This window comes from Sarcophilus harrisii, chromosome 1 (genome assembly GCF_902635505.1).
Source record: "Sarcophilus harrisii chromosome 1, mSarHar1.11, whole genome shotgun sequence".
NCBI classification, from domain to species: Eukaryota; Metazoa; Chordata; class Mammalia; order Dasyuromorphia; family Dasyuridae; genus Sarcophilus; species Sarcophilus harrisii.
In genome coordinates, this window is record NC_045426.1 from 174810570 (window position 1) to 174938816 (window position 128247).

At 34.1% G+C, this 128247-nt stretch overlaps 1 protein-coding gene across 2 annotated transcripts; it reads right to left on the reverse strand.

Annotated features, from left to right (window-relative positions):
- Positions 1-440: 440 nt before the first annotated feature.
- Positions 441-98780, reverse strand: HAPLN1 (hyaluronan and proteoglycan link protein 1). Of its 2 annotated transcripts, none has more exons than XM_003759868.3 (5): positions 98496-98780; positions 38202-38327; positions 17770-18141; positions 6501-6803; positions 441-2270 (listed from the first exon to the last, which is right to left on the reverse strand). In XM_003759868.3, exons 2-5 carry the CDS (start codon positions 38299-38301, stop codon positions 1981-1983), a joined length of 1065 nt encoding a protein of 354 aa, XP_003759916.1. In that variant the 5' UTR covers positions 38302-38327; positions 98496-98780; the 3' UTR covers positions 441-1980. The 2 variants fall into 2 exon arrangements, with proteins under 2 accessions (XP_003759916.1, XP_031823088.1); XM_031967228.1 differs by lacking the exon at positions 98496-98780 and adding an exon at positions 54625-54930.
- Positions 98781-128247: the final 29467 nt, after the last annotated feature.

Sequence of the window (128247 nt, forward strand, 5' to 3'; positions counted from 1 at the left end):
GACAAGAAAAAGATCAGTAGGTCCTGCCTTTCTTTAAATAATATATTTGTCTTATCCTAGCTCTTTCAGATCTCTCTAAGCTTAGGAGTGTGAGTCTGATTTCTAACTTAGACAGTAGTATTTGGATTATAACTTACAATCTCTTTGGACGTTTATATTTTTTACATATTGTATATCTAGACTATTTTTTAAAAATTGTGCATGCATAACATACATTGTCCTCTTTCAATATTACAGCATCTGATGATTTCCAGATATCCTAGCTTTTGATGAAGGAAATGATATACTTTTATTTACAGTAGTCTCTCTAGATAATATATGAACCTATTTATGATTTCCTGGACTCCAATGGTAGTTCTATACCTTTCAGACACAAAACTCTACATTCATAGAATAAATTTATTGGAATTATTACAGAGCTTTAATGCAACCACAATCAGTTCAGGAAATAGGTTTATTTACTCATGGCCATGGGAAAGAATCTACATGAGAACATTCATGAAAACATACCAGCTGTGGCATACTTGGATCACACTATTAAATAAATCCCATTTATCAGAACTAGTTATGGAAACAATGGGAAATGGAAAGATAACTTAAGTACAAATATTGGTCCCTGTGGGTTCTCAATGCTCTTCAAAAAATAAAATAAAGGAAAAGGGAGAAGGGACAGAATTCTGGGTTCTGTTTTGATTGAAACTGTGAATATATAAACATCTTTTTTCCAACCCAGAGCTAACATCTCTTTTAAAGCCCTGAAGATTTCTTGAAACTGTGATTAATTTCACTTCAGTATTTCATTAAGCTTGATGATGATTAATTAACTAAGGGAAGTGACATAATTAACCATATTTTCAATTTGGAGAGTTTATAATTGTACTTTTTCCTATTAAAAAAAAAACCACCATGGATGCCAAATAAGATTTTAGTTACCTCCATTAAAAGGAAGTTCCTTGGGAACTTGGGCAAGCTTAGTTATTTTGAAGTATAAGTGTTAGCAGCTTTTTCCCCCTTAAAACTTTTAAATATTTTCCCTTATGAAATGTAAATAGGAAGAAACATTAAATAGTTTAGTAATTTTTTAAACACTATAACATTTCATAGGTTAATATAAAATTGAGCTGCTAAATTTTAATTTTTTTTTCTGTCCAGCAGTTCATTTATGTAACTGCCCTGAGTAGATATGACAGTAACTGCTTCTCTGCAAACGGCCCTTGGAGTTTAAATATAACCCAGTAAAGCTACTCAAAAAAGTAATAGAAGTCCTCTCAGGCATTCTTAATTTGAGTTTGAAGAAAAGAAGGCTCATTCATTGACTGTCATCTGCTCTTCAACATTTCTCTCATGATAGAAAATTATTGAAGGGAACTAACTGTGCTCATTTTTATGCAATGTTCTCCATCAGAAAGGTGATATTTAAAATAGTAAAATAAAACTTGTCTGTTAGTGTTCTAAATACTGACTTTTAGAAAAGTGTCTATTTGTTCCCTTGTGAAATTGTTTTGTTTTGCAACCTCATAGAGGCCCCGGTATGAAAAGATGACTGGGCCTCACATCTGCAGATCTGATTGGTTTCTTGTAGTGCATTTCAAAATTGTACAAAGGTGGAAAATTTGTGCTTGTGTAAGCTGCTGCTTCGAGTAGCCTTTACAATTCCTTAATTTAGTTAGTCCTAGCAATCCTCAAGCTATTGCATGCCCCATTCCTGAAAGCATATTTGGTTGGGATGATGTAGCTTAAACAGTTTGGCTCTAAAGCTTTATATAGAGCTTCCATTAAAATTATATTAATTTATAATATATATTGAATGATAGTTTTACAAAAACAAATTAATGTATTGGACTTTTTTTTATGAAAATGACTCTTTACAGTAAGTAAAAAAGGGTTATCACAGTTTTGGTAAATTGCATGAGTTCATATTGAAAAGAAATCTTTCACATGTTCTGAATGACTTTAAAATGGTAGTGCTCTAGGGTACACTCAGTTGTACGCTCTGAAGCAGTAGACACCATACAGCTTGTGCTTTTTATCTGGGAAGCCCGCAAAGCGCACAGCTGCTTCGGTAGGACTGCAGCGTCTCCTCGGCCGGGAGATGGGGTAACGAACGCTCCCGTCTGCCAGCCAGCCTGCATCGCATCGGTCATAACCCAGGAGTTTCCAGGCAGCAAACATCTGGCCCACTTTAGCTATCTGAGCACCATCGTTGAGACAAGCCTGGACTGCCTCATCGTAGGTCAGCTTGGTTGGATGGATTAGGTAGTAAAAGCGACCTGTGGAAGGAGGAAGGAAAACGCTGTGAGTTGGTCGAGGATTGGACAGTAACTGAGAAGTCATAGCAGGTTATAAACAGGCGTTAAGACAAGAAATGGAAGTGTTTCTGACTGAAGATGAAAGGGGAAACACTATTGGCCGGGATGGCTCTGCAACAGGGAATAGCTAATTAATTGTAATACCCCCAGGTTGCTTTCCATTAATAAGTTTCTTTTTTTCTGTTCTGCCAAATGTGTGTTCAGATGTGCCCTTTTAAGAGCAAATGGAAACGACAGATGAAGTTTCAGCTAGTTAATTAGTGACTAAAAGAACCATTATTGAGCACTAGAAAGGCTGTGGTACATGCTAAGTGTGAGATCTATTTAAATTTGAAGCTATAGCAAGACTGAACTTCAGCACAACTTTCCAGGAGGCAAAATTTGAATATGAAAAAGGATCAAACACATTCTTCCCATAAAAGTTCATTGAAAAAAATCAAAAGCTCTCCAGGTCTTTTCATTACAGGTATCAAAAAGAGATTATTCTCATCCTAAGAATACAATGCGAAAAGATTTAAAGAGACCATGTAAGAAAATACAAAAACACAGGAAGTTACTTGCAACCAATAACAAGTGCTTAGAATGTAAATGCCAATTCATTTTATTCACAATAAAATGCCTGAATTTCATTTATTCCTCTTTTTCCAATTCATTTGAAGCCTTTAAAGAAAACCCTAATACCTAATTACCACCTCTTTCTTCTTTTTTTAATAACAAGGATTTATGATTTACTTATTGGATATTAAATTTCTAAGATTCTTTTCATGAATAAAATATAACATGAGCTTAAGCACAGATAGAATAGTTTCAATGTATTTAGCTTGAGTCAGAAGACAAAGGATTTATTCTCAATGAATTTTATCCCAAAATCTAAATGATTTAATTGTGAGTTGATTCAAATGTGTCTGTCTATGTTGAGGCTGTTATGATATGATTGTGGGGTGAAGGAGAATATGTAGAATGATAAATAATGGAATTTTAATAAGTGCTTGTTGAATGAATAAATGAACATTATAAGGTTGGTCTCTATAACTAGTACAATGCTTCAAACATCACAAGTGTTCAGTAAATGTGTATTAATTTGAATTTGTTGAATCACTTGACCTTTATTATTTTTCTGCACATTTCTTGCCTTTTCAATTGCCTAAAGTAAAAGTAACACAAATAATGGAAGTAAATAAGACCTGAGAGATATATCAATATATCTATAAAACTTAACTATATATCTCTATATATCTATATCTATTTCTATAGCAGTCTAAGTTTTACAAAGTACTTTACTCATGGTGACTGCATGCACACAAATGGCATTATCTAGCATATCAGTAACACTAATTCAACCATCAGCCTTTCTGTCTCTTGGTCATAAACTGAAATGTAGGAATAATAAAATTGTTTATTTTTGTCTGAATTATATATTAATCATTTCAAGAGAATTTCCCCGCTTTAATTTTCCTTATGTTAGGAAAAGAACTAATTTTATACTTTTCAAAATCAACCTTAACCTAGAATCCATTAGATTGCAAGTTTTTTGAAGAGGACTCTTTTTCTCATGCATATCCTTAATGTTTAGCATAGGACCTGAAACACTGTTGTTGCAGTTTAGTTACATTCTACTTTTTGTGACCTCATGGACTTTGTCCATGGGATTTTCTTGGCAAAGATATTGATTGGAGTGGTTTGCCATTTCCTTCTCTAGCATGTCTTCATTTAACAGATGAAGAACTGAGGCAAATAGGAGTTAAGTGACTTGCCAATAGTCAAACAGCTAGTAAATCTCTGAGGTTGATGTTTGCACTCATTTTCCTGACTCCAGACCGAGTGCTCTATCTACTGTACCATCTACCTGTCTCTATAGCAGAAACTTAATATATGTTTATTTATTTAAATATTAAAAGTATAGTTAAAGTGGAAAACTGAATTCAATTAATAATAGCCTTGGGACTAGAAGTAGAATCAAAGGTCATCATCTTTATATCATAAATGAGGAAACTAAAAAGTTCAATAACTTGGGACAAGCAATAATTTTGATATTGTATCATTCTATGACAGCAATGATCAGGGGGTTTTGCTTCTCCTGACAGTGAGTTGATTCAGTACATCTGACCTTGACAAGATGAAATCAGACTGAGTTGCTTTTCCCACATTTAATTAATTCCCTGGTAGTTTTATGTGAGCTTTTTTTTTTTCTGCATTTATGTGTTTTGTTGTTCTCTTCTTTTATGTTTCTCTTTCCTTTAGGACTTAATATTACACCAAGGAATCTACAAAAAATTGTAGCATTTAAAGAGCACTAAATAGTTACTACTAGTGATATTGTAGTTGCTATTAGTGGAAAAAAGCCATGTTTTTAAAGAATGGCTCAAGCCTTCAATGAAACAGGATCAAGTGACACAAGAGTGCAAAGAAAAATTTGGTTGTCACAAAAGAAAAAACAATGCCAGGAATTGAAAAATTATTTCTACAAAGACTTTCAGAGAGATCTACTAGCTAGATGAGTTGCTATTGATTCTTCTATAACAGTAGGCATCCTGCAGTGGAAGAATACTAACATATAAGTAAAAACAAACAAATAGGTGTTAATCTTTACTAAAAAGGAAAAAAAAAAAACCAATAACTCATCATGGGCAAGATAATTCAAAGACTAGATTAATAAAGATGGGGGAAAGTCATTTTGATGATATAGTTCACCTATTAATTCAAAGCTATATAATAATTAGTACAAGAAGTTCAGGTGAAACATCAAGATTTGACTGTCTTCACTAGGTTGTAGAAAGTTTTCTGAGGGAGTGGATTATTAGTAGTGGGCTGTAAAATAATGAATTCTTATGAATATTTTAATATAATGAGAATCAAAATTGTTCCAAAATTATAGAAATCCTTATGGAAATGGAACAAGATAACATGACCTTACACTGTGAGATGTCATATAAGATTAAGAAATGTTTTTAAGAGATAAATATAATTCAATGGCCATTTTTACATGATTTAAATTCCACTGAAAACAGAAAGGCTATATATAACCAAGAATAAATTTTGAAAGATGAACAGTTTTTCAAAGTTTCTCTTAACATCAAATAACAAAACTATGATTTTATGATAAAGAATTGAAAGAATTAAGATTTAAAATAGTGTGCAATCATTGATGGATTATGTAAAACAATTTTACAAATTGTGTAAACAAAGTATCCTTCAGCAAAGAAAGAAATACTATGCTTTTTTCCAATATGTAAAAGGTTGTAAAGTTTATTGTATAGATCAATAAATTTTAATATATTACTTTGTCCCAAGTTATTATCACATCATTCTAGTAAGTGGATCATTGGAGAATCAAACCAGGTTCTCTGGACCATATTTCCTCGATATATAAATCTCAGTGTTTTAAATTATGGTTGTTAAAAAATAGCTTCAGAGCTTAAGGGTGATTGTTGTTCAGTAATAAATTAATTTATTTTGAATTATTGAATTAAATGGCCCTGGATCTAGGATCTAGAGCTGGATGAGACTTTAGAAATCATATAATCAAATTCCCTATGACCATTTTATAGATTAAAGTAGATGCCCAGGGAAATGAGTAAGTAGCTCAGAACCTCAAACTATATGTCAAGTGTTTTATATATGAGTGTATATGTATATGTAATGTACATATTCATGTATATATCTATATACACATGCACATGTAAATAAATATATTCATGTACATATAGTATGTGTATATATATACATATATATATTTATGCTAAAAGATAGGCTTCATGATTTCATTGATAAAAGGAAACTTCCTTTACCAGTAAGATTTCTCCTTTGCAAATTTAGAGTTAGCTGGAACACTGAGAGATTAAGTGATTGATCCTCTAAGATTTGAACTCAGACCTTCCTGATTCTGAGATTGCCTCTTTATTTCCTAGACCTTATTACCACTCATCTACTGTAAGTAGGCAGCTAAAGAGTCCAGTGAATAAAGTAAAGTATGGATCTGGAATCAAGGAGACTTGAGTTGAAATCCAATTTCAGACAGTTAATAATTGTGTGACTCTGGACAAATCACTTAACTTCTCAGCCTCAATTTCCTTGTCTATAAAATGGTAGAAATAGTATCTACCTTAGTATTATGAGAATAAAATAATGTGTTTTTAAAGTGCTTTGCAAACCTTAAAGAATTTTATAAGTATTATTAGGATTGACTCTTACCATTGAAGTTGGATGTAAAACAGAATACATCATATCTGCTTTTATCCTTATCCCAAAATCCATAATTCCTGACACCGGGCACTGTGTTTCTCCCTCCACAAGGTTCTCTAGGTTTAGTGATGGGATACTGCACAGATCCATCACTGAGCCAGCCAGCATTACACCAGTCTAGCCCTCCCCTCCAAGCATCATAAAGTTGGTCGAAAGAGGCAATCACAGAGTCCTGGTCCAGGCAAGCCTGTCGAGCCTCATGGAAATTGAGATTGTAGCGTCCCAGTCGTGGAAAATAAGGAAAGACCACACCTGTCCAAATGGAAAGGGAAAAAAAAAATCAATCAATATAATCCAATAAAAATACAGATTTTAAAGCAGCTATCATGCGGAGCAATCAATCATGGTCATTTGACAAGGGCCTCCTTTTTGATGAGTGGCTCTTCAGCCTCAGCATTGAATTAATTCTGATTTGGTTATTTAGAAATCATTGAGTGATTTGATTCCTAAGCCAAGGCTTTCAGTTTAACTCGAGTCAAACCACTCTTGCTGAAAATGACTAAGCTATGTGTGGGCCAACTCATTCTATTGTGCAGATAAGCAAACTGAGATCTTAAAGAGTGGTGGAGTTTGCCTGTGGTTGTTCAGCCAACTACTCACAGAAATCAGGATTAGAACTCAAGAAATATTTCCCTTGGTACAGGCTAAAGGTACAGGCTAAACTGGATCTCAGTTCCTTTTATAAAAACGAGGGGTTTGAATTAGATATCTCTATGGACACTTAAGGTCTAAATTTTGGATCTCATCATACGTAATTTAAAAGCAAATTAAAAAAGGAATCAATTGCAAACCACTAACTTCAAACTGCCCTTTTTCTACACTTAAGAAAACACACTTGCTGGGACAGCTAGGTGGCACAATACATAGAGCACCAGCCCTGAAGTCAGGAGGACCTGAGTTCAAATGTGGTCTTAGACACCCTAGCTTTGTGACTCTGGACAAATCACTTAACCCCAATTGCCTCAGCAAAAACAACAACAACAACCCCCGCTCCAAAACCCCCAAACACCCCAAAACACTTGCTGAGCTTATCCCATACTAATTACTCACTAAGCCTGTCAAAGATCCCTCTTCAGCACTCTGCATCTGGGCAATAGCCAATACCCAGCATCATTCCTGAAAGAATGGGGGGCAGTGGTTGCAAGAGAGTGGGAAGATGACTTTGTAGAGAAATTGCTTGACTTTATTTCATAATATCTTTTTTTGTAATGCTTCTCAGAGAAGTTTCATTTTTTTAGACTTTTTCATATATCAAGGAGTTTGCTAAAGTGGTCACATGGGGACATATACCTTCCTTTGTATATTAATATTCATGAAAATTGCATTCTTATTTTCTTTTTTTAAAAGAATCCTACTCATTGTGATTATAGGCATATCTGCCCACAAATTCTATGCACATCTATGATTACATTTTAAACTGGGGTGGTGGAGGAAGTTTACAGGAAAAGAAGGAGTAGGAAATTACTTCCTATGTAAGGGACCCTATGATGTTGAATATTTCTATAACATGAACAAACATCTAATTTATCTTTATATAAATTGATTTTTTCATAGGGCTTTGTTATGGTAAAGTACACAATTAAAATACACAGATATTCAACATTATATGCATCCAACTTTTGACCATTATATTTTGATTCATTCCAAGTGCAACCTCTAAGTTTTTGTTTATTTTTGTCTCCCCCCCCCCACCTAAAGTAGTACATGGATCTAAGAGCCTCAATATTTTAATATTTCTGTTCTTGTTGAAGGTTCTCATTTTTCTGATTATTCAAATAACTACTATATTGATTTATTTTATTAAAAAAAAATCCAGACAACTATCACAGCTTCCCAAAGGTTGCCTTGCACATCCTGGGCTCTGAACATCTGATCACTACTGGGGCTAATATGGGGACATGTTATTAAATATTTCTTTTCCTTACTTACCAGAATATAATGACTCTTACTTGGCTCCTGACTTTGAGCTAGAAGGAGTAATAGCTTTCAGAAGCCACTAAAAATGTTTTCATTTCCTTTACTTAAGTAATCAAGGTTGTTTTGAGGATATAATCTTTTCGCTTGTGGCTCACTGATTTAATGAGTTGTGACATGATAAGCATTTTGAGGTAGTAAAGTCCTGTCATCTTATTTCCAGGTCAAAGAGATACATTAAAAGCAATAATTTTTCTAAAGAACTACTAGAACTTACTTTAAACACAGGAAACTCTTGGTCAAATATATAAGTATGTTGGATAGAACTTTAGTTATATTATTAACATCAATAGCACAGAATTGACTAAATGATTTTAACTAGAACCCAGGTTTATGAGTACAGGGAAATTGTGGAAACCTTCTTTGGGCATCTCAACACCACATAAATTATTTTCCTTACTGTCTTTTCTGTTAAAGATTCCTGAAAGTCACTATTTTTTTATTTGGGTATGATTTTCACATCTCTAGGTGGGCCATCACTTTAAGCTATTGACAGCATGCATTATGGATATAGAATTAGATGGTTCCTCACAGACCATCTTATCTACCACCCTTTCTACCTCCCCCCCCCCCCCCCCCCCCCGCAACAAGGAAGATTAAATGCTTTGCTCCAAGGTCACAGATAATAAGTATCAGTAGTAAGATTTGAACCCAGATCCTATGGCTCCTGAGTCAGACTCTTTCTAACTTTTCTGTACCATGTCACATTTGCCTACTGGAAAGCAAAGTGTTTTGAGAATGGGATAAAGGATGAAGGTTGTGAAGAGTTTGGAAAACCACAAGGTACAAGATGGAAAATGAAAGGAAAAGGGTACAAAAGACCTCCTTACTGTAGGTTATGCCTTTGCCTCCCCCTTACCCAAATAATTAAAGATATTTTTGAATATATGGCATATTCAATCTTATTCTGTTGATCTTATATTGTTAGTATATCACATATGCTATTTTATAAGAAAACTCATACTTCTAAAGACAAATGCAGACTTATCAAAGCCACGAGGCAAAATTATATATATATATATATATATATATATATACATACATACACACACATATTTTAATGAGTGGATCCTGGAAGAATATGAAAGGAAACTTAATAGCATTGACTAAGGCTTGTAAGACACATCTGTCTCTCTAGGACAATCTAGTTAGCAGCTTTATCCAATTGGCCCAGACCCAAGATTTCTTCCTCATCTCACCCCCTCTTCTTGGACATGTAATCTGAAAGCTGAATTTAAGCCAAGAAATGAGAATGAGGCTTTGCTGGATCTCAGTGACCCCTGGTGGGATAGAGTAGAGAGAAAAATGGAATATTGTTCAGTCTAATATTGACAATTCCCACATATAGATATTCAAAATGCCAGGTCTCTATTGTTTTTTTTTTTTCCTTATCCCTTAGCAGTATTACTCTCCTGACCATCCCCCAATATTCTCCTAACAACTTTTGGAACCATTTATCTGAAGAGTCTGAAAAAAAGGAAAGGAAAAAGTTCTTAATTTATATGGAGACATTTTTTGACTTCAAGCATTGTAAAGGAACATCTTAGAAAAGCTTGGAGAAATTGAAAAATGGTCAAAGGATATGAACAGACAATTCTCAGATGAAGAAATTGAAACTATTTCTAGTCATATGAAAAGATGCTCCAAGTCATTATTAATCAGAGAAATGCAAATTAAGACAACTCTAAGATAATACCACACCTGTCAGATTGGCTAAGATGACAGGAAAAAATAATGATGATTGTTGGAGGGGATGTGGGAAAACTGGGACATTGATGTATTGTTGGTGGAGATGTGAACGAATCCAACCATTTTGGAGAGTAGTTTGGAACTATGCTCAAAAAGTTATCAAACTGTGCATACCCTTTGATCCAGCAGTGTTACTACTGGGCTTATATCCCAAAGAGATCATAAAGAAGGGAAAGGGACCTGTATGTGCACAAATGTTTGTGGCAGCCCTTTTTGTAGTGGCTAAAAACTGGAAACTGAATGGATGTCCATCAGTTGGAGGCTGAATAAATTGTGGTATATGAATATTATGGAATATTACTGTTCTGTAAGAAATGACCAACAGGATGATTTCAGAAAGGCCTGGAGAGACTTACACGAACTGATGCTGAGTGAAATGAGCAGGACCAGGAGATCATTATATACTTCAACAACAATACTATATGATGACCAGTTCTGATGGACCAGGCCATCCTCAGCAACGAGATCAACCAAATCATTTCCAATGGAGCAGTAATGAACTGAACCAGCTATGCCCAGAAAAAGAACTCTGGGAGATGACTAAAAACCATTACATTGAATTCCCAATCCCTATATTTATGCACACCTGCATTTTTGATTTCCTTCACAAGCTAATTGTACAATATTTCAAAGTCTGATTCTTTTTGTACAGCAAAATAACGTTTTGGTCATGTATACTTATTGTGTATCTAATTTATATTTTAATATATTTAACATCTACTGGTCATCCTGCCATCTAGGGGAGGGGGTGGGGGGGTAAGAGGTAAAAAATTGGAACAAGAGGTTTGGCAATTGTTAATGCTGTAAAGTTACCCATGCATATATCCTGTAAATAAAAGGCTATTAAATTAAAAAAAAAAAAAAAAAGCTTGGAGAGTTGTTTGGTCCAATTCCCATTTTCCACCAGACCCAGGAATGATAACATGAAAGAATGGATATGATATTAATTCAAAGAATAATTTTCATAATGCCTGGAAAACACATTCTGGCTTAGGTTCTCCAAAAATGTGACTTTTATGGTGTCAAATTTGACATACTCCACTTATTCAGTTTTAAAAATACCATGTCACATGATAAATTAGTGGAAGATAAAAAGAAAAAAATAAATTATGGATTTAGATCTATAGTTTTTAAATCTAGAACATTTCAACAATGTGGTAATTGTGATTATTTATGATTCTACTAAAGGGAGTTTTAATTTCTACTAGAACACTATGATGAAAGAAAGAAATTTCAGCAAAGTATTGGTAAACTCTGTCTTAAGCCATCAATTTTACTGGCTGACCCACATTTGGTGCACACATTGTAAGGATCAGCTGTTCCTTACTGACAGGGGCATTCCTAGAATTACATACTTTTGATTCTCTGCCAGATCACTTTTTCTGATGTCAGCATCTACCAATAAGGCAAAAGACTTCCTGAGGAAAATCTTGTAATTACCTATAGCTAAATTAGGGCATAGGTAGTGACTCTCAATTAGCAACAGGGGGGAGAAAAAAGGAAACAAAAAAGACAAAATTTTAGGCCTGGGAAAGAAGGGTGTATGCCTTTTTCCCAAACTCTACTTACTCATTTTCCCACTCTACTTGCAGGTCAAAATCAAAAATCAAAAACTTTTTATTGAACATTTTAAATTATTTGGAGAATTAGTATACACAACTACAATTGACTGAATAAATATGCTGTATCATATGAAATACTAGAAGAATGCTTCTCAACTTGGAGCTTGTTAAAAATATGATAACTGTATTTCAACATAATGGATTTCCTTTAAAATCCTACATATTTAATTTTATCCATTTAAAAACATTATTCTAGAAGGGTCCATAGGTTCCACCAGACTGCCAAAGGGACTCTATGCTGCAATGTACTGATAAATGTTTAAAAATCATCTCTTTGAATGAAAAAATACCAATCCACCTATGTATACATAGAACATTTTAAAATTTAATCTCCATCAACAACATTTTCTCCATCATTTTCTTAAATCTATAAATTAACAAAATAACAAATCAAGTTATGATTTGTTTGTAATTATTGATTTCTGGAACATAAATGTTCACACTTAAAATATAACAACTGTTTTTCATGAGCTAGTTGTAACAAATTCCTGAACACCCTCGAACCCATTACCCAAAAAAGGTTAAGAACTTCTGTAACTAAATCAATATCAAAATGATGCGTTTTTAACCTATTTCTATGTCTTTTTTTTTTTGGTGGGGAGACTTAGGGAGTAGGAAGGAGAGTATTTTTTCAGCTAGTATCTTAAACATCACAACATGTTCTGAAGATTAAAACCAATTTGCTACTCTTGGTAAACTTTAACCTCCTAAGCTCCTTGTTGGACAATTCCAACAAATAGATATGTTGAGGTTTTGTTTTTGTTTTTTGTCCTAATGCAGACACAGTTTTCAGTGGAATTTAACAATCCAAGAGAGATATTGTTTCTATGTTATAATCGTCTTGAGTACAGGAACCATATGCTATATATTAGTTTATACTCCTAAATATCTAGTATGGTCCTAAATACATAGTAACTTCTCAATAAATATCTTGAAAGATTGATGCAATTGAGAGTAGCAAGAGAAAGAGAATAGCATAAGTAGCAAGAGTAGCATAAAGAATAAACACTTTGGGGCAAGCTACAATTGTGCACATCAGACTCTTGAAATAAATGATGAATCCAAAAGATAATTTTGGTGTAATTAATAATCAATTTATTAATTAGGCCAGCTAATAAGCAATAAATTGATGGTCAGAAGTTTCTCTCAGTTACCAAGACACCTAATGGAGATACTGAATGCCTTAAATATTTCTTTTTGAAAGAGAATGTCCCTGACAAGAGAAACCAACTGTTTGATAGACATTTAAATGAGGAGGTGGGCTAAAAGTCTTCAGATTCCCCTGTTTGAGAATATGACTTAATCATGAGACTTGGCTGTCTTGGTTTTCTCTTTCATGAGTTGAGTCACCCTAAACTCCAATGATGGGTTACAAGGACATGGGCTTATTCTCTCAGGGCAAAAATTTGCCTAGATTAAATTCTGTTTATACTTCAAACAGAAGGTCTCTTAGTTGGGTGGGGTCTGCTCAAGATTGAGGAGCATGTACCTTGAGGATTAGGGCAATATCTTCTATAGGGCATGCTTTTTGTAAATGGACAAATTGACCTACAGGGGCTAGTTCCTGGATGAGGAAATAAAAAGTCTTGATCCTGATTAGTTAATAATGGGTTAATAATATAATAGAAAATAATAATTTCTGTCAGTCCCATATACCTTTCCAAAATCATTCAATTCTATACATTCTAATTGGGTTGCATTATTTCTATTGATACAAATAATAGTTCTCCCAATCCTAGCTATCCTTACCTGCTTCTATTGATTTTTAACTCTCTCAGTCTAACACAAACATACCTCATTAGCCCTCCTCATCTGAAGGATTTCTAAAGAGGTGAAGATAGATGAGAGATAGCTCTACGCAATAGCAAAGAACTCTCTAGGAAATAATAAACTGGTAAAGTGGTCATCTCTTAAGGGTAGTTCCCACATAATTTGATGGAACAATTCAGCCCATTCTGGATTTAGGATGTTTCCATTCTGTCATTAGAGTGCTGAGACTTCTAGATAATGCTGATAGCTGGCATTTGATTAATACTGGCAGAATGATATAGTGACATATCATATTTCTGCTTGTCCAAGAACTAGAGTGTGCCTCACCTGAATTAGAGCTGATGACTGTCATATCATGACATACTTAATGAAGGTGCTAGATGCTAAGCTGAAGACTGGTCAGAAACAAGAAATACATGTTTACTTTTCTGTTCTTGGTTTTTAGTGGGTTGTGTAATTTTTTTAAAACAATCTCTCTTCCGTTCAGTTTCCTTCTCTGTACAGCTGTGATAGATATCTGTAGTACCTCACAGGGCTACTGTGAGGATCAAATGAGATGATGTATGCTGTTTGCATAACCTAAATCACTATAATAAATATCAGAATTAGCAAGAGAGAATTAAAAACTTTGATGGTGTCCTACTACTCTGTATGACAATCCCAGGATGTTAACTGAAATTTGATGTTAATGTGATCCAGTACTCCTCATTTAGGCTTTCAACTTTCCAGAAAATTTGATCTAACTGTTCTGAGGGAGCTAAGTAGCACAGTGGATAGAGTGCTAGAATTAGTATCAGGAACACAGGACTTCAGAATTAGCCTCAGATACTTAACCAGCTATGTGACCCTTGGCAAGCAACTTAATTTCTGTTTGCCTCTCTGTCCTTAACAATAAAATGAGGATAACCTATTCATAAGGTTGTTGCGACAGCAAGGTGACTCAATAGATAGAGCACCAGGCCTGGAATTAGGAAGACCTGAATATCAATATCGCCTCAGATACTTATTACCCAGGGAAGGTCACTTAACCTGTTTGCCTTAATCCAATGAAGAAGGCAAAGGCAAACCACTCAAAGAGAATCCCAAATGAGGTCATAAAAAGTCAGACATAACTGAGAAATGAATAACAACATAGGGTTGTGGTCAAACAGAATATTTGTAAAGAGCTTAGCACAAGTGTGTGGCATATAGTAAGTGTTTAATAAATGCTCATACCCTTTTCCTTCCCTTTAAACTTGATTGCCAATGCTCTCCAACATCAATCATTTGCTAAACCAGAGAAATTTCCTCGTTCTCTCTGGAACACACTTTGGTCCTGGACACTACTGAGACTATTCGTATTGATATTGCCAGCTATAAAATCTTACTTCTCATCTCCCTTTTACTTATTTAAGTTTTATCCTTTAGGACTCCATTCTCTTCTATAAAGCTTTCTTTAATCACTCCAAGCTACACTGATCCCTTTCTTTTTCTGAAATCTTGTGGCATTTATTCTCTGTTCCATATAATTAAAAACATGTAAATTATTGTTGCTTACATACTGTTTTCAATTTCTTTATTAATCTTATCTTCCAATTGGATCCTAACTAAACTCCTTAAGGGAATTTAGTCACTTTCTTAAGCTTTTTCAGTCCTCATAGTACTCATCACAATGATGGACACATAGGAGGTACTGGATAAATACTTGCTGAATGGTTGAATAAATAAGTGAATGGATCTTCACTTTCATGAATTTTCTCTAATTAAGACAACTACAAATTCCTATATTCATTTTTTCATATATGGAGATTTATCTGAGTATCTGTAAGTGGAGAATTTCCCATTATCTAAAAACATCATCTAAAAAACAAAGCGCAAAAGAACAACCAAAGAAAGTAGATTGCATGTAATCAGGAGTTTATAATTTAAGAAAAGAGAGAAAAAGGAAAATAAGATAAAAGCATATCAATATGAACATTATTTGTTAATAATTTGTCAGTCAGACCTAACTGAAATGACTGAACATCAAAATTAATATACTAGATGACCAAGTAATGATCCTAAAATATTCTGATAGGTCAGAAAATTGGGATGAAACTAATAGCATCTAAAAAAGATAAATGTAAAGTTTCGGACTTCGGTTGAAAAAAATTAGTTCACAAATTCAGTATAGGGGAGAAACAGGTAGATTGAGACAATGATGAGATTTATTGGTGTCAAATCATTTTTCAGTTGTGTCTGACTCTCTGTGACCTCATTTGAGTTTTCTTGGTAAAGATGTTAGAGTGATTTGCCATTTCCTTCTCCAACTCATTTTACAGATAAGGAAAATGGGGCAAAGAGTAACTCTCTTTGACTTGTCTAGAATCATACAGTTACTAAGTATCTTACATCAGATTTGAACCCATGAAGTTGAGTCTTCCTGACTTCAGTTCTGGCACTCTGTCTATTGTGCCACCTAGTTGCCTCCCTTCCCTCCATTCCCCACCCCAACTCCCCATAGTATATAGCAAAGTAAATAGTTAATATAATTTCCTGAAGAGAAGTAGAGGCCTAGGAATGGGGAAGCGATAATTTATTTTTCTTTGTTGAAGGAAATCTCTGGAATATTGTGTTCTCAATGTTTGAGCACATTCTTATGCTATTATCTGGTCTACATTACTCTGTTCCAAAAAAAATTATTATGAAATAGTTGATCAAAAACTGTGCTAAAATATAAACTATTTCTAGCATACTCTGGGGAGTGGCCAGAGGATCTATGATAGTAGAGAACCTTAGATCCTTGTTATCAGAGAACAAATTAAAGAATCTAAGGATGTTTAATCTAGAGAAGGGAAGGTTGGGGTGGGAGGACAGGGATGAAAAGATGTCATGGAAGAATTGGGCTTGTTTTGTGTGGCACTTGAGTGCATAATCAGGGACAAAAGTAGAAGTTGCAGATTCCACTTTAGGTTTTATTTTTAGGGAAAAAAATTTTTTACTAACATTTTGAACTATCTCTATGTTAAAGGATCTATCAGAAATTTCCCTTCCTGGCTGATTTTCTTCTTTTTTTTTATTTCTATTTTTTTTTCCATTTAAGTTTCCTCTTTTATAGTAAATTCTTTTCATATATATATTATTCTGAACTTGAGAAAAAATCACTTCCATATCATAGTAGAATAGGAAAAAAATTGATTGTACATGAAACTACAAATTTGTTATGTGCAATTTGTATGAACTGGATTATAATGGGATTTTGGGGTATTGGGTAAGTGGGGAGGTTGTCTTTTTATAACTGCTAAATTCCCTTCTAATTTTAAAATTCTAGGATTTGGTTTTATATATAAGTATATGGAACTAAAAGAAATTCCCACATTTACAATGGAACATAATAAATGAGACAGAAATCTTCATTGCCCTGTTAGCAGACAAATAATATTTTTGTTTTGTTTGTTTTTGTCCAAAAGTTGTGTGTGTAAAGAATCTCTCTCAAAATGCACATCAGAAAGTTTATGATTCAAATATGGCATAGAAAATATTCTACTATGCAGTCAAATTATTATTATTGCCATTTTTTTGCTAAAACAAATAAAATTTGTCAAATGGAAGATATTCATAGTTAAAAAGATTCTGGACCAGTTTTTAATTCCTTTTTTGTACAAAAGGTCAAAATAAATCCAGAGGCTACTTAATTGTTAAATTAGTTTCACAATCATTTCATAGAATAAAATTAGCATGCATTTATGTTAGCAGATGTTTGCTAAAAAAAAAAATTACCATTATTCTGAGATTCAGTGTTAATTTTAGGATCTTGCCTAAAGAGTATCCAATCTAAATTTCTCAATAACCACGAAATGGGATTTAAATTTTAAAATAACATGAAGCTGATTCTGAATATTGCTAATTCAATTCCATCACACGTTTCTCCTGGTTACAAATAGCCTCCATTATGTGCACATCAATTGTGTGCACATTTCAAACTCAGAAAAAAAATAGAATTATAGGCTGACTGAAAAATAAGAACACATGCTAAAAAAGCACTTCAGAGTTAGGTGTTATCACCATGGCAACCATTAATTATTATTATGTTGGGGAAAAGCTTATTATTATTCCTATATTTAATAGCCTAGGTGGCTACCTACCTTGTAGATCCAAAGCTACTACTGCTGTATCGTCTTCTAGTCCTTCAATCACCTCACATTTGTATCTCCCATAGTCCTCCAGGGTGATATCAGTGATTACAAGGGAGGCATCATTGTCGCTACCTCTATTTAGAAATACTCTCCCCTGGTAGTTGCCATACGTTTTCTTGTGGTATCCCATAGAAACAAAAACATCTATTTCCTTGAGGTAATCTGAAGTGAGCTTGGTCCACTTGACTCGGATTTTGTGGGTTCCTGAGCCAATTGTTGAGGGGTCGCGGTAAAATTTACATGGCAGTGTGACATTGCCACCTCGGTGTGAGACGACTTTTGTCTGCTCTGCTTCCACAAGTAGACGGGGGCCATTTTCTGCTGTTATTAAAAAAAAACAAAAGTATCATGTTATTCCATTGTTTCATTTTTATAAAATGGAATTTGGCATACTAAATATTAAACAAAAGATGGGTTTGGATGATTAGATTTTAAATTTTAAGCTATAATTACTTATTCAATTCAGTTCAATTCAATTAAACAATTGTACAATGTTCCTTAAGAGAGATAGAAATTTTGGATAATACACAGTCCTTTCCTTTGTGGAGCTTACAGATTCATCAGTCTTATAACATCAGTCTTATAAATGTAATGCTCAAAGGGATCTTAGAGGTTAACTTGTTTAACCCCTCAATTTAAAGATGCTGAAATCCCAGAGGCATAAAGTGATGGCTCAAGGTCACACAGGCAGTTTAAAAAAAAAAAGGAAAAAAAAAAGAGTAGAAATTAGAATTCACATCCTTCAACTCTATGTATATTCTGCACTATATTGCTTCCCAGTTTTTGTATATTGGTCTCATCTTGGTTCAAGTCCCTTTAACAGACAGGCCCAAGACATAAATTCATAGTTTACATTTTCCTCCCCTCTCGTCCCCTTTAAGAGGGAGAGAAAGTGGAATAAGAAGGAGGTTACATATTCATTTATGAATATGCTGCACTTGTGTTATATGCATGTGATTAGACTGTAAGCTCCTTGAGAGCAGAGACTGTGTATTTTTTCAAATATATTATTTTTTATATTCCTTGTACCTAGCACACAAGCTCACCTTATGCTTCCTATAGCATAAGTAAGGCACATAGGATATATTAATTGAGACTTTTTACTTATGAAAAAACACATACACACAAATACCTATTATTTACTTCATATGTTTACTTTAAAGAATCTTGGACATTAAAAATAAAATGACACTTAAAATTCTAAAAGTATGGAGCTTGAAAATCATTATCAGTTCAACTCATTTTGCCATTTGTTTTCTTAATTTTCAATATAAAAATATAAAGCATATCACAAAGAAGTAAGGTCAACAGGCAAGTCAGGGTTAAGTAATTGTTAAAAACAAACAAGAAAAATTCAAATAAAAGGATCCTTTTCACCCACACAGAATCTCTAGTATAATTTTGGGAGGTATCTAGCAAAAGTGTGAAATCTCAAGATTCGTTTTCACAATGATGTACTGGTCTAAGAACTCAAAGCATTCATCATCACATTGCAGTCACTTACAGTTAGGTATAAACTTTCATAACTTTGTGAGACATACCACTGGGGATTTTTATTTTCTTTTTTAGCAACATGCATCTCTTTGCACAGGAATGCTAAGTATCAGTCCCAGAGAGCTATTTAAAAGGAATGATTGTACCAAATATTTAGAATACAAAATGGGTTTCTCAAATTTTGAGGACAAAGGCTATGCACAATTAAACTCTTGTCCCAGTTTCTGTATTCTTTGATCTACTCTTTCATTCCCTCTAATCTTTAATCTTCAGAGTATTGCTAGTTTCTGTAGTCATCTAATCTCTATCACTTCTTGTTTTTGTTGCCCTTGTTTTCATTCATGCATCCTTGGTTCAAGGTCTTAACTGTCTTCAAAAGAGACACACTGCTGCAGTCTGCAATATCAGCAGGTCTGCAGTTTTCTGGAGAGGCTGTGGCTGCTATCTTCAGATCCTGTTCTGCCCTGGGGTTTCCCCTGGTGAGTAGCATTAGAGAATGTGCTTTGTGCTTTGACCTTGAAAAGGTCTCTTGAGGATGCACAAGGTATGTAGATGAGAAAGCTGTATAGGAACTCCTGTACTTATGCTTCCTTTGTTCAAGCAAAGCTTTCCAAAGCTCACAAGGCTCTTTTCAAGACAGGGCTGCCATTGCCCTTGCTATCTTAGGTCATTAGAGCTTTTGAGGAATGCTTTGCAGTGATTCACTTAAGATACCAGAAACATTAGAAAGTAGCAGTCATTCTCCTTCAGAGAGTTCTTGAAGCATCTATTTAATTGTACACCTGTGACTTACCTAAACAAATGAAATACATTTCTATATGCCAGGTGTCATATTATTCCTATACCAAGCAGAACAAACATAACAACATTTTGTTGATATAACAACAACAAAAAACCAAACCTCAATGCTTCATTTCACATATCACTAATCATTTGTTCTCAGTGTCTAAAGCAACTTAAGTAAATGAAATCATACATTTAGATGAAGGAACTATATAGTCTTAAGATGGAAGTGACTTTTGAGATCATCTAGTCCAACCTTTTCCTGTTGCAAATTAGTAAACTGAGTTTTAATCAAACTAAGTGGCCTTTGATCAAGGTCACATGAGTAGTAAATGGCAATGCCAGAATATAAACCAAGGCTTTCTTACTCCAGATTCAATATTATTTTATTCAGTATATGACTGAAATCATATCATAAATCTACTTAATCTTCATATTCCACATGGACCCCATATTCTCCTTGGACTTCTCTTTTTCCTTTTAATTTTTCCGTTTATTATATTTCTACTGTCCCTAATAGTAACAAGAAGGAGAAACAGTGGTAGGCACTGTGAATTATTATTCATTGCCCTGATGACAGTTTCATCTGTGGCAAAAACAAGTGGAAGGAATGGATATGCAGAGGATAATCTGAATATTGGTGCAGTTAATGAGGTTTATTTCTTATCACTTGTGAAATTCTGAAGAAAATAGGCCTTGATGGAGAGATATTATGGCAATGGTGCTCTGGGAAAGGTAGTCATCTCCTGGGGCCCACCTTCTCCAGTTCCAATGGAGGTGGGGGCAAATTGTTTGTGTCTTCTGGCAGGACCATATATATATATATATATATATATATATATATATATATATGGTTTTCCTGAGGGTAGCTTCGTAATTCTATGGTAGTATTGCCATAGATTGGTAGTATGCCATGAGGTAAAGAGTAGGGATTTAATCTAGTTTGGAGAAGAAACAAACCATTGTATGGAACAAAATGTCAGTCCTCTCTGCCAAAATCTTATTCATTTCATGATAGTTACCATTTTGGAAACATTTCTGTCCTCAGAAGACGTGAATATAAACATACTATCAAATCATAGAGTGCTCAGGTTTTAATTTTCTTTTTAAATGTCTAAATTAGAACCAAATTCAGTGCTCAGCTATATGAATGTATCTTCTTAAGATCCTGACAGCACCTATTTACTCCAAATGTTTCATTTCATCTCTGAATATCTTACTTTGCATTATTTTAACTTAGAAGTCATCTCAATATCTCTTGAAAACAGGCAAGCACTCAATCTTAATAAAATTAACCTGGTCATTTAGCTACCTGACTGAGCTCTAGAGAGGATTCTTTATGCATTCAAACATTTATAGATTATAGATTCATATATATATTATATAGATTATAGATTTATATATTATAGATTCAGTACGTGAAGAGACGCTAGGTCCAAAGGCAAAGTTGCCACAACCTTTAGGGAGATAAAACACATGCATCAATAAGAATGGCACCGAGTAGGTCATGAGAAGGGCAAAGGAGCTCCTGTTTCCTGATCTGTAAAAAGGGTGATGATGGCAAGTATAGCAACTATCTATGATGAGACAGGGTATGTAAACTTTTTTGGTAAACCTTGGCACAATTAAAAGTCACAAAATAATCAGCTAGGTTGGGGACTCAGTGAATGAGTGGTAATTGAACAAGGAGAGATGGGTAGATGGATAGGATATACTGATTTTTCCTGCACAAAAAAGCTACAAGACTGCATATGTACCCTTGAAAAAAATAATTAGAATCTTTTCAAAGGATTTATTTTCTCAGCAAATATTCCCTAAGCAGTAGATTGACCACACACACACACACAAAAAAAAAAAGCCAAAAAACTTAGTGGCTATTTGATTTTCTTTGTGAGGTTCAGGGGTCAATTTCACAAGCCCACTCACTTCCTAATCTTCATGGATGGCTCTTGGTAGCTTAGTCTGACTTTGAGCAGGGTCTTTGTACCTATTCCAGCCTTCCTAGAAGAGTCTCCCATCCTAAACCCACACTGTATCCCCTGTGGGAATAGTAAACACACATCAAGTGAATAAAAGGACAGAGGCCTGGAAAAATCAGTGTAAGAGTTAAGAGTAATAAAAGCATGTCCTGGTCTAGCTAAAAGGTATTGATGTTTTATTTATAAAGAATGATAAATAAATAACTTTAAACATATAAGGTGCACTATTTCAAGGAATAGAAACATCTAAATTTTTCTGTGATAAAATTAAAGAGGATTTTTTTTTTGCAGTCTCATATGCAATTCTTTTTAAAATTATTATTATACTGTGTTATGGAAATGCTCATTTATCCTATAAATTAAAAATAATTTAAAAAAGAAATAATATAAGCTCTCAGAGCAAGAAGTTAATTTTTTTTAAATCTCTGTATTTCTAAGCTTCTACTTGATTATCTTGAATGTAGCAGTGCAAATTCTTTTCATTTATTTATCTTTATAAAGCCTTTTATTTTCAAAACATATGCACAGATAGTTTTCAACATTCACCCTTGCAAAATCTTGTGTTCCAATTTTTTCTCCCTCTCTTTTGATATCCCCTTCCCTAGAAAGTAAGTAATCAAATATATGTTAAATATGTGCAATTCTTTTATACGTATTTCTACAATTAGGCTGTACAAGAAAAATGAAATCAGAAAGGAAAAAAATGAGAAAGAAAACAAAATGCAAGCAAAGAACAACTACAAAAAAGTGAAAATATTATGTTGTGATCCATACTTAGTCCCCATAGTCCTTCCTCTGGGTATAGATGGCTCTCTCCATCACAAGACCATAGGAACAGGCTTGAATATATATTTTTGACAGTATTGACTAAGTCCCCTTTTGGAGGCCCTATTTATTTGAACACTTTCTGTTGTGAAAAAGGAAAAATACATATCACAGGACAGCCTTTTGCTCTTACATTTTTAGTGAAAAAGTAGATTTTCTCGCGAATTTTTGTAGTATTAGGCATGGAGGTGAAGCATTGAAACAAGTTATATATATATAGTCTAGGGTTTTAGTTTTGATGTTCAGTAATTTCAAATGGTACCCCAAATGCCTCAGACATTTGAAGATATATCCATATTATTTATTACAAAGAGTTTCAAATTAGATTCCTCAAAACTTAAAGAGTGGGTAGCCTGGGTAAAGTTAGCTGGGTCTCATCAACTGCTTATCACAGTACTTGAAATTCTTCTCATAAGATTTCATTCTATTGTGAGAAGTCATAATGCTTTTCCAGGAGTTGCATTTTTTGATGAAATGAAAATATACTCACGAGGAATACCACCTTAACCCACTGTCAGTCAGAATGATAACCAGATGAATTTGATTTAAATGTTCAAATAAAAATAATTGGATCAATAAGATGGTTATAAAACCCATGAAGTGTGAAAAAAGCAAAATTAACCTTTATTCTGGAGAAGAGAATGACTAAATTTCCCTTTAAAATTACAAAATGTAAAACTAACTATGATACAGGTGGATGGTTTCTCCATTTTCTTTCCAGTATCAAATAACACATATAGATATTTGAATAATACCTTATAATAATTGTAACCAGAAAGGCCACTGAGATGACAAATTACCTGGAAAACTGCATAGCACATTAAAAACATCTGGAAGGGAAATAAGGGAAGCCACCATAATAATTTCTAAGGATGCCAAAGATTGCTATCATGGTTGCAGTGGTTGATGACTGAAACTTGAAAGATGTGATATCCTATGGAAACCATTGTTTTCTCCAAGGGGAGCAAGCTGGCATGGTGAGAACACTGATGTAAACCTACTGAATCATTCTGGTTCTCATTATCATTTTAAAAACTGCTGTGAAATATGGAGAACACAAAGGAATTAGTTTTAGTAAATAGTGAAAGTAATATAGGTAGGAGTTGAATAATTGCTTTTCCTATGGGATAGTTGATTTAGATATGAGGCCTTTAAACAATAGGGGGAGAGCACTGAGATATTTCTAAGTTCTGCCCCTTCTGTGATTTTTCAATCACAAATTAATTTCGTTACCTCAAGCAAATGAAGAAAAGTTTTGGGCCATCATCCCTAATCTAAGCAAATAATGCTTTAAAAAAAATTTTTTTTAAATAAAAGACACCCAGAAGAAAGGTATCAGGCAAAGAAACAGTTGCATGCTAGTTGAAATTTGAATTTTAAAAAAGATCTGGACATTGTTTTAAATAACTGTCATTAGTATTGACTGCTTTGTTCTCTGATACACAAAAACTTCATTGACATGTTCTAAATCAGCCCAGCTGTGAAGTGTCAGGAAGGTAAGAGACTTGCTGAATTGCAGTGCCCCTGGTCTTTGTAAAACTTTGTCTTCTTTTGATCTTTCTCCCCATTTAGTAGTTCCTCTTGTGTCCTAACTAAAGTGCTCTAAGTTTCTGCCAAATCAGCAGATAGTTACCAAATCAATATTGTTGAGCATATAATTTGGTTTATATTAGTATTAGTACCTTTACTAATTTTGAGCTTTTGCAATCAGATTTTTGGAGCAGACTTCCCTCTTTTAAAGGAATCTAAAATGGATTAGGTAGGTGGTACAATTAATAGAATGCTGGGCTTAAAGTCTTCTTGAGTTCAAATCTGGCCTCAAATGCTAGCTGTGTGGCTCTAGGCAAGTCACTCAACTCTATTTGCCTTTGTTTCCTCATTTGTAAAAGGAAAAGGAGAAGGAAATGGCAAACTGTTCCACTATTTTTGCCAAGAAAACCCCGAATGTGGTCTAATGCATGTTGCCTTGTACTAAAACAATACATGGGCCCATGTTATAAGTCTTTCCATAAAACCATGTGTCATCTAACTTCATATGTCCTATCATTGACTAGCACCATGCTTTCTTGTACTTTGGTGCTCAATAAATGTTTAATGACTTGAGTAGAAGATGAGGTGCTAAGTAGTTATAAAATGATGTCTCTATGCAATTATGTTAATTTCTTTTATTTTACAAGAACCCCCTTTACTGTACCAGATCAACTGTTATTTGGAAATTGTTTCTATGAGGCAAGGACATGTTTATTTCTAATTAGATCTAAAGGGATGTAATGGCCTATTTTGGGTGTGTCATTGGGAATATACTTAAAAGACTAGACCCACTGTGTTAATAATGAGTATATTAACTCCAAATCAACTTAAAAAAAGCTTAACTACTGATGGTACAATTACCTACCTCTTATCCATTTGTATAAAAATAAATGATTTATGTGAAAGTTTTCCTATGATCTGAAAAAAAAAAAGCTCCTACTTTTAGAGGCTGTCACCATGCATGGTTCAGTCTCTTTGCCTCATTGAATGAGATACCTTGGCTCAGAAAGGGAAACTTGGCCCTTATTGATATAGTATACACTTTCTACTATTGCTGTTTCCTATTGACCACGTAAGTGGGTTTGTATCAAGCTGATCTTCAGGGTAGCATGTCTCTTGCTTGCCCTTTCTCACTATGATTAACTTCAGTTTTCCATCAAGCTGGTTCTTGGGCAAACTGCTACATTCACTTTCTACATGGGTAGAACTAATTATTTCTGAGCTGGTAAGCTAGCATGATAGCTACTGTATGATGTATGACTATAAGTGAGGCTGATCAAGAAAGCAGATAGGATTTTTTTCTTTAGCATATTCAAGTTTCATATTTTTAAAACTGTTGGATTCAATTACTTATATGGACCCTCAGCTTGATGCCCTGGATATTTCAAATTCAACATGTACAAAATTGAACTCATTATCTTTCCATCCTTAACTTTTCCAAATTTTCTATTTTTGTCAAAGCAGTTATCATTCTTCCAGGCTCATAATCTTGGTAGTATGCATGTCAACCAGGTACACAGTATATAGAGTTCTGGTCTTGGAGCCATCCAACATCTGAGATCAAATCTAGTCTAGATTTTACTAGCTTTATGATCCTGGGCAAGTCCCTTAAACTTTCTGTATCTCAGTTTCCTTATCTATTAATATTGTCATCTACAAAATAGAAAATCTGCCTCTCATGGTTGTAGTGAAATAAAATGATGTAATATTTGTAAAACTCTTTGCAAATACTAAATGTATCATATAATTGCTAATTATTATTGTTGTTAAAAGGGACAGCTAGGTAGCACCAGGTCTAGAATTAGGAAAACAACTTCCTGGCCTCATACTCTTAGTAGTTGTGTGATCCTGGGCAAGTCACTTAAACCTGTTTGCCTCAGTTTCTCCTCTATAAAATAGGCTTAGAGAAGAAAATGGAAAATCATTTCTATCTTTACCAAGAAAACACTAAAAGGGATTATAAAAAGTTGGACATAATTTAAATAACTCAACAACAATCATTGCTATCCTCAGTTTCTCATTCTCCTTCACTTAACATATCCAAGCAGGTGCCAAATCTTGCCATTTTCCAAGTTTCACATTTGTCCTTTCTCTCTCATTTTGTGATTAATTTTTCAACCAATCTAGTTCAGTCAATCAATCAAGAAACATTTATCAAGTACATTAATGTCATTTCTATCCTAAAATATTAGGGCTTCTTTCAGTTTTCTTTTTCTATCATGAAGAAAATCTAGTGAAAGATAATATCCCTGTGCTACTTTAACAAAAAATCTTTGGTTTCCTTGGTATAGATGAGCACATAACTATATTTCTGGATAGGTAGCTCAGTTTCAGTAGTTGTGTTTGTTAACAATTTATCATTTTGTGGCTGTTCCCCCTCCTGCCCCCCCACTGTGTATTCTTTTAGAAAAAAATCATCAATTCTTTGATGATTAAAGTTCTGGCTTTTGATAACACTCCTAGTCCACTGGAAACATTTTCCAGATAACCAGAAATAGAGACCAACAAAAGCTTTTTGGTTCCTTGTTACATCATGTAGTCCAGCTGGGTAAATTAGATTGTATCAAAAATGATGTGTTGTATGAGATTTCTCTGGCTACACCACCTTAGAATGTTCTTAGAACCTTTGTGAACAATCCAGAGGCTAGGGTTTAATATAAAATAATCTAATCAATTTGCCAGCTTATAGGAAAATATAGTTAGGCGGCCTAGTAATTGTCAAGAATGAAAAGGATTGCCAAATGAATTATATAACTTTCACTAATAGAGCAAGTTAGAGTCTTATTATCAACATTTTCCCCTGTAGAATTTGTGTAATGATATAGATATATATCAGAGGACAAAGGAATCTAAACATTAACCTGAACTGTGCTTCATCATTAAGCTCTAATTAATGACACATGATTTGATTCTTGGAGATGCTCCTTAATGGAGTTATGATTAAGCCTGAATCTGCAGAGACCATATTCTCTTTGTGGGCAAAAGGATAAGTGAGACATTTCAATGAAAATATCAGGAAGTAGAAGAATTGCTCAATGGATAGAGCACCCTGGCCTTGGAGTCAGGAGAACTTGAGTTCAAATCTATCCTCAGATACTTCTCAGGTATGTGACTCTGGGCAAGTTACTTCATCCTGTCTGCCTCAATTTTCTCAAATATAAAACAAGGTGGAAAAGAAAATGTCAAACTATTTCAGTATCTTTGCCAAGAAACCCCAACTGGAGTCAATGAGTGTTGGATAAGAATGAATCAACAACAAATCAGGAAATAAAAAGTCAAGATTATTTCGGCAATTATTTATAGGAAGAGATCAAATCTTTGCTGGAGATTTTTCTCTAACTCTGTATTAGCTAAAGACGTATCTCCATGGAGCCAAACTATTAGAGCAGGAAGAGATTCCTAGAAGTCATTAAGTCCCCAAATCTCATTTTACTGATGAGGGAAATGGGCTTAGAGAAATAAAGTGACTGTCCAAAATCACAGAACAAATTGGTGGCAAAGTCGTCTAGAGTGCTCCTTTTCCCATACTACATAACTCATCTCATAGGTGAAACTCACAGGTGAATTATAAAAACATTTGCTCATTTAATAAGAAAACTTTCCATAGAAGATTAATCCAACTAATAGTGATTTCAACTTAATAATAAAGGCCTTTAGCATTAGTTTTCAGAGTATTAAGAAACATGATCTATGAATCTTTACATCTAGGTTTCTTATTGGTTTAACCTGAAACTATAACTTGTGTTTAATTAATCAAAGACAAAAGAAATGAAAAAAAAAAAAAGCTCAGATGAAGGGATTTAATCATGAGAAAGCAGGCTAAGCTGAATTCCAGGAAATTGAATTTTAGAATATACTTTGGTTTTTAGAAACTATGGGCACTCAAATATTAGCAAATGATTTCTTATGAGCTATTTAAAAAATAATTTAGTTGTTTTCATATGGAAACTTTTAACTAAGGTCATTAATATCTAAATAAAATGACTTCATTAATGTAACATTACAAATAACTAATTCATTTCCTCAATGAGAAAAATGTGTGATCATACAGTTTTCTGAAAGATATAGAGTGACAGAAATTTGCAAAATTTCACCTAGACTTGCTTGATAATTTTCTACAAAATTCTCTTGGACAATAAGTCTTAAAAAAAGTACTATGAGGGGCATTTTTAAATAATTTACATTTGAAACATTACGAATTTTTTAAATCAGAGGCCCTTTACTCTTTCTTTCTTTTCTTTTCTTTTTTTTTTTTTTTCCGGTTGGTCATGAATTCCTCTGACAGTCTACTGAAACTTATGGACACCTTCACAGAATAATGCTTTTAAATGCATAAAATAAAATATATGGGTTTATAAAGGAAATTAATTATATGGGAATATAGTACATATATGTATAGTACTATATGTACTAAATATATATATATATATATATATATATATGTATATATATATATATATATATGTATGTATTTAACCCAATTGCCTAGAGTCACACAGCTAGTAAGTGTTAAGTGTCTGAAGCCAGATTTGAGATCAGGTCCTCCTGACATCAAGGCTGGTGCTACTAAAATATTTTTAAAAGAGAAATCCATGGACCCCAGTTAACAACTCTATCTATGACCTAAAGAAAATGCTTACTGTTTTCTACTGATGTAATTGTTAATCAATGTAACATAACATCATTTATATAATTTTGGAAGATTTGGCAATGAGAAGTTTTTCTGCTTCTGCATTAACATCCTCTGGTGGGTGACTGTGTAAAAATGATTATTTTTTTTCCCCTAAGGGCAGAAGCTTTTAAGTTGGGGTCTGATGACCCTGTAGTCAGAGATTTCAGGGGGGTCTATAAATTTGGATGGGAAAAAATATCATCTTTTCATCTCACATTTCACTTTAATTGGTTTCCCTTGTAATTCTTTGTATTTCATTTTAGTATTTATTTAAAAGCATTTTTTCTGAGAAGGGGTCCACAGGCTTCACCAGACTGCCAGAAGGGTCTATTATACAAAAGAGGTTAAGAACCCCTGTATTAGAATGTCTGGAGCTTGTGATCCATTCAGTCTAGAGCCAAATGTTTCCACTGCTTTCCAGGAAACAGTTCAGCCAAAGATGCCAGGCCAATTCTCATAGCAAAGAGAGCTGTTCTAAAGTGGAAATCTTCTCACTTCAAGGAGTTTGTGCTTCAAGTAAGTTATGGAACTTACATGAAATAACTGGAGAAAAGGTGATGTTTTCATTTTCCCACCTTTCCTGTCTAACCTGATCCAACAGCTTTTCAATAGTTAAATACTTTTTCATTTGACCTGACTTGCTGATGAGGACATAATTGTTAGCGTGCCTGTGTCTGAACACACATCTGCCCAAATAGACATCTGCCCAGCAGTTGCCTGGTGTACAATGTCATCTTTGAGAAGGTTACCAGTGCATCTTCTCCAACTTACATTGTACAGTACCCAGGTCAATATCCATTTAGTGACAAGGGATTTGATTATTCTTTTATCTTGCCAAGGTGATAAATAAAATGATCAATATTTTATCCAGTAAAATAACCATCAGTTTGAAGACAACTGTTTAGGGAATTGGAGTGAACAATAATATAAAGAATCTTTGAATAATTTAAAAAATTTAGGCTAAATCAAAAAGACCAGATCAGAAGACCTCAACAGCTTATTAGTGAGACTTTTGGTTCTCTCATTTTTCTGATGCCATGCATTTGAAATGAAGTGAAATTAAAGAGAATATGACCTCTCTTTCCTACTTATTTAGATTTGTTATTAAACTGATTTGAAATTCTAATTCTATGGTTCCAAGAAAACATGAATTCTTTCCAAAAACTCTGATATATGTATATGTTTATGTATATGTATATATATATATGTGTATGTATGTGTGCATATATTTATATATCAATGTGACCCTAGGCAAATCCCTAAATCCCCAGAGGTTCTCAGACCCTCTCTAAGATATAAATCATTAACCAGGAGCAAAGTGTTCTGCATGCTCTTGACATCACTGGTTTGATCCAGAAAATAAAAGAAAGCTTCTTGGCCAGCTTGATGGATACAGTATATTAAGGTGAGCTAAAAGCCAAATTCTGTTGCTGTAATGTTAATGATGTTAGGTTATACATTTAAATTTTTAAAAGTTCAAGCGCTGAGCCAGTAGATTTTATTCTCCTTGGCATTTTGTAAAACCATGGAGAAATGCTGTGTGTGAGTTGAAATTGCTGGAATATCGAGCCATTAAGCTGGCAGTCAGAGCTCCAGCTGAGTCAACTTTGCGTCTTGCAGAGTTGCAACAAAAGGGACACTCTCTATTCCCTAATGGATTTACTGGATCTTTGGTGATGGTGGGGGTGGGGAGGACAGGGCTGCTGTTGAACAAATCAACTTCCTGCATAGAGTGATGATGTCCTTGTGCAGGAAAGAAGAAAAAAGAACAACTATTTACTAGGGATCTCTTAGTGCCTGACAGGATTATTAGATCCAGATTTTCATACCTGTTGGCATGACTACAAGAGCTCATTATTAATCTGGATGTTTCAGATTAACCTGGAATATTTTGCGGGTGTTTTGGGAGAATTTCCCAGAATTTGTAAGGAGGTTCAAAATAGTGTATTTGATGTCAACAGGTTTGTAATTCAATAAGAGGCATAGAGAAGGGAGGAGAGAGGGGGATGAAATATGAGGATAGAAAGAATAAGATCCACATAACTTGTTTTAAAAGTTATTGGAAGTATATCTCCTGAAGGAGATACAGGGAAGTAAATAAGGCTTATTTATCATGAACGGGGAGATTCCACATCTGCTCTTTCTTGCTTTTGCCATATGTTTGTATTTATTTATATATACATCTTGAAACATTTATTTTAAAAGGTAAAATGGTATAAAAGGACTTGGAATTGTCTTAATATTGATACCTACTGGATGTGTGACCTTGTACATAGTACTTAATCGCTCAGTGCTCTAGGCAAAGTTCTAAGACTACTGATTAAAAAGAAAGTGACAGCCTTCATTAGTTGAGGAAATATACTCAATAAGAAGTTCCTTATGTCAGTGGAATTACTGGACCATACCTATACATGCATACTCACATACATACATATAAATATAAAAAAAACCATATAAAGCAGATTCTAACTCCCCTGTAATTATTAATCTATCAATCCATACATATATCAATCTATAGAATAAGCTATTTTATATGCATATATATCTATACACATGCCTCTATCTATAGAATACCAAGTACACACATGTTAAATGTTTTATACATTTACATATATGTACACACATATGTTGTTGCTGGGTTTTGTTCAGTTGTTTGATTGTTCCTGATTCTTTGTGATACCATGTACTACAGAATGCCAGGTCCTTCTATATTCTCTCTCTCAAAAATCTATACAAATTCATGTTTGTTGTTTCTATTTTACTATCTATCTTGTCCTCTGTGATTCCCTTTTTCCTTTTGCCTTCAATCTTTCCCAACATCAGGATATTTTCCAATGAGTCATGTCTTCTCATTATGCTTCAGCTTTGAGCTGAATATTTGAGCTTCAGCATGAGTATTTTACCTTCCAGTGAATATCCTGAATTAACTTCACTAAGTTATTGACTGACTTGAACTCCATACTGTCCAAGGGATTCTCAAAAGTCTTCTCCAGAACCACAATTTGAAAGTGTTCTGTAGGGCCCAGCTTTTCTTACAATCCAACTTTCACAACCCTACATGACTACTGGAGAAACTATACACACATACCCATATATTTGTGTGTCTATACACATATACATGTACACACATATGTATGTGGAGAAAGAGACATATACACACATATCACAGTGTGTACAGTGTTAGGCCTGGAGTAAGACTTATTTTCCTGAACTCAAATTTGGTTTCAGACATTTACTAGTGTGATTCTAGACAAGTCACTCAACTCCGTTTGCTTCAGTTTCCTCATCTATAAAATGAACTGAAGAAGGAAATTGCAAACCATTTGTCAAGAAACCCTACAATGACATCATAAACCATGTACAGGACTGAAAAACAACTCAATGACAAGAACAAAATAAAAATGAGATACACAGAATTATCATTCTTCCTAGGAAGAATGATAATTCTGTGTATCTCATTTTTATTCTTATTCTTAGAATTCTTAGAAAAGAATTACACCAGTGTGGCAAAAGACAGAAGAGGAAAGGGGCCTAAGGGTCCACTGTAGCTTCACTCACTCAAAAGTCCTTTCTTGAGATGGTGAAAAAATGCATAGGTTCTAGAATCTGCAAATCTCATCTCTGAAGTCCCTGAACAGCAAGTTGTATAATCTCTCTGGGCCCCAGCTTCCTTATATAAAAGGGCTTGAATGCAGTGATGAGCCATGATTCCAGAGGACAGAGATAACTCCCCCCAAAAAAGTGATGGACTAAATATTTCAGAATGAGATGTGTTTTTTGACATGGCCAACATGGGCATTTGTTTTTGCATGACTATACATATTTGTAGTACTTATTTTGTTTCTTTTTTCCCAGTGGGTGGGTTAAAAAGAAAGTAAATACTTGGTAATTGCAAAATAAAATAATTAAAAAAGTAAAATGAAGTATTTAAAGTCTCTTCTAGATCTAGGATCCTTGCTTCTTCTTTCCTTTCCCTTCCTTAACTCCCAATCTACTTATTCATTGAGAAGAGGGGCTGATATAGGAAACTCCTCCCATCAAATATGCCACTTAACCCTGGTTAAGTGCTGGTGGGGAGGCACAGAGCATATCTAAAGACAGTGATTGACTTTGTCCACCTCCATCCCCCCACATGAGGGTCTGCTGAGCTGCTTGCAAGGCTGTGCTTAACAGAAGTCAGATAAGCTTGAAAAATAGATTTGAGAAGTGGGAAAGAGATGGTGCAATGGTTCTTATCTTCACCATTTGGCTCTGTGGATGGCTTGTGGTCATGCATTATTAAATCCCCTCCCCTCCTTTTGATCTGCTCTCTGCACCACAGGATTCCTACTCTGCAGTTATTACATAAGGTTCAGGGTAGTGTTGCAAAGACTGAATACAAATCCAATACCTCTTATAGCTGCACATGCCTAGTTGAAAGTTTACAATTTCCCAGGTCCATAGACATTCAGAAGACTCGAGGAATTTGATGTGGGGGATCCTGACCCTGTTCAGACATAATCTGAGTGCTACTAGAGTCTAACATATCTCTTCCTCAAACATCCCTCAGCCAGATGCAAAGAAAGTCTGGTTGATATTCACAAGCCACTGTCCATTGAAAGGACTTATGATAATGTGTTGGATCTAGTAAGTATTAAGCAAAGGCCTATTAATTGACAACTGGAACTTGGAAGAGCTCATGAGTCACAATCCTATATCGCAATCCTATATTGCTTAGAGATGAACTCTGTGATACCTTTGACCTTTGTTACTTTTAGAATCTAATTTCAGACCAGATTTAATATTCTTTACCTAAAATGGTGAAAGTAGACCAAGGTTGCAATTCTAAAATAGGAAAAAGTTTTTCAATTTGTTTGACTGGATTTTTTGGTGCCAGAATTTTAGCTATTTATTTGCTGCCAAACATAGAAATATCTTTGTGGTCAGATTCTAGAACTCTTTTGGGCACTCATCTAAGTGGGTAGAATACCAGGTCTGAATCCTGAAGAGCTGAGTTTGGATCTAGCCTGGGGCACTAGCTAATGAACCCTAAGCAAATCATTTAGTCTTATTTGTCTCAATTTCCTCATCTGTAAAATGAATTGTAGAAGGAAATGGAAGACCATTATAGTATCTTTGCCAAGAAAATTCCAAATGGGATCACAAAATATTTGACAAGAGTGAATAACAACAATAATTTTATCATTTGAGGACTTTCAAAAAAATACAACTAAAATTAGGTGATTTTTGGTGGTAGAGAGAACTTATCAGAATAGCTAACTTTATTTTTTTTTATAAGAATTCAATGAACAAAGCTATAGTTCATTAGTAACATTGTTTTAAAATATATGTTTTCTTGTTAATTATCCTGTGTGTTTCTTTTTCTTCTGATAAAACCCAGGTACCAACTTATCAAGACTTCAAAGCCAAGTGTGATTCCACTCCATGCATGGGAAAGAATTCTTATGGTTCTCTGTTGCACATCTGGGGTCTCTAGTTTAAAAAGTGAATGTAGATTGTTTCTCTGATGTTTGCTTGATAACTTAAGAGGAATAACAAGTAATTTTTTAATTTGTAGATTTGAATTGAGCCAGAGTAAAATGGGTAACTCTAGAAGAAATTTTTTTTTTCATTATGGTTTTGTTTTAAAGAAAGGCATGTAAAGGAATAAGTTTACAAAACCTTCCACAAAATTCTATTTACTGAAAGAGTAACAACAATGTTAACTGAAGTTATTTATTATAAGAACCACTACCAGCATTAGGGGTGAGGTTTGGGGTGGGGTAGTAGAAGGTACAAATAACAATAAAATCATAGACCTTTGAATGATACCAGTGGTAAATGGAAGCAATTTATTTTCTCAGGTATGAAACTAATTTTTAAAAAGTCAATCCCTTCCCCAAGGTGTAAAACCTCAAATTTCATCTAGAATTTTTTTCTTTTCTTTATCTATGCATAGGAAAACTAAATTCAAGAGAAAGTCTTAGGACTTGGAGAGGAAGTTATCTTCTTTGGTTTTCTGATACTGACTCTGCCTTCTAGAACTATTTCCCAATTTTCTTTCTCAGGGTTAGTTTTCTTTTAATTATCTCCTAAGTATCCCTTTGGTTTTCCAAACGTGAGTCAGATTAAACGTGCAGTAAAATAACTGGAAGTTACTTAAAACTGTGAAGAACCATTAGGCAATTCCTGTTGGCTGTGATATAGGAATGTATTGCACAGAATTAGGAAATGTTCATATTGTTGGATGCCAAGGGAAACTAGGATCTATTTAGGACCTCCATGTTTTATTGGCATAGAGAATGAGATTCAAAGGTGAAGATGCTTGCCTAAGGGCATATAGTGAACAGTCAGAATTGGAACCTCTATCTTTGACCTTAAATCTGGTGTTCTTTCTATGAAATCACTCTACTATGGCACAATTTACATTTTACCACTGAGAACAATTGGCTTATCAAGTACCAAAGTAATAATAAAAATGAATAATAAATTTAAGTTGATAAGGATTTGAGGATTTGAGATCCAGAGAATTTAATTGACTCACCACCATCATACAAGCAGAATGTAGTAGAGTGGGGATTTGAACCCATGTCCTTTGAGTTCAAACCGAGGGATCTTTTTTTTTGGGGGGGATAGGAGGGAGTAAAAAGCACTTTATTGTCAATTTGGTAATTATTAAACATAGTTCCCCAATACCTCATAACATTTACATCGCCTTTATCGTTACAGAACTATTGATTCAATTTTGTATTCATAGCTCTCTACAAGGTTTCTTTATACAATCAGTAAGTCAGTCAGTCAATAAGCATTTACTAAGTCTATGTGCTAGAGGCAGTTTTTGAGTAATTTGGTGGGATTTTACACATTCTTACTACTGGGGGATTTGGGATTCAGATTTCTTTGAAGGAATTATTTTACTTAGGCCATATAGCTCAAATTTATAAGGGAATATATGATACTGGGTAGGTAGTTCAGTTCAATTTAAGAAAACAGATGTTTATAAATGCCTACTGACCACAAAGCAAAAAGGAAATACAGTTCTGTTTTGCTGATGACCCGGTGCCTTGATGTGCTTTACTTTAATTTATCTTTTATTATTAAGCTTTAAAAACAAAAACATAGTATAGAGAATCTGTTAGTCTAGTTTCCAAGAAGTGCTGAGTAATATGTAAATCTGTTTTGAAACCTATGACATGGGGAAGCAATTCACTATTAGTCATTTGGAAAATAGTTGGAAGGGAACTGAATACTTGTGTAGAGTTTTTCTTTTGGGGTACAGAGCCATAATTCTGAGATCCACTCCCACAAGACAACTGGCCCCCACTCATTCACAGAATCAGAATCACAGAATTGAAAGGGATTGGGTCCTCTTGTTTAGACCATCCCTAAGAAGCATTGTCTCAGAGTTTGAGGGACTCTTCACAGTCAGTGTGCCTTCTAAGACATTGTATAACCAAAGGAAAATGAAGAAACATGTCACATAACACTAAACTGTTGGAATGCTGAACTACTATCTAGTGAAAAATCCTTTTGTTTAAATCTTAGTAGCAGATTGTATCATATAGAATTTAAGAAAGTAAAGTATAATTCATAGGAATAGGTACAGTTCTTATTGTGTAATCTGAATCTGTACCCACCAAGAACAATTTAATCCTGTAATGTTTTTGCTTTTCATCTTAATCTCTCATGCTTTGGTTTTTGATAGTACTTTAATTACTTGTGGAATTTAAACAAAACAGCAGACAGTGTGAAAGAAATAGTACCTAATCAGGATTGCTATTGCAGTTAAACTTTGGTTTACCTATCTGCTGGGATGGATTCATCCCTTTGAACAAAAGGTAAGAGACACAACTTCCTATCATAAACCTCTTGGCACACTTGGTTTATAATCACCCAACTCAGTGTTAGACAAACAGCTTTAACTTCTCTGCATTTATTAAAGGAAAAAGCTGAGTCAGCAGTTGGGGAAGTAATATTTTCTATTACATAATTTTTCTCTCAAGGTTCAGGAAAAAAAATTCTTGGAAACTTATAGGATAGAAGTTCTTGAATGAGATATGTCCACAATTGTTAGTCAGTGTCAAATTGAGAGTGATTTTTAATTTATTTTTTCATGGTCATAATACATATAGCTCCCAGGTTAGAGAGGACACTTTCAGCTACATTTACTCTACCATTTGACCTTCAAAATATCGGTTCTTTTGCAGGGAGCACAATTTTCCAAAACTATACTTGTGACCTTGAAGATAAAACTTAGCATTTTATGCCTACTCAAAAACTCAGAGTATAGATTGCAATTCAGTTCCTCAAAAACTGAATCAACCACACACCCAGAATAAACACTATCACACCTTTTAAAAGGACAAACTCAGTTTTCCTTTTTTTTTTTTTTTACTTCATCAGCCTGGAGATGGAAGGCAAGAAACCCCAGCTCTTTTGGTTCTGCCTGTTCCGATTGCATAAGTCTCCACTTTCCTCAGGCAGGATGACCCTCATCTGAAGCTGGGACTGAGAAAATAGCTGCATTGTACTGCAGCCTCCTATCCTACCACAGTTATAAGCTTGAAGATGGAAAGGAATTCATCGGGATCATGCAGGGGCAATAGGATGGCATATGTGAATCCAAGCTTTAAAAAGGGGCCCATTTATTCTGGGGTAAGCTACTTCTTCTGTACCTAAACTTATTTGCTTTTTATTTTTGTTTACATTTTTGCTTTTGAAGTAGCCAATCAGCCAGCACTACATGCAATTCTTAAGCTCTCCTGAGCTAAATTCTTTCAACATATCTATTCTACAATAAAATGCACTGAAGTAAACTCCATGCACTTTTCTCTAGTTAGAAAATGAGTTACACTTAGAAGTCTGGCAGTATAGCACCAACTTATTGTAGTTTGGATACAATTAGGCTGCATAATTTTGATTATTCAATTTTTCTTATCAGAACTAAAGCAACCAAATGGGGAAGGACTGAGGTATGGGGAGGTCAGTATTTGGTCACATATATACTAGTGGGGGAAGGGTAAAGGATAGAGGAGTCAATGCAGCAGAAATGAAAATCAAACCACACTAAGCCAGCATCTCAACTCCTTCTAAGTGACTCAAAATGATGTGTCTCTTACCTTGGATGTGGATAATTCTGTCATGCTCCAGAGTGTAGTTGTCAGTAAGATGATCAGCCCAGGAGAGAGAAATCAGCACCAGAAAAAGTAGACTCTTCATCTTGACAGCCACGAGATTCTTCTTCACTGTGAGGGCATCAAATACAAACAGGCTGGTGAAATTGGGAAACCTTTATAGGGTTGCACTGCACAACTTATCATCCTATAATGGCTCTATAAAAATAGTTAACCCAATCTGCTCAGAAAGTTACAGGAGCTGTCCTGGGAGAGCTGAAGACTGCAGCTTTCACAACTTCAAACCCCCCCCCCCCCCCCTCCCAGTGGGTGAAGCCAGAGAACAAATGGTGTTTAACTCTATCTTTGCAGAAGTATACATCTGGGAATGCAGAATGCTGTCTTTCCACACAGAGAGTCGCAGGGAGTTAAACAAACAGGATGGATCTGTGATGAGAGAGAGATGTTTTAAATCCTGCATTGTTATGTCTTTGGGGTTTTATTTAATTGCTTTAGATCTGTTACATATGGAATTGCAAAAACAACTTTGTCAATCCATACTTGCTCATTTAGCACCTAGTCTGATGGAGAAATAAATAAAAATTCAGGGCAAGTGAATAATATTTGTATGACATTTCCCATGTACCTTGACACTGATTAAGCTGACTCCCTAAACAGGATGTTAAGTTAGCTAGGGCTAAGTAGGAAAGAGGACAAAAGGTTTCTGCCTGAGGACAAGCAACCCTTTTTTTTAAATCACAAATTTACTTACCATCTTAAAAACTGAGTCTATGGTGAACGGTTGAAAAATCATGCACAAATTATGCTGGAGTTGTGCATGCTGCCACTGCAGCTGCACTGATTGATTTTTCATTCATTTCTACCTAAAATGCTGACGCACCAACTTGGTGCGTGTGCCAGGTAGGGTCTCCGCAGTGAGCAGAGCTGAGGCTGCAGGGAAAATATCTGCCAGGCTGGCAGGAGCAATTAGGCAAATGAGGACCTGGAATAGATCAAGAAGTGCAACACCTGAGGTGGGACAGAAGGGGCAGACTTTTTATGGTTGTTCTCTTCTTATGATACTTATAGTCATATTGAAAAGGGATTTCTACCCCTCCTCCATCCATTTGGAGGCAAAGGATTGTACCAAGAAACTCTGAGAATTAACAAAATGTTGAGATTTGCCTTCTGCACCCTCCACCCCCCCATTTTTTTTTTTTTTTTTTTAGCATGGTGAAATCCAGTTCACTTCTGTTATAATATAAAAGTTGAAACACCCTTGGAAGAGGTATTATCTTTCTTCTACTTTTTCTCTCACATTGTATTGCAGTTATAAGAAAATAATTTTTCTTGTTCAAACAGAATTCATGCAGCACTAAATTGTATTTCCATTTTTTTTCTGTCCAAGAACCCCAAAATCTAAGACACAGTAAGTTCAAAGAGCTGTTTCCTAGAGTTCTGGCCAAATAATGCCTCTAGAGTCAAGAGTTATGTGGCAATTATACTTTCCCACAAGATTTTTCAGGTTTCTCCATGGGCTACATTAAGTTCCAGGATTTTTCTTCTATAATGCAAGTCAATCTGATGAATACTTATTAAATGGCTGCTGTATGCAGAAGATTACTTCTGAGACTTCCTTCTATTTAAAGACCTGAGAGTGTTAAACATCTATGCTAGATAGAAATTAAAATTAGGTAATGAAGCCAAAGACAGACTTTCTCAGCGGACTAAGTGTGTTGGCTTCAGCCAAATATTACTTGTTTTGATTTTTCATGGATTCAATTAGTTTCATTTTCAAATGCTTAATTTGCATGTTTCTTTTAGAAAGTTCTATTATTTGTGGTAATTTAATTCATTTAAAATTGCTTAAGTTTTTGTAATTTATTATGTGTTAAATATGGTGGTAAGTCTTGCCTTTGCTCTTATGATTATTATTCTCTAGTCAGGGATATCAAACATAGATACAGTCTGAATACAAAACAGATCATAAGTAATGGTAACCAACATGTATATGGCACATTTAAAAGCTTATAGAGTATTTTCCTCATTTCAACCTTACAACAATTTTGTCAGGTCAAGGGAGTTGGACTTGCAGGTTTAGTGAACTCCCTATGTGAAATTTCCCTCTAGTGATACAGATCTAGCAACTTATCAGTAACTTGTAAAACAGCGTCCTTTCCAAGATATTTGTGGGTAGATTTCAGGAATGGGGAAACAAAATGACATTTTTTATTTTCATTATCTTTAACTTGTATTCCACATTTCCTTCAATTATGAATGCAAGCAGTAAATATTATTTTGAGAAGGGGTCCAGAAGTTACACCAGATTTCCAAAAGGTCCATGGCATTCATGTGCTTCCAGCGTGCGCCTCCTCCCCTCTCCCCCCACACACAGTGAATTGCCCCACAATTAAAGATTAGTCTGGAGGCAATGAGAAGTTATAATTTGATTGATGAATCAGAAGCAGGGAAGCCATACTATCTCTTTCTGAGATAGATACTACCAATATTATTCTATTTCAAAAGTGAATTAGCTGAAGGACTGAGAAATTGATTTGGCAAAGAAATCAAGAACATAAAAATGCCACTGATTTTCATGATTTATGCTATCATAAAATCAACAAGTATTTATTGACTTATAAGAGGTCTATTGGCTCTTTTTATTCTTCGGTGTGTCCTTAACTGGACTCAGGCTTACATGGCTAAGCTTCTTAAATTTTAAAGCATGTCTACTTTACATCTATGTCTGCCTCTCTCTCCCCAACCTCCATTCTTCTCTGCCTATATCTCAAAAGAGACTCCAAAGATAATGAAATGGAAGAAGTGAAATTTGAATTGGAAATAAAGAATTTGGAAATAATTGAAATAGGAAAGTATAGAATTTAGATGATTGAATAGGAGAAAGGATATTCTGAGAGAGGGTGAAAACATGAAAAAAGCCAAGAGATGAGATTAAGCATGACTTGCAGATCCAAATGGGTGGAATATGATCTCCATAGTATGATTCAATAGCTACAAAATTGTTCTTATTCTCCAATATTAATTTCTGAAATTATACTGTTAGAGATTCATTTCACTGATTTTACAAAAGTTGTAATTTAAAATTAAAATATATCAAATAAGGAAGTACACAATGTGCTATTGTTGTGCATTCACACCTTAGGATGATTTAGTTTAAAAGATGCTTTCCTCCTCCAGATAGCTGGGAGTAGTGGTTGGAGAGATGGGATGTTATAATGATAGAGAATAAGAAGGTACACTTTTGAAATATTCTGTTTTCCCAGGAAGACAGTACTATTTAGGCAGCCTGCATGGGGAAAGGAACTTTATTCATAGCGCAGCAAATGATAGGCCTGAGGTCAGAGAGAAGAACAGAAAAGAAAAGAAACAGAGAGTGTGATAAAGACAAACTGCCCTCTTAAGAACTTAGCTTAGAATCTGATTTTTCTTGTGCAGCAAGATAACTGTATAAATATGTACACATATATTGCATTTAACATGTACTTTAGCATATTTAATATGTATTCGTCTACTTGACATCTGGGGGAGGGGGTAGGGGAAAAGAGGAAAAAAAAGTTGGAACAGAAGGTTTTGCAAAGATCAATGATGAAAAATTACCCATGCATATGCCTTGTAAATAAAAAAAGCTATAATAAAAAAAAAGAAAAAAAGAACTTATCTTAGAGTAAGCTCTGATGGCATGGCAGAAGAATGGTTGGGGAGCAAAAATAAATACCAACTTGATTAGAAGGAATATTATATCTGGGATATCCTGATAACTAAGGTTATAATTGAATAAGATCATAACTGATAGTTGTCCTCTGTGATGGTCACTTTAAAGTCCATGGATCAAGAATTAATCCATAAGATAAATGAAAAAGTTCTTACTGTTGAAAATTTACCAACAGATAGAGGAAAGACGCCATGACAAAATGAGGATATAATCATAATGGAAGATATTTATATGGTTTCTAAGCACTTTACATACATTATCCCCTTTAATCTATACAACAATCCCATGAAATAAGTAGAAGTATTATTGTCCCCATTCGATAGAAGAGGCAATTGAGGCTCAGAGAGGTTAAGTGATTTGTCTATAATCACACAAGTAATAAATGTAAGAACCAGGTTTTTCTGAACAATCCAAATATATGAGCTTTATTCTTGGCTCTGCCTCTGACTAGTTCTGTGAATGTTGTTCTTTGTCTTGGCTTCTTTATTTGCAAAATGGCATCAGTGTCTAGTCTATCTCATAAGGATTTAGTGGGGTCAAAATAAGATCACAGATGGAAGACTTTGATCCTTTTTGTTTTCCTCAATGCTTTAAATATATTGAGCACTTAATAAATATCTGTTGAATTGACAGATTGATGCTTTCTTAGAGCTTCTCTTTGCATACTGTGACAGAGTGATTTTATATCCCTTATCTCATTTGATCCTTACAACAACCCTGGGAAGGAGGCAATCCAGCATTGTAGATGCAGAACTGCTCTGGTAATCCTGAATCTGGTCATAGGTAGGTATATGCTGCTGAGAAGCTACTGTTCTGTGTTAAAATGAAATTTCTTGACAGGAAATCTCTATGTTAATGAAACCACTAATCCAGTAACCTCCTTCTCCCTTTCCCTTCCCCCCCTCCACTAAAATATCTTCAGTTAGGTGGGACATTCCTTGAGAATAAAGACTGAACTCTTTTAAAATTTTTATTCCTACTTCAGTGACTTATATATAGCAAATAGCTCAATAAACAAGCTTTTATTAAATGTTGTTATGTAACAAACACCATGCTAGATGTTGGGATTAGAGACAAAAATGAAGAAATCTAAAAAAAGTTTGTTGAATTGAAACAAGAGAGATATGATGTATGATCCAATATCCCATATCTTGGGAAGTAGTAGGTCTTTGTCAGGAATCCAAATCTCTTGACTCCAAGCTCTTCCCATTATGCTATGCTGTAGGCCTAATCATGTGTTTCTGTTTTTTTGGTTTTGTTTTGTTTTGTTTTTTGTTTTCCCAAGTTTACAGCTAAAGTACCTTGAAGAAACCTTCTACTTCTATATCCTGTGGTCTTCTTATCTACTGACTGATCAAGAATTACCCATTACACATTAGAAATTACTTATTTTCCCCCTAGAAGTAAGAATTAAATCCTTTAATTTTTCAGTTATATTTAAGATATGAGTATATGTTATATGGATATATACCCATATACAATACATATGTGTGCATTTATTGAGAAAGAGAGACAATGGGAAGGGAAGGGAAGAATGGGAAAAAAGAATAGGAAAAGAGAAGAGAAAGAGAGGACATAGAGAAAGCATTAACTTCAAAACCCTAGATTCAAGTTCATCCTTTGACAGATACATTCTTTGTGATCCAGGGCAAATCACTTAATGTTTTAGTACTTTAGGAAATTGTCTACAACTATGCATGGCAGAGAATGTGATCCATTGGTAGAGAGAGTGTCTACAATTATGCACTGGTAGAAGGAGTTTCCTCACCTTGTAACTTTCTATATTAATGTAGTCAGAAATCCAGTCTTTAGCTCTATACATACAAACATTTGTTGCTGATCTTATTTGATATGTGAGTACCAGCTGCTACCCTGGGGGACCCAACAGACTAGCCCCAGCTGGACAATGCTACTTTTTTTCTTTTTCTTCCTTCTCTTTCTCCTCTTCCTCCTCCTTCTCCTTTCTCTTTCTTCTGTCCACATAGGGAATCACATCCTTACATATGGACAGACCTCTGTCCAATGCAATATAATTTTGATCACTTATATTTTTCAAGATATCTTGGGGCTTAGGTGCTATTTTTTTCTTCCCTATTTATTTATTCTTTATTTTTTTAAAAAATTGGGACACATAACTCTTTTGTCTCATGTAGTTTTCATTTATGATTTCTTGAAATATAGTTCTAGAAAACTAAACTGATAAAAGCCCATCAGGATTCAAATGGAGCTATTGATTATATCTTTAAATCCAAGCCACCCTGGCTCTCACTGTTTGGCCAATAATAGGTCTCAATCTGACCCTCACTTGCTCATTGTTTGGGTTTTGATAGCTCAGAGTGAGTGTAAATATCAAGTGTTTCTGTTCTGGCCAAGAACTCTAAGGGTCTTCCCTCTGCAAATTGATTCTTTTGTGAAGGCAAAGTAAAATTTTTTACTTCAATTCTTACCTGAGCTGGAGCTACTGAATGGATGTTGCCTCAGACAAACTGGGACCTGGGAAAGAACTTAGCTTAAAAAGGCCAAAGATTCCCATATACATCACTGGACCCTCACATGTAGGGTTTATCTATGTCTTATCACTGAACTCTGGTAACAGTGATTCTGGAGAAGAGAGTGAGGTTAGTGACTTTGCACAGCTGAGCCTCATTTAAATCCAATTCACTAGCAGGTCAAGACATCACCATTTTGCTATATAACTGATCATCCTGAGAACCAAAAGATAAAGAGCAACAATTATGTTGTCTAGCCATCTTAGTCAGGTCTAGCCCCCATTTGGGGTTTTCTTGCCAAAGATACTGAAATGGTGTCCCATTTTCTTCTCCAGATCATTTTACTTTTGAGAAAACTCGGAAAAACAAGTTTAAGTGGCTTGCTTATGGTTACAGAGCTAAGTGAGTGAGATGTATTTTGAACTCAGCTCTTCCTGACTCCAGAGCTACCCCCCCCCCCCACATAAATACACACAGAGATTTATATAATTTTGGCACAATTTTTTAGTGAGATTGATAGTTTGTCACCTTAACATGTGAGCCTTCACACACATCACCCACAAAATAAACGCTTTTTTATGTATGCAAAGTTAGTCTGACACCTGCTATTTTCATAGCAGAGTTCTTCTCTGGCTTACAATATCATTCTTGTTTCAGAATAGGTGATAATAACATCGTCTTGGAGAGAGAACATACCAAAGAGAAAATCCTCAATAGGTTTTTAAGAGCCAAATGAATTTATAAATCAAATAAATGTTTTGCACTAAGAGTGAAATCATTTATCAGTCAATGCTTTGTAAGTGCTTCATACAGCCAACAATCTGTCTTAGTAAGACAGATGTGAAATGGACTATCCTAGCTTGGCAGGACAAGCATCAAATTGCCCACCTAAGTCAAGAAACCAAAAAAACTCTCCAAAACAATAAAAAACCCTGAATTGACCCCCCTAAAAACAACATCCAGAAACTGGGCTTTAATCAACTATCAGTCTACTATCTATAAAACATCCATCTCAAAAGTAAATTCAACATTTAGAAAGTAATGATGCTGTTCATTCTGAAGGGTTGTATGTGAGGCTTGGACTTGCTTTTACTTAGAAAATGTTTTTACCTGAGGCTTCAAATCTCTTTTACAATCTTCAGTTGTGATAAGGAGGGCAGGGCAGGATGCTAAGTGATTTTTATATGAGATAATGGGAACACCTGAATTATAATTCATAATCATAAATCACTGAAATATCTTAAATCTGCATTATTCAATATTATGATGTGCTTTAAAACAAGATCAAAAGTGAGATTTCCTTCCATACTCAAATCAAATGACAAGAGTAGTATTAAAAAATTAATTCTTTATCCAAATATTCATTGAGAAATAAAGCTCTAATCAAGTCAAAAATGTAAAATGATATTAATTTATACCATTAACATAGTGAAAAACAATACTGTATTTATAAACAAAGGACATGAGTTTGAATCCTGAGTTTCTTGAGTAAACTATCTACCTTTTCTGAGGTACCTGGGACAAGGGGCATAAGGTGTCAGACTTGATATCAGGAAGATCTGATTTCAAATCTTACCTTAGACACATTGGCTAACAGGATCCTGAACAACTCATTAAATCTTTTGTTCCTCAGTGTCTCCATTTGTCAAAATGGAATAATAAAAGCATCTACCTCAATAGTGGGGTTTTCAAAATCAAATGAGATAACACATATAAAGTATTTTGCAAACATACAAAAAAAGAACACACAGAAATTATTATTATTGATTATCCAATAAGGAAGTCAGTGTTCTCCTAAGTAAATGAGGGAATAAGATTGGATGTTAAAGTTGGTTCTATCTAGGGAAAGTGCAAAAAACTCCAGGCTGAGAGTCTTAAAACCTTTTACTTCTGACTTTGCCACTAAGGAGCTACAGAAATTTCTAGCAAGTTCTCTTTGCTAGTTATCTGTAAAATGAGGGGGTTGGACAAGACGACTAGCTCTAAAAGAACTATAAAAGACACCTGATATGTATAAAGAATTATTGCATATTAGAAAGAATAGGGCTTAGACCTGTGATTTCATTTCATGTGTATAGGGAACTCTGAAGTGAGGAAATTCCCTCTACAAATTCAGCTTCATACCTTGTCTGAAATTTAAAATCTTGAGAGTAACCTGGGGCACTAAGAGATTTTTTTACGCAGAATTACATAACTAGACGGTGTCAGGAATATAACTGGAACTCGGGTCTTCATGGCTTTGAGGATGACTCTCTATATATTAGACCTGATGGATGAATATAAAGGCAAAAGAACACTGTCTTTGTCTATAAGGAGCATTAAGTACAAGTGATGAGAGTCCCCTAAAACAACTTGGGAACACTTAACAAGCAAATGGCTCACAAAAGGGCCAATATACTAACAGTATGATTGGGAGGCTGCAGAGCCAGGAGTGATCCTAGCTCTGGGATCTTACTGAAGGGATGTTGCAGGAGCATTTTGAGCCTGTTGAAGAAGCTGTTAGCACTGGTTTGGAGATAAGAAAAAAGAAGAGGAGCCAAAAGAATGAAAGTAAGGACTGAAATGTTTCAGGTAGAATGGGAAAGCAGTCTACAGAATAGCAGAAGTGGAGGTTCTGAATGAGAGACTATTGTGTTGATCAATTATATCTGATTCTATGTGATCCCATTTGGGATTTTCTTGGCAAAGACAATAGAATGACTTGCCATTTCCTGCTCCAGCTCATTTTGCAGATGAGGAAACTGAGGTCAACAAGGTTAAGGGATTTGCCCAGAGTCACACAATTGGTCAGTGTCTAAGGACAGATTTAAACTCCTGATTCCAGGCCCAAAACTCTGTTCACTGTGCAATTTAGCTGCCCTAGCTGACTAGGTGTTTTAAGGTTTGAAAAACCTTGCAAATATTATCTTATTTGGTTCTCAAAACCCTAGGAGGTAGGTATTATTATTATTATTATTATTACTTCCATTTTACAGATGAAGAAATTGAGTCTGAGAGAGATTAAATGCCTTGCCCACTTATTCTAGTTCAAGTCCACCTAACTTTTTATTGGGACTATGGTAATATTCTCCTAATTAGTCTCCCTATCTCTAGTCTCTTCCTTCTTAAATTCATCCTTTCACTTCTATCAAACTGCTATTCATAGACCACAAGTCCCCTTCTCGGGATCCTTCCGAACACCTGAACTTGGATAGTTGTGATGTTTGTAGAAATAAGTTAGTATCAGAGGTAGGATTAAAATTCAAGGCGCTGTGCAACCTAACTAGGATACACTGAAGAAAATGGAAATGAGAGCCAGTTGATTGAGGGCTTTGAGTGTTAAAGATATATCCTAATGTCTTGTTGTGGTCCTCATGTGAATCTATGTTCTCAAAAGCTTAACCAGTTGACTACAAGTTCTGGCAGTTTCTACCAAGCTAGAAGCCCTAAGGGCAGCCAGAACTTTATCCTTCAGGAGCACCTAAAGGGACAACCATAAAAAAAGATCTTCAACAATAATTGAAAGCCATAATGATCTTAAGAAAAATGTAAATTTAGAGTCTGTATCTTATATAAGAAGACACAGAAGTACATGAAGCACTTTGGAAAATCTTTCTAATATAAGAAAAGTTTTGATGTTTAAAAGAATAAACTTTCAGGTGTCTGGGAGGATTAATTTTTTGGGTTCCAAGTAATCATTGTCAATATTTATTTAGTTTATCATAATAATGTTTTCAAAAAAATGCTGTTCTAATGTATCATCTAATGTATTCATCATGAGCATGATGAAGAACAAAAAAGGTCCATCAAACATAAAGAACAGGTAATTATTTAGTTATAGTGTTCAAGATGTAAACTTCCTTGATGAAGGTGGTGGTGATGGGGATATTAATGATAATAATAATGAACACTTTCAAATACTACTTAATTGTTCCAATAAGATATTCAAAATGGCAAAAGCTATACCTTAGATGTAAAGCACAAGTTCTGGAGAAGTCAATCATATTTAAGAAGTTTTAAAACAGGCATAGAGACTGCATCCACTGTTTAGGACTACACTAGTGAAATAAGGAAAGGCACATTACTAGTAGTCCATAATTTCTTTCCTTTTCAGTAAAATCTACTTTATCTTGTTCATTTAAAAATAATATTCTGAAAAAAGTCTATAATTCTCACCAAACTTTCCAAAGTGTTTAAGGTTAAGATTTTCTGTTTTTCATTCTGAATGTTAGAGAGGAAGCCATGGAAGAGTGGATATATAGCCTCAGAATCAGGAATATTTGCATTCCAGTTTTGCTTCTGCCCCATATTGGCTGTATGACCCTATCCAAATCACTAAACCTCTCAGTGCTACTGGGTGTTCTTTAAGATTAAAACATGCATTGGTAAAAGATCTTCCTCACCAGGATCTCTATACTAATGGAATCACATGTCTAGTCTCTAATCTTTTCTCTTTATTCTAAATGTAATGAGGAACTCACTAACATCCTTAGAAGCACTTGTGGTGTGTTTTGTTTGATATATATTTTGTGAACTTTCTTTTGTGGAATGGAGGGTCTTGTCCTCTACTTTGGAACATTGTAAGTATTCTATGACTATTTTCTCTCACTGAATGGTAAAGAAGAGCAGTTAATCTAGAAGCAAATATCTGTACAAAAGGTCCTGATAAGTCTACTTAAGTTTAGAGAGATTGATTGGAGCTAGATTGTAAAAAAATTTAAATGCTAAACAGAGGTGTTTGTATTTTATCCTAAAGGTGACAGGGAGCTACTAAAGGATGTTGAGAAGGGTAGCTATAGTTAGACCTGTGGTCTATGAAGAAAAGTTTGGCAGGAGTGAAAGGATAGATTTAAGAAGGAAAAGACTAGAGATAGGGAGACCAAATAGGAGAGTATGATCTTAGTTTAGGTGAAAAGTTAGGAGGGCCTGAACTAGGACAATTGTGTTGTTTATAGAAAGAACGGGGCAATATGAAAGCTACTGAAGAATAGATAAGACTTGGCAACTGATTGGAGATGAAAAGGTGAAAATAGAGAATTGAAGGTAACTTTTAAACTATAAACATAGGTGAGTGAAAGAATAGTAGTCTTAAAAGAAATAGGGAAGTTAGAAAGAGGGGTAAGATGTATAGAAACAGATAATGAATTCTATTTTAGATATGTTGATTATCTTGAATATATTTTGTTTGTACAAAATTGTTTGCATGTTATCTCCTCCATTAGACAGGGACTTCCTTGAGAGCAGGAGATTTTTTTTTTTCTTGCATTCCTTTGTTTAGCAGAATGCCTGGCACGTAACAGTGCTTACTAATTAGTTGCTGACTTGATTTCACTAGACTTGAGTTAACTGTAAAATAGGTAGAGATGCCATGTGAGCAGTTAGAGATGAGGACCTGGAGTTCAGGAGAGAGATGGGGTTTATAGATCTGGAGTCATCTTAAAAAAATGATAATTTAATTCATGGGAGCTGAGAGTATAGAGAGAGAAGAGGGAAGAGTCCAAAATAGAACTCAGGAATATATCATTTATGAGGGACACTCTATAGATGATCCAACAATGGAGACTGAGAATAACTGTTTGGATAGATATGGAGAGAAGCATTACAGAACAGAGTCAGGAAGACCAAGGGGTCAGAAGATATCAGAAGGAAGGACATGGTCAACAAGAATCAGATACTGCAGAGAGATCCTTAGTCTCCTCTTCTCTACACAAACTTTTTTTTTCTTCCTGCTTCATTTTCTCTTCTCTTTTCTCTCTTATTTCTTCTCATGCATGCCTCTTTTGTCCTGTTTCTCCTCCCCATCTCCCTCCACTCTTATTTTTTTTTCACTGTTAATTCTTCTTAAAAATTGTTTTTCTTATCAGGATTCTTATCCATCTTTTCTGCCTTATTATACATTTGTGGTCTAGCCTTTCTTGCAAATTATTTCACAAGTATTTTTAAAAGAAAATAGAGCAATCACACCTGTTTTAATAACATGTTAAATAGCTTTTTTTTTTTCTTGCTAGAAAGTGATAGCAACTGGTCTTTTAGGAATATGATACAATGTTTGGAATAAATCCTTTATTCCCTCAATGCATTCTTTGAAGTTTGCTCAAGCTATTTATTGGCCAGCAAGTTTAGGTCTTTTTTCTCTGGATTAATTTATAATGCTGATGGTAATCTTGCTCCTTTAAGCTAACTTTACAATACTGTTACATATCACTCTTTGAAAACTGAAAAAAAAGTCAATAAACTTCTAAATCAAAGCACTACTTTTATTCTGTTTATTGTTCATAAATTAAAAGCTGTGATATACAAACATTATAAACTTATAAAAACCTTTAACTTTTTTTTCTAATTTCTTCTTAAAAGAGATGAACTTTTCAGTCAATAATCCATCTTTCTCCTTGGTTGGACTTCTATTTATTACAATTTTTATAGTATGGATTAGTGGATAGGGATAAATATCCAGGATTAAAATAAATGACCTATTTCTTATACAAGTTTTTTTTTGGGGGGGCTGATCATCCACTTTACAAGCAGATGGTAGCCAGTATATATGCCATTAGAAGAATAGTGGGGTGCCTAATTCTTGTCATATTGAAACAGCCATAGATTTGGATCAAATGATAATGGCCAGTAGGACATTTCTCTTCTGACATAATTGGAATGAATGGGTCATTCTTACATTAAGACAAATTTTCTCCTTATTCTTTTCTCCTTTATTTCTCTTCCTTTCCCTCCCTTCCCTCCTCTCTTCCTCCTTTCCTCCCTCTCTTCCTCCCTCATTCCCTCCCTCCTTCTCTTTCTTCCTTCTTCTTTCCTTCCTTCCTCCCTCCCTCCTTCTCTCCCTCCTCCCTCCCTTCCCTCTCTCCTCCCTTCCTTCTTTCTCTCCTCCCTCCCTTCCTTCCCTCTCTCCCTTCCTCTTTTCCTTCCTTCTCTCCCTATCCCACCCAGGCTAAAAGTGTCATAGTCCCTTTGCTGGTACATATTGAAAATTTAACCTGCTCTACTTTTCTGACCTTAGCTATTCACCTCTTCTCAGGCATCCTGGTGACCCTCCATTCCTAGAGGTTCACCTTAATTAATTATATATATATATATATACAACTCCTTATTGATATCATGCAGGCATCTGAGTATGACAGCTGATAAAAGAATTCTATGGCTTCCAATTTCATGGCTATAGTAGTGATGGTAACAGTAGCTTAGGAATAGTTTTTGTACTCCAGACTTCACTGTGCTCTGTTCATGAATGAGTCAGGGAGAAATAATTGGGGAAACACAGCACTTTTAGAGGGCTAATTCTGAAAATCTACCTTCATCCAAATAGATGGAAATGCTGCATTGCTGCATTCAATAAATATGTGTTAATAATGAAGACAATATTGCTTTTAATTAACCCAAACTTTCCATAAGTCAAAAGTCCATATTTTTATCACCAAGCATTCTTATGGTAATGCTGAATGGCTGGGAGTAATGAAATAGCATTGTTTCTAAAGAACTGAAGTTGAGGATCACCAAAGAGTAATGGGAAGGCTTGTGGTAGGCAAGTTGCAATATGTTACTAATAATGAATCATGCAGGAAAAGTAGAAAGAAGGATGTCATTAGAGAAATGAATAATAGGGGGAAAAAATGAGGCCAGTTATATATGGAGAACAAGGGACAATCAATAGTCTTCTGTTATCTCTGAAATGTCAAGAGAATTTGAGGAAGACTCCCTTTGTCCCCCATTTCCTCCCAGGATAGTGGGTGAACACCCTATGGCAAATTTATGGTGAGGGTCAATGGACAAGATTTGCATTGAGTAAGCAGGAATGGATGGATTGTAGTCTGCATCACCTGCAAGGAATACTTATTTTTTTTTTTTTTTTAAGTTCTTGACTTTAAGGTTTTATATTTATTTGGGGTCATTAAGAAGGCATACAAATGCACAAATCAATCAACCAAACTATAAGCACTTATTAATTCTACAGTGTGCTCTGAATCACATGAGACCCTGTGGATATAATGACAAAAAAGAAACAAAGCCCACTCTTGAGGAGTTTAAATACTTTTTTTTTTTTTTTTCAGGTACAAAGAGAAAGCATTTATTTAATCCCTGCAGGGAGAGGCCCAGACACACTAGAGAGCCATCCCAATTCCTACCATGCTCCTGGAACCTGGCCAGCTTCCATCTTGTCCAGGGTTTAAAAGCAAAAGATTCCATCCTTCTCACTGGATAGATTAAAAGGACATGACTATCCTTGACCAATAGTCACCAATGCCGACTGCCTCCCACAGATCAAGTCATTAAGGAATACTTATCAAAATGCATTAAAAAAACCTTTCAGCATCATGGAGAAGCCATTACAAATCTGTCTGTCCAGCTCAGCACAGGGCCATTCTTTATGTGAATGTATTTTGTTAGCATGGCAAAACAAAACAAAAACAAAACAAAAATAATGACTGTTGAGGTCCTAATTCCAACTTCATCACTTCTGCTTGTGTGCCCTTGAGCAAATAACAAACTCAGAGCCCCAGATTTCTATCTATTAAAGAGGGATAATACTGTGTTTCCTACATTACAGGGGTATCCTGAGGGTCACATGATAAAATGTATGTAAGTAGTCTTTAAATGAAATATGTTCTATGTATGGAAACTATTGTTATTATTAACCAAATATTATGAATAACTGCTTGAACCACAGAAGCTTAAAATGCAGAGGCCAGCTAATACAAAAAGCGAATCACTATGCATTCTTATCAAATAGAAAAGTAGCATTAATTTTTACCATGGCATTGAAAAAATTCACTAAAGCAAAATTTTTTCTTGAACAATTCTTAAAATATGACTATGTATGCAAATGAACAACTCTTCTATTTCTCAGGCTAACCTATGATTTCTTTGTAGCCCATATGCTAAATGCTTACATAGCATATTGGCAGTATATGAACAACCAAATTATATACTTCTTGTTGCTAAGGAAACTTGTGATAGGAAAGTTAATAAATCCACATGCCTGGGATAATTTAGTCTAAAACAATTCATTACTGTCAACTTTTCTTTGTTCTTGGCCTCAATTCATTTCCTTTTCAAAAAGAGATATTTAAAGGTTGTTCTACAAAATATTCTTTCTTTTAAAATGAATGATGAATGTGTTTCCCATATAGAACTTCACATGAGAGATATTTACTTTCAGAGATTAGCTCTGATCTGACTCCATAGACTAGGATCTTAACAGTATCTATAACAAAGGCCTGTACTCAATAACAATAAAATTAGGCTTAAAATATTTTTTCCAGAATGCATAAAATGAAGTGACTGCTTGTCATTATCTGTAATAATAAATGTTTCATGAAGACTGACAGGGAAAGTGGCAGGCTATTAATGGCTCTATAAAGGTCGACAGGATTTCTTCCCAAGTGACTTTCAATTTAAGTCAAGCTTAAAACTCATGCATGTTAAAGAGCTTGGTACATTTACAGACTCGATTTTCAACAACACAGTGAGACAGCTACAATTTGTCTCAAACAACAAGAGAGAGGGCAGGAAAAAGGATGAAGAGCCCCTTCCTAGGACTTTTAGATTGTTTTTGGATTGTTTCAGAAATGTGGAAAAATACCAATCCAAAACAGGATAAAGGCAAATAAAATAAAACTACTCTTTCCAAATTTATTGATTTCATCCAGTAAAAAATGATATCTGGGAGGCTAGAAGATGGGAGAGTAGCCATTTGATTAATGCCCTGAAATTTAGACATGCAAAAATGTCTTATAGCTGCCTTCATCATTTTTGAAGTGTGAATAGCTTCCTTTTCTAAAGATTTTTTTTCCAGATTTAGCTTATAAGCATACATATGAAAAATCATATAAATCCTCAGTGCTATTTTATATTAAATATACAATTAAAACTTTTTTTTTAGCATGAACATTTTTGAAGAGTGATTTTTCTGTACACACAACCCAGAAAACTAACCACACTATTATTAAATTAAATAATTTCAATCGTTCAAGCTTAAGTTAATAAAATGTTGTTTTAATGATAAGTTCATCTAAAAAAATCATGACAATTATGATAAATTTCTATTTTTTATCATCTAATGCTCAAACATGACATTATCATTGATTATAATCATACAAATGGCAAAAACATCCTCAAAAGCAGCTTCTGGTGTCATCAAGGTACTGACACTAAGCTAATTCAATCAGATAAAGCAAAATTTAATCTGAATCACCATGCAAGCAATTCTAAGTTAGCTTACCAGAATCAGGCAACTCACACAGATTCCAACCAGTGAATAGTTTCTGTAAAAGGATAGAAAGAATATACATCTATCCCCAGCTCTGGATTCTGACTGAACACTGCAGAACAAAGTGCTATTGCCAGTAGTTTGCGAAGTTATTTAATTGTGCCAAGTTAAGATTGAAAGTAAAAATAACTCCAATTAGAATAATGGTTCACAACAGCAGAAACTTCCCCTTTCTTTTCTCTGCCTAATGTTGTCTCAAAATTCTTTTGGCTGTCACTTTTAAGATATTTTCCAAGATCCCAAATCAGGTTTACTATTGGTCCATCTACTATTTCAAAATATGATCTCATGCAGGATTCGGCTCATTGGCTTACAAATAACAATACTTGTTGCCAGCCATTAAGGCTGGGTATACGTAGTCCCCAAAGTACCAAAAGTGAAGATAAAATGTTGTCATGGAGAAAGCATGGCTTTGAAATAAAAGGACCTGTATTCTAATCCTAGCTGTGTAATTTACCAACTGTGTTGATCTGGGAAGCTCAAAACATCTCAGATCTTTAATTTCTTCCCTTAAGGAGAAAGAGGTTGGAATATGGGATATTCAAAGTCCCTTCCATTTCATAAATATGTGATTCCTATGGCTCTGTGCTCTAAAAAAACACTTTTAAATAGATTTCACATTTTATGCAATCTATATATTATTTGAAATCCTTTGTATTTAAATCACTTGGTAATTTTTAATAATTGTATAACTGATTTCTAAAATTTGAACTAAATGATTGTGTTTGTATAATGTATTAAAGAATTCTAGTCTAGCCTTAGTTCAGTGAATGACCTTTAATAAGCTTTTCTGTTAGAAGATTAATTCAACCAGCCAAACAAATATGTTTTTATTAAATGTCTATTATATGTCTCTCTCTATATAATATACATAAATGTCATTATATGTTTATAACCTGTATAAACTAGGGATAAAAAAACAAATTTAAGATTATAACTATGGGCCTTTGAAGTTTTCAAAGCAATTTTCTTATAACAGTACTGTGAAGTAAGCAAGTATAAGTGAAGTAAGCAAGTAAGTGTAAATATTGGTTACATAGATAAAAGAACTGAGACTGAGGGAAATACAGTAACTAAGTAGAGGAATCAATATTTGAACTCAAATTTCCTGACTCCAAAATCTAATCCCCTTTTACTACAAAGCACTCAAGTTCAGAAAATTGACATAATACTGAAAATTTTTTCTCCTAAAGATGCTAAATCTCCTGATTTCTGTTACATATAGACATTGAGATTCTAGTGTTTTCAAAATAAATTCATTAATTACATGAGGAATCCAGAGAAATATAGACAGAGCTAGTATTTAGGGTGAAATGCTATAATCCAATGGACTAAGCGTAATACATGTTTAAGAATATTATTATCAATGATCTGCCAAGTTTCTGCCCTTCTTCATAAATGTAATCTCTACTATTTGTATCATCAATCAATCTGCTGTTGAATAATAAAAATAATAACAGCATTTCCAGAAGGCCACTGACAGTAAAAATGATCATTTTCATCAGAGCTGGAAGGGACTTGACAAGCCATCTATCTAGTCTATTCCATCCTCAGTTTTACAAATGAGGAAAAAGAGGCCAGGAAAACAAACTCATTCATCCAAAGTCTTTTAGTCAGTCAGTAGCAGAATCAAGACAAGAATCCAAGTTTACCGGTTTCTAACCCTAATCTAATGCTTTTTCCATTCCATTTCATGTTATTGGGAAGGCAAGTACATTAACAAAAAAATAGGTAATCTGACTGTCACTTTGAAAAGTAGAATACAGCTGATATTGCCTGGACAGGGCACAAGACATTAGTTTAAAAATTGACTGAGTAAAAAAATTGGCAATAGTTGGACTGTCCTGGAGAAACACCATCAAAGACAATAGGTGAATGGTCTAGGTGTCACATGGCAGTCTGATGGTGGAAGCTAAGACTGGTGATACGGTTTCTCAAGTTGGATAACTAGGGGGATATGAAGAAGAGTTAGAGCAAAGAAGGAAGAAATATATTAGTGATAGACTTCACTTATTTGACAATTTGTCAAAGACAATTTGTGAATCTCAAGATTTCAATTCCTCTTAGTAATCTACTAATTAATAATGATCTTGCCATGAAAAATGTTTAAGTAAGGCTTCAAATCTAGCATATCTTCAAAGAACTGTAGACTTGAGAGAAATTACTGATAGGGCAACAGAAATGAATTTTAAAATAACTGGAGGCAAGAGAGGGCAAGGAGTTGGAACTTATATACTATTTTCAAGTTAATAAAGCAGCTTCACATAGTGCAAGAGGACCAGCCTGGGAATCACTAACACCTGGATTCAAGTGTTTCTTTTAAGACATTTTAGCTATATGACTAAGGACAAATAAATTAACCTCTCAGTGTACCAGTATATCCATAAGACTATAAAGTTACAGATTAATTTCCTATATGCATCAGTAGAGGAAGTTTTCATGTCAGGAGTTCCCTAGACTGAGAAAATCATGAAGTGTTCTTATTGCCCAGGAATAATTATAAAGCATACCCTTCAATGGCATTAAAACAGCTAAACCTCAGAAGTAGTAGAAAAAAGAGAATGAAAAAATAAAAATAGGAAAAAAAAAGAGGATAAAGATCAGAGGTGATGATGAATGGAGCAAGAAAAAAATCACTGAAATTGGACAGAAATAACAGAAAAGAATTCAACAAGTCAAAAAGGGTGAAATTCAGCACCTATATTATGCCACATGGAAAGATGTGGAGGATATAATAGTGGTTGGTTGGAAGGAGGAGTGAGAATTTCTCTATCAGTGCGGCTTTCAGGACTTTTCCTAGTATTCATTTCCAACACTTATAAGAGTGTCTCTCACTTTACAGAGAGGATGATAGTAGGATAGCAACTTTGCCTTAATGCTACAGGGATGCCATAGATGAAGTAGCCCAAACAATATTGCTGTACCTTTTTAAACCTTTCTCCCTAAAAATGTCACCTAGATACCAGCACATTTGACTCTTGGGTTTTGATGTATAAGGCCACTGGAGGCTCCGTCTTATAACAGTGTATTCGACACTGCTATGACTCTGGGACTAAAGGGTGATAGTGGAATGAATTATGAGTGATATTGTAAACATGTCAAACATGCCTTTCCCTGGTCAAATTCCACTCACAACACTCCTGGGTGTGGCCAAACAAGATTAAAATGTTATTGGGAAATAGTTAACAAAATAAACAAAAATGTAATTAAATTTACTTCACATTTTTAAAACCAATATAAATATGTAGTCTTCAAATATCTTTTTTTCTCCACTCTATTTGAGCTTGAGACCACTGCTGAAAAGCTAAAAAATGTAAGCAGCCATTTAATTTCAGACAATTTAGGAGCACAGGAAGAGTGACATCTTTTCAATATCTGTTAAGATCTGTTACTCATTCCTGAAAGAGACATTCTGATACCATTAAAAACAACAACAACCTAATGTGAGGAAAAAAATCAATTTGACAAATATTTAATAAACACCTATTATTTATGAATACTGTCCTGGGTTCTGTGCATACAAGGTAAATAAGGGACTCTTCCCTCAGAAATTTCACAATAGAGTTTAGCTAATTAAAATTAAAAAGAAGAATGTGATAAATGTTAGGAAATAAATAAAAAAGATAGTAAATAATTGTGAAATATAGTACAAAGGAGTTTAATAAAATCATGATGATTTTTTAAAATTTTATTTTAATATGAATAGATGAGTAGAATCTAAGAATTAGAGATTAAAAGAAGAAGAAAATTAGCTTATATAAAGAAATACCAAAGTAATCTCTCTTATTCTGGGCAAGAAGTAATTTCCCAAGGCAAACACATTTAACTTATGGGCTTGCCCTTTGTCTAAACAGACCTACATTCCATTCATTCATTCAGCAAATATTTAAAGAACATATGAAATGCCTCCTTGCTCCTGAATTTCTCCCCCACTAGCCAGAAAATGTGGCTTCTTATAATATAAAAGGTCCCCTTCAAAACTGGTATCTGGGGAAAGAAATTCATTAAGCCATTATTCTCTATTAACACTTTCCCATGGATAAGTCAATCAGAGCGGAGCACAAAGTGATAGGCTAAAGAATTGATAAGCTACAGACAAAGGTCTAGAGTTTAGCAGCTGGCCTTTGAAAGTTACATTACAGTGGAGTTTCTTGTAATGCACTGAGAGAACTGAGTTTCTGGGCACAGGAAAGAAACTCTGTCTATTTTCAAAGTTTGTTCCCACCTCCCCTTGATTTACATGCAAAGATGCAACAAGGGAGACCATCTTATACTTGCATGGTCCTTTGGTTTTTCCATCAATGCAGCTCTCTATGTCTCCCTCTTGTAAATCTCTTGTCTCTCTGCTTGTAAATATTTAACAACTGATTCTCTGGAGAAAAAAAATGTACCAACACATTTTTAAGCTTAATCTGCAGTAATAACATTTTTAAAAATCACTTTCTTAAGTCCAAACAATCCATAAAACAATAAGTTAAGATTTTATTTGTAGTGTTTGCTAATTTCTGTGGTACAAATACTTACAATGATAACAACTGCAAGCCCTAATTCCAGTCTAACCACAGTGGGTCCCATGACACCTTCTCGTCTGATTCTTTTCTATCTTTCTAGGAATTATTCATAGAAGATTTACTGAAAGAGCTAGAAAGTTTTATTTCTATTTCTAATACAATACTTGTCTTTTTATTTTGCTCTTGATAGAACAGCAAGTAAAGTTTGTTACTATGTGACATCAAGAGAATACTGATATTAAAGATATTGGTTTTGTACACAGCAACAAAATTATATGATGATCAACTCTGATGGATGTGACTCTTTTCAACAATTCAGGCCAATTCCAATAGACTTGTTTTGGAGAGAGCCATCTGCATTCAGAAAAAGGACTATGGGGACTGAAAGCACAGTATTTTCACCTTTTTATGGTTTGCTTTTTTTCTTTCTCATTTTTTTTCTTTTTGATCTGATTTTTCTTGTTCAGTATGATAAATGTGGAAATATGTATAGAAGAATCACACCTGTTTAACATATATTGGCTTGTTTGTTATTTAGGGGAGAGAGTGAAGGGAAAGGAGGGAGAAAAATTTGGAACATAAGGTTTTGCAAGGGTGAATGTTGAAAACTATCTTTGCATATATTTTGTTTCTTTTTTGTTTTTTGTTTTTGTTTTTTTTCTTTATGAACAATTTTTATTGAAAATTTTAATCACTTTCGAACACAAAAAAAAGCACTGGTGTATATTGTCTCTCAGTCGGTTTCCCTTGGCTAATCACAAAGGAACAATCCTTTCTCCTTTTGATCTAGATTTTCCTTTTCCTATTTGTACATAATTTTAAAATCAGCCTAGCCATATAATTTATAGACTATATTCTTCTGCTTGTAATATTTCAATTGTGTTGTCAATTAGAAAAAGTGATTACTTTTACCTATTGTAGTATGATTTTGCAGTGAGACTTTAAGACCAGAATTTTAACTCACATATTTTAGAATTTGTTTGTACATTGTATGTCTTTAATGGATAGAATTAAATACACTACATCAGTTCCCTTTGCATATATTTTGAAAGTAAAAAGCTATTATAAAAAAAAAAGATACTGATTTTCCTACAGGGGCTAACTTAAGAAGATCAAAACCATTTTGCCTTTTCCCAAATGTTTTCCAATTTAATCTCTTAGTGAATTTAATTATGAACCAAATATATTAACTGCTATTCTTTCTAAAGATATATTTCTATTTTAATTTAAACAAATACATTGCTATAATGAAGATAATTATTGATGTAATATACATATTGATATAACCGATGCATATAGTGATATAATACATTGATATAATGAATTTGATGAACTGCTTATTTAGCTGTATCTCATAATTTGGTCAATATGCATGTTTCATTCATCTTCTTCCATTGTGTACAGTGAGATCAACTTCTTATATATTACTGTGAATTTCACTGGAGTTTCTAGGAGGTTGATGCTATTAGCCATTATGAAGATTTGCTATCAATCAAGACTTCCATATTTTGTTTGAACTCTGAGCACAATATCTTACAAAATGGGGAACACTTTAGGTGAGCATAATCATCAAGCGCTTATTAAGTGCTTACTGTAACTCTTCTAGTTTTCCATCTTGTTTGACATTTGCATATAGCATAAGGCCAATCTCTTATCTCCAGAGTTGCATATGTAGCTACTTATATCATTATTAAGTAATGAAAGACATATTGACTGAAGAGGGGCTTTATCTTTTCTAATCAAGTCAAACATTAAAAAATGAAAATAATGTCTATCCATTTATTCAGCAAGAATCATTGAGCCTTTACTAAGTTCCAGAAACTATGTTTGCTAACAAGGACATAAAAACATAATGAAGGAAGAGAAAAGAGACCACCATGTGTGCAGATAAAGAGATATCCAAAGAATAAAATAATATTTGCACTGATTTAATTGCATACACAGTGGTCCTCCCTCTCCTGCTGTAATATAAGCTTCTTGAGGGCAGAAACTTATTTTTTGTCTTTGTAATCTCATTGTTTAACCCAGGACCTGGTACATATTAACGATGACAATAACAACAAGCAAAATGAGGAGAAACTTCTTGTTGGAGTTTTGTCTTTTGTGTTGAAATGAGAAGCAAGTGGATTCTAAACATGGGGAGAAGAAAGGAGGGGCAGTGTATAATGTGTAAATGCTCCAGAAATGGAAGGTGGGATATCATGTAAAGGATTAATATAAATCAGGGGGACTAGAATGATAAACCTGGAAAGGCAGACTGGAAACAGATTATGAAGAGTTTTAAACTTCAATCTGCTTTGCATTTCTTTTGAGAGGCAAGAGAGAAACTTCCTGGATTCCTGAGCAGCAAAGTGATTAAATCTCTGTTTTAGGAGGATAAATTTAGCAGCTCTGTGAAGGAGAGGTTAAAGTGAGAAAAGAGTGAAGACAGCCAACTAGACAATTACTGGAATGGTTTGGTTAAAAAATGATGAGAACTCAAATTAGGAATAATTGCCCACAAGTCAAGAAAAGGGGAGAAATGTGAGAACATTGTAGAAGTGAAACACACAAGATCTAACAAGTGTTTGAATATGAGGAGTGGGGAGTAGGAAAAGTCAAAGATGACTACAAGATTGTATATCTGGAAGATTGTGGTATCTGCAACTAAAATAGAGAAGTTAGGAAGAGAAGCCCTATATGTAGTTGTGTGACTTTAAGGCACCTAGAATAGGACTTGGAGAAAGGAACATGGAGAAAGGAAGACCTGAGTTCATATTTTGCCTTAGATACCAGCTGATTGACCTTGGACAAGAAATTTAACCTTTCTCAGCCTTATATCTCTCAATTGTAAAATGAGGGTGATAATTACATTCACCTTGTAGGATTGTCAAAAAATGTAAAGCATTTTTCAATTCTTGAAGTGATGAATGGATACTAATTAGGATGATGATGATGGTGATGATGATGAATATAAAGGGCAGAACTCTGGAGAAGTATACTTAAGGCTCAGTATGATTGATTTAGTCCTACAACAAAGTGTTAACTCAGTGGAATTGATAATACAATGGTTATCTAGTTTAGCATTTGAGTTTTCTAGTCCAGTATGATTGCCCTAGTGATATAGTGATTGGCTTATACTCAGTATACTGTAATGATATAATTGTAATAGAGCATATAAACTGGGACAAACTTAACCAGAGTCAAACTCAGAGAAGACAGAGGACTGAAGGCTGGAGCTCAAGCTCTCAGACTCAGGAAGACATTCCATCTTCATCAGCCTCATGGTGGCTCTCCTCCTGTTTCCTGAACTTTAACAAAGAAGACGACCAGCCTGCATTTCCTCCACTGAGACCAAGTCCCATCTGAAGGCCCTCCAGAAAGTTAACCCAGCCCCAGGCAAGGAGACAGACTGTGAAGGAGACAATAAAGAATTTGGACTTTATTCCTGGCTATTCTCATGGTGATTACTCTACTGAAAGGAAGGCTGATCCCAAGACAAGCAGAAAGCTAAACCAGAACATTACAGATGATGATGATGATGATGATGATAATGATGATGTCTATTGTAGATAATTCAAAAGTTTTTCTGATAGTTTCACAGGGAACAACACTAATTCATACAGTGGTGTGTGAATGGAACAAGAATTTTTAGAAATGAGAAGGCAAGCACATGGATAAGAAGCTGACCTCTATGTTGCATTTTTTCCTCAAACTATCTTCCATATGATCTCTGGACAATATTTGAAAATTGATATCAGAGTATATTTAAATTATATAGTATAATTTTCTTCCGTATAAGTATAGCCACTTCCAGATTCATATTCCAGATTCATCGGCAAGCATATATTAAGTGTATTAAGAATTCAAAGTGCCAGGTACAATGAATACAGTCAAAAGTGAAACAGATCTTTAGACTATTTTGTATTTTAAGTGGAATGTACATTTAAATACAAATAAAATATTAATTTATCCGAATTAAAACATATGAAATATATAAAATAAATATAAATACAAGATAAGCTGAGAGGGAGGAGGCATTAGCAATAGGAAAGAGCAGGAAAAATCTCATGAAGAAATTGATATTTTTGTTGAGTTTTTAATAAAATTAGTGGACCTAAGAGGGGGTGGTGAAGAGACCATTCATTTTGCATAGTGAATAGACATGTAAATTCCTAACATAATACATAAGAATTACTGGGTTTGTTTTTTTAAATTAAAATCTGCTTTCATCAAAAACTTTTTTTTAAATTGTGGAAATTGATTATTTGAAGCCTCACATTTTGTGTGAGAATTTCATCAGATGAGGAATCACAAATAGATCAGGTCCTGAGAGGGTAAACTCCAGATGTGATGGTACCTTATCATTGCTGCAGGTTCTTTCTTTGTTTCTCTGCTTCTTCCTTCTCCCTCCCTTTCCCCCTTCCTTTCCCTCTCTCCTCCCTCTCTCTTCTTCTGCAGTTTTGTCTATCTTATTCTTATCTGCATCTACCATCAAGTTCTCTGAAAGCCCATTTTTCTAACTGCTTTTCATTGTTTTGAAGGAATTTTATACTTGAAGTTCCATTATCTGCTTACATAATGATTTTTATATGAGCAGTTACCCTAACCCGGAGTTGTCTTTGACTAACAGTTTTCTTTAATTTGCAAGAAGATTAAATGTTTGAGACATTTCCTGGGTTCTTTTAGTCTTTTATTGTGATGACTATATCTTGGTCATGTGACTTATGAAACAGAGTCAATCTTAACTAATATATTAATAAGTTTTATTAAGGAAAGCCAATTAAAAGAATCAGCAGCACATACCACAACTCCAGAATTCAATTGTTTATAATTTCTTACTCACATATTGTCCCTTATTACTTAGGTTAATGTAAACTAGATTAATATAGAGCCTTGGTAAATTATACAAGTTTTTTTATAATATGTTTTCAGTGTTAAAAAAACATCTGATCAGACTGCATGGGAGTGAAAACTGAGTTTGAAGTCAGAGGTGCTTAGTTTACATTCCTGCTCTGTCATGATCTTAGATAAGTCATTTAGCCTTAATCTCAATTTCTTCATAAAAAAGAAAGAGAGAGAGAGAGAGAGAGAGAGAGAGAGAGAGAGAGAGAGAGAGAGAAGTCTGATTAGGTGACCTCCAGATTATTCTCTAGTGCTTTTTTATGATCTTCTTATCTCTAGATATGGTTGTATAAAAATCAAATACATGAAGAATAATTCTGCAATAATAGATTGTATGAAGTAATGGAAAAAGCCATTGAGAAACAAACTCTATTAAGACTTGCCTGTTCAAAAGTTGCAGAATCAGAACATCTGGTAAATAATGCTCTCTCTCTCTCTCTTTCTCTCTCTCTCCAGTTAGTCCCAGATTTTGTCATTCCTCTAGATATTGCTGCCAATCACAGTTGTTCTTGACTAAATCTATCAGTCTTTCTATGGCATAGTGCTTTGTAATAATCTTGGCTGAATTTAAAAGTTAACTAGGATGATTAACATTATCTTATTTTCCTTTTCAAACTCATCACTTTTCTCCCTCAAAATATCTCTTCTCTATTTCTTAAATCATTTTGCTGTCTTTTATGATTTGTTATCTCCTGCATCCTATGGGTTCAGTTTTTTTTCTTTTTCAAAATATCTTTGGAATTCATGTTTTCTCCATTACATCTGCTACAATCCTAATCTATGCTATCATTAATTTATTCCTACATTACTGGAGTTGACCTTCTTGCTTCCAGTCTCTTGTCACTAATCTGCCTTATATATCATCACCAGGCTATTATTAAATACAGCTTCGATTATTGTATTCCCCTCCTCAAAATCTTGTAATTAATGCTATGGTAAAAGTAATGCTCTAAATTCATTCCCACTTTCATTTGAAAGCTAGGATAGAGAATTTGTTTTATGAGATATTAAGATGATCCTAAAGATTCTGTTGGCTCAAGAAACTCGTGGCTTATGCTGTTGACATTACTTCTTGGTTGCTTGACTAAAAAACAGCCATGAAAAGCTCCAGATATACTGTGGTGCTGATGGATACTGACAAGTAATACAGACAAAGGACCCTTGCTCAGCTCAATCAATTTGAAGTATCTTCAATGCCTATTCTTATTGAATATCCTTCTCTTGCTATGAGTAAGTAAATCTGCTAACTGTTGAACTCTGAGTCTCTAATTTAGTTCCAATATTAAACTTAAACTAACAGGGAATTGACCTGAGTTAGACTCAGTTAAAAAAAATTTTGCACAAAGCCCAGAGAATTCTTATTTTCTTTCCTGATTTTCAAAACCCTTCCATCTGGTTTCCTTTTATCTCCTCCATTTCACTGTCCACTGTTCCCAAGTATCACCTTCTGCTATTCTGGGACCACAAGGTTCTAGAAAACATGATGCTGTTTGTCATCTCTGTACTTTTGTTAAACCCCATCTGTGCTAGTTCTTGTTAGGGCCTCTGAAAATACATAGTATTTGTATCATTTTACCCATCCAAATCCAATCCATATCTCATAGCACAGCTCATAGCCTCACTTCATAAAGAAAAATTTCCTCTCTATTTTAGCCCTGACTTGGGCAAAATCCAAAGATTTAAAAAAAAGAAAAAAAGGAAAAATGGACCCATAGGATATGAGAGATGGCAAAAAGAATGAATCAAAAAAGAGACTAAAAATGATTAAAGAAATAGAGAAGAAATGTTTTTATGAGGGATAAAAGTAGTGTTTGAAAAATAAGATTACGTTAATCTTTTCAGTTACTTCTTAATTTCAAGCAAGAATATTACAAATTCAACCCATTCTTCATGGCCAAGATCAAATCCTCACTTCCTAAAAAAAGCTTTCTTCCTGATTCTAGTCTTCACTAGTGTGGTTGACAGACTTGGCATCAGGAATACCTAAGTCTAACTCTCAACTCAGATACTTGCTAGCTATATGACCCTGGGAAGACCATATAATCTTTCCAGACTTCATTTTCTTTAAATTAGGAGGCTGAACTTGATGGATTCCAATATCCCTTTTAACTCTTAATTTATGACTTTTCTCTGAGTTACTATTATACTTGTGGTAAATATTATATAGTTTAGCACTTAATTACTTTTAATCTCATACCATTCTCAGTCTAGACACTTCATTCTTGTGGGTCTTCTTAATATAAATTTCTGGAGTATAAGGGCCATTATTTAATAATTTTTTAAATACCAGTGACACTTTATCTAGGCACTAGTATGTATAAAGGGCATCTTGGTGGCATAGTGGATAGAGTGCCAGACATGGAGTCAGGAGGACTCAATTTTATGAGTTTAAATCTGATTTCAGATGTTTATGTCACTTCACTCTGTTTGCCTCAGTTACCTCATTTGTAAAATGAGCTGGAGAAGGAAATGACAAACCACTCCATTATCTTTGCCAAGAATATTTAAAATGGGAACACAGAGATTTGGATATGTCTGAAAATGACTGAACAAAATACTTCTTGGTTGATTTATTTTACTACTCTTCATCTATGAGAGGCCTCTTACCCTTTAAAATCACAGTAAATAGATGGTACCACTCATTTAGGAAAGATGTGTATCTATGGCTACCAATAATCAGCCTCAGACATGACCTTTTATTTCAATAGAATATTTGAAATTGAAGATTTAATGATGTACACATGATTTTATTTTGCTCTTGGGATCAGTTGAGAATGAGAAAAATGCAATAGGAGGAGTTCAATGAGTTTGAAGCTAGGATTCAAGATTTATCAGCTTATAACTCTGTCTGTCTCTGTCTTTCTCTGCCTCTCTGTGTCTCTCTGTGTCTCTCTCTCTCTCTGCTTCTCAAACTCTATATTACTCTCTTGAAGCCTCAGTTTCCTCATTTGAAAAATAGTGCTAATGATACTGTAGTGTTTACAATACCTCAGAGAGTTGTTATGCAAAAGCCTCCCTTTTAAAGCTTATAGTGAGGTAGATAGGTGGCACAGTGACTATACACTGGACTTGAGCATCAAGAGACTCCTCTTCATGAGTGTCAGGCTTTAGACACTTTCCAGCTATATGATACTGGGTAAGTCACTTAAACCTGTTTGCCCCAGTTTCCTCATCTGTAAAATGAGCTAGGGATGGAAATGGCAAAACACTTCAGTATCTTTGTCAAGAAAACCCCAAGTGAGGCCCCAAAGATTTGAATATAACTGATCAACAGCAACAAACCTTAAAGTGCTTAGAAATATGAGTTAGCAAATAACAGAATCCCAGAATTTAGTGCTGGAGGAGATCTCAGAGTGCATGTCCTGCCTTAAGTCCTGCCTCATTTACTTACTTATTATTTGACCCTAGGTAAGTTTCTTAACCTCTACCAGCTTCAGTTTCCCCAGATGTAAAATGGGGATAATAATTGCTATCTACCTCCCAGAACTACTGTGATAAAATAAATTAATTATAAAGTGCTTAGTATGTAATGCTAAGCCTGACACATAGTGACATTTATTAAATGTTTATTTAAAAAATTTGCAAAGAATCTTTCACACACCTCTATATCATATTCAACCACACTATCATTCAACTTCTGTTTCATTCTCTAATGAGTGAAAACAAATTGTTTCTAAAGGCGGATTATTTTAGTTTGGAATTTCTCTGATTGATAATTCTGCTTTATTTTTTCCCTTGGCATTAAGTTTAAATGTGTTTGTTTGTAACTTCTGTCCATTGATTCTGGTTCTGCCTAATCTATCCTCTCCATGACAGCCCTTTACATACTTGAAGACAGTTATTATCTATCATCCTCTTTCTCTTTCTCTACTCCAGGTTAAACATCTCCATTTCTTTCAGGCAATCCTCATATTACATAGACTCAAGGCCCTTTGATTTCTTGGTTACTCCATCTGATCACCACCTTGTCTTCCTTAAATTATGGCATCCAGAATAGAGAACAATACTTTAGATGTTGTTTTTTCAGGGCAGAGGACAGATAAATTAAAGTAACCCAAGATCATATTAGTTTTCTGACTGCCATATCACACTATTGCTGACTCAGATTGAGCTTGAATGTACTAAAATCTTAGGTTCTTTTCAGACAAACCATGTGATAATCTGTACTCCAGCCTCTAGTTGGGAAGATGATTTAACAAAATAAAACTCATATGTAATACTTTATATTTATTCCTATTGAGTATCATCTTATTATAGTCAACCCAAAGCTATTAACCCAAATTCACAATCTATTTTGGGTCCTTATTCTGAAATTTAGAGTTTTTGCCATACATCTCAGCTTTGTGTATTCTGAAAATTTCATAAACACATCATCTATGACATTACTAAAGTCACCCATAAAAATACTAAATGATATTGGGCAGATCCCTAGGGCATTATAATCAAAACAACATCTATCAAGTTGACATTGAAGCATTACCAATTAATCTCTGAGTTTAGCCAACCAAGCAGTGGTGAATTCATAGAACTGCATTGTAAAATCCACACTTGAATTTCCACAAGAATAATAGGATATATTTTATCTAACACTCTTCTAAAATCTAGGTAACATGTATGTACAATATTCACCTTGCTAGCATTTAATAAACTTGTCAAAAATGGAAGTAAGGTTAGTCTACCATATTCTGTTCTTGATGAATCCATGTTGGCTCTGGGGGTTTCACTAACCATATCTTTAGTTATTCATTCTAAATTTTGCCAGAAATCAGCCAAGTTCATTGGTTTGTTAGCTTTTTTCTCTTCCTTTTTTTGAAAATTGGGACCATAAAGTTTTTTTTTTTTAATTTTCTAGATGTAGACAATATTAACCCTTCTCTCTTTTCTCCTTCACTCTTTCCTTTCATCAAAGTTAGTCTCCTGTTCCCCAATAAATCTGTTAAACTAATCTATACTCATGTTATGATATATGGTGATAGGTATCAATAGACCAATAGGCTACATTAGAGACTTCCTAAAGAAAATCTTTTAACTCAAGGAAATGACAACATAGAGGAATGAGGAGAATATGGCAGAAAGGATTCAGATTTATAATCACTGGGATTGGTTTTAAATCCAAGTTCTGCCATTTATTGCTTGTGTGATCCTGGACAAATCATTCAGTTTTCAGGTCTAATTATTTTCATCTGTGAAATAAGGTAATTTGACTAGATAACTTATAAAGTTCCTTCACACTTCTAAATTTGAGATATTAAAGACTCTAGTGATAGGAATACCAGTCACAGCAGGAGATTTATTGTGGAAATGCTCTGGGATAAAGTTGATTTTCCAATGCCCTTCAAAGAATCTTCTGTGTGTTACTCCAATGATACAGAAAGCCAACACTGCCTACAGCATTCCCTGAGTAGAGCAGCACTGTTTAAAGCACCAAAAATCCTCTAGTTCTTTTCATGAATTGATATCTTTTAAATATCCACAATGTATTTGGCATGAATTCATTGGCAAAATGTACTGCAACATTTTATTGGCATAGATTGTGCTCCAAGAAATTCTAATTCCCAGCGGTGAATAGAAGTTGCTTAAAAATCTCAGTATGACTGCCAGATGAAATTCAGGTCAATAATTAAATGCCCATGAATAGTGAATGCTTGCTGACCTCTCCTGGGGAGAACTGTTATTCTGCATGTATGTATATGTGTATATATGTGTAGATACATATTTGTTTGTGTGTTTTTTCCTTTTGTTAGGCCGTTGGGGTTAAAGCAATGGCAAATACAGGCATTGAATAGGCTAGTGATTCTATTCAGCCTGTAGTTTAGTTTAGAAGCATGAATATTCATAGGAAAATTTTAAACCGAGAGACAAAAATGTAGTAAGAAGAGTTATGGATGACAAAATACAGGAGATGGTGCTCTGAGGTAAGGTGAAAAGTAGAAACCTCTTTATGGTGGGAAAAACTACTTTTAATCAGTCCAGAGCAGATCTGGAAGAATCCAGCAAATTACAATGGCATTATAATATCCCACTTTAACAGGGAACTTACAAAAAGAAAATCAGGAAGATGATGAGGGGAAAAGAAGAGGCTTCATGACTCACTATCCTAGAATAATTGGGATTACAAGTCAAGAATTAGCAAATGATTTATCAATCATGCTGAAATGCCTTGATAGACTCCAAAATTAGACAGCATCTAAATATCTAGCCTGTAGTGCTAAAGCCATCATATAAATTGTTAGCACCAGACCAAACATCTAATCAGTTAATAGTTTTATGGAAAAGGAAAAACTAAACACTTAAATTTCTTTTTTGCATTTCTGGACCAAAGTTTCATTAGAATAGTGAAATATAAATTGGCATATATAATATATGAAAATATGAAACATAATATGTAAAATGATTCATGCTTTCAGATAATATATATATATACATATATGTGTATCTATCTATCTATCTATCTATCTATCTATCTATATCTATCTATCTATCTATCTATTCCATGGCTGACATTACTTTTATAACTTCTGAATTACTCTTGTTTTCCCTAACTTTTATGGGTTTGTTTGACTTCTGACTTCTACTTAAACTCAACTTGTTCTCAGGGCAAAGTGGGAGTCACCTGGGGATTCTTTGTGTTCCTTTAGAATTGGGGAGCAGATGTGGAAACTTTAAAGTTGGAGAAATTCTGGAGTTAGATAATTTGTGAAAGTGATCTATTTGGTATCTAAAATCAGTATGATATGGAATACTATGTGATTATCGTCAATTTTCTAACATCTATTTATAGCATTTGTTAATATTTGAGCTTAAGAATTGAGATTATATCTCTTAGTTATTCTGTGCCATGTCCCTTCCATTCTACTCCTCTTATCATAATTAGGACTACTTCGTTCACACAGGGAAATGTAAGTTATTGTTCATAATTGTGATGATTTATCTATGCCTTCAAGGAACATCATGACACCATAATAGTTTACTGTATATAAAGGAATTCTTTGGCATGAAAGAGCTCCTCTACATAATTAGATTCAAGTGTAGAAAAGAAATCCAAGTTTCTGGAATTAGGAGAGTCTAAGAAGGAATATATGAGGCCCTCTAAATATTGCAGATTATAGGGATACTGAGACTGGACTTTCTAGTAGTCTGTGACACAGAGTCCTGTTTTTTAGTAGTTTCAGTAATATTTCACTTCATGATCCCTTTTAGAGTTTTCTTGGTAAAGATGACAGATTAGTTTGCCATTTCTTTACAGATGAGAAAACAGACAAATTAGCTTAAGTGACTTATCTGGTGTGATATAGATAGTGTCAGGGGCTGGTTTTGACACAGATTTTCTTAACTCTAGGACTGAGATTCCATTCATCACTTTTCCTAGCTACCCAACAGAAGATTTTGTGCCACAAAATCTTGTACTCTGCATAATTAAGAAGATTGTCTAAAAAGGAGGGTTTCAAGATAAAAAATAAGAAGTGCTGACCATGCTCACTCAGTGTTTTCTGAGGTTTATTCATACATCACAGAAATTGCTTGTGTCCAATCAAAAATACCACTATTCAATTCTTCTTTTGGTGAGAATGGAAAATTTTTTCTTTTTTTTTTCTTTTATAGTATTCAGGCAGAGGATGGAGAAAAGTTGAAAGGTTGAAAGGTTATCTTTCCTGAATCTGAGAAAGTTGACATTATTAGAACATATACTTTTTGTTGTCTTTTTAAAGATTTTTTATTTTCAAAACATATGCACAGATAATTTTCAATATTCACCCTTGCAAAACCTTGTGTTTCAAATTTTTTTCTTGCCCTTCCTCCTACCCCCTCTTCTAGACAGCAAGTAATCCAAAATATGTTAAATATATGAAAATCTTCTATACAGCATTTCCACAATTATCATGTTGCTCAAGAAATCATATCAAAAAGGAAACAATGAGAAAGAAAACAAAATGCAAGCAAATAACAATGAAAAAAAGTGAAAATAGTATGTTGTGATCCACACTCAGTCACCACAGTCCTCTCTCTGGGTATAGATGGCTGTCTTCATCACAAGACCATTGGAACTAACCTGAATATCTTTGATATTGAAAAGAGCTACATCTGTCATAATTGATCAACATACAATCTTGCTGTTGCTGTGTCCAATGTTCTACTGGTTCTACTCACTTGACTTAGCATCAGTTCATGTAAGTCCCTCCAGGCCTCTCTAAAATCATCCTGCTAGTCATTTCTTATAGAACAATAATATTTCAAAACATTTATATACCATAACATATTCAGCCATTCTCCAGCTGATAGGCATCCACTCAGTTAACCAGATTATTGCCACTACAAAAATGGCTGCTACATTTTTGCACATGTGGGTCCTGTTCCATTTTTTATGATCTCTTTGGGATATTGGCTCAATAGAGACACTGCTGGGATTAAAGGCTAGGCAAAGTTTGATAGCCCTTTGAGCATAGTTCCAAATTGCTCTCCAGAATGGTTGGATCAGTTCACAACTCTACCAACAATGTATTAGTGTCCCAGTTTTTCTACATTCCCTCTAATATCCATCATTATCTTTTCCTGTCATCTTAGCCAATCTGAGAAGTATGTAGTGGTATCTCAGTTGTCTTAATTTTCATTTTTCTGGTCAATAGTGATTTAGAGCACTTTTTCATATGACTAGAAGTAGTTTTAATTTCTTCATCTGATAATTGTCTATAGAACATATAATTTAAGTATGTAGCTCTCTGGTTGATGAAGATTACACATATCTTCTACAGCATTACAATTGTTCATAAGATTGCACATTAGTTGTTATTCATCAGTTGTTAACTAGTAAATATCTTAATAAGGTAATTTTACAGAAGAAGAAATGGGTTAATAGATCATTTACGTTCTTAACCTGTTTCCTCTTCAGTAAACTAGGTATCATAATTCCTGAACTATATAACTCACAAGAGTATGTATGTGGGAAGTAAAATTCTATTTAATCATGAGTAAAGTTATAGAAGTACAACAATGATACCAGATGCACCAATTCTGGTGAATAGGCCAAATTCAGCTATTAATAAACTTTTGTAGGATCGTAATATAATAATGTTAGAGCTGCAGGGGGTCTTAAAGGCCATGATGTCCAACTTCCTTATTATACAGGTGAGGAAACTAAGGCACAGAGAAGTTAAGTTAAACTTATCCATCTAATGAAGATTTAAGGCAGATTTTGAATGCAGCTCTTCCTAACTCCAAGTCCAAAGCCTTACCCATTATACTATGTAGGCTCTCTACCTTTCCAGAAAGAGGAATGTATAAAAAATAATATTATATTAGGTTTTTTGGTCAATAATTGTTCCTCTTCTTTCTGGCATCCATATATATGGAAGTAAGGGGAAAAAAAGTGTCTAGAGGAAAATGATATTGTGGCTTCAGCTACCTGACCTTTGGTTAAGCTTCAGAGAAGCAGGAGTATGTTGAAACTAAAAAGTCCTATGCTGAAGTACATTATTGAACAAAAGCACTGCATTTACACAGCCATTCATGCCATTTACACAGAGATGTTCTGTGATGTTTGAATGCCTTACTTTATTTGAATAGTCTATTTACTTTATTTAGAGCTGTAAAACCATGATCATTAGCTGGTTCCAACCACTAGTCCATCAGGTAGAATACTAGCTCAAAGTTTTTTTTTTCCCCCCAAATGGCCCAAATCTAGGCTTTTGGCTAGCTTTTCTCTCTCCTCCCCACGGGAATGAAAGGGAATGGAATAATAAAGTGAAAGAATGAAAGTCAGGTTGAAACTGAACATTTTGAATGTCTTCTAATATATCAAATTACAGATTTTCCATTTTTCCTATATTGTAGACACTGTGAAGGAGATTGCTAATATTAGTTCCCATAACCTCAATACCAGATCTATGAATTAGCAGACTTAGTAACTGTCTATGTAATGTGGTTTGAAGGGAACCCAAAGGCCTTCCTGCTCTCATGTATTTTTTTTTTTTTTCTCTCCAGCTAAATTATCTACAGGAGAAAAGGGAGACTTTGGAAAGGAATAATTTTACTTGGGAAAAGAGTTCATAGCTTGGGGTCTGTGAATTTTGATAACTATATTTTAATGTAAATAGTTTCTTTATTAAATCTATGTATTTTATTTGAAGAGCAACTTCATGGTTTAGTGGATAGATTGAAATATCTAGAGTCTGGAATCAGAAGACTTTATCTTCATGAGTTCAAATTTGGCTTCAGATATTTTACTAGCTGTGCAATCCTGGGCAAGTTACTTAACTGTTTGCCTCAATTTTTTCGTCTGTAAATGGATCTGGAGAAGGAAATGGCAAAGTATCTTTGATCTCTAGTATCTTTGTCAAGAAAATCCCAAACAGGGTCATGAAGGTTCAATAGCTAAACAACAATTTTATTTTATGTTTAAATATTTTTTCTCTTTTAAGAAGGAATTCATAGGATTAATGAGACTTCTAAAGGGCTTCATGATGCAAAAATAGTGATGAACCTCTAGCTTAAGGCCCTGACTAAGCAAAAATTTAGTTCTGGGAACTGATACAAATGTGGATATAAATGATCAGAGGACAATCACAATGCTACAATTTGAGAGCTTTTCTACTCATTAAATATTATCAGTTGTGTAAGGGTCCTATCTCTAGATAATGTTATACTCCCACAATGCTTTGGGATATGAAAGATTTACTTTCTGAGGATGGGGTAATGACCTGTCTGTCCCAGGTGATTACACAAAACACACAAAGCATTAGGGTGTATCTGAGAAGGGGATGGGGATGGGTTGAAAAGGATCTCTGGGGAAGTCAGAAAGCAGAGGGAGAAACCCAGTCAAGGAAGCAACTGGTCAGTTTAAGGATTCCCTCCCATAGGCTTTATAAACATTCAGATTTCTTCTTCATGTCTACTGATGGAATCTGAGCATTGAGGAGGCAGCACTGAAGCAGCACTGGGATGGCTTCATGACTGCTGTAGCTGAATGATCTAGGATTTACCCTGCCAGTTCCTGCAGCTTTGTCCTACTAGATCAACAGCTGCTGATATACTGCACCTTTCATGGCTACCCAAAAGGGACAAATTAGAAAGGCATAATTTTCTTGCTCTTCTAGTATGGGCACCTTATCAGGCCAGATATGGAAGGCAGATCTGTTAACTTTAGTTTGTGGAGTTAAGTGTATACCGGAGACTAGTCTTTTATTTTCCCTGCTTTTCTATTTCAAGAAAATTGTTCTTTTTCCTTTTTTTTTTTTTTAACTACCCTAACATTGCCTTTGTGCCAATTATTGACTAGATAAGGACACATTAATATTTAGAAACAAACCAAAACAACAATAAAAACAAAATGGGAGTTGAGAGCAATACTGGAGTAGATATGAATCCAGATCTGGGTACAATTTTTTTAGAGTAACAGATCTGGTACACATAATCATTTCATAAGGAATGACTTTTGGATATGGGTATAATGTCATTCTTCTTAGATAATCTTCCCTATATCCTGTCTCTATCTATCTTTTTATATATCATTGTTTTCATGTTCTCTCTCACGTAATTCCCTGACATAAACAGGAATATTCTGTATTCTCTTGCTGGGAGTCAAAATCTGAGCAAATATCACCAAATTGCCTATTAGGAGTATACATAAGTAAACCTGATGCTGCTACTACTTCTCCTGGTTGTAAGTCACACATTGTCTACCTGTATTAGTGACTGGGACATTAGCTACAGATTAGAATCAGGGATTGTGTTTTTTTCTTTGTGTCCTCAATACTGAGCAAAATGGTGGTCCCATAGTAGGTGCTTAATAAATGTCTACTGATTTGACTTGATTTGGATATCTTATCCCAGAACGTGGCAATTTGATTTTTTAAATAGACTATTATATTTTGATACCCTCTGTGTTGTTGTGGTCATTTTTAAACCAAAGTCAGATGATAAATAAAAACAATATAATATTATAGCTTTACATTACAGTGTTCTTTCTAGAAGGTTAAATATATGAACTTATTGTATTAATTGAAAAAGCCAGGTTGCCATTCATTCCTTTTTAACCTCAAAGTTAAAGAGTGGATATTACTTTACATCTAAGGTATTATTAGTGCTTTGCTTTCTTGTCAGGGTTATTTTCTAAGACCACCCAGAAACTTCAGCTAATGGAGACTACATTGGTCAACTTTCCTTAAAAACAGGGGTTGCATGCAACACATGATTTCTGTTCCCAGCACTCAGTAAATCTTTGGTTGTATGTAATACATAGTGTTTATTTTAATCTACAAAATGTCATTTGCTTTACATTTACAATCCTATAACAAAAACAGCACAAAAAGCATATGCTTAAAGGACTCTTTGTCTCTATCTTAGAAACTGCTTTTTAAACCATGGTTGCTTAAACCTCCTAATGGAGGGTTGTATGAAAGCTCTCAGCTGAACTTTGTAACCAAATCACAGATCTCTGAACAGCAAGATGTGCAGAATCGCTTATATCCAAGGGGAACACAGAGTTCTAATGAAAATACTATCAGTAGAGCTATAGCTTTTTATGTTTGTTTTTTTAAGGACCAAACTGAAGCTGAGGAAAAGAAAATATCTGAGATTTTATCTTACTTCTGTCTATCATTACCTGAACCTTTCTTATCTTTTAATCTGTCTTACATCTTGTTCCCTTCCAAACAATCTAACATTCAGTCACACTGGTCTCTTTTTTGTTCCTAGAACAAGATCCTCCTTCTCCTGATTCCAAGTATTTTCACTAACTGTCTTTCATGCTTCTTTTGTTGTTGTTCATCCTTTGTTTTTGAAGAACAGTAATATCATAATATTGGTTTAAAGTAGGGGATGATAGGTAATATCTCCACTTGTGCATGAATTGGGTTTAAATGAGGCAGAATTGGGCAAAGTCATCACCCCTACTCTCTCTTCCACACTAGCTGAAGTTCAGTGGCAAGACAAAAGTCAGAATGGCTGGTGATAGCCCAGGATGAAGTGCATGACCTTGACATCTTCAATCTCTGACTAGCTCTAAGAGCTCCATTGTGCCTGGTTCAGCCTCCTTAGTGACCACTGGAACAATTTGTTTTTATATATTCTTTCTACCTGAAGGAAAGTCTTTACATGCTTGAAGTAGATAGCTCCCTAGCACACCAACTGGTTTCAATCTGGTTTAACCTGTCTACAGATACAGTTTACTGGAATGTGACTTGTGTATGCTACAGCTTCTTGGAACCACAGGTATGAATTGGGCGTATTCCAAAGATGCATGAATATCCCTGAGAAGGGCTTGACAAGCTCTCATGCAAGAGGTGCTAGTCCTCCCTGAACATCCATATAGCTCATACTTCCTTTAAGTGTCAGCCAAAATCTCAAGAAGCCTTTTCTGATCTTCTTAATGCTAGTAGCTTCTTTCTGAGTCCACACTCAATTTAGTTTGTATATAACATGTTTGTACATAGTTGCTTCCATTTTATACATAGTTGCCATTACATTAAGTTTATTCTGAACAGCAACATTTTTTACCTTTCTTTGTATCCTTAAAATTTAGCAGTGTGCCTGACACATAATAGCTCTTTAATAAAAAGAAAGTGATTGATTGACTAGTTTGTTATAGTGGGATAAGAACAGGATTTCACATTCAAGTCCCGCTTCATTATTATCTTACTCTGACCCCAAGCATGTCACTAAACCTGGATGTATACATTTTCTCATTTCTAGAATGAGAGAGTTGGTTATGTGAAGTTGAAATTTCTCTCACTTTTACCATTCTCCAAATCTAGAGTAGAACAGAGCTGATATTGTTTTCCCAATCCACACTCTTAAACTTTTCCTCCCATTTTTCCCACCAAGCATTTTAACTTTTTTTTTCTCAAATTCATTTTTGTACTTATAATGGTGGCAGGCTTAAACTGAAGTTGACTCACATCCTTCAGAGAGTGTAACCAAACCTTAGAGTTTCAAAGGTATTAGAGTTTCTGTATTTCTGGAGACTCAGACTACTGGGTCAATGCTTGCTGCATATGTAGGATTTGGTGTAGATGCTTTTCATCCCATATTTAGGCATGAGCCAAAGGACTTGGTGGCCTCCATTGTGAGTTCAATCTGGCCTCCAGGATCCAAACTCTAGTTATTTATAGACCCTGAAGACTGGAAAGAACTTTTGTGTTATCCCCAAGCTGATGCCTAAAACCCTAACTCCCATTTGCTTGGAATGATAGTAGACTATTCCTTGATTGATTGTGATAAATCATCATATGACTCTGGATAGTAAAGTTCTCCAGTACTACAACCAGCAAACTCTTATCAGGATGGTTCACTTTCCATCTGGTGAGATGAAAATCATTTTACTTGACTATTTCTTCTTGTTTTTTTTTTTTTTATCCCTATCCACTTCAGTTGTACTTTTCTACAATCCCTGTCATCTTTTCTCCAACTTCTTATTATATCCTCTTGCCAATAACTCATCTTTATCCTAGATATGTTCATTTTATATTCTTTTAGTTTTCTTATACTGATAGAAACTTGCCTAGTAAGACATTGAATCTTTGCTTATTCCTCTCATGCTCCAGCAGTAAAAGGAGCTGTGCTGCTTCTTTCTCACTGCTACTTATAGCCAACAATCTTTCCTCCTTTGAGGTTCATTTCATCCCTTTATATTACTCTCGTCAAATTTCTTAAATACAATTCATCTCCTTAATCCCTCCCATCTTCTACTTTCTCATGGATCTCATAAAACACTTGGATCAGAGTTATCATTTCCACTCCTGCCCTATCTTAATACTTTAGGACACACACACACACACACACACACACACACACACGAAATTCCAAACATATAAGTATAGTTTTAGGTTGTCAAAGATAAAATAAATCTGTGTTAAGAGTTTTGGGACACTCTATATAGTGATGCCCCCTCGAATAGTTGGGTTTTCTAATATAATAACTTTCTTAACTCCTATAACCTACATCTTTATGTCCTTTCAATTACTCACTGGGATGGTCACGTCATAAACCTTAGCATCCTCCCCAAACTATGCTGCCTCTGTGATTTTGAATAATGAAATTCCTCTTTTAAATTTTAACATCCTATTTCCCTATATTTCTCTCTTACTAACTGTACCTAAATTCTATGTCTTATTCATAAAGCTATGGCAATTTTTTTTGACAAATTCTTTGCTGAAATCCAAGTATGTTATGTTTATGGCATTCCTCTATGAGTAACAGCATCATCATAAAGAATAAAATAGGGAACATAGTGTAATGAATAATTGGTTGGAATTTGAAGCCAGAAACATTTAAATACAAAACCTGCTTGAGATAGTTATTAGGTATGTGACCTTAGGAACATTATTTAACTTCTCTATTCTTAGCTTCCATATCTGTAAAACAAAGGAATAGGTCTCAATATTCCTTCCAAAAAAAAGGGAGTAGAATTCTAAGGTCACATTGAACTTTAAATCTATGAATCTATAGGAAAAATATTTTGACAGGATTTTCTTAAGAGGAACTTGGTCAGCTTATTGTTTCTCTTTGTTAATGTTCCACAGACCTCCTTTTTTGATGATGGGTTCTAGAATTCTATAAGGAATTTACTTCAAATTCATTGTGTTATACTTTTAAATTTTTTATTTCTTCTCCTTCTAAAAATTTAAATGGTCCATTTACCCTTTGGAAATCTTGCTCTTCTTCATGAGTTTTTTTTTTAATTACTGATAATTGCTTGGCAATTAAATCTATGGGTTATTTCAGGGTCCTTATATTTGAAGATTTTTATTTTGAAGGTTAGTTCTAGTAGCTTTGACTACTTTGGTCCAGAAGACAAAACTTGGACCAAAGAATAAAAATTACTTGAAGACAGATTTTTTTTTTTTTGCTCAATTTAAGGAAGAATTTCCTGGCAAGTGGGGTTGTATCAAATTACAATGGATTGTATTTGTGAATAGTGAGTTGCCACTACAAGCCTCCAAGTGAAGGATCTATCACTGCTTTTTGAAAGTCTTGTAGGGGGGTATTAATGTTTGTTTCAGTTAAGGAGTGTATGTTATGATGCCTAAAATACTTTTGAACTTTAAAATCCTATGACTCACATTATTAATCAGAGAAATGCAAATTAAGACAACTCTAAGATACCACTACACACCTGTCAGATTGGCTAAGATGACAGGAAAAAATAATGATGATTGTTGGAGGGGATGTGGGAAAACTGGGACATTGATGCATTGTTGGTGGAGTTGTGAACGAATCCAACCATTCTGGAGAGTAGTTTGGAACTATGCTCAAAAAGTTATCAAACTGTGCATACCCTTTGATCCAGCAGTGTTACTACTGGGCTTATATCCCAAAGAGCTCATAAAGAAGGGAAAGGGACTTGTATGTGCACGAATGTTTGTGGCAGCCCTTTTTGTAGTGGCTAGAAACTGGAAACTGAGTGGATGCCCATCAGCTGGAGAATGGCTGAATAAATTGTGGTATATGAATATTATGGAATATTACTGTTCTGTAAGGAAACAACTAGCAGGATGATTTCAGAAAGGCCTGGAGAGACTTACACGAACTGATGCTGAGTGAAATGAGCAGGACCAGGAGATCATTATATACTTCAACAACAATACTATATGATGACCAGTTCTGATGGACCAGGCCATCCTCAGCAACGAGATCAATCAAATCATTTCCAGTGGAGCAGTAATGAACTGAACCAGCTATGCCCAGAAAAAGAACTCTGGGAGATGACTAAAAACCATTACATTGAATTCCCAATCCCTATATTTATGCACACCTGCATTTTTGATTTCCTTCACAAGCTAATTGTACAATATTTTCAGAGTCTGATTCTTTTTGTACAGCAAAATAACGTTTTGGTCATGTATACTTATTGTGTATCTAATTTATATTTTAATATATTTAACATCTACTGGTCATCCTGCCATCTAGGGGAGGGGGTGGGGGGGTAAGAGGTAAAAAATTGGAACAAGAGGTTTGGCAATTGTTAATGCTGTAAAGTTACCCATGCATATATCCTGTAAATAAAAGGCTATTAAATTAAAAAAAAAAAGAAAAAAAAATCCTATGACTCAGTCATTAAAACATTGTCAGGTATATATGAGGTACTTCTTTCCTTTCCTTTCCTTTTTTTTTTTTTTTAAAACAAATCATATATTATTTTAGAACAGTAAAGTAGAAGGTCCTGAGAAATATTTCATCAGGGAATTCCCACTGTTGTTAATAGTGTTCTGAGAAGTGAATTTGAAGCTCAACTTTTTCTAGGCTGTGACTTTCAAAGGCTTTCCCCACATAGAACCTCCACCAGCCTATTATAGGTGAGGTAACTATTTAGGATTTGTAACATCATGGAGCTTTGGTAAAATTTGTGGTTCAATACAAATATGTAAATTTATTAGAAATGACTTCTACAAAATTAAAAATATACTTCTAGTAAATCCAAGAGTTCAAGCATTTAAGCATCCATTCAAATAGGATAAACTCAATGTAAATCAGTATTTCTTCTAAAATTCTATTAGACTGACTTATTTAATGTGAGGTTACCTAATTTGCCAGATCCATACCAAGTAAAGAGAGAAAAGGAGAGAGGTGGGGCAGAGAAAGAGAGAGATAAGAAAGACACAGAGGAAGACAGAGATGAGAGAGAGAGAGAGAGAAAGAGAGAGAGAGAGAGAGAGAGAGAGAGAGAGAGAGAGAGAGAACTAAACAAAAAGTGATATAAAGTCAGACACACAGAGAAGGAAGGAATGAGGGAAAGAGGCAGACAGAAGTTATGGTTGGAATATTGTTACACCTACCAAAATGAAAGTCATATCTTTTTGAGGATTGGAGACAAAAGTCAAACTTTTAATTCTAGGATGTATTATAGATCCGAGGATCACTGAAAATGCCACCACTTTTAAAGGGGCACGTCAATTTTGAATAAAGAAAGTTCAGTCTTGTTATCAATAGAAAGTTACCTTCTCAGTTCAGTTACATGATTGTCAAAATGCTACAGTATTGCCAAGCAGACAGGGTTGACTCTATGGAATATTGCCCCACAATGCCACATCCCCTCTACTTTTCTAATCTACAACATGAATCGGAAAACCAAGACTATGATCACAGTCATGAAGGGATATTTTGGACGAATACGTGTTGGGGTATTTTTATTAGATTGTGTCAATTCATCATAATGGCCCTGAGGAAAGAAGACGGTTTATTAATTAATTCATTCATTCATCCAACAATCAAACAAAAATCTGTTAAGTGCATATTTGGCTATTCCTTTAATATCTGAGGGTGATTCATTTAGGAGTTCAGACAGAAGATAATTATCAGTATTAGTAAATTATATAAATAAAATGTTTTTTTTAATTAAAAGAACTATTTTCCAATAGAATTAAAAAAAGAAGCTTGATTTATTCCTTGCTCCAAAATAGTCTTAGTAAATAATAAGACAATAATACTGTCATGTATAATATCTTGATTCTGATTAAGAATACAACACTACACTCACTTTGCCTACAACATTAAAAAGAGTACTGCAACTCCTCCTTGTGGCAAGTCAGATCCAACCTTTATCACATTCATCTCTTTCCCATTTCTCAGAGGCAGGATCGCCAAGATGTCCAAGAAGACACCAGGAAAAGCCAGGGTCCTGTCAGTAACTGAGCAACATGGGCCCTTCACTTCTATTCAGTTATATGAAGTGAATATAAATGTCTAGGTCACCTCAAGGAGTACCATCCATACCACTTATGAATTCAAAATACTGATTTGAAGTAAAACTACTACCATCAGCACCATCACCATCAAATCAAAAACCAAAAACAATAACAAAATAATACACCTTTTCACTCTCTAGTGTCTACCAGAAAAAAAAGAAATAATATCAGGAAGGAGAGAAAAAGGTGCCTATAAGCAAAGAAACAAAATGACTGTCAAGGTCCAGATATTTTCCAGTTCAGTTAGACTGAATTACCTCCCCTTTAAATGCCTCAAAATGTATTCTGATTTCCTTCTCTCCCCAGAATACTACATTTGGGCAGTATGTGCATTTTCTTTGAAAACAACTAAGCTTCAACTGAGTTGTTACACCAAATTGTCATCCATTAAAAAAAAAAGTCTTTACCTTCAGATGCCATTGAAGAGTTTAACAAGAAGGCAAGTACTTAATGAAGACCTAAGGCTTCCCTCATTGTGCTCTCTGAAGATTAATTTGAAATAGTATTGCTTTATAATGAAATGAAGTTCCCATAAAAGATGATCAATGAACCTTGTCTCTGCTGTTCACAAAAGAGTTTTAACTTTGTTTTGGCATTTAGTTCTTATGTCCCTGACACAAAGAAAAAGACCTCTATTTTATCACAAGAGCATTATTATCAAACGCTCCCCTTGAATATTCTGTTAATATCATCAAACTGAGAGATTGTAGAGCTACAGGGATGAAATGTGATATTGGGCACAAACTAAAATTCAATGAGAATTCAGGAATAAGGAGGTATTTTCATAATGACAGATAGCATTGTGACAATTATCTTTTCAGTTTGAAATTATGGGATGGATTAATAAGATAAACAGGAAATAATTTCAAATCTTATACTTGGACTCAAAAATACTAAGACATGGAAGATATTGGACACCTGAAAGAGTGAGTTTGTGTCAAGAAAACCCAAGTATTTTTCACACAAAAAATATGAGTCTATAGGGTGATGTAGTTGTAAGAAATTCAAATGCATCTTTGGAAAGCATGTTATTTGTCCTTTGTTTTGAAGATCAATGACATTGAGATTGATGTCATTACACATGGATTGGACATAAATAAAGCAGAGTTGCACAAGCTTCATCAGCTTCACTCTGTCTTCCAGAATCATCAAAGTCCAGTGGCAGGACAAAAGTCAGGATGACTAAGTGATAGGCATGCAGTGGCATTTTTAATATCTGACCAAGCTTTAAATACTCAACAGTGCCTGATTCAGCCACTTTCATGTTGGAACAAGTTGTTCTTTGCTACTCATTCTTCTAGGGAAAGTCTTCACATGCTTGGAGTAGACATCTCTCTAACTTATAGGTTTGAGATCTATCAGTTGTATATTTATATTGATTGGGCTGACCACAGAGTGATTTTCATTAAAAAAAATATTTTTAATTTATGGAACAAAGCATTTCCATAACATAGTAAAAAAAAAAAAAGAATCTTTTATCATGAAAGCACAAATCTACTTTGTGCAACTTGATGGTCCATATACAACAAAAAAAGATTTCTTTTTTTCCCCCTTAAATCCTGCCTTCCCTCCCACTCTGCCTTGCTCTAGAGATGGCTAACATTAGACCCAACTAGATATATACATATAAAATTATTTTATACACACTATCAGTTCTTTTTCTAGATACAGATCACATATTTATTTGTTCTTTATGATTAATTTGGCTATTTATAATATTCAAAATAATTTATTCATTCAAAGTTATTCTTAAACAATACTGCTCTTACTGTATAAGAAATGATGAGCTCAATGATTTTAAAAAACAAAAAAACCCATCAAAGGACTTGCATGAAATAATGAAGAGCAAAAAATTATTTTTCTAAACGATCCTTTAAGTTTATCCCTTTCAAAATGTTTTTGTTTGTGTCTTCTCACCCACGATGGCTTTCAGTTGGCAGAACTCATGCAGGTAATTAGTGGGACTCCTTCCTTCAGAAGATAATAGTGGTAGAATAGACCTCAGAAGCAATTTAGTCAAACTCCTTAATTTTATAGATGAGGGGCCTGAGAATCAGGAGGAACTTTCAGAAGTAGGATTTGTACCCAAGCTCTTTGATTTAATAGTCAATACTCTTTCCTTTGGCTCACTCTCTATATGACTGAGGTTCCATCTGGATTGTAATGAAAGTATCTCCAAACAATTAGGAATCTTATTATGAATGTTAAAAACTCTCCAGATTAGTGCCTCTTAACTTTCATATTGTAAAAGCCATTTGCCACAGTCATAAAGATATAGGAGAGAATTCCAAATGCTAGTTCCCAATGGCCACCTTTAAAGATAGGTAGAAGGTTCAGGGGACAGGGCACCTTCAGAAAAAAAGATTGGAAGGGAAGAATCTGTAATCAATGACTGGACTAGGCTATTATTTTTGTAATCTCATTTTGGCAATCTCAGCATACAAATTCTGAAACTTCTGTTTGAGCCTGTGAATACTTTTTACCAACTCTCTTAGTGAGATATGCTCCCTCAGGCTGCTTTCTCAGTGGTTCTAGCCTAAGAATTTTCCTTTTAATACAGCTGTACCCAATAATTGTAGCTGAGACCTCTCTATCAGTCTCTCTCTACAAAAATAAGCTACTTTTGCTCATGGCAAGAAGACTTTGGTCAGACATATCAAATAACAATAATTATTATCCTTCCTTATGATGAAGCAATCCAGAAAAATGATCCCAAAGATGGACAAATTACTTAAAATGCGTAACTATTCTTCATGTGTCCATAGGGCTTCTGAGAATGACAGCTTAAAGAATCCTCTTGATTCATCCATCTCTACATGTCAAAATCCTATCTGTCCTGCAAAGTCCAGCTCAAGTGCCATCTCCTTTTTGAACCATTACAGCTCTTTCAAATCAAAATTAAGTAATTTTGAATTCCTGTAGCATTTCTTACTTACAACAGCATTTCTTAAGATGTATTATAATTTTTGTTTTCTACTAGTTCTTTGAGGGCAGAAACTATTTTTTTGTTCATCTCTTACAGTGCCTACTATGGTGCCTAGCACACTGTCTATCACGTAGTATGGCCTGAGTGATTGCTGAATGAGGGAGTTAATGAATAAACACATGATTTTAAGAAGGTTTCTACATTGAACTGTAGGGTGGATTCTATGATTTCAACTCTATGATTCTATAATTCTAAATCACAAAAGTCATTTGTATGGAGGGAAGGGCTTTAATTACCAGAATAATCACACTAATTTTGATTTAATTTGACTATGTAGATTGATCTGCTTTTTTGTTAACTTTGTTTGATAAGAACACCATCAACTATTCTAGAGAAATTTAATAGATGGGTCTTGTCATATTACTCCTTGCTCAAAAACCTTACCTGGTTCCCTATTACTAATACTAAAAAATTAAACGATCTTACATAATTTGTAAAAATCTATCCTTTTCACCTTTATTTCACACTATTACTCTTCATAAACTCTATGTTCTAATCACAATGTACTTCTGACTTCTACATTCTCTTTTTATATACATCTTATTTATATACATCTCTCTTAGTTAACTTTGCAAAGAAAGGACAACTAGGTAATGCAGTATATAAAGCACAAACATGAAGTGAGGAGGATTTACCTTTCTGAATTCAAATCTGGTCTCAGATCTGCTAGCTATGTGACCCTAGATGAATCAGTTAACTCATGTCTACCATAGTTTCCTTGTCTGTAAAACGGGGATATTACCTATCACTCAGGATTTTTGTGAGGATCAAATGATATGGTAATTGTAAAGTCTTTAGCATAGTGCTTGGCACATAACAAGGACAATATAAATGTTAGCTATCATTATTATTCTTAACCTTTCCCTATGCTCTATTCTCTTTAATATCTCAAAAGTGTAGGATATTGGCAGTTAGCAGTTGTGGGATTGTGGTGCTGAGTAGAAGGGAGGTCTTAGCTGTGAAATCAATGTAATTTTATGACTTTCTTGAACTATTTTGACAGTCATGATTGGTAACTAAATGCTTGCCTAACTATGTAGCTGGTTGGCTAGTAACTTCTGTTTAATCAAATTGTTTAAACTATTTCTGTAAGTTAGCACAGCCAAATTTCGCTGAGGAGTATCATTTAGTTCAATATTGAGTAATTGTTAATAAATTCAATACAGTATACAATAAGGGATGCATTGACCCTTGCTGAAAATGAAATATGCATCCTCTTCTGGTATGTTTGCATTGTATGTTTTAAGAGAAGTCTGTTTTTTTTAATATGGGCAGTGTTTTCTCACCATTAATAACAATTTACAGAACATTTAATGAAATATATAAAACATGAATTTATAAGCTATTTAATGTTCAGACAAAGTCATTTGGGATTCTGTGTTTTGGGTATAAAATGATTAATGAATTTAATTGTCCAATATCACTAAACGCCACTAGGTGGCAGCATAGCAGCACTATATGATTGAGGGGTAGCTGTAGCTGTATTTTTTTTTTTTTCATATACTCTGTACTTAAAATATAAATTTAGTTAGCACACTTTGAATATGAATTCTGTTATCTAATGGCTTTTTATATAAAGTGCTTTTATTTCCATATTGCCACTGAGGCATAACTTCATTTTTTTTTTATAATGTAAAAGATATTTTAAAATATTGTAACTGGGATTCATTTTTGCTTGATAGATTTTTATAAAGCTTAATGACATTCTCCCTATCTCTTAGAGTGAACAGACTATGTGGAAATATAGGTATGGATATTTTCTATCTGTAAAAATGGCTGAGCTAGACAGTTTTTCATTTGATTTTTAATACAAATCTGTATATATACACATACACACATTTTAAAATGCAAGTCATCAGAGCTTATACTACTAAAGCTCCTATCCTTATTTCCCACTGATGGAACCTTACATGAAAAAAAATTAATTGTAGGATTTATTTTATACAAATTTACTCTTCCCATTGCTAACTGAACTTTGCTGGGTCTTTGTCTCTGTCTCTATCTTTCTTTGTCTCTCTCTGTTTCTCTCCACCTATTTAGTTGAATCCTTTACTTCAGAGAAATGATGGGGAAGACAATAAAGAAGGGATGAAGGAATGGAGGAAAGGGACACCCCCATTGATTGTCAGATTTTGGCATAATCCATCCCATGATAAGTCCATTACTACATAACATTGGACTTTCTATCTATTTGGTTTTTCTCAAACTTAATTATAAGAAGGATATGCTAATGTAAGTTAGAGATACAAAGGCCTGAATCTAAACAACAGAGTAAGGTGAAAATTAGCTAGATGAAATAGGAAGAAATCTTGAAGTAGTCTGAAGCAAAATAGATCAAAGAAAGAGATGAGTATAAAAAACTTTTCCTATTTGTATCTGACCCATATAATACCATGAATCTTTTAAATACGAACAATACTGGGACATCCCACCATTCATAACTCTCTAGTCCCTGCACTGGAACCCCTGACCAATCATTAGAGTTGCCAACAATGTCTTGGAACTGGGCTGGTGCCGCCTTCTATTTTTCTGCTCCTGACAAGGATGTGTTTTTGGCATCCTGGCTTGAACTCTGGAAACATTTCCATGCAGAATTCAGAGTATGAAGATTGTTTTAAACTCTAGAAATTATTCCTGGCATGTAAAAATGATGGTTATATTTTCCTCATAATGTATTGGAATTGGAGGGGATAGGAGAGAAAGACTAGACTTATGACTGGCTCTAAGGTCTGCTATCTTTTTGCTACACAATAGCCACACAAGTACAAAAACAAACCAAAAAAAAATTCATTTCCTATATTATTTCTTGAGAAGACTGATTCTTCTTATTTTCTGAATTTTCTTTTTAAAAATTGAAATGAAAAAAAAATTGAGAACCCTATTAGTTGTAACACATTTTACTAGAAAAGTAGCTTGAAGCAACAGATTATGTAGTTCATGAAATAGCTCACTAGGTGTGTTTGCTGAGTAAAATTTGACTTTTTTGAAAATTAAAGGCTTTTGAGATCCACTCTGAATAGTAGAACAGTCTAGCTGAGTTTTATATCATTATATTCTAACCACTGCTATTCTAGTAATAAACAAACATAAATGTATACACACATAGATAGATAAATAGAAAGATAGATTCCTTATCTATAAAATAATACCTTCCATATTGAGCATTCTTTGAACTGAGCAAATAAGTCCTTTGACCATCCAGATGCCTGATTAGCTAGATATTAGTGTACTAACAATAAATCTCCTTCTAAGTGGAAGTAAAGTATACAACCACAGAAGGACAATCAGCATATCTGATCTTTGCCTTTCTCTTAAAAATAAAGAACCTGTATTGATGATAATTGAAGACACACAGAAGACCCAGAATTCTTTACCAAAAGAGGGAGAGGCATCTTTGGCAGTATGATGTGTTAATCTTTTTTTTTCCCACTCTGATCTCATTTTTAAAACAAGGATACACAATGGTAGCTAACAGGATGAGATCAGATATGCTATAATAGGGAGGTTGAATACAAATAAGTAATAAGAAAAAAAGCTATGGGATTGTACTTATCTTTTTAAGGAATTATGGAGTGGTCAGGTGTTTGAAAAAGAGTAAATTCTGATAGGCAATTAGGAGAGGACTGGTAAGGAATTAGGATTAGGTGAACCCAAAAGTATATATATAACTTTAAAGGTTTTGCTTCTCACACCTGGCTCTGAGAAGGGAAATATCTATCTATTCTTTCTCTCTCTGTAAATATATGTGTGTGTATATATATGTACAAATATGGCATACATGCATGTGTCTCTCAAACTATCTGTATATCTATCTATTTTGCTTATTGATTTATCTACTAATTCATTGATTCATGCAACAAGTATTTATTAAGTAGCTTCATTAGGTCATTATCAACTTAAATCTCTAATTGATTTAAGCTGTGAGAAGATGATTCGGTTACATGAGCAGTAAACTGTAAAGGCTAAGCACTCACAAATAGAGTTAAGTGTTGTAATCAAGTAAAACTTACACAAGTTAATGTGATACATTTAACTGGCTACATGATCGTTATTGTGCTGAATGGCAATGAGGCATGGAAAGGAAGTAGTTTGCATAAATGTTCCTAATTAGTATTTCTTGTATGTGACCAAAGAAAATTTTTACAGTTTTTCTGTTCCTTGTTAAGTCACCAATATCCACAGTAAGTATCAGTGTCAACAGTTTTCCTTGTAATCATAAAGGGTTTCATCATTATCATACACATATTAAAATGATCACACAGTAGTAATAATAAATTATATAGTCCTTTTTGGTCTAAAATTCTTTTTTACTTTCTTTATATTACCTCCCATTATATATTCTATGCTACCCATTATATCCTGAACATATTCCTCTTTTTCCTGCTTTAGTGCTTTTGTTCCCAGGAGTGGATTGCTTTCCTACTAATCCTTCTGGATTTAATAAATGTATTTTTCCCACCAGGGAAGCTTCCATGATCTGACCTACCCCTGCCACCTACTGGAAATGATTTGTCATTCCATTAGCTAACTCTGTTTATAAACCTTTCATGTATTGGATATGTTTAATTTTGTATCCTTGTGTTTCCAATTTGGATACAGTGGGGATGATAGTGCATCTGACTATGTATGACTCAGTGCTGAATGGAGAATCCTGTTAGAGATGGTGAAGCAACCATTTATTGTTCCTTAAAGTAGGAAGAACCAATGACTCAATGGACCTTTAAAAAGAAGCAACTTTATTTCTGGCTCTCTCTTGGATTCTCCTGTGTATCTCTCTTTCACTAGCTTCCTCTTAAAGATTTCAGGTAGGGATCATCACCATTTCCCTTCATTGAATGGGATTCATGAATCCCATTCATTCCCTTCATTCCCTTCAGTATAGCATAAGCTACACACCTATATGTGGCAATTGGAAAACAGGACTCAATAAGTCTTAGACAATGCAGAGCTCAAGTGAAAGGTAACAGTGCTTATTTAACAATCTGGCAAATTGCTTTATGTTCTGATGAGAAATATATGATGAAAATTCTCCATCTTCTAGGAGAGTATAACATTTGGCACATATGAAGTTATGCTAAATCTTGTTTTAAGACTTTCTATCAATGTGCTCTTGTAGTTTATGCTTAGCATTTCTTCTGTGTATAGGAAAAATACCCCTGACATACCTGATCCATCTTATACTTTAAGTACCATCCCATTTCACTCATTAAGGAGACTCTATACATGAGACAAAACTTAAGTTTTAAATAGAAGTCAGAGTGAGTACCTGTTTATAATGTATCAAAGAATGGGAGAACAGGAAGTGTAGCTAGCCCTTTTCACTAGAAGCCAAACTTTCTCAGGACATGTACTTTATGTCTGACTTCAGAGTAGAACACCTCTAATGGAGAAGGAATCTGAGAGAATGCCCAGCTTTACTAGATCTAATAGTAGGTTTTAATGTTATAATAATTAATAAATAAGTGTGTAATATGCCCCTTAGGTTCTTATTTATCTTTATATCTCTTCTAATGTTCTTCATAGAATAATTGCTTAGAATTCTGGTTGAATTAAATTTATTTATCTTATTTGATCCCCATAACAAGCCTGTCAACTAGATATTATGTTTTTCTTTCCATTTCACAAATGATGAAAATCTCACAGGGAACTGATAAACTTGGCCAAGATAGAACAACTGATAAATAAGCATCCTGAATTGCACTCATCAATATTTGCTGTGGTCCAAGGCCACTTATATTAGAATGCCCTAGATTATTGCCCCATCCCTGTTATATTTCTGAGAAATGTATCATCCAGCCACACCTGAGGAATCTTGAATAATTTATCCAGATAATCGTTGAGGTACAAAAGGATTCAAAAAAGAGTAGCCAAAATGGTGGGGCAAGAAGCTAAAATAATCTTCCTGAGAAGACAATATGATCACCGTTTGCAAGGTGGCATGGTAACAACCATAGGGTCTTTATGTAAATGATTTGGTACAAATGAGACTAGAGTTTGGAATTCAATAGTGAGATGCAGGATCTCATCTGTGCTCATATAAAAAAAAAAGTAGAGTGAAGGGAATCCAATCAGGGATCAGTGGAAGTGGACCAGATGTGATGTGATTTCATCACGAATGGAAAATTTTTCTCTGGTTCTACAATATATAAATATGTGTCCTCAGCCTGAATCTTTTAATAGATGACAAAATGGGATCTCAAGATGTATTGCTAGAACTATAAAAAGTATGAAGAAGGTGATAGCAGGCTGATACTATATCTTGCTTTAGTCAGATTATTTCTGAAGTATTGCATTCAGCTAAGAACATCATATTTTATTTGTTTTTTTAAACTATTTATTTGTAAATCTTTTTATAGCATTTTAATTAATGAACCTATCCATATTTTTCCTTAATCAGTGAGCCACTTCTTGTAACAAGGAATGGGAGGGGGAGGAAGGAAGGAAGAAAAGAAAGAAAGAAGGAAGGAAAGAAATAAAAAAAGGAAATCAGGCAGGAAGAAAGGGGAAAAACACAGTGTAATAAAGCCAATGAATACCTCAACTTATTGATGGCAAATGCAATATTCCACACCAGTAGCCTGCATTTTTGAAGAAGCTAATGCATTTTCTCTAGATAAAACAATGCATTTAAAGGTAGATATTGAGAAGCTGGAGCACATTCAGATGAGGTGACCAAGATTTTGATAGGATTTGAAGTACTGGCATATTGGAATCTATTGAAAGGACTAATTGGGAGGAAAGGTATGATAGCTATCTTCAAATATTTGAAGGGATGTCACATGAAAGGTTTACACATTTAACCTTCTGGACTCCAGAGAGAAGAGTTAAATAATGAAAGTTTTAACAAGACAATTTTTGGCAGGCTTCTTAACAATTAGGACTAACCTAATATGGACTGCTTCAGCATTTAATAAATCTCTTGGAATGAAGATGTTTGATTAGAGTCTCAGTGATAAATGCATTAAAAAATGTCATTCAGGTGGAGTATAGTGGTGAGAACATTAGAATGGGAGTCAGGAGATCTGAATATTTTGTTAACTGGCTATCTAGCAAATTTAGCTAAAATTTTTGTTATTGTTATTCAGTCCTTCTCTTTGTGACCCTACATGGGGTTTTCTTGGCAAAGATACTAAAGTATCTTGATATTTACTTCTCCAACTTATTTTACAGATGAGGAAACTGAGGAAAATTGAATTCAGTTACTTGCCCAGACTTTCACAACTGGTTCAAATTTGAATCAGTTTTCCTGACTTTAGATCCTGCACTCTATCCACTGTGCCATCTAACTGCCCTTAGTTAAATCACTGAAACACAATTTCCTCATGTGTAAAAAAAAATAAAGAAGTTGGGAAGTACTACCTCTGAAGACCCTCCCTATTTGAAACTTCTGATCCTAGCAAAGTCCCTATATATTAAAGAATAATTAATTTGGAATATAACTTTCCCAAAGTCACACTGGAAATTAATTTCAGGACAGATTAAATGTATCTGTGAATTGGAAATATATATGATAGGAATACAATGTGATTTACCTACCATATATGTTATATCTCAGTTAGACAGCTAGATGACCCAATGGATCAAGTGTAGAGCCTGGCCTTAGGAAGTCATCAGTTCAAATTTGGTCTCAAACAATTACTAGCTATGTGGTCCCAGGCAAGTCACTTAATCCTGTTTATCTCGATTTTCTCATCTATAAAATAAACTGGAGAAAGAAATGGCAAAGCACTTTGGTATCTTTGCCAATGGGGTCATGAAGAGTCAGATATTACTGAACAACTTAACACAGTATCTGACCCTTAATAAATGCTTGATCCCTTCCCACCTCCTTTTTTCTTTACTGTAAAATGGGGACATTAACGGTCCCTATCTCTTAGGATTGTCGTGAGGGTCAAATGAGATGATATTTGTAAAGTATTGTGTTGTAAAAGTATCGTAAAGCATAGTGAGCAGCTAGCTGGCACAGGAGATAGAGTAACAGACTTGGGATCAAAAAGACTCGTCTTCCTGAGTTTAAGTATAGCCTCAAACACTTACTAGTCAGGCAAGTCACTTCACCTTGTTTGTCTCATTTCCCTCATCTGCAAAATAAACTGGAAAAAGAAATGGCAAACCACTCCAGTATCTTCACTAATGAGGTTATAAAGAGTCAAATATGAGTGAACAACAACGTAGCAGATACCTGGCACTTAATACATATTTGACCTCTTTCCCCTTCCTTATACAGATTAATGACTTTCAAAGAATTAGAATGCAACAAAAATACATAACAATCAATCTTTGAAGAATACAAATTAATCTTTTAAAAAATATGTCAGAAGACACTTTAGTGGCCTGTGATGCCTCTTGTGCCTCAGGCTCATTATTGGGATGTCAGTCATCCTTTATTTGAAGGTGATAATTTGGATTTTGGATTAAAAAAAGTTTCTCATGTAAGCAAAACTTTATAATTTATAAAAAGAGTAAAACTTGTAGAAATAGGTTAGCAATTTAAGTACTGTAACAGCAGACTCACATAATTTTCTAGAATACTTCATCAATACCATCTTCTTTCCAAGATCCTCGGAGAGCCAGTTAGCATACTAAGAATGAGTACCTCTCCATTCACTCACATGCTTCAGGGTCTCCACAAGAGGGCTATACTCTGATGTCATGCCTGATAGAGCCTGCTCTGGAATTTTGGCACTTTCCCTCCATAAGATTATGGCAATTCACAATGTTTTCCTTTCTTCATTTTGCTTCTCTTAGATTTAAGCTTTTGGTTTGAAACAATTAATAAATGTCTTATGGATGCCATGCTAATGATTATTCTTCAAGTGAATCTCTATTTTAAACTTCATTTGAAATTTAAGTTGTCTTTTGCTGGCTGGCAGTGAATCTTTTGCCCTAACTTATAAATATGATTGAATCGTATTTGTTTATATAATGATATGTTTCTGGTGGATAGAGAACTCTTCAAAGTAAATATTAAGATAATAAATCCTGTCTTCAGTTTATGGGTGATGTCAATTATAGTCATTACATTTAATCAACATTGGCTATTACATTTTTGAGTATTAGTGAAATACAGTACTTACTATAGGGTAGTTCTTTTATCTTCCTAGTGTGATTCCTTGCTATATACAGAACTAGAGTTTTCTTGGATGGAAATTTCTACTGCAGGTCTACAGGCAAAACCACATTTGCTGATTACACCTCTAGAGCACAACATGTAACAAATTAATCATTTTTTTCTGCTGAGATATTTTACCTTGCATAATTTGAATTTCAGAACTTTTTTTGATTAATGCAAAGGCAAAGTTTCCCATTGCTACAGCTTGAATACTGTAGCCATTACCTCATATATCATACTAAGAGCCTATTAGAGTTATAATTCATATACCTCTGGAGAAAAGTTTTCAAAACAACCACTGCAGTCTACAGATGGATTGCTCTTCTATGAGATCCTAATGCCTCTTTTAAATGGTTGTTTTGCATGTAATTGATCATGTCTAGGATTTCCACTCCAATATTAATTAAGGAGAAGCATGAATGCTGCTCTGAATCCATATCTAAGAAATGGGAATATAAGGAAAGTATTCGATATGCTAGTAGTCTTAGCCAGTCTCTTAAACTTTAAACAAATGAAAATATTTTTGTAAAATAATTCCTCCTGCATCTACTGTAAAAAAACCAATAACCTTTTAACCAGTATTTTTCCAATAAATGAAATATTTCTATAAATAACATATATATATATATATATATATATATGTCTTTCTGACTTACTAGAAGTTTCTGTATTAGTATGTGATTATAATCTTCTTGAGGACTATGATCATACATTAGCCACTCAAACATATCAACAATGGGCTTTGCAGACATTTATTCAATTTCAGAAATGATTCATAATGGCAAAAGTCTCTCCCCATGCTTTCACCTATTAACAGGAACTATACATAGTTGCTAAAAATAAATTTTGTATGAAGTGTGAGCTGTCTTTATTTGCCTGAATGATTCAGTATTCTCATGGAAACATCTATTTGGTGTCAAGCTGCCTACTACAAAAGCTGGACTGATTTTAATGTTACAAGTCGGCAGTTCATAAGGAGAAAAGAAATTACCACCTTATGCTTTCAATCTGCTAAAATTGCTTAAGTTCACCAATTGTATTTAATAGGCAGATTTGTTACTGATTGATCCTCATCGGAAATAGACAGTAAAAATTTTCCTTGAGTCATCCACTAGATGGCACATAATGACCATCTCTTAACTCATATAACCTTCACAAAACCTCCCATTCATAGAGTAAATAAAGGACTGCATTATTAATTTATGCCATTGCATCCACTCTACAACTAATATTTGTTTAACTAGCTGTTTCTTCTAATCCTCCTTAAACATTATTGATTGAAATCCTAAGTACAATTAGCCCCCCCCCCCCTTTTTCTTTTTAACCCCAGAGAACATTTTGTTACTTCTAAATTATAGGCTCCGTTTTTTTTTTTTTTTTTTTTTTTTTAAACACCAGACTAAGTACTATGGTTGCTAATGGCGGAGCCAGAATGTCTAAAAATTCATTAAAAGTAAGAGAAGAAGGTTGTAATCTGAAAAGGATTTTTCAAGTTCACTTTTCATTTTGTTGGAATTTTAATTGGTTGACTATTTGAGCAATTTAAAGATGCAGAGCATGAAGTAAAAACTACTTGAAGAAAAATGCAAGTTCAAAAAGCTAAATTTTCAAAAGAAAAAGAATTTCTACATGTGATTGTTAATTATTATTTTGAAAATTTATATGCTGGTAGACATCAGGATTCTAAAATTTTCAGTTTGTCAGGAAGTAGCAAACCTGCCACACCCAACAGACTAAAAGGCAGCACTACATTTTCCAAACTGTACTTAGAAGAACTATTGCCCACAAAGTGTCTTGCTATATATTCAGAATATATTTATATTGGATGTGTTACTTGCTCCCAAGGGAAAGGAAAGGAAATGAAACCACTAGGGATATAATGAAATGATTCTTCTCTGTGCAAGCCTCTCCAATACTTTTGAATTGGACTGTCACTCAGTTGTCTGAGAGACAGGGGTTTGCTGCAAATAAATGGTTCACTTCATAAGAACATGCTGTAACTTTCTTCTTGTTTCTCAGTAGAAAATTTTCAGCCATTAGGTGTCCTTATTAGGAAAATGGGACGCTAGACACATTTTTAGAGATTCAGTTTTTTTTTAAAGTTATATTTTTCTGAATCTTGACACCTCTCCCACACCTTTTAAAACAACTTTGAAATTAATAAAGTTCAGTTGAATTTTTGTTCAACTCTACTTCTTAACTAAAAATATTAAAATTATGAAAATTGAATTTCTATGATAAAGTACTTTGGAATTTAAAAATTTAAAAGTTACTATTTCCTGTATGTACACTCTTAGCTTTCTGTTTCTTATTTCATTGAAAGGAAAGAAAAAGCCTTTCTTCACATATCAATTTTATCATAACTTGGAAGATAGGTTGGTTTGTAAAGATAGACTTGAGTTGTTAATTTAATTTGAACACTGAGTCTACAGTAAAGTTAGAAAAAAGATGAAAAAGTTAAAGATTGAGCCAATGACAAGAAGTAGTTATACAGATTAGGAAAAGTCACATAATGAATTATTCACAGATAATGTATTATATATTTAAAAGAGCACAGTTAAAAACTTTAAAAATTATTTACTGCAACTGTTTGAAATTCATGCTAATTGAGTAAACTGGAATCATCAAATGGAAATGGTTACCAGAAGCTCCATTTGTAGTGAATAAATACTGTATTACATTGAGGACTGAATTCACAGGTTTCCTTTCTCGAAAACCGTTAGCTTCCAAGAAACCAGTCTGTTTGATTTTATGACATCACACTGGAATATGTATAGGCACACTTTCCACCCTGAAAATTCCCAAATGCGTTGGTCACTTTATGTATTTTTCCAGGGATAAATGAAAATACATTTTATTTTGAACATAGCAACTATATTCAACCTAAGAATTGTGTTGCATCCAAATCCCAAATGGTTCATAGCTTTTTTTGCCTTGGTAGCTAAAGTTACTTCATAAATTCTTACAATAGCTTCAAGCTTATGGTTTAAATAGAAGTATTTTCAAGAAGTCAATGGAAAGGTATATCTACCCATTATCTGCCTTTATTTTATATTTCATAATTGTCCAGATTTCAGTGTTTTACCTTTCCAATTAGCACTAGGCACCTGAGCCAAAGAAAGATGCCTTATATCAAAGACTAATAACTAACAACTTTCATTATAGAAGACCTCCTTTTTCCTAAAACAAAACTCATTAATCTGGAGTGGTCATTCTCACTTCCATTTTTCAGCTTTTCCTTCAGTCTGCACTATGACTTTTCTCATCCCAGGTGCTGTAAATTCCTGTTGGAATAGAGTTGGAAAAGTCATCTCTTAGAAGCCATGAATCTAGGAGATTTATAGTACCCAGGAGAAAGCCAGCAGAATAAAGTATATAATTTTCACATTGCAGGCTGAACCTGTGGACTGCAATAAGATATTTTATCTGTTAATATAGGATCCTTAAAACTTGCATAATTCAGATATAAACACAAGGATGTCATATGCAGTTGTCATCCCCAAATTAGGTAAATTCAAAAGAAGAAAGTGTGTGTATGTTTAAAGGAAAAAAAAAATCAAGGTAGTTGCAGTATATGCTCTGAATTCTTGAAGGCAATCCATGAGGACCATCTTACAAGAGGGAAAGAAAACCATCAATTCTAAAACTTTTACCTTGTCCTGAGCTCCAGAAGTTGAGGTGCTCTCAAGTTCTGCTGAAGTTGAAAACGGGAGATAAAGTGAAGGCAGAGTTCTTCTTGCTCACCTTAAGACTGTGTGTGTGTGTGTGTGTGTTCAGAATGTCTCTTTGTGCCTCTGAATGGCAGAGGTCCTGATCCAGGGAAGAAGGAGCCACTTTTTCAGCGAAGGCAAAAGAAAAGCAACGCGTCATAAGCAAAGTACGCCTCCAAGATCCCTTAATTATAGCCCAACGTGCACTCCATGCAAACTTCAGGGAAGGCGGGGGATGGGAGGGGGAAAGCACAGCGCTTGTCTTAGATGAGATTCTTCTCTGTTCAGAGCAGTCCCCTGCCCTTTGCTTCAAATAAGGCAGCAGCAGCCACACACCCACTACCCCCCACCCACACCACACCTCCTGCTCTCACCCCACCAAATTTAAAGCAAAGCTAAAGATATTGAAGGGAGGGGAGGGTCTCCAATGAAATGATTTCGGAAGCAATGAAGTGTGTGTCAGGAATCCTGGGACAGGCTACATGGGACCTGCTGCTTTTGAGCTAGCCCTCTTAGAAGAAAGACCAAGAATGGGTGGGATATCCTCCCCTTCCCCTCCCCCTACAAAAAACGCACCACACAACAACAAACAAATTAGAAATAGATTGGGCTTGGAAAAGTAGAAAGCAGACAGCTGTTAAAAAAAAAAAAAAAAAAAAAAAGATGAAAGCTTCAGAGTTGAGAGGAACATCTAAACCAAACTCTGCCAGATGTAGTCGTACTTCCCAGTTTTATTGGGTTCAGGGGTGGTATTTGTTTTAAATTCTCCTTAAACAAATAACACCAATTGTATTGCCTCAGATGACAACACAGACAACCTGAATTTATTTATAGGGTGAAGAATGCGGGTTAGGGGATGGAGGGAGAAAACTGGGTGGGTGGGGTTGGGATTATGCATCTACGGTCCAATATTAGAACCAGATGGACACACACACACACACACACAGACATACAGACACACACATCCCTAAAATAAGTATGAAGAAGATGGTGGGACATAGAGGGAACACTCCTTCTGAGCAAACAGACATTTATTTATAACTAGAGAGAGAGCACATAGGTCCATTGATTCCCGCCTTAAGTAACCAAGGTTTTTGGAGAGGAAAAAGCTTCATATTTCAATAACAGAGCCACCTTTGATGGAGACTAGGAGGGGAAGGGGGAAAAAAGGGGGGGGAGAGAGAACACCACACCGCAGGAAGAAAACGGCAGTTGAATTAGCTCGGGAGGAGTGAGCTGGAGTGGGCACAGGACTGGCTACAAGCAAATAAACCCGAGTTGTCAATAGTAGGGGGAAGAAGCACAGCCCAAAGCAAACTGGTCTCGGGGAACTGGGGGAGTACAGGAGTCTGTGGCTTGCAGGAGTGCCTGGAAATTATCCAGAGTCGTTTCAACCGTTCCTCACACGCCACTTTTCACCTTCACCACGCCCAGGAGGGGAAAGGGGGAAAGAGGTGAGCCGGGTAGGTATCTTCACATCCAAAGGCATCTATCCTGTTCTTAAGAAGTCTAAAGATGCTTCTTTAGGACTGGGGTTTGTTCTCCGCTGGCGGCTGCAAGCGGCGCTATTGTCTTAGGTATCGCGAGCCCGGCCGAAGCCAGATCTACACAAGGAGCAGGAAGGGGATGGCGAGATAGGAACCTTGAAAAGAGGGAAGAGGCTTCCCGCCATCCCCAGAGGCGAGCAAAAGTGGCTGCTTCTCTCAGCCTTCCTATCCTATACTGGGAATGGAGGGACAGATCTATCGTGAATTAACTGTTACTATTTGGAAAAGACTTAGAAGAAAATGTATCCCTCGCGCACACACATACAAACACCGACCATCGCTAAATTAATAATACCCTAATTGAGATGAAGCAATTAAAAATAAATCAGAGCATTGGTGATTCATGCAAAAAGCTCTTTCCTTCCTTTTATTCTCTTCACAATGATCTGGGAAACAACTTTTTTTTCCCTTTCCTTTTTAAAAATGGAGATTTAGAAATGGAGATTCTACATGGGCAAATGATTTATTAAACAGGGCACTTTAGAAGAGGTGACAGCTCTTCGATGTGATTATTTATAGGAAGTTTTAGTAATTAAAAAAATTTTCTCAAAGCATCTCAGCGTTTTGAGTTTTAGTTTTTTTTTTTTTTTTTTTTTTTTTTTTTTTTTTTTTTTTTTTGGCAATGACGACTAATGAACTATTGAAATAGCTAAAATATGATGCCAAGAATAAACATTTCTCCTAATATATAAGACTTGTTTTTACAACTCTTAACATAGGCTTCTCATGACATTTTATGTAAAGTATAATTTACATTTTAAAATACAAGGATTAGTTGTAACTATTTTCCCCCTGGGGTCCAAAGGAATCCAAGGGGAATCTCACCACTCAGAAATGGGTTTTACCAAAGGGATTGGGGTAAGCTGTCCTGCAGTGTCTTAGGTGTTTCGTCTTTACAATTATACAGAGTTAAACTATGTAAAAAATTCGTGTCAGAATTTTTACATCTAAAGCCTGTAATGTCTGAGAGATCTGGAATCAGAAGAACTGGGCTCCAAAGTAGGTGTGTCAGATAAGTTGCAAAATGTCAAGACAGAATATACAGAGCTGTCATTCATAAGCTGAATGAGATAGTGGCAAAAAATAAAATGGAAAAGGGGGTTAAAAAGGCTGCCCACTGAGCCTTTTATTATAGTTAAGGTTTGTAGACTCTATAAAAGTAAATAACAAGCCTCATTATTGGGAGGCAATGTGGCAAGGTGGAAAAGTGCTCTAGAGAAAGATTCAAATCCTTTCTTCTACACCACCTATGTTACTGTGGACTAGCTATTATATCTTTCTTGGCCTCACCACCTGCCTTGTTTAAAAAAAAAAAGAGTTGCACTACATGAATTTTTGTGGTTCTTCAATTCTAGATCTAGGATCTATCCTTTAGAATAATTACCTTCAGAAAGCATGCATTTATTCCAGTAAGGTTACTTTTGCTTAAACCATTCCTGGTGTATACATACAATTTCATTACTTTTTAGTCAAAACACTGAAAGTGTTTTTCAGATTTCAGGTCTAACACCTAATACAAGAAGATAAAGCAAACTATTTAGTTCTATAGCTTGAGGGAGGAGAATTCTAGTGAATTTCATTCAACTGCTCAGCTTTAGGTTTACCTCAGTTTTATCTGTTTTTTCTTAGGTCAGTTAAATATTTTAAAAACATAACAACTTTTGATATAGCAATGTAATTGACTCAGTCTCAAGTGCATGAGTAAAGGTACACACACAGATATTTATCTAAGAATCCTTATTTATGAAGACTACATTTGGCTTAATGTTTAACTTCTTTCTTTTTCATTTTGTGATTTACAAATTTGTTATTTTACATACATTTGTTTGGTGATAATAATAGCGCTTTATAGATATAATGTTTTATATTTTGTATTAAGGCAGTGACATAATTAAAATTGGCTAAAATCATATATCTAGTATGAATGGGTCTACATATGTATGTATATGTGTGTTATGTATATTTGGTTCTGAAGTACATTGTACAAAAATTTTAAATGGTTTTAAAGTTGGAGGTTATAGAGAATGAATAGTGCTCAGCCTTTATCGGAAGTCTCTGGTATCTGTAAAAAGAAAGACATATTATAGATTATTATACTTATGGTGTCATTCTCTAAGCATTCAAACTACTTTATTTGAAAACTCTTTTTGGTCTATTGTACTTTTTCCATTAAATGTGTCACACATATATCTATATCCATGCATAAATACTTACATAGATATGCATTATACATATATAAAGAGGTAGGGAGCAAACATAGATTTAAAATACTTTTAAAAAGTAATATTTTTTGAAATATTAATTTAAAAGATAGTGCTGTGTTTAGAATTTGCACATTAATTTCATAAGTTTAAAAAATTATTGAGTCCATACTGAGATGCAAAGTTTGAAAGCCAAGTGCAGCTCTGAAAAAAAGCACATAGGCACAAACTTATTTCTAATGATTCTGCTATATTTCATAGCAATCAGCATATTTTTGACAATACTTTACTAGGCTTAATGCAAAAATGTTTTAAAAAAAAAGAGAAAAATGGGCCAAAGAGCATAATGAAATGTTCCCAATACTTATTCTTTCCTCACGTGACAACAGTGCATAGTTAAATAAGGGAAAGACACATCTAGAGCAAGCCTATTTTCAAGGTAAAAAAAAAAAGTCACTCCAAGAATAATCATTTTCTATAGTCCCTCCTCTCTCTTGCTACCCTTGAAATGTACACACATTCATCAGTGTAAATACTGACTCCATCTGTGAAGATCCAAAGTGATTTGGACCTAGGAAAGTCCCCTTATATGTATTCATCTGAATTCTGGATATCAGACATTATGTTAAGTGCTGAAGATTCAGAGGAAAGCTCTTAAAGAGCTCACAGTCTAATGAGAAAGACAACATGTACAAAAATATTTATACAGGATAAAATGGATATAATCCACACAGAGAAGGTACTAGCATTAAAATGAATCAAGAAAGGCTTCTTGTAGAAAGTAGGATTTTATCTTGGATTTGAGGACATCAAGACAGAAATTAAAAGGGATAGAATTTTAGATATAGAGTCAGAGATAGCATGTTCTATCTGAAAAACAGCAAAGAAATTAGAGGGAAAAGCAAGAAAAAAGGGAGAAACAGCAGCCAGAAGGATCAAGTAAGAATTTTATTTTGAGTTGTTATTGAAAACTTCTAGATTCTCTTTTCATGAAAAGTGTATTTGTTTTTTATTTCTCTCCTTAGTTGTTTTGCTTTGGAAATCAATGATTAGATACAGATTCAATAATTATATCAATAGTTTAATTATATATCACAAGTGATGAAAGAACTGTCTAATATTTTAATCCAGGAATTCTTGAAAAGGCCTATAATTTCACTGGTATAGGCAATTCCTACATTGATGAACATTCTAACTCTTCCAAGCCTTGATCTTCTATGACAAAAATAATAGCAGCAACAACAAATATAGCAATCATCTATAGACTTGAATTTTTTTCTTACCAGTCTTAAACTAGAACTATTTCAGCTAATAAGAATGGAGTCATTTGCACAATCAAATTAATTTTAAGTGAGAATTTTTTTTGTTGCTTGATCATTTCAATAGAATTTGACTTTTGGCAACTCTTTTTGGGGTTTTCTTGGCAAAGATACTTAGCATATTCCCAAGATTTGTCTGCTATCCTGATTTTTACAAAATAGTTAAGAGAATTTAATCAAGGCCACCAAATAATTCTTAAGTGGTAAACTTTTATTAGATTATAAGATCCTAGAGAATAAGGAATATTTTATTTAATATTAGTAATGCTGCAAAACATTACATTTAACAAGAGTGCCTATAAGCATTCAAAACATCCATTCATTTGAAAACTTTGTTACTTAGCCATTGCATTTGCCCTTGGTTCCTGTGCGCGCGCGCGCGCGTGTGTGTGTGTGTGTGTGTGTGTATGCTAAATTTTTTTCTGACTTAGATTGAATTAAATTAGGCTTTCACATATGTGATGTACAGTGTTACCAACTAAGATTAGAGGGAACACATGAAAAATGGCTATTTCCCAATATTCTTCATATTGTTAGTTTTCCTTCTGATGTTGTATTTTTACTGATTTGAATTTCATAATAGTATCCACATTTTTCTTTTTCTACTGTGTGTGTATGTGTGTGTATGTGTGTGTGTGTGTTTTGTGTGTGTGTGAGTGTGTGTGTATGTGTGTGCATGCCCTTGTACCTTTGCCTGTGTGAGAGTATGTGTTACTTGCTGATTGATTAGCAAGAAATCTCCCTAATCTACTTCTTACATTTCCTTCAAGTCCTTCTCTTCTGAAGCTTTCTTCAGCAATCCTAGTCTCTTTGTTTTTGGATTTTTAAAAATAGTTCTTACTATCATTAACCCCCATTTTTTGTATTTCATTATATTGTCATATTATTATTTAGTTTTTTTATGTTACATCCCACATCTTTAAGTAGATTGCAATTTACTTGTACACAGGACAGGTAAAGTGCCTTTTATCAATCTTTATCTCCAATAAGTAGTACAATACATTTCAAAAGCTTGCTAGATAATTTTTTTCCTTGATGAGAGCAACTATAAGGAGTTAGGGAAAGAAACAAAGCGAGAAAAATAAAGAAAGGAAGAAGGAAAGAAATAGAAATTCAGATTTTGTCTATTGACGTTATAATCAAGAATATCACACCAGCAACCTTCATGATAGATCAATGCATATAGGCCAATAGCTAACAGCATAAACCATAAATCATCAAAGGGTGATTTATGGTTTGTACCATTAAAATATTGATCTCCTAGAATTAGAGGAAACATAATACTTAGATTAAAAAAACCACATATCTGGTGAATATAATCAAAATAATAAATAGAAGCAGAAAAGCACTTTAGAATTTTAAAACCTGATAAGGTGAGTCTAAAGAATTTGATTATTAGTTGACTAGAAAATAAAATATCAGCTATTCTGATATTGACTTTTATTTAACATTAAATTTTTTGAATGCTTTAACTTTCAAAGAAGTATTTTATCTAGTTTTTCATTTTGTCCTCATAGTTTTCCCCTGATTTCTGGTAGTCTGTAGAAAGAGGATGTAGAAGTTCATCTGTGTATTAAAGTGTATCTCTAATCTTGTTTAGAGGATGAACTAGATACAACTTTAAGGTCCCTCATACTTTTTAACCTCTTTTGTAATTTCTTTCAAAATCTCAATCCTTTTCTGGATTACATAGGTCACAAACTACTGAAATTTTCAGTTATTTTCACTCAGCAATGTGGCTCGGATATCAAATTAATATTTAGAAATGAAAAGAAATAAAAAAGAGAAAAAAGCTAAGATAGTTTCTATTTGAAGACTAATAAGCAAGCAAGCAAGCAAATAAACCAAAAAAAAACCCCATCATCAAACATTTCATCACCATCTACTACTCTATGCTGGATACTATCCTAAGCATAGATGGTACAAAGAAGGGCAAACACAAATACACAAAACAAACAAACCAACAAACAAAACACTTGTTCCTAAGGAGCTCACAGAAAAATGGGAGAGACAACATGCAAACAATTAAGTATTAATAAGATACAGATAAGAGAAATTGGAGGTAATCTTAGAGCACTGGTCCACAGTATTAAGGGGTGGAAGAACAAGTATCTTAGGTGGGTTTTTAGCTGGAACCTGAAGAAACTAGGCAATCTAAGAAGTAGAGCATTCTCAGCTTGTAGAATAGCTAGTGAAATGCTTTAAGTAGAAAAGGAACAGCAAGATCAGTGTTGCTGGGTTGCAGAGAATGTAGAAGAAAGCAAGGTATAAGAACTGGAAGGGTGGCTTGGGGTCAGGTTATGAAGGACTTTAACAGCCAAATAAAGGATTTTATATTTGATCCTTAAGGTAATATGGGGCCTCTGGAAGGGGGGGGCATGAAATGGTTTAGGAAAATCAATTTGACAATTGAGTGAAAAGTTATATAACAATTTTTGGTACAGCAATGATATATAACTTAAATTTACATGTCACATTAGTGTAGTGTCCTTGCCCATCTCAGAGGGCAAGAAAGATTGGGGATTTTGACAGACAGAGTTGTAGGTATTTTCATTTCATATGCTTTCTGGTTTTCCTTGATTTGGAGAGGATAGAACTGTTGCTGGAGAAAGGATTGAGGCTGACTTTGAAGAATGATGACAAAGTGAAAGCTGGGATCCAGGAATGATTGTATCAGGGTAGCTTTGTTGATCTTTTCCAGTACAGAAAAAAGCTATCTTCCAAGAAACTAGGGAGAGGGTTCTGGCATACAGAAAAAAGAAATCACAATATGGCTGAGATCTATTATATAAAAAATAAAGGAGTCTTTTGGTGAGGCAAACCTAGTGTCTCCAAGTGCTCTTCTGGATTGGAGACATACTCCTCACTTGTTTTGTTTTGTTTTTTTTTTTTTTTTCCTACTCTCTGAATGATCTACACATATACACATACAAACATTTACTATTTATATTTATATATCATATTATATATATTTGTGTATATATGTATATATATATACACACACACACATACACAAACATATACATATAATCTATTATGAAGGACTATAGAGAAGGAATAATAATGAGGGTGCAAGAATGATCCATATATACATATACATATATAAATCAATTATTTGTAGTCATATAACAAATTCTTATTGATTCTCTATCAATTTGTATCTCTTTTCATATTCATTTATCTTTGCATACATGCTTTTATTTCATGTATCTATATATGTATCTATTATAAATCTATTGCCCAACTCCCATGAGGGCATTTTAATAAGGGAATGATAATGATAGTGCAAGTGTCATTATCTCCATTTTGTAGATGGAGAAACTTGTTCTCAGAAAGCCATAGTGATGTATTTGTCAAGCTTAAATTCCCTAGTTATTTGTCAGAGTCAGAACTCAAACTCACGTCTTCCACATTCAGATCCAGGACTCTTTCTTCTATCTCATATGTTTAAAAAAAATAAGCCGTGCAGTATTTAATATAGACAGAATCATCACTAAATTTCAGAATTGGAAGAGATCTCACTTCAGAATCTGAACTAGATTCTATCCAGATTCTATCAATCTAGTCCAATGGATATCTGACTAAGAATCTATCCTGCAACAAACCAAAAAACAATTATCTATTTTTTGCTCAAAGAAAAAGAAAAAGTGAGGCAAACCGAAGTATTCCCAAAGCAGCTGATTCCATTTTTTTAGTCTCTATTAATGAGAGATTTCTTTTAATCTGTCCCAATTTTATCTCTTTGTAATTTCTAGATAATTGCTTCTCTTTTCACTAGGCAGAACAAGCCTAATACATCTTCATATGATAGCCCTTTCACTCCTTGAAGACAACTACAATATTAAATGAAATAAAGCATTTTTGCCAACTCTCAATAGTAATTTAAATGTGACTGATGATAATAATGATGCTCCCTAAGCTTCATTTATACATTCATTCCTTTAACTAATTTTTCATTTGTGTGACCTTAAGAGCCTTCATCATCCTGGTTGACCTTCATTCTCCAGATTATCTATTTCCTTCATGAAATTTGTTATCTAAAACACAAATAAAAAACACACAAGAACAACCAAAAAACACTCTAGATGTGTAATGGCCAGTGCTGAATAAACCAAGTTTACTTGCTTCCTGGTCCAGTATACTAGTGCCTTTATTAGTGAGGTTAATATTTCATTAGCTTTTGGGGATGCCACTACATCCTGTTGACATGTATAGAGTTTGCAGTCCTCTAAAACCCTAAGATCTTTTTCAGAAATGTAGAAATGTAGTCATGTCTCCATCATTTTATACTTGTGAATTCAATTCATCTTATTAGATTCAGTTCATTTTTCTAAACCATAAATAAATTTTGTTTTGGATCTTGAGCATGCAATTTGATAAGCAAGATATACTAATGTTCATTAGTATACTATAGTAATATTTACATTATATCCATAGTATTTCTCCGATCTAATAATCTTGTCAAAAATGAAATAAGGATAGTTTTATGCAACCTGTTTTTGGTGAAGACTATGACTTTTTTTGGGTCTATATCTGTTTCTTTTATTAAATTAAAAAAAAGTTTTCTAAAAATTTGCCACCTATTAAAATCAAACTTAAGTGTTCCAATTCCCTTTTTGATTTTTATGAAATTGGAAAGGCAAGCTGTTCCTCTCCAGGTTAACATTTCATTAGCTTTTGGGGCACTTGTAGCACTTTTACTATTTTCCATGCTCTTTCTAAAAAGCACTCAAAATGGTCCAGAAGTCACATCTACTACTTTTTTTTTTTTTTTTTTTTTTTTGGTATCCCATGATGTAGTGCATTTGAGTCATGAGACTTGAGTTCATGAGAACTCAAGAAACTCAAGAACACAGCTGGATGTTCATTTATATTTTCTCATTTATTTTGGGATTTAATTCCATTTTTTCTTTCTGGGTCAAAGATTATTCTCTATGGCAAAGTAAATTGAGGCAAAACAAGAAAAATGGTTTTGTCTTCTTCCTATTGTGCCATCATAATCCCAAATATCTCCAGTAGTAATCTTTCCTCTTTCCCCCCAACAGAGTTTAAAAAGGCATTCTTTGAGTTATCTTTAGGTTTACTCATGAGTTTTCCCTTAAACTGAAATTTAGTGTTTTATTTTTACAGGATTATATTATTTTTACAGGATTTTATATATAGGAAACAAGGTGCTGTAATGGATAAAACTGAATTCAACTCCTGCCTGAAACACTTCATATCTATATTTTCCTGCAAGTGTTATTTAACTACTCAAGTGATTGGAACTCATGACACAAGTCTCTTCTAGCTCATAAATCTGTAAATCCGTAATCATCTTCTCTCAGACCTTGCTTCTCTCTGTTTATGGTCTTAGGAAAAAAAATCTAAATTCTTTCTGTATCAGGCTCCTTAGACAACTGCCTCTTTTCCTTCTCTTTTGAATTGTTTCTCATCCTTACAGACTTTCATTCTTGAAAGTGTCCCATTTTTCCATGTTTCACTTTTCTTATAGAATTATAGTACATGGGATCCTACTTGTCCCTTTGTTGTGTGAAAGTAGGCATATAATTTAATACTTTTTGATGTCTTCTCAATCATGTTTTTGGGAGAATCAAATACAATATTTTCTATATCTTTAGTATCTCACAATACTTTAGATATGTTGTAAATGAATCCCTCAAATTTATGTCCTACTTTCTTTAGCTCTGTCCTCACACTGCATTGCTTTCAGGGTATATCTGTGCTATTTTTACTGAATCCAATGCACTGCTTTTCCCTTTTCTTATTCTACATGGTATATATTTAGATCACATATTCTGAATATTCTTTCACATTACTGTAAAGTATTGATCAATGCCCCTGACTGACTTATTCAGGTAACAAGGAGATAAGATTTTATTTGGCATTTTGACTTCCTCTTTTTTTGGGGGATATGCACATACCCATTAACATGACATTGAGAGGGCTTAGGATTTCTCCTGGACTTGTGTGCTTCTTGACCTATTCATATGTCATATCTTGCTGTAACAATTGGATGGTTTTAAGCCTGATAAGTCATGTGAAAGCCCCCAAAGTTCACTTGGTTACCTCTTTTTTATGTTGGGGAAATTTATTTCAGATGAAAAATGTTGAGTTGAGTAATAATTGCTCTGATCTCCAGTTAGAAAAATTCCTAATACCTAGACAAAGATTAGGCTCGCTAATCTCACATTTATAATTATCTCTAAGTAATTCCCGATTTTTTTGTTTTAAGAAAAAATTATTTTAGAATAAATATTTAGTTAACAAAACAAAATACATTATAATATCTATATAGACAATGTATAGATAGGCATTGAAAAAGGAAGATACGAAACATTTGGCTTTTTCTTGGGTCTTTTGTCATTTTGGGTCTTCTATTCTGAGGTGCCTGTAGAGTTAATAACTTCCTGGATAATTCCTTTCTCTAACTGGACTCAGTTTTCCTTTTGTTGGTTAAAGGTATACTCAGAATTTCTTTCTCAGTTCTGAGATAGCTTTTCTTTTTTATACTAACTGCTATTGATTTGAGAACTATGGGCTTTGATCACTCAGTTCTTAGTTTTTGATTGAACCAAGAAGTCTCAGCTAGTCAATGCATCAGAGCTAAAATAACAACTCCTCTCTTACACATAATTCAGTAAGGATGAATGATTGACAAATCACACTTTTTTTAGTTCTATTATGGATCACAATTAGTCCTATGTACTAGTCAAACATAAAAGTTATCTTTCAGAGATATTGAGCAAGAGTTAAGAGAGAGAGACAGAGAGAAACGGACAGAAATAGAGACAGAGACAGAGACACAGAGAGAGACAGAGAGCTAGGGAGCCAGAGAGAGACAGAGAGACAGAAAGAGAGAGACAAAGAGGAAGAGAAACATTGAAAGAACGATGGGGGAGAGAGAGACACAGAGAGATAGAGACACAGAGAGACAGAGATAGAGACACAGAGAGACAGAGATAGAGACACAGAGACAGAGAGAATGGTATCATGGCGATAATAAACTTGTGTATATGAAAAGCTTCCAACCCTTTCTGCCCTCAAACCCCAGGAGTCCACTAATGTCTGCCATGGAGAGGTAAAATCCAGTGCACATGATAATTACATAAGCTTCTAGTTTAATGTATTCCTTTAAAGGTCCTTTAAATGTCTGGATAAGAAATAAATATGTTGCTGGAGAGATAGCCCCTCAAATTCCAGTGAGCCTATCTTTCACTCCATATACTTTTAATATATAGACTTTGAGACTTATACTACTTTTTTTCTGGATTAGTCCTCTCTTTGGAATGAAAATGAACTTAGAGTTTTTAGAGAGGCAACCCTATTCCTATTAGACTTTCCATGTTTGAATAACCTGCTAGTAAGAGATAAAAGTCCAGATTTTATCCCTCAAAATTATGTATCAACCCTTTGTTACTTTTCTAGCTCTAGGATCACATGGCATTTTGAAAGAGACTAGGTTTTTCCAGGTGTTCCCTGTTTACCTTCTAGAAGAAAGGATCCTGGAAGCCTCCAGAAACTTAGTATTACCCAGAAAAATCTTTTTTATCCATGTCATTGAGTCATGTGTTTCTCTCCTCTCCAGGAGACTGCCCTCTACTGACTTTCTCTGCTGCTTTTCACCATATGGTTGAGAGCATTTAAAAGATTTGAAACTTCAATGGCTCAGATCTTTCTCTGGATCATTATTAGCATCTCCTAGGTTTCAGGAAGGAAGGGGGATGGATGGGTAAAGAATTTTCTACTATTCTTCCTTTTCTTTTCTTTCTTTCTTTCTTTCTTTTTTTTAGCTCTGTTGTGTTTCTTTCTCCAACTATTGAAATAGTGACTAGAATGAACAAGTTGGGATCAGGAAATATTTAGTTTAAATCCTTTCTCGGAAACTTATTAGGTGTGTGACTATGGGCAAGTTACTAAATTTCTCTATGTCTCCTCCCTTTCCTTTTATGTAAACTAATAGTTTAAGCTCAATAGTTTCTAGGCTCTTTTCCAGTCATAAATATATTCAGGCATTTATCTCTTCTTTTTGTAATTTTTCCAGTAAAAATCTGGTTCCCAGTCTCAGTAGTTAGAGCCAATCAAATCAGATCTGCATATTGAGGCTTATCATTGGTCCTTAAAGAGTTATGAATGGATGGACAGCTACATAGGTTCAGAACATACCCTTAATCCTATCAACAGATATTTAATGGGTATCTATATATTCCCAAGAAGATGAAATCAGGTTTTCAAGTGAAGATTGACTAAAACATAATGAAATTGATTCACCCTTCATGCAACTAAAAAGCAAATGTGGATAAAAACATGAAACTTGGATCCTACAAGACTTAGATTTAAGTTCTAGTTCCTTTATAAGATAGTTTTGTTAGAGCTAAGTCACTTTTTTTTTTTTTTTTTTTGCTGAGGCAATTGGGGTCAACTGACTTGTCCAAGGTCACACAGAAAGTGTTAAGTGTCTGAGGTCAGATTTGAACTCGGGTCCTCCTGACTTCAGGGTTAGTGCTCTATCTACTGTACCACCTAGTTGTCCCTTAGTCACTTAACTTTTCAAGTCCCAGTTTTCTTATGTGCAAAATAAAAGTAACACATGCTCACAGGGTTATTAAGAGGATCAAATAAGATAATGTGGGCAGAACTTTGTACCCTTCAAATGTTACACAAATATAGTATATTATCTAGTTTGTTGTATAGAAAAATTGCATGACAGCAAAAGCTCAGTATGCTAAAATTGTGCCTCATTTCCTTTTTCTGTGACTCTTCCTGAAGTCCTGTTTAAACCAGTATTTCTGCTGGACTCTGCTAAAAATCAATAGAACTACAGAATAAGCTAAAGCAAATCCTCTAGTTTTATGTAATTATATAGGCAAATCACCTTTACCTTCTTTTCATGATTTAGGGGTCATCTGAAAGTGAACTGATGACTCATTTAAGCTTTGTGGAAGTTAAAAAAAATTTAGCAGGAGCCCTTGAAAAGGAGCATCTGGAAACAGCTCAATGCAAATTTGAGTCTGCTTTTATCCTTCTTGCCAGTGTCCAGTCTAGCTGATTGGTACTGTTGTAAATAGGGCATCATGGCCTTCTCTACCTCCAGTCTTGATATATAAAAAAATGTGACTAAATTGAGGCAGGAAGGCGGTACTGGAAGGAAGAGTATGTCAAAGGACTTAGCTTAAGAGTAAAGATTTCTGGATGAATAGTGTTTAATTGGCACTGGCCTAATTGCTGTATCTACACTTTGAAGTGGGAAGAAAAGTAATACTTGGGTAGCATTGCCTTAGGTGGAAGGCCAAGCAAATTTTCTAGCATAAATGCTTATTATCAAACTATTTTGGACCTTGAGGTAGGTAACCTAAGAGCATGAAGAGTTTTGGAATGTTGTAAAGTTGGTCCATTTATCTGTCAGTTCAGGGAAAGAATTATCAGTAAATGAGATTTAAGAAAGCCCTGTAGAGACTTTGCTGGTTACTCAGTTTTGACTCCTCCCTCTCTCCTGCCATTGTTCTTATTTTTTTCTTTCATCAGATATTAGGTAATATTAAAAAAGTATTTGAATATACAGAAATATTAAAAAATATTCAATCAATCCACTAATTCTATGGTATTCAACTCTTGCTTTAGACTCAAGAAATATGTCTGAACCTTAGCTAGAAATCATCAGAAAGTTAATTAAAAGATAGTTAGGCAGTCAACAAGCCATTAAGAATTCACTGTGTAATAGGGATAAAGATACCAGCAAAAAGAAAAACAGCTCTTAAGGTGCTTATATTAGAATGGGGGAAGACAATTTATAAAAGGGAGCTGAAAAGCAGGGATGGAGGACAGGTGGTATAAATCTGGAAAAATCAGTGAATACATCCTCCAGGGAAAGAAATCTCCAGATCTCAGAGGCGTTTCAGGGTGAGAAAGCAGATAAAATATAGTGGTAAAATCTAGGAGAATCAGAAACACAATCACAAGGGAAATGAAGCATAAGTCCATACTCAAAATGGATTCCCTCTCAAGGAATTCGCTAAAAGGAGAAGGAAGCCAGTATAGTGGATAGATATTCTGTGGTGAGAAGGACTAGGTACATAAGAGAAATTCTGGGATGAGAAGGCTTGCTGAGTCATAAAAGCAAGAACCAGAAAGTTCTTTGGACTTATTCCTCCTTCTGGGGAATAATTCATAGCGGGCTTGAGCCTATCACCAAAATGGCAGGTCTTCTACCCCCATTCCAAAAGAAACCTCCAATGGGAGAAGAGGGGGAATTGCAGAAAGCTCCTAGTGAGAAGGAATTTGCACCATGATAAGAAAGTCCAGGAAGTTCAGAAAATATTTGGGAGAGGAATAGTAACATAATATAAATTACAGAGTTCTGTTTCTAGAATAAGGTAGAGTTGGGTTCAAATCACACCTTTGTCAATAAGAGTGTGATCATAGGCAAGCTATTCAATTTCCCTAAGACTCATTTCCTTCACATAGCGAACAAAGCTGTTAAGATTGGATGCTTTCTTAGATTCTTTCCTTCTAAAGTTTTTTCCCTTGGGCCAACCACTTAATTTTTTTTGGCTCCACTTTCCTCATTTATCTTAAAGAATAATAATGTCTATACTGCCTTACAAGGTTTTGAATAGGAGAGGAAAAGGATCACTTATGGAAGTAAGAAGGAATCCTGAAGTTTCTACATTGGTTAAAACTGCATTATTGGATTAACAATGTCTTGGCTAGAGGAGAATCATATAAAGGAATATTCAGAAGGTTTTATTTTGCTGAAAATATGTCTTCTGTGAGGAAAAATTTCATTATTTTAATTTTTATTATTATAATTATTATGAGACATATTTCTAAAGCTCTTTGCAAACCTTAAAGTGCTATATAAATGCTAGCTATTAATATCATCATTATTATCACCATTCCTGCCAGGGTCAGAGATGGTCAGGAGAGGGATGGTACCCTTGAAAAAGACCAGAAGCAGTTACTAAGGCAACTCTGGGAAAGATGCTATAAGTGCTTTCTAAATGATCCACTCTAGGGTAAAGCTCTATCTATCACCTTCTTGTTTTGCCTTGAGTTACAAGACTCAAATGAAAAAACTGTATATAAAATACTTGTTAAATACTATATAAGTGAAAGCTATTATATATTGAAAGCTGAGTGTTTTGCATGAAGTAAGTACTTAATGGCTGTTGAATTAATTAATATAATTATTACTCTTATGTGACTTAGCAAAGTCAGAGTCTCAATTAAAATACTTCAATAACTGAAGATAGCTATTAACTACCCCTTACTATTGTCACCTGCAAAATCTTTATTTATTTATTCTGAGGCTGTCTCCTTATACTACCAGTATACTACTATACTACTCCTTATACACTGAACTAGAAGTTCAGTGGCTATTTTGAATCCCACTGCTGATCAATAAGGAATCAACAAGGAATATTTGACCAGCTGTATTTCTGACCTGGGCTGCTTCATATTTTCTCAGGTAGCCAGTGACTTCCAGGCAATAGGATTTATTATATTGATATTAAACTTAGTGCAAATACATAATTAGCTTATCCCTATGTCAGCACAAAAGTCTTAACCTCAAGAGATTCATCAGCCTCAGTTCTCCCACTTCATATTAACTACTAGTTAATATAGTTATTCCTCACCTCAAGTCATTTATGACTTGTTTAAACACTCACCTTTCCTTCAATCAATTCTTATATGACATTATTCAAGCACATTCATTGTTATGATTGACTTGTTCTCATATCAGTGGTTCCTTTGCTCTTATCAGTACATGGTCATTGATCTCTTTAATGAACAGGTAGCCCTAGGACATAGCTTAGACTAAACAACCACCTATATGATGCATAATTCAGGTAATAGTCTAAATAAAAGCACTGGAATTGTTGACAGAAGTTCCATAATCCCATTAACTGCTACTTTCTACTTTTTATGTGGCCTACTTGGTACTATGTACCTCATTCTAATATGAAGATGACTCTAGATTCTCAGAAGAAATTAAAAAAATTAACATGTCCTGACAGGTTCTAATAGAATCTGATGGAAAAGTCTTGAGTATAGTAATAGTAGTAAGTTTGTATCTGCTGTTCTAGGATCAAGATAGCTCATTCCAGAAAAGCGCATCATCTTTCGGTTGGTAACTAAGCAATTAATTCTTTGATGACAGCAACCCATGAAATAAGGAAAAATGCAAAACTATCTCTCTGTCCTGCCCAGACTTTTTTTTTTTTGTTTGTTTGTTTTCTGTGGATTGGCAGATAAAAAAAGTAAAGAGCATTGAGAATTATATAGTTTATATATCATTGAATTAGTATCAATTAAATTATTGGCACTCTAAATGGGAGATTTTTGTCCAAAAACCAGTGAATTGATAAGTGACAGGGGGAAATGACCCAGTAAGTATTGGCATTCTCAAGATAAATAAAGCTAGAAAACATCAAGAAGTTTTAGATGAATGGAAGACATAGCCCATGTGTTCTCCTTGGAAAGACAAATAAATGAGTCAGTAGAGCTTTTTTCATGGTGAACAAAAGATTCAAGCAGAGAAATTCATGGAAAACCTAATGCGCTCCTAAAAAGCAAATTAGCATCTATCTTGTTACTTGATGAATTTCATGTAAAAAAAGTGAAAATAAGGAAAAAGTATATTGGGAAAATAGGTTTTGTATCAAGACATGAGAGTTGGCAAAGGCTTGTGTGTATGTATATACACATATACACACAGATACAAATATATACATATTATGTATGTTTGTGTGTGTGTATACATACACATATATTTGCTTTTATAGTTTAATAAGCCTTTGGATATATGTGATATATGTATGTTTATATGTGTATAGGAGGAAACTAGAAATTGAGGGAATGGATGGGATTAGGAAGACATGTGGTTAATTGTGGAAATTAAGTGATCCACACTCAATTTTGTGATGAAATTCTAGAGCTAGTTCAGTTCTCTTTCTAGTCAATTAAGAGCTTAGACCAAATTCTGTCTTGTTAAAAAAAAAACAAAACAAACTTTATTCAGTAATGGGAATTGGGATAAAATTATGTCGTATTGTTGAACTTAGTTCTGCATGACTGTGAAGCTGGACTGCTTCTACGTATTGCTTGGAGATTTAACCAAAGATCTAGGTTACACTTATTAGAAATCCAGTAAGATTCAAAGATTGATATAAGGAGTTTTCTCACAGTTTTACATCTCAGGCAACATGTTTCTTTTATGAAAACTGGCATTATACTGAAGAATCAGTTATTGTTTCCATATTCTTTTGATTGTTTTCAAATATTTGGGGAGAGTGGATCACCTCTTTTTCTGATTTCAGGGATACCTTTTCATTACCTGTGAAGTCCTGTAAAGTCCAGGTCAGCTCCCTGTTTACCTCAGGGTCAGCCAGAGTTAGGATCAGCACAAGTCCTTGGTCTTTAGGGGGAGAAGTTAAGGAGATGGACAAAACTCCATGAGGCTTGCCACCAAACTCCTCTCTTCTCTTTGTTCTTCTCCAAAGTGTCTCTGGCTTGTCTTACTCCACCCCGTAATCCCTCCTACAATTATCTGTATACAGCAAAAGATCCATCCAGCATAGAATAGTGAGAAGGGTTATTTTTTCAAGCATATGCTAATAGAGTATTGTCTAGTTGGTAATTAGCCTTAAGTGCTCGGTTGTCTGATTCCAGTGCACCTATCTCAGAGTTTCAGCCCTTTACATTACCTAATGCTGTATCCTGGCCAGTTGTTTCCTTCTAATTATCTGATGAATTGTTTTTAATTTATGAAAGTCTTTATCTCCCTATGTTTGGGGTCCAGGCCTGAGATGAGGAGATCTGGTTCTGATTTATTAGATATTGACTTGTATTGCTTAATTAATTGAAATGCTCAGATGCTCAAACTTCTGTCTCTTCAGTCATTTCATCTTTCCTCCACCCAATAGATGTATACATATATGAATGCACAGTTTCTTCAAAAAGAGATTCAGAAGGTGCCAAACAATGAAGATAAAAATTAATTAAACAAACAAAATAAATAAAACCATTATTTACAAACATAGGAGTCACCTATGAATTAATTGTTTATATATAGTCTGTCCATTGAGTGTGTGTAGAACACAAGAATAACCTAGAACAAATCAACTAGTGGGCAACAAGGGTAAGGCTGCAAGGAATATTTCATAGGATAAAATCATTTCCACAATCAATAGGCAAGATAAAGATAAGCTTGCAGTTGTAAAAATTCAACCTGAACTGTTTAAGTATATTGTTGATTAAAAATGAGTAGGAAACTACTCTCTATGTCTTTCTGTATATATATATACACACATATATTTATGTATGTATATATCTATCTTATAAAGAGGCATTTCTTAACAAATAAGTGGCCAAATGATATGAATAAAATTTTCCATAGAAAGATGGCAAACTATTAGTAACCATATGAAATAATTCTCTGAATCACAATAAAAGAAGTGAAAATAAGAATAATTCTAGGATTTTATTTTATACTCAGCAAACTTTGGAAAAAAGACAAAAGATGGGAATATTCAACATTGGAGAAATTGTGATAGAATAGATAGAAGACTAACACTTTGTTGGTAGAGTTGTGAATTAACACAATCATTTTGGAGAACAGTTTTGAATTATGCAAATAAAGTACTAAAATGCTTGTGAAGTTTGACACCAAGATTTCACTATTAGGCACATATTCTAAGATATTATAATGCCACAAAGAGGTTCTTAATAAGACAAAAGTCTTCATATACACCAAAATATTTATATCATCACTTTTAAAAAAAAAAGTAGTGAAGACTTGGAAGCCCCAACAATCAGATAATGGCTACACAAATAGTGGTTATATAAATGTAATAGTATTGTAAAAAATAATGAAAACTATGAATATAGGAAAGCTTGGAAATATTTACAAAACTGATGTAGAAAGAAGTAAACAGCAAAACAATATACATAATGACTATAATAATTTAACATATGTTAAATGAAAAGAACAATAAGCAAAAAATACAATTAAAAGTGAATGCTGCTGAATTATAAAAAAACAAACATGGCTTCAAGTAAAAGATATGAGGAGATACATAATTTCACTCCTTTGCAGAAATAGTCTATTAATGGGTAAAAAAAAATCATGTTTATTCAAAGCAGTGATTGATTCTACTAAATTTTTTGTTTTATGGGAGGATTTCCTAGGAGAGAATAAAAGGATAAATATTTAAGTGAAGAAATTCAAGTGATGAAAAAACAAAAAATAACAATAAAATTTATTTCTAAAAATAAGAAATTAATAAAGACAAACAATTCACTTTTATTATTGCTAGATAGTAATTAGAGAAAATTAAACCAAGATAGGTATCACAATTTAAAGGGCTTAGAAAATTCCTCAGCCAAGAATATATTTGGTTCCTTGACCAAAAGAGACATAACAACATTGTCTTATATTAGTAGTTCATTTGGAGAATACTATGGAAGATGATAGAAGATTATAAGCAGTATTATCTTATACCATACTGAAAATTAATAGGAAAGAAATGAGCTTACAGAAAGTTTGCTTCAACCAAACTAAATTTTCTTAAGAACATTTTATAGGTTGAAATGGAAAGTTGACAATAAAGAAAAGAGAAATGGAATAGATTTGCCAGTATTGTAGTAGCAAATTGGAGACATCATTGGAGACAGTAGGACTGCCACATTTTATCCTCAATGTACTATATGAGGAATAGTAACTAATATTCAAGAATATGAAATTAGAATTTGCTTTGAACCTAAAAATATACATAAGACATCTAAGGCAGAGGAGACAACCTAGTTTTTGCAATTTTTCTTAGTAGAATTTCTTTTAATATCCTAATCACTTCTCACTAATTCCTCTCCCAAAGTGCTCTCTCTAACAAACAAAAAATTAAAATTGTCCAATATGGTTACTATGACTGACAAATCATGTAATTTTCTATACCTATAAGGAATTGTGTTCCAATATTATTCTTCTGGAATCTAATGTTTTGGTATTGTATTTGATTTTGGTTTTATTAGGCAATATAATTTTAAGAGCATTAAGATCAATTTTCAAGATGTCTTGCAGAAGAGAGAATATAAAGAAGATTGCAAAAGATGACAAAAGGTAATATTAACTCAAAACAGTTGTAAAATATTGCTTATCAAGGGTATTCTTACTGACAGAATGGGAAAGAAAGATTTTTGAAGATGATTTTCTAAAATAAATCACATCTTTCCAATAACATATAAGAATGGTATGGAAAGACAGGAAAACATAATGATAATGTTGGAAGGGATGTGGAAAAACTGGAACATTAATACATTGTTGGTGGAGTTGTGAACTGATACAATCATTCTGGAGAGTAATTTGGAATTATGCCTAAAGAGTTATCAAATTGTGCAGGCCTTTGATCCAGAAGTATCTCTATTGGATCTGTTTTTCAAAGAAATCATAAAAAAGGGAAAAAGACCCATATGTGCAAATATGTTTGTATAGCCCTTTTTGTAGTGTCGAAAATGGAAAGTGAGTGAATGCCCCACTGTTTGGTGAATGCTGAATAAGTTATGGTTTATAAATGTAATGGAATATTATTTTTCTATAAGAAACGATCAGCAGGATGATTTCAGAAAGACCTGGAGAGACTTATATGAATTGATGTTAAGTGAAGTGAATAGAACCATGAGAATATTATACATAGCAACAAGATTATGTGATGATCAACTTTGATGGACTTGGCTCTTTTCATCAATGAAGTGATTCAGGCCAATAATAATAAACTTGTGATGGAAAGAGTCATCTGTATCTAGAAAAAGGACTATGGGGACTGAACATGGTTCACAACATAGTATTTCTGCTTTTTGTTGTTATATGCTTGCTTTTTCTCATTTCCCCTTTTTGATCTGATTTTTGATATATTCCATGGTATTATTAAATGGTATTATTGGTATTATTATTGGTATTATTATTCCATGGTATTATTAAAATATTCCATGGTATTATTATTTAATTACTTCTAAAAATCATTTGACCCAACAAAGAAGGGAAGGGGTCACACTGCATCTTTATGTCATAGCTCCTGGAACAATCTCTTGCTTTTGCTAGGCACATAATAAATAATTGTTGAATAAGGGTTTATTGAATACTGCTAAATGAACAAGATGTTTTACCATGAACATAACAAAATTGTACAAGATTTCTTAATAGATAAAATGACAGACTCATCTGTTTAAGAGTTCTTTGTATTTGTGTTGATACTTCATGAGGCATCAAATTAGAAGATATGATGTCAAGATAGTTTTCCTTTAAAGACAGTACAAATAGAAGAGTGATTCATAGTGCCTACCATATAGCCATATACTATGCCATATAAATAAATTCTCATTGATTGATTGATCAATTCATTTCTTACTGATAGTGAAATTTTCAATATACTCCTGTTTTCAAATGGGATTGTGCTTTTTTTTTTTATCAAACTCTAGGCTTCTTCAATGAAGATTATAGACACTCATAAGAAATCACGCTAAAATTCATTTGGGGAAAACAACAATAGGATTTAGTATTCCTTGCCAGGAAAGAAGCAGTTGAATAGGATGCAAATTGAGTTAATTTATTAGCATATATAACTTGGACAGATACTACAGGCAATTAATGAGGTAGGTGCAGAATTAAATGGGATGAAGAAAATGATCTTGATTGAATTTTGTAAATTTTACAGCACTTTCAAAGATTCCAGCCTGCTTTCTGCCACACACAGAATGATCTTTTAACATCGATATTCCTGTAATGACACTATATGGCTATGAATGGTGGAAAACCATAATCTCCATAGAATGAAAATTATGAGTGATGAAAAAGGCAGCTGCAAGGTAAATATAACAAGACTATACTGTATTAACAACAATGATTTGAATTCAAGGAATGGTATAAATATTGCCATCCATTATCTGTGGGACTAGAAGAGTAGATGACTCTGTAATAACATGAAATTGTGGAATAGTAGATGGATAATATATTTCACTTGTATCCACGAAGAAGTTCACTGGTATAATGAACAGATGGGGGGAAGAGAAAGATTTGGAGAATGTGTATAAGAATTGTATAAGACAGTGTGTATAAGACATAGTTTTGTACCACTGAAGGAAATACTTGTATTGATGACATCACCAATCTGTTAAAGGAACCACAGAGTTTATACAAGTGTCCAAATATTCTTGAGCTTTAGTTTAAGAGAATAACATATATGCTTACCAACTTGTACCTTTGTTGTGACACTGAAATAAGATTATGTGTGTAAAGCAATTTATAAGCTGTCAAGTGCCATGTAAATGTAAGGAATTATAATTCTGTATGTAAAGTTTTGCCATAGCCATTGGAGGCTTTTCTCTCAGTCTTTATATAGTCAATTTAAGGTTTCCCCCAAAGAAAGTAATACTATCTACTAGAATTTGAGTTAAGCTAGGTTTTCCTCTCTTCCCTTTTATAATATGTATTACTCATGTAAATAATGTGTTACCACATTGATATATAACTAGACATGGCTCCTAAGGAGTAATAAATAAATATATCTAGAGTCTCCTTTATTCACTTTTCTCTAAGGAAGACTGATTCCTACCAGTAAGAGAATAGGAAATTGGAATCATAGAGCTAGACAATCTGCTTTCCATAGAGAAGGAATCCTGGACTAGAATTATATCTGTCCATCCACATATACATTGTTAGTCCAAGTGAAATAATTTTTAGTTTCATCTATAAGTTACTACCCCTTAAGAGGTAATTTACACATCCATGGTTTGGCTCTCTCCCCACAAAATGACAATTACAAAAAGACTACATACAGTGAACAGTAAAGCTCTTTATTCAAGCTGTTAGCAGGAGAAATTAATATACAGATAAAACTCTACTATACAATACACAGTGTGGATAGGCTCTTCTTCCAGGAGCAAGATATCTCAACTCAACCAAGAAAGAGAATTCTAGATTTCAACTAAAGGGTACTTCCCCAAACTATTGTGTTAAAGTGGGAATAGGGGTATGTTGAATTAATTGGCCCAGAGGGTAAAAATTAAAGTTGAAACTCTATGAGATTTAAACTGTTAAAAAAAGAGAAATTTATGGTTTCAAGTATAATTCATTTAACCTTTTTTTGTTTCTTTGAATGTTTGTATGTAATGGATTGCATAATGCTTTGCACGTAATAGATAATAAATATTCATTGCATCAAATTGTTGATTTCTTTTTTATAACAACAGTAAGAATAACCAAGATATGTCAACATAGGATCTTGGAACAAATGATTGAGTCATATGAATTTCTTTACAGAACTCAAGAGATTTATGATAATGATAAAAGATCAGGTCACTGCTACCAGAAATTACAGGCCATCATCCCTAAGAAGCTTTGTTGAACTTGTTGGCAGATATAGATTTAGCAAGGAAATGGAAGAAACTATGCAGTGTCTCATGGATGGTTTAAAGAAAATAGAACTTAATAAATGCCTAGAAAAGCACAAGTATATGGCAAAAATTATATAATTGAAATTCTCTATCCTTCACAAGTCAATACATAACAAATTTCTATGTTACAAACAGGAACCCTAAATACTCTTGAAAATTTTACACATAAACTATATCAGAAGTGAAGCATCATTACACTTAAAAACAATTGACCAGACACTGAATCTTAAAAGTTTAATAACATTTTAATTAATCATTGATTATTTTTATTATTTAGTATTTCATTTCCCCCAATTACATGTGAAACAATTTTTAATGTTTTTTTTTTAAAGCTTTGAGTTCCATTTTCTCTCCCTTCCTTCTTTCCCCTCATTGAGAAAACAGTTCTATAAAAGTCATGCTATGAAACAAAATATAATCCCCTCCCCCCAAAAAAAACCCTCAAGAAAAATAAAATAAAAAAAGTATTGTGTCTGTATTAAGTTCCTTCTCTGGGGATGGATAAGTTCTTTGGAGTTATCTTAGATCATTGCACTGATGAGAATAGCCAAGTAAATAGACCTAATAATTTCATAATGTTGATGTTACTTTGGGAATTAGTTTCCATTTTTTATGTGGCTATAAAAGCTTTGATTTCTTCTTCTGAAAACTGTTCATCTCTTCTGATCATTTATCAATTGGATAATGGCTTTTATAAATTTTGTGAATTTGATTCAGTTACTTATATGTTTGAGAAATGAGGTCTTTATAAGAAAAACTTGCTTCAAAATTCTTTTCACAATTACATTAATAATATTTTAAATAAATTTTCCATACTAAATAGTTATATCCTCTAAACCATATATAATTAAAAGGTCTTGAAATATAAAAATATAATGAAAAAAACAAAACAAAACAAAAAGTAAACAAACCCCAAACCATGAGGGAACAAAATGAAATGCATATCCCTATTTGCTGCTATAGACAGCTGTTTTCAATGTGCCTATAGAAAGTTTTATAAACTATATAAATTTTATAATAAAGAACAGTTTATAATTTAAAAAGAAAGTATGTTAGACCAATGAACGGAAAAGAACATAAGATAGGATAGCAAGTTACTTTTGACTATTGATATCTGAAGTCCACTTAATTTAGGATGATAAGAATGAGAATAATAATGATCAAGAGGAGAATAAGAATCATAGTAATAGGTACAATGAAAATAACAAGAAAAAGATGAACTATATGTAAAATAAAAGCAAATGAAATCTGTGTGAATACCTGAGCTGCTATTTCTGAGTGAAATGAACATACTTTACTGAATGGACTTTGTAAATCTATTTTGATTTTTTTTTCTGACTTTCTATTTTATGGCTTTTTTCAAATGGGTGAGGTTGTGTAGTATAGTGAAAAGGCCACTGGACTTTGGGTCATGCGCCCTGAGTTCAAAACTTAACTTTACCACTATGTAAAGTCACTTAACATCTCTGGGTCTCAATTTCCTTATCAGCAAAATGAGATGGTTGGATTATATGACATTTAAATTTCCTTTCTTATTTGTAAATTTATGGTTCTACAAATAAACAAACATAAATAGATTACATACATATATTAATGTATATGATTTTGTAGTTAAGGGGTTATATAGTGACTGCTTTCCTTTATTTGATTTTGAGTCAACCATTTTCTTTTTAAAATGATAGATAATAAACTGTGGATATCCTTTGATCCAGCAGTGTTTCTACTGGGCTTATACCCCAAAGAGATTTTAAAGAAGGGAAAGGGCCCTGTATATGCCAAAATGTTTGTGGCAGCTGTGTTTGTAGTGGCTAGAAACTGGAAAATGAATGGATGCCCATCAATTGGAGAATGGTTGAGTAAATTGTGGTATATGAATGTTATGGAATATTATTGTTCTGTAAGAAATGACCAGCAGGATGAATACAGAGAAGATTAGTGAGACTTACATGAACTGATGCTGAGTGAAATGAGCAGAACCAAGAGATCATTATATACTTCAACAACAGTACTGTATGAGGATGTATTCTGATGGAAGTGGATTTCTTCGACAAAGAGAAGATCTAATTTAGTTTCAATTGATCAAGAATGGACAGAAGCGGCTACACCCAAAGAAAGAACACTAGGAAATGAATATAAACTGCTTGCATTTTTGTTCTTCTTTCCGGGTTATTTATACCTTCTAATTCCAATTCTCCCTGAGCAACAAGAGAATTGGTCGGTTCTGCACACATATATTGTATCCAAGATCTACTGTAACCTATTTAACATGTATAGGACTGCTTGCCATCTGGGGAAGGGGGTAGAGGGAAGGAGGGGAAAAATCAGAACAGAAGTGAGTGCAAGGGATAATGTAAAAAATTATCCTGGCATGGGTTCTGTTAATAAAAAGTTATTTTAAAAAATGATAGATAATAAAATGGGATGGAAGCAGTACATCTAGAACTTGTGGAGTAATTGCAATCAACATTGACACAGATGCATACACACATCTATATCTATGTGTCTATTTAAATATCTATTTAATACACACATATCTATCTTTCTACCCTATGTCTCTATGTATGTATGTATGTATGTTTTTATCTATTCTGTCTCTTCTTCCTGTGTTCCTCCTCTCCCACCTTTCCTGGGAACACTAGAATTGATGTCCTAGAAATTCCTTTATTCCCTTAAGCAAATAGCTTTGTATATTTATAGAATATTTGATTCTAACTTTGTGTTCAACCACAATATTTTGTCCCTTTACATCACATATCTTAAAATAATGGACAAATATTTAAAGTGGAAAAAAGTGAAGATTTTAGACTGGTGTGATCATTTAGTAAAATTCATTTATAATTGTTGAGCCAGGCTATTTTGGAGAAAACTTTAGCAAAAATTCTCTTAGAGGGGGTCTCCAGGTAGCCTTAGAATAGTCTCTCTGACTCTAAACACACTTGTGGTAAACCAAAGATAACTAAAAACTTTTACTGAATGAGTTAGTATTACTCTTGTGTAAAAGGTTAAAAAAGACATTTGTGAGAGCCCAGTTTTGTCTGTAATCAGCACTATAACATAAAACAAACAAAAAACACAAACCTTTGGGATGTGTTTTTGCAAAATTATAAGGAACAACTCTTTTAGTCTCTTAGAGTATTCATTTTTCAATACCTAAAAATATCCTGTTCTGATGCAGATCTGAAGCACTCTGTGTCCTAATCAATAGTGTTTATGAGCTACTTACTAGTCAGAGAAATTCTCTATTTGTTGGACAAACATTATGATGTTGAGTTTTCTGCAACTTACATGGGCTGGTCCTTGGAAGATTGTTGTGATGCTTAGCCATTTATCCAATGCTTCTAGGAACCCTAGGATCACTTCTGTACTAGGATGATGCAGAGGGTAAGGGTATACTTACTCTTATTTTATCCCCTAACAGAATGTAAGCTCCTTGAGGCAAGGCACTTTTTCATTTTGGTCTTCAGATCCCCTGTCTCTGATCCAGTGCCTATCACATAGTAGAAGCTTAATAAATGCTTATTGGTTGATTGATTGATTTTAGTTGTTGTTGCCTCTAAATGGGTCACAGCTCTGCCTCAGTTACCTCATTTGAAAAATGGCCTGAAGAAGAAAATCATAAATCACCTTAGCGTCTGTATCAAGAAAACCCCAAATAGGGTCATGAAGAGTAGGCAGTGACTGAAAAATGACTGAACAAACTTTATTCTTTGGCATAAAACATTTTTTAGTCTCTGCAAACAGGAACTGTTACAATTCCCTTTTGGATAGACATGCTTGCTTGCATATAGCTAAGCAAAAAGGCAGAGAACATTTTAAAAAAGCATTGAGCATTTCCTAAAATATATTATTAACTTCTCTGCCTTATTGGCTGTTGTGTTTTCCTCCAAAATGAAGGTACTGTTCCCCCTAAACTATTTCTTGAGTACTCATGACTGATAGACCCCTAAAAGGAAGATCATAATATTTCATCTGTTCCAATAAATCATTTTGTTTACATTTCTGTCAATGTTCAATGTAATACAGGAATGATTAGATGAGCTTTTTGCCTAATTAAATACTACTTTCAAGGTTTTGAAGTCTGAGAAAATGATTGGTGCAATGTTGAAAATATATGGATTCTTTCATTTACCCCAAAGAAGAGGAAGAAAATGAATTATAACATGGCCACATAATAAGACAGTTTTTTACTTTAATTCTTTATAGGGATCTTTTGCCCCTACTGCTCAATAGTAGAAAGTAGTGCATAATGCATGAAAAAACTTTTTACCTGTGAATTCTTAATTGCTGGGAAAGTTACAATTAGTCATAATCATTTCATTACCCTCAGAATTTTATTCACTTTACTGGAGAATTTATTTGTTCTCTCTTTATTTACATAATAGAATTCTGTCAGTATAGAAGTATTTGCCAGAATAGTGGTGAAAGGTTGCTCAAATCATCCACATATCTAATTTTATTTATCCTTGGGGAAATTGCTTTTGGGGGAAAAAAAAAAACACACCTTGCGTCAACATCTCGATTGCCAATGTTGCCATTTGGATTAAATCTCTTTAATAAACCAGATCTCAATTTCTAAGCTGCCAGATAATATAATATTGATATTGACCACCTAATTTTCCCCAACTGACATCATTTTGCAACAGCAGGTTGATAGGATTTGCCTCTACCAAGAGCATCCATTACACTCTATAGGTGAGACCCACGCAAAATCATAGCTCATAAGTCTTCATTAATATATTTCATTTTTACCATACAGAAAACAAACTCAAAATTACAACAAAAAATACTAAACATAGCAAAAAAAGACAATATTTCCTCTCATTCCTTTTCCACTACCATGGAATATCCTTTTGTATGAGTTACCATACTATCAATGGAGAGGATGGAAAACTATAGCTCTTCAGTACAGGACTGAAAGACACAAGGCAGCATAATTATGCAAACAACAAAAACAAAAAATAATATTGTATACTAAAATTGTCTATTTTTTCCTTTCCCACTCTCCCTCCCTTCCTTCTTTTCTCCTTCCTTATTTTCCTCTTTCTTCCACTGCCTCCCTTCTTTCCTGCCTCCCTCCCTTTCTTCCTCCATCCTCTTTTCCTTTCTCCTTCCCTCCTTTCTCTCTCATTGCCTCCTTCCTTACCTTCTTTCCTCCCTCACTGCTTCCTTCAATCCTTCCTCT

Bases quoted from the DNA above. Each gene is read 5' to 3' on its own strand.
- HAPLN1 (XM_031967228.1), bottom strand. From the start codon at position 54,694: ATGTATATTCTTTCTATCCTTTTACAGAAACTATTCACTGGTTGGAAT. The intron at 38,328-54,624 runs GTAAGCTAACTT...ATGCCCTCACAG, and splicing joins GTGTGAGTTGCCTGATTCTG to TGAAGAAGAATCTCGTGGCT. The intron at 18,142-38,201 runs GTAAGAGACACA...TTTTAATAACAG, and splicing joins CAGAATTATCCACATCCAAG to CAGAAAATGGCCCCCGTCTA.